This window comes from Schistocerca nitens, chromosome 7 (genome assembly GCF_023898315.1).
Source record: "Schistocerca nitens isolate TAMUIC-IGC-003100 chromosome 7, iqSchNite1.1, whole genome shotgun sequence".
NCBI lineage: Eukaryota > Metazoa > Arthropoda > Insecta > Orthoptera > Acrididae > Schistocerca > Schistocerca nitens.
Window position 1 is genome coordinate 331,786,157 of NC_064620.1, and position 144,179 is coordinate 331,930,335.

The 144,179-nt window shown below is 43.7% G+C and overlaps 1 protein-coding gene across 1 annotated transcript; it reads right to left on the reverse strand.

The window, feature by feature from the left end:
- Window positions 1-53,374: 53,374 nt before the first annotated feature.
- On the reverse strand, window positions 53,375-115,350 carry LOC126195603 (uncharacterized). Its single transcript, XM_049934229.1, has 3 exons — window positions 115,176-115,350; window positions 104,727-105,203; window positions 53,375-53,475 (listed from the first exon to the last, which is right to left on the reverse strand). Exons 1-3 carry the CDS (start codon window positions 115,348-115,350, stop codon window positions 53,375-53,377), a joined length of 753 nt encoding a protein of 250 aa, XP_049790186.1.
- Between the last annotated feature and the right edge of the window lie 28,829 nt (window positions 115,351-144,179).

Consider the following 144,179-nt stretch of genomic DNA (forward strand, 5'->3'; position numbering starts at 1 on the left):
AAGTGCTTGCATACTGTTATAAAAGCTTACATTGACGTAGAGACTTCAGAAAGTAGGTTAAACATCTCCTACAACAAAACCATTGCGCACAAACGTTGCTTATTGTCAGAAGAGAATACGTGTTCTGGGTTTCCTGCAAACACAGTTTTAATGTGGTATGGATAACATGTGCACACAGAAAGCCGTTTAAATGGCGCGGAAAGTGCAAATGTACTCCAAAGATGAAGTACGCAGGACACTAAGATTCTTGTGGACAAAACATTTAGTTTCCACTCAGGTTAGCTCTTAAATTCTGCTGGTCTATGACCCAAATGCAATGTCGTGTCCAACCATAGTAAAATTTGGCCAAGACCGAAAAAACGTTGGTTGTGCTTTTCGGCAAGCTGAAAGAGCATCTCTGTGTGTGTGGGGGGGGGGGGGGGGGGAGACGAGATATTCCAACGATAAAGACGTTTACACAGTGTTTTCCAAATGCCTCCTGACCAAGGTGCGGATTCCTTTCGTCGAGGAACTGAATGATTGGTAGAACTTTCTGACCATTGTTTACAGTGATTGGGTGACTATGTTAAAAATTGTGTCGTGTATTTGTTTCACTTTCGAACGTACTGCAGCATTCAATAAAACTTACTTGGCCAATCACAATAATGTGTAACTTAATTTTTGAAGCCCCCTCATATCACTTAAATATGGTTCATCATCTGTTGAGATACTTGTCTGAAACAGCTTGCATTGCATGTACTCAGTGTTAATGAAGAACTATGCTGAAAAGTTATAAATATTTGTACAGAAATGTTCCTGCAAACCTGAATTAACGTAGAGCACTACAATAAACACGTCGCCATTTTACTCTAACTGAGGTTAACTCGGTAGGAAATTTTTCTTCATAGACGCTAATGTTCAGTACTCGTGAATGCCAATATACCTTAATTTCTATCAGGTCATGATGAAATAAAAATGCAGACGTGCATGTTTTATTTATATTTTATGTTACCTTCTTTGTATAGGGTAGTGTGAAGCGTGTCCGCTAATTGTCCGGCTGGCTTGTTTCAGGTCATGCTAATTTCTGCCACTATGATAGAACAAGAATGGTCGAGGGACACGTAGGTAACAGGAATAATTGAAGGAGATCAATAGATAAAACCTTACACCATCCCACTTTCCATGTAGTCTAGATGTATTTCTCTGGGAGGCAATAGGTGAGCTATCCTTATAACTAATAGAGTAAATAAATCTGCTCCTAGTACTAAATTTTTCATTCGGGAGCATCCAAAATGTAGATACACCTTCGTGGCCTGAAGAGCACTTCCCTGTGGCTCTTTCAACCCTGTTGTAAGTGACGTATAGCCTGTTCTGTCGCCCCCCTTACAAAAAGCAGGTTAAGGTGTCCAGATGTGAGGGGTGAGAGGCTTCAGTAAACGGGCATGTTATTACAACACAGGTGGCAGACTTGCGTTGTCATGTGCCACCCGTTTATGATCCCCTCCCTTTGTTGCACAAGAACGACTAGTCAGGTACTTCTGTGGATACTACCAGTTCATGACCGACCACCAATCTAGTGTCCTTTACTCTAGAGTTTTCTCCTCCTCTGTAGAGACGTGGAGGGAGGAATGCTGGTCTTGCTCTGGCTGAAGGTATTTTTCGCAAAACGTTTCTCAGGGCATTCTCCTGGTGCCCTACCAGCTACAAGGATGCTCAGCTACACAGTGACTGGGGGACCGCAACTCTCAAAATTTCTTTGGGAGAGTGTTAAGTGATTGGTTTTACTCAAAACTGTCCCATAACTAATATAAACTCGGAATATGAACGCCATTAGATTGGAATAATTAATCAGCACTGAGAAATGAAGTGCATATTAGTACCAGGAATTGTTGGTGGTTAACTATTTTAAGTTACATTTGTATTCAGATCTGCATGGTGTTTACAAGTAGGAAGTCATCTGCAAGCAATGTGATGCCACTCACTTTACCTTTGAGTTGCCACAACTGGACGCCGAGTACCCCACAGACAACGTATATACGGTTTCCTGTTTTCGTGGTCATAGTATAACAGCGACACCAGGCACTATCATAAAATTTCAACTACCATGGGAGTTTCGAAAACAGTGCTTCGTTTCCGAGTGCCATTCAGTAATACTCGGCCGGCCGGAGTGGCCGAGCTGTTCTAGGCGCTTCAGTCTGGAACCGCGCGATCGCTACGGTCGCAGGTTCGAATCCTGACTCGGGCATGGATGTGTGTGATGTCCTTAGGTTAGTTAGGTTTAAGTAGTTCTAAGTTCTAGGGGACTGATGACCTCAGATGTTAAGTCCCATAGTGCTCAGAGCCATTTGAACCAGTAATATCCGTCTTATCTAGCAGCGACTACCACTGGACAATATTTGCTTTATTTTAGGCTTTAATTTGAATAATCTGTAGTATTACATTTGACACTTGAGATAGGTTCATGTATCATTATAATAAAATTTAATCTGAATAGCGACAAAAAATTGTGTGATTCCTGATACGCATACGAAGCTGCACATGAAATTAATGATAAACATCCTTTTTTTTAGATAATCAGTTTTCTCCATTAAATAATACAGTGGTGATAACATGTAAATAATTCTCACGTGAAGCTAATAAGTTATCTCTTACTTTATTCACAGTAAACTTACGTCGTCTTAGAAGACATTCCACATAGCTCCATTGCTGAAGTAGATTAAACTTTTCACTTGAAGTAATCTCAAGACCTATGTTATTTGAACGATTCATGAAGCTCTAATGCTGCAATAAGGTGTAACCAAAATCACTCGTGGAAGTAAATTTTCGCAGAACGGAATTCTGAAGCAGAAGCGAACTCTCACGGACGTGAGCTCTAAAGCAGAAGCAAAACCCATAAAATCGCGGCATTGCCTTTTATATCAGTCAGCGATTTTTAATTTTACACGGAAATGGCTCTCAGATCTAACATGAGCAAATTCAAAGTTATAGAGAAGGCGTAAAATGAATCGAAAGAAAATGATATATTACAACAGACTAGAATTAAAGAGACAAAGTCTGTAGGGTTGAGTATGTAATGACACAATTTAAAAGCACTTGATTTAAATAACAAATAGTATTTTCCCAGGAATGAACTGTAAATGCAGACGCTACTTATCGAATGTCTTGCCTATATTATCGATCCATACCTAGTGCTTTACTTATAGCTTGACACCAAGATGTAAGAGTGTGTAAACTAACAAACAGTTTGCAGGGAAGATTAACGTCTATATTTTTTCATATTTTTAGTTTGCATTAATCAACCGGTAAATGTTAATCATAAATTTTCTTATTAGGAAGTCACCGACAATGAAGGTTAACATATTACACCAGGTATATTGCCATTAATATGCAGAAACGTTACCAACCAAATTTCGTAAATTACCTCTACTAGAAGACATTTCTGCATTTGTTCAGCACTTAACGATAATTGCAGCTATCAGTTCTATGTTCCTTCATTTGGCTGTACTCAACAGGTGATCTCTTATGAAGCTGACTCGTGTGCCATTACTGTAAGACCACCATTTTCTTGAGAAACTGCATGGTAATTTTGAAGCTTCTTAAATCTTTCATCGCTAAAGAGCTGTAACAATGAAACTACAGCAGAAGTCAGCCAACCAAGTCTTTCTTCGGTTCGTAAATGTAGCATGGTGACTGTGTCTTGCTTTTTGAAGTTTGCAGTGGCGTGTGTCCGTATTACTAATAATGAAAAACTGATATAGTTTCTCGAAATAATCATGTCTGATGTAACATGTCTTTTCACTAAGATGCAACTGTGAACATTGGCGTCTGACTGACTCATGCTTAAGGCACATGATAATAACGTCAGGTAATTTGCCTGCTTATGGACTGCCACGTATATTAGTTCATTTTAAATGTTTGCGAGATTACATTGAAAGAATAGTAAAAACTATTTCTTTTGGTTATAAGTAGGAAAAATCAAATTATTTGGAAAATTAGTATATGTAACCCACAGATGTTATACTACTCTTTGTTATCCGATAATTATTATTGTTTTGTTTGAGAAAAATGCGACACTAGGTTCTTTCCTTCTTATTCTTGCATTGTCTCGATAAGGACGTAAGTGTACTTGGTGAATATATTTGTCAGTAATAACAGAAATATTATATTTCAAACTTGTTTTCATTTTGTAAAACGACAAACCTCTTAATTCTCCCGTTTTACTGAAATATTAGTTTCTGCCCGTTTAAATTAAATTGGAAGCGACTTATTTGTTGACGCAACGATCGAGCAGCTTAAGAGATCTGTCGTTAGTTATTTTGTTACTAAAAAGAAGAACTTGTATCATAATTCGAAGTCTAAATTAGCTTTTTACAAAATCACTTCTTTTGTGTGAACATTAACTACGTAAGGCGTCATTTGTCACCGAATGCGCTATTAAGAATGACTTGTTGGCCTGAAGCCCATTTTTATCCATGCTATTCAATTTGATGAATACAATTCCGTCTGTATTAAAAGTAATCAGCATTTACAAAAATTTCAGCTGCAAATAAGAATACTTGTACTTCCTCTTTTATCGCCTTTGGAGTGAATCTTTTATTTGAGACATTATCATGCTTAAATCTCGAAAATTAGTCAATTTGTACGAAAGAAATCACTTCTCTGAGTTGTAGCACAGTAATTGTCCTGTATAACCGCCTTGAATTATTCCTCTTCATAAGGTAGATGTATTTCCTTGCCTCTAACTGTGGAAATGTTTCTACAAAAAGGCACATCAAAGGAAAACATAAACGGAGCATGTCGTGAGGTCGCAGACAACTTACTTGGGAACCGCAAAGTAGCAGCAGATAACGCTTCCCTCCATTTGCTTGAAATATTTCAGAAAATCAGGTCCATTTGGCTGGATTGGGATTATAATTCACTCCTCCGGAGTAATAGTCTCTCGCTAAGCAGTACATCAGCACTACCTGTAAGTCTGATTAAGGGGGGGGGGGGGGGGTAGGACGTCAAACGGGCCGACTTGGAGCAGGAGAGGCATCACACGACATTTTAATTTCCAGTGTCTATACTTTTACAAATAAGTTCATAAAACTTTGTCAGCATCACCAGGAAGGATTCAGGATTCACACTCATTGCAGTAGAAGTTCAAAAATATAACAAAATAATTTTCTTTTTTACGTGCAAAATTTCATTATTTTTTCACTTACTAATGGCTGCATTTGTTGCTATAGGTACACTTTTCTTCATAAGTTAGAGATATTCTTCGATGAATTTTGCACAGGATGCATACCATACTTACAGGTGTATGAAACTCTAGAATTTATATAATTTATGAAAACACGAATGAGCTGTTATATTTTAAACTTTATGTTTAGGAAAAACACAAATTTTATAGTTAATTACCTCAATTTTTACCACAGTTTTTAATTGATTTGGAAAATTCTAGAGTTTCATACACCTTTAAGTATGGTTCGTATGCTGTGCAAAATTCATCGAAGAATCTCTCTTATTTATGGAGAAAAGTGTACCTATAGCAACAAATGCTGCCATGAGTCAGTGAAAAAAATGATGAAATTTCACGTGTAAAAAAAATTACTTCGTTATGTTTTCGAACTTCCACTGCTATGAGTGTGAATTCTGAATCCTTCCTGGTCATGCTGACAAAGTCTTACGAATTTATTTGTAAAAGTATAGACAGTGGAAATTAAAAAGTCCTGTGGTGCCTCTCCTGCTCCAAGTCGGCCTGTTTGACGTCCTACCCCCCTTAAGTATTAAAGTTGGTAACAGTTGGATAGGATGAAAAAGGTGTTTCTTATGAGGGCCTCTTCTAGGGAACCCCAGAAGCAGACATATTATTTGTTTCCTACATGTGTTCCGATAATCTCCTATTACCTGTTCTAGGCGAATCACTGTATCAATGGCGCGATGTTCATTTGCATCTGTAAGATTAAGTCTGGTGTAGCAGTAAACTGATTTTCGGTTACAGCGTTCAGCTGGAACAGGTCACTGGATACCTCTCTCTAAGAACCTCGTCTGCTGCAAAAACCTGTTAGCGAGGAAATGGGATGAGCTCGTCTAATTCGTAATCCGGCCAGCAATTACACGCACGGTGCCCCCGTACGCCGGCGGAGAGCTCTCTTGTTGTCGGAGGGAATCACTTTAAGGAGGAACCACGCCCCTTCTCTGGAGTTTCCATCCGCACTAGATTGTGTGTTACTCCGCCACACGTAGCGCTGAAGACTCCAGTTCCACCTTCTGGAGGAGTCGCAGCGAACGTATGGAGAGCTAGTCGTAAAGGGTCACACTAGACGACGTATCATTCATACTGTCTGGGCAAGACCTCTCTAAGTTTGTTAAAAAGTCAGGAATAACACGTTAAGATAGATGGAATATTATTATTCATTGTTAGCATCGAATGTGGGTTGGTTGGTTCAGCACTACAGCTAACATGTAATTTTAGTACTTATAACATATTTATTTCATTGTTCATACTGAGATCTTTGGGTGATTCGGCCATAACAGATTTATTCCACATGGTGCGCAAGCTATATGAAAGAGGCGAAAAATTCTCAGACTTCAGTAAGAATGTAATAATTGCAATTCCAAACAAGGCAGATGCTGACATATGTGAATACCACTGAACCATCAGTTTTTAAATCATGGTTGCCAAACACTGACAAGAATTATTTATAGAAAGATGCAAAAACAGGTTGATGCCGACCGACAATATGAAAGATCAGTGGAAACTCTAGAGGAATATAGGAATGCGCGGGGCAGTACTAACCCGGCGAGTTATCTCAGAAGGTGGGTTGAAGAAAGGCAACCCTACGTTCATAGAAATTGTACTTTTAAAGAAAACTTTAAAATCTTTAATATGGCTGGAGGCAACAATCTGAAAAATAGCCAAACCAATTGCAATAGTAAAAAGGTTTATGAAAACCTCTTGGCGTACATTTCGACGTTTTGAAAATGTCTTCTTCAGAAATATAAATGATTGACACCTAAAATGATAAACATGTTACACGGTGTTTCAAAATTATACAGACTTCGAGAGGACATAGGTGTCTTGAGGAACAAAATAAGGGTACGTCACCCAATAACGCTACAGAGCGCCGAAGTTTTAGGCGGCGGCGCCTATGTATGTATACACAGAGTGATACCGTGATGGCTACAAAGTTCTAGGAATGATAGAAAAGTATAAATATATCAATTTAACTTAAGGGGCTCCGGAACGCCCTATACTTGCAATGTTAAAATAACGCTTATAAATTACATCTTTCCTCACAAAGTATTTGAGGTAGGAAGTTGAACTTTTTACAGATTATTTATTGGGATATGGGCTACAACCTAACACAGGGATTTTACAAAATTTTAGTTCAGTTATTAAAGATGATTTTTTTCAATTGTAATGAAAATTCACAACATTTTTTGCAATTTTTTATTTATATATTCAAAAATATACAGTTTTTTGGAAAAAGGCTCTGTTAAATTATGCAGAAGGTACTGTGTAACATTTACTGAAAGTTTGAAACAAATATGTTTGGAAGATCCTTAGAAAACATGTAATTAGTATGAGAAAATAAAAGTTTTGGGAATCGAGCGACAAAGATTGGATTAACTTTTTAGTGCATTCCAGGTCCATAGGATGGATTATCTTCATCCTCTGCAAACTCCTCCTCCAGCTTCCTCTTGTTCCTCCTCCTGTTTACTCTTGCTTGTATTTCTAGACTCTTTACAGCCCTGTCTGCAGCCCGAAGGCGTTCCTTGTCTAAAGCAAGCATCGCTCGTACCATGTTAGAACCTATCTTCATTCCCATATTTCTAAATACCTTGCACCTTATAATGTTGCCATCATTGAAAGTCGCAACAGCATCATACACACCAAAGTGAAGTGTTTCTATTCCAACAAATACAGTCTTGGGGATTCTCGACCATATAACACTATTTACACTTTCATTGGGGTTTTGAGTTTTTCCGTGAATACACTTTTTCAACAGTTCAGGTGCTGCTAAGTCTCTGAAAATAGGTTTTATCACCTCCATTATTGCATGAGGCAGACTATACTTATGAGTGTACACTTCAACAGTTAGCAATCCTTTGTTATATTTACACCAACTGTCTTCTTCTTTGGGACACAAGCTATGTTGGGGATTTTCATCGTCTTTATTGTTTACAGTAATAGCACATACCTTTGGCTTTCCAACATTTCTCCTTTTCTTAAAAGCCTTCAGAGGATTCCTAATAACTTTACTTTTACTCATTATTATACTTCAACAAAACAGAGACTCAAGAAACAGAATTAATTACGAATATTTTCGAGATAACGACAGAGTAAATAAACATGAAACAATCGACAATCACACCAGCGATATATATTGAACCATCACAGGTTAGCCACAACACATACTTTATCTCACATCACTAAAATGTACCTGATGAACACGGACGTTAATAATAACACCATTTGACAGCAGTTTAACAGCGCCACAGTGGGTCACGCCCATGTAGAACACATTTCAAAAAAAAAATTTAAAAATAGTTGTAGTCTTCGGAATTGAATAAATTATATATCTATTAAAAGGTAATAGTCTGCAGATTCAGAAAACGCAAAAAAGTAAAAATTGAACTTTTCATGATTTTGAGCCTTTCCGGAGCCCCTTAAGGAACCCTGGTCCGGAAACGAGTGAGTCTTCGTCTGCAAAATGCTAAGCGAAAGACTTGAAAGTGAATCGGTGAATTTCTTAAGATGCTTCTACAATAAACTTCAATAAATGTAGTAACACACAGAACTAAGCACCATTGTATAACTGATGTAAGCAAGTTATAATACATGTTGTCAAGATAAATACCTTCTGCACAAAAGCACATGTATGGAGGATCTGTAACGTTGTCTTTGTCAACTACATCCAAACTATTTTGTTTATGTAAGTTATTCTTGATATGTACTGTGTACTGAAAGTCGTAAGTTGTGTTTAACATGAGACTCTGCACAAATGCACCATAAGAAAACTGTAACTACAGGTTCTTCCAAATTTAGCCACTAACTACATATAAAGATCGATAACTAAAAATTGCGGTTTCTTTTATATACCGTATTGCAGTAAAGTCAACAAAACAAAACAGAACCTCACACAACGAAAGCATTACGTAAAACTAGCATAGCACAAAGAAATACACACTTGAAAATGGGAATCATTTACCGAAACGCGACGCGTAAAATATGAATAAAAGAAAATCGTGACTGGTGACATAAAACTTATTTATGAATAAACTAATTGTTTTCACAGTCTCAGACTTTCAAAAAAAACTATTTATAGTGGCTGTATTCAAGCTTTGTCCATACTCGGTGCAACAGATTCGCATTAACTCTGACAGTGGCAGCAACTCTTCGGTTCTTTAAATCATTGATGCGTTTACTCCACCGTGGAATGATGCTTCGTCAGAAAATGCTAGGTTGCTTAGAAAATTTCTATTCTCCTGTAGAGGTGAAGAACGTCCAAAACTAATTGCATACGTTGTGACTTGTCGTCTGGTTTCAAAGCGTGCAGCGTTTCCGAAGAACACTCTGCGCGGTCGCGGTCACGTTCGCGCTAGGGATTTGCAGCTCCCGCGACGCCCTCTGAACAGACATTTGCGGTGAACGTTGAACAGCCAACCGCATCCGTTCTGTGTCGGCTTCACTTGTCCAGGTCGCCCAGGAGGATGCATCACATCATCAGTTCCTATGTGCACAAAATTCTGTATCACCGGCTTATCGACGTCCACGACGGTGGATGCATCCTATATCATGTTTAGAAGTTCTTTTGAATTTGCGTGTCTGATTCGGTCTGAATAAACAATTCCGCACACTGAGCTTTCTCTTGAGCCGCTGTCAGTATACTTCACTCACGACAGCGTGGAACACACAAACAAAAATCCGTGAGTCTGTCTGTAACATAAGCCAGACATGGTATGAATATCTTAATTAGCTTGGGCGCTATAACACATCAAAGTTATAGCGTACCTTTCGAGACACCCGTACGTGCAGTAACTATCAGTTTAGTGGGCGCAGAACGCGGCATATAGTTATTAGAAATAAATAAGATAATTGGCTAATAGAGTCAGAAATTAAGGAGACACGATGGAAAAAATACTAGGAGAAGATTAATAGTAGTCCAGAAGACATTTGGCCTTTTGGAAATGAGGATACAGTGCTAGATTCAATATTTGATCCAATTTTTTTTTAATTGTACGATATCGAAAGGAACAGATATCTAGGTACTGTTCAATTACCAGCGGAAGGTTTATGGAAATCGGGCCATCTCACAGAGACAGAGCCACACGAGTTCGTAAATGAAATGGAGAAGACCCATAGGACGTAGAAAAGAGTGAAACCGCTACGCTTCTGAGAAAAAGCAAAGATTCAAAAATTATCTCACAAGTAGGTCTCTAAATGATTCCAAAGAGCATTTTATCGCAGAATAGAAGGATAAATTGGATCTGGATTATGAGAGCACCAGTTTGGTTTTCGTAAATATAAAAACACTCTTGAGCAGTTTTAGCACGACATTTAATGAAGGCAGATTTAAAAATTGGAAAACAAAACATGTTTTGTTTTTGTATATTTGGAAAATGCTTTTGATTATGAAAGGTTGGGTGAAATATTTTATAGTCTTAGGCAATGGGGTATCAATTAAAGATTAGAAATGTAATCTATGATCTTTCTGCGAAACAGACCCAAGGTGTCAGCACTGACGGAATAATACAAGAAACAAACCTCAAGAAAGACATAAGGCTGGGTCAGTCTCTGTCACTACACGTACTAACTCACAAAGAAGGAATCACAGGACTGCCGGAGTGCGATAGCCGTTTTAACGGATAGAAGAGCGGTTTGGCGCGGGTCGCCGCTGATATCGCACTGATGGCCAAAAAGTGAAATGGAATTGTGTCTGACAAGTTTGTTGGTGTGGCCATTTTCCGCTGCACGTACAAATATTTTTGTATTATAAATGGAGACCCTTCTTTCTTAGGCCCGGTTCACACTGGGACTCTGGTGACTGTCACCAGTGACGGTCACGGTCAGAGATACATTCGTTTCAACAGGAGCGTTCACACCGGGACGCTACACTGCATCACCGAGCCACTGCGACTCACCCTCGCCACATGTGACGGACAAGGTCACTGTGTTCACGGCAGTCACCGCTGTACATGCATTAGTTCGAATTGGAGTGTTCACATTGGACCACTCATCACAGACACAGCCCTGCAGATTTGCCAACCGACAGGCGCTCATTTATGAGACAGTGGCGCGAAATATTCATTGTACATTATACTATACACACTGTAGCCATGAGTTTAGATTTGATTAACACGGAAGATTATTTAAGTCAAGTAGAGGGCCGTCCCACTATTTCGGATGTGAAAAGCGATGACTATAGCAACAAAGTGATGAAAATAAATGCGTGGCAAGAAATTATAACGAAATTTGTGTCTGAGTTCAATGAGAAGAGCATGGATAAGAAAAACAAAATTGGTATGTTTTATGTTCTTTTTCAAATTTAATACCTTATTTTTAGGACCATAAAAGGCTAGCGAAATTTAGTTGCTGCCTCTGTACGCGTTCATTCCACTAACTAATCAGTTGGAAATACCTGCAGTGTCGGACACCCGTGATCAAAAAATGGTTCAAATGGCTCTGAGCACTATGGGACTTAACAGCTATGGTCATCAGTCCCCTACAACTTAGAACTACTTAAACCTAACTAACCTAAGGACATCACACAACACCCAGCCATCACGAGGCAGAGAAAATCCCTGACCCCGCCGGGAATCGAACCCGGGAACCCGGGCGTGGGAAGCGAGAACGCTACCGCACGACCACGAGATGCGGGCACCCGTGATCCGAGGGTGTTTGCCACAGTCACCGGTGACCATTACTGGCGATCGTCACTAGTGTCCCACTGTGAAACGAGCCTCACTGCGATCTATACTTGTGTTCCAGATGCTTTTCACCTTTTCAGCCATATTCAGCGGATTCAGTCTCGAAAAATATAGTATTATTCTTGTGTGCAATACCTTTAGACTAGAAAACAATTCTTACATTAATAAATATATACTTACAGTTATTCTTCTATCTGGCCTAAAATTGTGTTTTCTCCGATCTCTTCATAGGTTAGAGTTGCACTGTTACTCCACTTGCAAAAGTCAGTTTATTTTCACGTTACTTTTCGTTTTCTTTTATTTCTCATTTTTCCTAATCTATGTGCTGTGTTACACCAATATTGCTCTAGCAAGAACTATAGGTCTTCGTACGAGAACTGTGAGAAATTTCTGTCTTAACTGTTTGTTAGGTTGATGTCTCACTTCTCTCTATGCATACATTTCTCCAAACTCATAAGTGTTCGTTTCTGATGTATGTGTTGGTATGTGTTGCTATGTTTCTGTGGTGAGAGAGAGAGAGGGGGGGGGGTAGAGGGTTGCCTGTGTACATCTGTGATTCTGTTTGTTTCCTCACACATTTTATAATACTACTGAGATGTCACCGCTATGTTATAACATGGGAAGGGTGGTGCAAAAAGTTGAAATTGGATGTAATAGCTGTCGAGGAGTGCGTAAAGAGCTATAGGCGTGCAGACGACTGGATGAATGATTTGTAGGTTAGGGGTTGTGTGACTTTATTCTGTCGATCAGCTGTTTGGGGATTATTCAACTATCTATTAAAGTGAATAATCAATGTGTGTTATGTAAATTTGGTTGTTCAAAAGGGCTTTCCTTTACGCTGTGATTATTTGTGTACGATAATCATCTTACAAGTTTAGGTTTTTTTGTTGTGTATTCAGATTACTTTTATTTCTTCTTTTTAGAGCTCAGCTCGTGATTATATTCTCTGTGATGCTCTGCAGATGTGGAGTGATTGGTCCCATACTTCTAGGCTCTCATGCGATTTTGCAACATCTTGTGTCTTCTCTTATACTGGCTTAGTAATTTTATGACACTGTTACGGTACTGAGTGTGTGTGCTTGTGTTGGGCTGTATTGAGTTGTTGATTGTGGTTATACGTTTACTGTTATTTTTCATCGTTTAATTTTGTTTTCTAGCTCTCCATTCGCCTTGTTCGTTTGGATAGTTTTCTTTATTGAGTGGTACCATCTTGAGTATTAGTTCCAAATTGCGAGAAAACCTTGATTTTTAAGGATATATCCAGAATTCTAGGTTTTCCTACTGCAGATTCTAAAGAAACGTTTAGGAATCTGTAGACTGGAGAGGAAGGTTTCCAACCGTTAGGGAAAAAAGACATGATTCGTAGGTTTCAAAATGTAAAACATTACAAAATTGTAATGAATATGCGCTAGTCATATAGTCATACAAAGTGATGAGCATGGGAAAGACTTTGCAAAACTCCTCCTATTAAGAATGGATCTATCAGAATGCGTACTCATACTTCAGCGGGCGATGTAAGTGAACATTCAGGTACAAACGTGGTTGCAACATCAAGAAAAGTCTGGAAGAGGTGGTTTCATCAGTGAAGATTTGGAATATAGCCCCACTGATGACGATAAGTATTGTGAATTGCATGGACAGTATAGCTTCTGGTTAATTGTGTTTTTTCTTACTAACAGTGGAATTACTTTGACACATTAGAAAAGCAAAAGTTTCCAGAAGATACATGAAGTTTTGGATTTGCTTATTATAGTATTACTCTACTTTCAACACACATCTTTTAAAAATTACGGTTATGTTTACCGAAATTGCCTCTTTGCTTCATCCTCGTCACTTATCAAGACATTAAAAATCATTGAATCAGAAATTTCATGCCTCAGTATCAACTACACGTATGTTGGGCAGTTCAATTGCGAGGCACAATCGCTCGGGATTTTTTCTGTCACATTCAGGATACTGCTGCCTGACAAACGCCGTTACAGCTGATACGATGTCTTTATGTAATTATTACATAATTGTTACGTAAGAGAGTAAGCCACAACCTGCGTCAGTAACACAAACGGAAGAGCCATTCGCTACAGCTCTTGTAGTAACTTGTCGAGCGCAGATGGAAATTCAGCAAACACGGCCAGATGAGTTAGTTCTGCCAGTAACTACAAAAACAGCGAAGGCACGTGTGCAGTTTCTACGCGCCAATGTGACCTTTCGCTACAGACGATGGGAACAGTTGACTTCTTCGGAGAAAACTCAATAGTTGACGCTTAAGCACCTGTTATGTAAGAGGAACAGTGTTTATAATCTGCTCTAATCTACCAAAGAAGATTTGTCCCTTAAAATTACAGTGATGGTGTTCTGGATTTTCATAATAGAGAAACCCGGTAAAGCACACCGAGAATAGTACTCGTATCCCACAGATTACTGGTCAGATTGTGGTTACATCTAGGATCCTTGTATTGAAATAATTGCTCAAACCGTAGTGTCCAGCATGTAGACTATATAAGAATGTTTAGGAAAGAAATATACGAGAACTCGAACCTAACAAACAATGTGGCGAAATTCAGTCAGAGCTTTTTGGTATTTAACGGTCATACTGTCAAAATATAAAAATGCAGTAAAAGAAGCAGCCAAAACGGAATACAAACGTCTCAAAAATGAGATCGACAGGAAGTGCAAAATGGCTAAGCAGGGATGGCTAGCGGACAGATGTAAGGATGTAGAGGCTTATCTCACTATGGGCAAGATAGATACTGCCTACAGGAAAATTAAAGAAACCTTTGGAGAAAAGAGAGCCCCTTGTACGAATATCAAGAGCTCAGACGGAAACCCAGTTCTAAGCAAAGAAGGAAAAGCAGAAAGGTGGAAGGAGTATATAGAGGGTCTGTATAAGGGCGATGTACTTGAGGACAGTATTATGGAAATGGAACAGGAGGTAGATGAAGATGAAATGGGAGATACGATACTGCGTGAGGAGTTTGACAGAGCACTGAAAGACCTGAGTCGAAACAAGGCCCCGGGAGTAGACAACATTCCATTAGAACTACTGACGGCCTTGGGAGAGCCAGTCCTGACAAAACTCTACCAACTGGTGAGCAAGATGTGTGACATAGGCGAAATACCCACAGACTTCAAGAAGAATATAATAATACCAATCCCAAAGAAAGCAGGTGTTGAAAGATGTGAAAATTACCGAACCATCAGTTTAATAAGTCACAGCGGCAAAATACTAACGCGAATTATTTACAGACGAATGGAGAAACTGGTAGAATCCGTCCTCGGGGAAGATCAGTTTGGATTCCGTAGAAATGTTGGAACACGTGAGGCAATACTGACCTTACGACTTATCTTAGAAGAAATATTAAGGAAAGGCAAACCTACATTTCTAGCATTTGTAGACTTAGAGAAAGCTTTTGACAATGTTGACTGGAATATTCTCTTTCAAATTCTAAAGGTGGCAGGGGTAAGATACAGGGAGCGAAAGGCTATTTGCAATTTGTACAGAATCCAGATGGCAGTTATAAGAGTCGAGGGCTACGAAACGGAAGCAGTATTTGGGAAGGGAGTGAGACAGGGTTGTGGCCTATTCCCGATGTTATTCAATCTGTATATTGAGCAAGCGAAAAGGAAACAAAAGAAAAATTGGGAATAGGTATTAAAACCCATGGAGAAGAAATAAAAACTTTGAGGTTCGCCGATGACATTGCAATTCTGTCCTAGACAGCAAAGGACTTGGAAGAGCAGTTGAACGGAATGGACAGTGTCTTGAAAGGAGGATATAAGATGAACATCAACAACAGCGAAACGAGGATAATGGAATGTAATCGAGTTAAGACGGGTTATGCTGGGGGAATTAGATTAGGAAATGATACACTTGAAAAAGTAAATGAGTATTGCTATTTGGGGAGCAAAATAACTGATGATGGCCGAAGTAGAGAGGATATAAAATGTAGACTGACAATGGCAAGGAAAGCGTTGCTGAAGAAGAGAGATTTGTTGACATCGATCATAGATTTAAGTGTCAGGAAGTCGTTTCTGAAAGTATTTGTATGGAGTGTAGTCATGTATGGAAGTGAAACATGGACGATAAGTAGTCTGGACAAGAAGAGAATATAAGCTTTCGAAATGTGGTGCTACAGAAGAATGCCGAAGATTAAATGGGTAGATCACATAACTAATGAGGAGGTATTGAATAGAATTGGGGAGAAGAGGAGTTTGTGGCACAACTTGACAAGAAGAAGGGACCGGTTGGTAGGACATGTTCTGATGCATCAGGGGATCACAAATTTAGCATTGGAGGGCAGCGTGGAGGGTAAAAATCGTAGAGGGAGACCAAGATATGAATACACTAAGCAGATTCAGAAGGATGTAGGTTGCAGTAGGTACTGGGAGATGAAGAAGCTAGGACAGGATAGAGTAGCATGGAGAGCTGCATCAAACCAGTCTCAGGACTGAAGACCACAACAACAACTGTCAAAATATACAAGACCTAAATGTAGTTTTTGGAATCATATAGGTAATATGAAATTAATCGACTGAGGTAGGAGATAAAATTTTCAGTCATCACGAAGTATGGCAGCTTCTAAGAGCTGCATACAAAATATTACAAAAATGTCTGCTGAAAAGTCTCAACTAAACTGTAAAAAAAAATCTGCTGATACATCATTATGATGTCCAAAATGAAAATCTCTCAGCGGAAAGTTATAGTATCATCGTTCAATGATCCTAACGAGACATTTGGCTATGTATAAAACTTTTCACAGAATTCGAGATTGAGACGAAAGTAGTAAACATAATTTACAACGTGTTAACAAACACAGCGTCTGACATGAAACTTAAAAAGAAATACTTCATGAGTTTGAAATCAGAGGTCAACTTTCCAAAAACAGAAACAATAGTTGTAAGTATGGTTTTAAGGTGAATTAACATAAAATTTTGCTGAATTTGTAGAAGCTTTGAGTAACTGAACGCAAACAGAACCAGAATTCTACATATACATCTACATCCAAATTTATACTCCGCAGGCCATCCAACGGTGTGTGGCGGAGGGCACTTTATGTGCCACTGTCATTACCTCCCTTTCCTGTTCCAGTCGCGTATGGTTCGCGGGAAGAACAACTGCCGGAATGCCTCCGCGCGCGCTCGAATCTCTCTAATTTTACATTCGTGATCTTCTCGGGAGGAATAAGTAGGGGGAAGCAATACATTCGATACCTCATCCAGAAACGCACCCTCTCGAAACCTGGACAGCAAGCTACACCGCGATGCAGAGCGCCTCTCTTGCAGAGTCTGCCACTTGAGTTTGCTAAACATCTCCGTAACGCTATCACGGTTACCAAATAACCCGGTGAATTGTTAATGCTATCGTGACCACTTGTTCATAAATTGGTTGTGAGCTTCTGTCTCGGGTTCTTCGGCCGACGTTTATTTGCTAATGTTTCTGACGTTTCACCAGCACCAATTGCTGGCATTGTCGACAGAAGACTATGAGCAGAAGATCATGGACCTATTAGATCGAACTACGTACCGAAAACTAAGCGCATATCCGACGCAGCCGATAACACGGAACACGAATCGGCTGATCAAAGCGTCTTCTCTTTCGGCGGACACACGGAGGAACCTGCGTAACACGGAAGCCGTACAATATCTGCTGTATGGTTTACCAAAGATCCGTAAGAATAATGTTCCATTAAGGCCGAATGTTAGCGTCCCTGTCTCCTGGCCTCTCCGCACATAGGAAAGACTGACACATAATTAAAGGACTCAGGAAATTTCATTGAGAAGCTGAAGAAACTAAAACTTGGACCAAACGACGTCCTGGTCAGCTTTGATGTTGTTTCTTTCTTTACTTAAGTGTCATTCGGTGATTCTCTGCAGGATATGGGTTCCATTTTCCAGCAAGACATCCCCAAACTCCTTCACACATGTCTCACCATGACCTATTTCATGTGGAATGACAACTTCAAGAACAACTGCAAAGTGTCGCCATGGGTAACTCCACTTACTCCAATGATGACTAACTTTTTCATGGAACATTTCGAAGCCCAAGCTTTGGTCTTGGCACCTTGTAAATCAACGGTGCGGTATGGATAAGTCGGTGACTTCAACATAAAAGTTATCATGGAGGTAGAAAAGGACCAAAAGTTACCCTTTCTAGACGTGCTGCTCACGAGGGATGGTGAAAACCTGAAACACAGCACGTATCGAAAACCGACACACGCGATCGATAACTGCACGAACTACCAAATCAGCACCTGAGTAAGAAAAGAGGCACGATTATCTCTCTGGTACCGCCAGCAAGACGAATATGTGAGCCGCAGCACCTCTGATGCTAGATTCAGCATCTGAAAAGCTTTCTGAGGAGCTTTGGATACTCCAAGAGTTACTTAAGAACTGTCGGAGAATCAACACTTGTCGAAGCAACACATCGGAAAAAGAAATGTCGGGTACTGTATTTCTGTCATACATTTCCAGACAGACTGACAGAAGCGGCCATATATTGCACAAACACGGCGTAAAGACTCACTACAAACGGATAAAGAAGATAAAAGAATGTCTCTGATCGGCAAAGGAGAATTGGGACCCACTTGTAATGTCGGGATGTAACGTATATCACGTACATGTGAAAAAGTCTGTGATAGAATAACTGGACGATCAGTCAGTACCAGGATCACCGATCATAAGCGACACTGCAGGTTGGGACATGCACAGAATTCTGCCGTGGCGGAAGTGTGAGACCAACCACATGCTGAAACTGGCCGACAAGGAAGTTCTTGCTGTAGAGAAGAGCTATTGTACCTGTTTATTCAGGGAAGCTATAGATATACGAAACATGACAATAGCTTCAACAAGAATGAAGGAAGCCTCAAGGTGAACGGATCCTGGATTCCCGTGCTCGCCGGCCGGTGTGGCCGTGCGGTTCTAGGAGCGTCAGTCTGGAGCCGCGTGACCGCTACGGTCGCAGGTTCGAATCCTGCCTCGGGCATGGATGTGTGTGATGTCCTTAGGTGAGTTAGGTTTAAGTAGTTCCAAGTTCTAGGGGACTGCTGACCACAGCTGTTAAGTCCCATAGTGCTCAGAGCCATTTGAACCATTGTCATGCTGCAAAGAATGAGCGTTTCAGGTATCAAGGGAAGAATCGCAGCGGTAATGAACACGAAAAAGTTCTTAGACGTTTTCGCGCCAGGTACACGTAATCTGCAGGCGCGAGCCAGGCTGCAGTTAACCAACAGAAACGGAGGGTGAAACTCTGGCAATGACAGACACTCGTGCTGGCGAAACGTCCGAAACATGACCAAAGAAGCGTCGACCGAAGAACCCGAGACAGAATTCAACAGGCAATCTGGCAAGCAGATCCCCTAAAATGATACTGAACTCTCCATTATCATGGAATAAAGGCTAGAATTTACGCTGTCCAATCACATTATATAGCCACCTGTCAAATGCCTAAATAAGCAACTTTTGCAGCGCGGATTTCTGGGAGACGTACAGGAAGAGAGTCAGAGAGGTTCTGGAAGGTACCGATAGGGAAGGAGCCATTCCAGCCGTGGCCAGCTGCGCTAGGTTTCTCGGTTGAGGATTCGGACGTATATTCGTCCGTACATATCTACGAAGCCGTCGTTCACGCCTGTCATCAGAGCCTCTTGGTGCACCACAGTGGCCTTGGCAACGGTTTTGAATATAGTCATTTTACCATGCACGGTATATTTTAACCACAGCATCACGTGAACAATTTACAAACTTTGCCGTTTCGCAAATGCTTCCACCCGCGGCCCAGAAAGAAATGATCATGCCCTTTTGGATTTCAGATAAACTGCTTCGTTCCCGCGTTACGATAACGGTTGTATTGTTTTGCGCATCCTCTCGGCCCGCTTTATACCTGCCGTCTGTGAGTGGTTATTGTATGTTTACGTTGACCATTGGCAGTGCTAATATTAATGTGACTGGACAGTTATACCTTGTAAACACTATCCAAGCTGACCTCACGTGTAAATTTTTAGCTGTGAGTACATAGTATTTTACGAATCTTGTTTTTAATGCCTCGAAATCATTCCTCTCTATGTGAAATTTGTCTCAAAAATGAACAGTAACGCTGTCCAACTATATTTAGTAATGTCTGCTGGAATGAACTGACTTTCAAAGCGCAACAGAATAAAAAGTTGCATTTAACGTAAGTTAAATCATGTTGCATTGCAACCGAAAATCAACAACTTTAAACGCAAGCTATCAGTGCTAATGTTTCACTCCTTATAGGAATGATACGTGCTATGCTGATGCCCCTTCACACGCTATACTGAGGTGACAAAGATCATGGGATAGCAATACGAAATTGTACACAAGGCGGTAGTATCGCGTACACAATGTATAAAAGGGTATTGCACTGGTGGAGTTGTCGTTTGCAGTCATGTGGTTCATGTGAAAAGATTTGCCATATGTTTATAGTCGCACGACGGGAATTAATAAACTTTGAACGCCGCTAGACTCATGGGGCATTCAATTTCGGCAATCGTTAGGGAATTCAATATTCCGAGATCCACGGTGTCAAGAGTGTGCCGAAAATACCAAATGTCTGGCATTATCTAGGTCTTCACTTAACGACTGAGAGCAGCGGGTTTTGCGTAGAGTTGCCAGTGCTAACAGACAAGTAACACTGCATGAAATTATCTCAGAAATCATTGGAGGACTTGCGACGTACGTATCCGTTAGGACAGTGCAGCAAAATTTGGCGTTAATGGTCTACGGTAGCTGACGACCGATGTAGGTGGTTTTGTTAACAGCAAGAAATTACCTGCAGCATTTCTCCTGGGCTCGTGACGATATATGTTGTTCCCAAGACGACTTGAAGGCCATGGCCTTATCAGACGAGTCCCGATTTCATTTTGTAAGAGCTGAAGGTAGGGTTCGAGTGTGGCGCAGACCCCACGAATGCATGGAGCCAAGTTCTCAACCAGGCACTGTGGAAACTGGTGTGGGCTGAATCTACATGGAATGGACTGGCTCCTCTGGTCCAGTTGACCCGATCATTGACTGAGAATAAGCTCGGCTACTTGGAGTCCATTCATGGACTTCATCTTCCCAAATAACTGTGGAATTTTTATGGATGACCATGCGCTATGTCACCAGGCCGCAGTTGTTCGCCATTGGTTTGAAGAACATTCTGGAGAGTTCGAGCAATGATTTGGCCACCAATGATCATCCGACAGGAATGCCATCAAACATTTATGCGACATCGTCGAGACATGAGTCTGTACACAAAATTCTGCACCGGCTACACTTTCGCAATAATGGAGAGCTTCGAGGCAACATGGCTCAGTGCTTCTGCAGGGGATTTCCAACGACTTGTTGAGACCATGCTATGTCGAGTTCCTGCACTACGCCGGGAGGGAGGTGGTCCGAAAATATATTTGGAGGTATCCCTAGACTTTTTTAGTTCATTGTGTAATACCTAATGAGTAGAAAATGATTCATCAGGAAGAAAATCTCGAAGTTTTGTCTCTATAGCACGTGTGCCTAAGATGCACCGTAAACCTTGGTTCGACTAAAAACTGCAAATGAAATCAGAAAATGACTTCCCTGCTGAAGGCAGTTCAAGAAAGATCTCAAACACAATGTGCGTGAACGTGGTGCATTAATGAAGAAATGCTTACGTAGTAATCCCTGTAAGTTAATTTTGTAAGCTACTGGTATCGTCGGATGAAGTGCAGATATCAGTTCCCATTTATTCTAACAAAGATGCCAATCAAAAAACGGCTCACTTGAAATACTACGACGAAGTAGGTCCCGTAAATAATCCTGAAAAATCACGTAATATGTACATAATCACAACAGTGCTGCGCGAGGAAGCAACTAGCTCACCAATAATCCTGGACACAGTGGCCTCAATATGCTCACCTGCATGCCGACCACGCTGCCCGACCGAACTCAGATCTCAGCTCCAAGAAATACGATTGGCTGAAACTACTGAGCAGAGACATGCTTTGGTGCTCTCAATAAACTTCTTTCAAATGATAATACTGACTATAGGGTCCTTGATTCGCACAGGTGCTTAACATCGCGCAAACGAATACGTTACATGAAATTCATCAATAGGAGACTGCTTTCACCTAAATGTGTCCGGGCTTGTAACTTTATATTGTCCATCAATCCGTGCGGTTGCCTCCAGAGGACATCGCACAGTGAAGTACTTCCGTAATATTCAAAACCGAATTTGTGGTTTAGGTAGGAATTTGCGAAAACAGTAACCGAGACTAAACACAATATTATAGAAAAACGTAGAACTGTGTTCCGTGACCATAGCTGCTGCAGGACAATGATCGGTTAACCCACAGCATCGTAATGGGCTGCCTGTGGTAAAATCGGTCAGCAGTTTCGATGGAGTATTGCAGTCAGCATACAGTTATTCTAGCGGTTATCTAAGCCAGAGCCGCAAGTTATGGCTCAAGTTGGACATCACTTTTACTAATCAGAGCCCATTCCAAGAAAAATTTCATGGTAGTACATCAGTAAAATCCTGCCCGCCTGCTTAGCTGAGTAGTAACGTGCTTGCCTCCCATGCACTGGGCCCGGGTTCGATTCGCGGCCGGGTTGGAGGTTTTCTCCCCTCGGGGACTGGGTGTTGTGTTGTCCTCATCATCGGCCGCAAGTCGCCCTATGTGGCGCCGACTGAAATAAGACTTGCACTTGGCGGTCGAACCCGAATGGGACCTTCCAGCCAACAAAGCCATACGATTATTTTATTTCAGTCAGATCCTGGTATTTGCATGGCAATAAGACACTGCATCTTTTTAACTATACTGGCCCGCAATTGTGCTAATAGATAATTTCCCTTTTTCTTTCTGGTTCGTAGGTCGTTATGTAAATTACTCTGTAGATAGTCCTAATACATCCACTGTCCCGCTTTACAGCCCTTAATGCATCGTCCATTAAGTGTTGTTACTTACAGAGAATTTCAATAATTTGATGTTAGTGCAACGATTATATTTTGGTTGTTCTTGTTGTGGTCTTCAGTCCTGAGACTGGTTTGATGCAGCTCTCCATGCTACTCTATCCTGTCCTAGCTTCTTCATCTCCCAGTACCTACTGCAACCTACATCCTTCTGAATCTGCTTAGTGTATTGATCTCTTGGTCTCCCTCTACGATTTTTACCCTCCACGCTGCCCTCCAATGCTAAATTTGTGATCCCTTGATGCCTCAAAACATGTCCTAGCAACCGATCCCTTCTTCTAGTCAAGTTGTGCCACAAACTTCTCTTCTCCCCAATCCTATTCAATACCTCCTCATTAGTTACGTGATCTACCCACCTTATCTTCAGCATTCTTCTGTAGCACCACATTTCGAAAGCTTCTATTCTCTTCTTGTCCAAACTGGTTATCGTCCATGTTTCACTTCCATACAAGGCCACACTCCATACAAATACTTTAAGAAACGACTTCCTGACACTTAAATCTATACTCGATGTTAACAAATTTCTCTTCTTCAGAAACGATTTCCTTGCCATTGCCAGTCTACATTTATATCCTCTCTACTTCGACCATCATCAGTTATTTTGCTCCCTAAATAGTAAAACTCCTTTACTACTTTAAGTGTCTCATTTCCTAATCTAGTCCCCTCAGCATCACCCGATTTAATTTGACTACATTCCATTATCCTCGTTGTGCTTCTGTTGATGTTCATCTTATATCCTCCTTTCAAGACACTGTCCATTCCGTTTAACTGCTCTTCCAAGTCCTTTGCTGTCTCTGACTGAATTACAATGTCATCGGCGAACATCAAAGTTTTTACTTCTTCTCCATGAATTTTAATACCTACTCCGAATTTTTCTTTTGTTTCCTTTACTGCTTGCTCAACATACAGATTGAATAACATCGGGGACAGGCTACAACCCTGTCTCACTCCTTTCCCAACCACTGCTTCCCTTTCATGCCCCTCGACTCTTATAACTGCCATCTGGTTTCTGTACAAATTGCAAATGGCCTTTCGCTCCCTGTATTTTACCCCTGCCACCTTCAGAATTTGAAAGAGAGTATTCCAGTTAACGTTGTCAAAAGCTTTCTCTACGTCTACAAATGCTAGAAAAGTAGGTTTGCCTTTTCTTAATCTTTCTTCTAAGATAAGTCGTAAGATTAGTATTGCCTCACGTGTTCCAACATTTCTACGGAATCCAAACTGATCTTCCCCGAGGACGGATTCTACCAGTTTTTCCATTCGTCTGTAAAGAATTCGCGTTAGTATTTTGCAGCTGTGATTTATTAAACTGATGGTTCGGTAATTTTCACATCTTTCAACACCTGCTTTCTTTGGGATTGGAATTATTATATTCTTCTTGAAGTCTGTGGGTATTTCGCCGGTCTCATACATCTTGCTCACCAGATGGTAGAGTTTTGTCATGACTGGCTCCCCCAAGGCCATCAGTAGTTCTAATGGAATGTTGTCTACTCCCGGGGCCTTGTTTCGACTCAGGTCTTTCAGTGCTCTGTCAAACTATTCACGCAGTATCTTATCTCCCATTTCATCTTCATCTACATCCTCTTCCATTTCCATAATATTGTCCTCAAGTACATCGCCCTTGTATAAACCCTCTATATACTCCTTCCACCTTTCTGCCTTCCCTTCTTTGCTTAGAACTGGGTGCCATCTGAGCTCTTGATATTCATACAAGTGGTTCTCTTCTCTCAAAAGGTCTCTTTAATTTTCCTGTAGGCAGTATCTATCTTAACCCTAGTGAGACAAGCCTCTATATCCTTACATTTGTTCTCTAGCCATCCCTGCTTGGCCATTTTGCACTTCCTGTCGATCTCATTTTTGTGACGTTTGTATTCCTTTTTGCCTGCTTCATTTACTGCATTTTTATATTTTCTCCTTTCATCAATTAAATTCATTATTTCTTCTGTTACCCAAGGATTTCTATTAGCCCTCGTCTTTTTACGTACTTGATCCTCTGCTGCCTTCACTACTTCATCCCTCAGAGCTACCCATTCTTCTTCTACTGTATTTCTTTCCCCCAATCCTGTCAATTGTTCCCTTATGCTCTCCCTGAAACTCTGTACAACCTCTGGTTCTTTCAGTTTATCCAGGTCCCATCTCCTTAAATTCCCACCTTTTTGCAGTTTCTTCAGTTTCAATCTGCAGTTCATAACCAATAGATTGTGGTCAGAATCCACATCTGCCCCTGGAAATGTCTTACAATTTAAAACCTGGTTCCTAAATCTCTGTCTTACCATTATATAATCTATCTGATACCTTTTAGTATCTCCAGGATTCTTCCAGGTATACAACCTTCTTTTATGATTCTTGAACCAAGTGTTAGCTATGATTAAGTTATGCTCTGTGCAAAATTCTACAAGGCGGCTTCCTCTTTCACTTCTTCCCCCCAATCCATATTCACCTACTATGTTTCCTTCTCTCCCTTTTCCTACTGACGATTTCCCGTCACCCATGACTATTAAATTTTCGTCTCCCTTCACTACCTGAATAATTTATTTTATCTCGTCATACATTTCATCAATTTCTTCATCATCTGCAGAGCTAGTTGGCATATAAACTTGTACTACTGTAGTAGGCATGGGCTTTGTGTCTATCTTGGCCACAATAATGTGTTCACTATGTTGTTTGTAGTAGCTAACCCGCACTCCTATTTTTTTATTCATTATTAAACCTACTCCTGCATTACTCCTATTTGATATTGTATTTATAGCCCTGTAATCACCTGACCAAAAGTCTTGTTCCTCCTGCCACCGAACTTCACTAATTCCCACTATATCTAACTTTAACCTATCCATTTCCCTTTTTAAATTTTCTAATCTACCTGCCCGATTAAGGGATCTGACATTCCACGCTCCGATCCGTAGAATGCCAGTTTTCTTTCTCCTGATAACGACGTCCTCTTGAGTAGTCCCCGCCCGGAGATCCGAATGGGGGACTATTTTACCTCCGGAATATTTTACCCAAGAGGACGCCATCATCATTTAATCATACAGTATATTTTGGTATATTATTTAATAATTGTTACCTAAGATGCACGAAAGGCAGAGTAACATGCAGTGGAAAACATGAAACTGAGAGGACTGAAATAATTTTTTACTAAAAGAATTTCCTGTTAAATGATGCAATCTAAAAGGAAAAATTTTCAATCACTTCAAATTTTATTACAGTATAGAAATTGAATTTCTACTAAAATTGACTCTTGTAGGTACATACGGCACATTGACAGTCTATGTACTGCATGTTACTAGTTCCCTGTGCCTCTTTTTTATTTAAATCTGCTCTTTTTAGTCAACCTTACGTTCAACTCGATATTCTTGCACGTTTTAAACAGTACAGTTTTAACATTTCCTCAATAATAAATGAAGGAAGTAGTCGAAATCCATTCTCAAGACATCGTTGACGTTGAAGGCGTTTTTATCGTTATTATTAAAGTATTCGAGGCAACGTAGGTTGGAACCAACCAGTACTCACATAGGTAAAAGTTGTTGCATTCAACGCAAATATTTGTTCAGTATCATGGTAACTTTTCTTGAAATATTCTAACCCGACCGGTACGGTCGCAGGTTCGAATCCTGCCTCGGGCATGGATGTGTGTGATGCCCTTAGGTTAGTTAGGTTTAAGTAGTTCTAAGTCCTAGGTGACTGATGACCTAAGAAGTTAAGTGCCATAGTGCTCAGAGCTATTTGAACCATTTATTCTAACCCACATAAATATGTAGAAAAATAAATACCCATTGGTTTTGCAATTTCATCTGTAGCCTCTGGTAATAAAGGCTCTGATATACCGACATTCTGAGACCGAGTTTCTTCGAACCAAAGACAGCGTAGTCTCTACTTTTTTGTGTTATGCTGTTCAGATTCATTTTCTCTCTGAATCGAACGTGCTGCACTCAGACACTGACGTAACTTGATCTACATTCTTTTTCACACTCTATCCTGATCAGTCATCAATAGAGAATATAGTAATGGAGAGATAAATACATTCAATTATTTATTAATAGAAAGTAATATATTTTGAACAGCAGTAACAAATATTGGTCTCGTTGTAAAAACTGGATCTTATATGTAGTATGGTTAACTGTAATAAGTATCAGAACCAGTTATTGTTTTTTCAAAGTAATTTTAACTTTTAAAACTCCTTTATTTTAAAAAATTATGTGAAAACAATATTAGCGGTTATAATGTGATCATCGTTAAATTTACCTAAAGCATGAAGTATACTTTGTGTCATCATTTCTAACTGATAACGGTACTGTAGTTGTATTGTGATTGTTCTCTATGCAGTAGCAGGAACTCGAACATGTGACTTACCTGCAGTCCATTGTGAATCACCACATAGAAAAACAGTGAGTCCACTGTTCGCTGGATCAGAACGCGGTTTCAAGATAAATACTTTAGTAAATGTACCAGTTCTTTTAGATTAGATGACAAAATAAAAATTGCCTTGTGGTGTTCCATCATCAGTGATAAAGACAGCAGACACCTCACTGACTGTGGGCGCACTGGATTTTCCATGATGAAATGGGTTGCTAGTAGCGAATTGTATTTCAAAATCAGGTATACTCTGAGCTACATATTTTATGTATTTAAACAACTGTGCATAAGCATTGCTCGGAATGTAATCGTTATTTCCCTGCAACGGGTTCTGTTGGCTTTATTCTACTTTCGATATTTCATTACAGTATCAAAATCTGCAACGAAAAGGCCAGCGTAATTTACTGCAATTCCTGCATGAGGTTGCACACTTATTACCTTATAATATCTTTTTCCATGCATTTTAAAACAATATGGAACTCTTCCAGGAATAGCAACCGAGTTCAACTCAACTGAAGAAAACACCGTAATTAAATTATCCAATATTTTCTATGTAGTCCTTAGTATAGTTATTATTCTGGTCTATGAGGGTCTGAAACTGTCCACAAACTTTAATGGGCTGTAAGCTAACCTATTCCTTGTGCCAACTTATAGTAGCTGAATTGTCACCTACAAACAACCTTGCAGAGCAATGTACACACGTTTGGTCCATATTATCATGTAGGTTGGTGTTACAAAGTCGGTGTTTTGCATTAATTGTTGCCATTGAACACTGAGGCTGTCTCGTCCGCGATTTCACTGCACAACTGAAATTCATTTTCACTTAAGAAGACACCGAATGGATCAAAATTAATTATACTGATGTTGCAGCCTTCACTGAAGTATTATAGATATTTTCCTATTGGTTTCTAACAGAAATATATTTTCCACATTAAATAATTAACATCAGTGTACGTGTTCTGAATTAAATTTATTGCTCCAAATTAATTGGGCAGATGAGCAAATTCAATCTTTATTATCGTAGTGCTGGACTATTAATTGTAAGTTACATTGTACACCAGTGTTGGATACAGAATCTTATGATCAAGTTAATTATTATGACAGGCATGCACGCTATGTTTAGAGACAAATGAGTGGAAATAATAAATTGAAAAAGGTCATTGCAATAAAAAGTTATATTTCATCTAGTATTTTTATTATCTCGTCTTGCGATATTGTCCTATTACGTGAAACTAATAAATCCATGTTTACTTGTAACCTCTCGGAGACGTCCTTAATTCCGTCGACCAGCGAATTCAAATTTCAGTGGAGAAGCTGTTTTGGATTTTTAATTTTTCGTTGCTAATTGGCTTACTAGAGTGAAGCGAGGAGTGAGATATAGGGAAGAATCCCATCTATGTTTCACAGTCCGATGGCCAGGTTCTGAAAATAATGAAGATTCGGTACAGAAATCGTATCCATAATGTCTTTAGGTATGTATTTTCAGGTAAAGGATATCTTGCATAATGTATATGGCATGAAAAGAAGGGCAACAACTGTGATAATATTGTAGATTTGAGTTCAAAGACTGCGTAGACATGTGTAGAGGTATAATGTCGTATCGGGGTAATCGGATTTAATGTTCTGTTCCAGTTTTGTAATGTAAAGCACTGATTAAAAATAGGACTTGCACGTAATTACAGTAGTGCCCAAAATCAGGAAAAGAGGAAATTGGTGTGAGAAGGAACCGCTTTAAATATCTAATAGAGATTTCCCCACAAACCGACTGGCTCGTATAAATCAAATATAGCTTAAAGAGGTGCAACAGACCTATAATACCTCAATTGTGTGTGGAATACGTCCTCATAGTGAAGTTCACAACTTAGTGACCTAAAGATGTTACGAAGAGGCCATGTGGACATTCCTCCCACTTTTTAGACTAGAATCTTCAGCAGCTTAGAAACAGATCAGACAAGGCCACAGTGCCATCACTGGATATGTCCTAAATGCCATTTCACTGCTTTTCCAACGATATCAGGTCACAATGAGTATGCCTGAATTTAAGATCTAAACATTCGTCTTTTTCTGTGTCAGTGGTCATGGGTGTGCATATTGGCGACCTTGGAGGATGGAGGCTTTGTACGAACTGAAGAAGAGATGCTGGCTGGCTGTTATTGACCTGTTTTTCCAGTTCCATATAGGAAAGCATGCGAAACAGGTAACTGAGAACGATTGAAAATGCTGTCCATCAAGCTTTCTGAACAGTTTACTTGAGGCTGACAGGAGCAAGAGAGACAGAAACAGTTAAGATCATATTTAGAATATGTGAAATATTTACCAAGGATATTGTATGTAGTAGGTATACTGAGATCAAAAAAGAGCTCAATTTAATAAAAGATGGGAGAGCATTGAATTCATCGAAAGAAGTTTTGAGAGGAGACTCATGACATCTTAGCATATCTGCCTCCAACTCTTTTTTCTCTTGTTTTCATTTCGCAAGATGTACCATCGTTAATAGCAAAGCCGACACGAGTTGATATGTTCTGTTATGCGGCAGCTTTTCTGGAAACAGTTACGTAAAGTATCGAAATTCGTAACGAAAGTCCCATTTGATTGAAATATTTTATTAACTCTGAGGACTATGATAAACAGCAATACTAGTGGTTGCCACTAAAGAAGTAATGCAACCTCTTGAGTTGAATTTACTTACCATGTAGAAGTGAAAGAACATTGAAAGCATTCCGAACAGCAGAAAAAGCATGTGGATCGCCATGAACAGTAGCACTAGCGGCCAGCCCTAGAGCCAATTCACTGAAGGCCTCACGAGTGAGGGGTGAGCGTCAATGGCCCACTGGCCAACAGCCGTGCTTCTGCAGCGCCACTTTGTTCCGAATGAACACGGGATCTCCTGTGCCCCAAACTTCTGGTGAAAACATTTTACAAACGGAAAGTGGAGTGAGAAGGTTCACTTCCTATCTGAAGGCACTACTGCGCTCAAATGTAGAGAGTTCATAAAGCACTGGACGCCAGAGATAAACATTATTGAAGATATATAGGAATTCTGCAGCTTTAGTCCTCTGAAAATGAGAGACACCATTGAACATATTGACTCTGTAAAAAGTTAATGTTTGTGCAATGTAAGAACTGTCAGATTGGCTAACATCAATATAGGTAACGCTCATTGGTCGCAGAGAGAGATAGAGAAAGAGTGAAGAATTTTTTTCTGTATAAGATGCTAGGACGTAGCTACAAGAAGAGGACTTGTGTTATAAGAAGCATTTACATCAGTCACCGCTTGGAAGATCTGGAGCCCAGCCAACCCAAATTTATTAAGAGTCACAAAACATGGCAATGAGAGGTTTCCTTTTTATTAACATACGATCACAAGTCAGTCGATCTTCAGGAACCTCTACCACACTGAGAGTCACCAATGACTGTTTCTGCAGCCTCTTTAGCCTCCACATGCAATCGAGCCACATTTCTGAGATGATGTGTAGGAACATTTAAGTCCTCTTATAGTAATTTCATTATCTCATTCTTCGCTCTCAAGACTTGTATCAACATCAATAGACAGTCGGCTTTCATCGACAACAACAGTTATGATGTACTCCCGTCAATAGTATTATCTGTTATCACAACAATCAGTAAGCAATGTGTGATTACAATTATTTCACTTGCACAATTATTAGCATTCTTCCCCTGACCGCTATGTCAAATATGCCAAGGCCTTGTTACATTGATGTTGCTAGTGTTTGTCACTTGCTATGTCAAAAATTTTATCGAGAAAATAATTGAACTTTTCCCAGTCATTATTTTGGAGGGTACACTGATGTTATTGCGAGACCTACTAGTTTTACCTTGGAACTTTAAAACAAAGCCACCTTACAATACGGTAATAGGAAAAAGGATGTTTTAATAAACATGGGTTCTCAAGCGAACTGTTTGTGAGACACCTGCAAATGTGTGGTTACAAGTCGCCACTGATTTCGGTGAAATACTCCCTTGATAGAACAAACATGTTTGAAATGTAAACTTTTTGAATAAGCCCCATTTCATAGGGTTTAAATTTAATCCATACACCATAGTTCTTGCATTTGCCAGGAACATTGTTCGGCACCAGCACATTTTGCTGATGATGTGGGGCTGCATCTGATGCACAATATGGTCCAAGATGGACAGATCGAGTGGGGTCTGTATCTTGGCCTGCAATGTCACCTGACTCAATGCTCTGGATTTTTATCTGGGGTTATCTCAAAGTGAAGTTCAAAGCATTCCAATTACATGGTTGTAGAATAAGTGAAGTGAATTGTGTTGTCTTATCAACATTTACCAGATGATCAGGAGGAAGAAGAGAGGAGTGGGTACTGAATTCGTATGTGAGGACGACATAGGAAGTGCTATATTCAGTATGTACTAGTGTACGGTAAATTATAATATGTAGTGTACTGTACAATATTACAGTTAATGTAGGCAGTGGGTGAAAATTTGATCGTAACTGGACGAGAACCTAATATAAGAGTTAACTTTTCAAATTCATTTTTAATAACTAGAACTATAATTCGTATTGAAATCGGCGGTCGGTCACAACTACATATTCGAGATCTGTTTGCGGATCCATGCTTACTGGATCGATTTTGCTTCTGTTAGCGTCACTCGTGTCAGTTTTCGCTGTTAATTATGATACATCCTGTATACGTCTGACTCTTCTGTTCCCCCTCCATATCTGCACCTGCGTCTAGATACATTCCCTGAAAACCAACGTACGGTGGATGGTGGAGAGTATAACATACGATTACCCGTCATTTCCTTTCCTGTTCCACTCGCAAATAGAGCGTAGGGAAGAAGTCTATCTATAAGATCTCGTACGGCTACCAGTTTCTCTCATTTAATCGTCATGATCCTTACACGAAATGTACGTTGGCACCAGCAGAATCGTTCTGCAGTCTGCCTCAAATACTGGTCCTCTAAATTTCCACAATAGTGCATCGCGAAAAGAGCATTGTCTTCCCTTTATGGACGCTCATGTGACTTCAAGAAGCATTTCCGTAAACCGTGCCTACTGATCAACCTGCCGGTAGCAAATCTGGCAGCGAAATTCTGAATTGCTTCGAAGCCTTCCTTTAATCCAACCTTGTAGGTGTCCCAAACACTTCAGCAGTACTGAAGAATGGATCGTAACCTGCGCTGCTGCTACGGTCGCAGGTTCGAATCCTGCCTCGGGCATGGATGTGTGTGATGTCCTTGGGTTAGTTAGATTTAAGTAGCTCTAAGTCTACGGGACTGATGACCTCAAATGTTAAGTCCCATAGTGCTTAGAGCCATTTGAACCATTTATTATGTTCTATATGCGGTCTCGTTTTTAGATGAAACTGTCCCAGTAAAAGAAGTCGAGCATTCGTCTTCTGGTCACTCACCCTGACGTGTCGTTTCATTCCATATCGCATTCCAACCTTACGCCTCGATATTTAATCGATGTGACAACGTCCAGCAGCAAATTACAAATGCTGTATTCTGATGTTACATGATGTTTTTTCCTTCTCATCCACATTAACTTACATTTCTCTACATTTACAGCAAGCTGCCATTCATCAGACAAACTAGAAATTGTGTCTAGGTGATTTTGTGTCCCCCTATGGTGAGTCAAGCACTACAGTTTTCTGTACACTACAGCGTCCTCAGCAAACACCTGTAATTTGCTATTCACCCTGTCCACCAAATCATTTATGTACACAGAGAATGAGCCGTCAAATCACACTTCCCTGCGACATTCCTGACGATGCCCTTGTCACTGATGAACACTTGTCGTCGAGTACAACGTGCTGAGTTCTGTTACTTGAAAAGTCTTCGAGCCACTCACATACGTATCTGCCAAAGGAATCCGCAAGCTCGGGCGTTCGTCAACTGTCTTCAGTGGAGCACCGTGTCAAACGCTTTCCGCAAAACTAGGAATGTGGGATCTTCTTGTTGCTCTCCATCATTGGTTTGCAGGGTGTCAAGTGAGAGCAAGCTGAGTTTCGCACGGCCAATGCGTTCTAAATCTAGGTTATCTCAACTCGCTTTGGGTTAAAGAATTCTGCAGCAGACCGGTGTTAAGGTTATTGGTCTGTAATTTTGGGAGTCATCGCGCGGGATTAGCCGAGCGGTCTCAGGCGCTGCAGTCATGGACTGTGCGTCTGGTCCCGGTGGAGGTTACAGTCCTCCCTCGTGCATGGGTGTGTGTGTTTGTCCTTAGGATAATTTAGGTTAAGTAGTGTGTAACCTTAGGGACTGATGACCTTAGCAATTACGTCCCATAAGATTTCACACACATTTGAACATTTTTTGCGCGTCAGTTGTTTTATCTTTCTTATATAGAGGAGTGGCCTGCTCTTTTCCCTGTCGCATGGGACTATGCCCTCTCTCTGTCACCAATCCTCTTTCGCCCTTCCTCTCACTCATTCATATTGTCAACTGTGCGTCGTCCAGTACACCAGGAGACGCAGTTCAGGAGGTTCAAATGGCTCTAAGAGCTATGGGACTTAACATCTGAGATCATCAGTCCCCTGGACTTAGAACTACTTAAGCATAACTAACCTAAGGACATCACACACATCCATGCCCGAGGCAGGATTCGAACCTGCGACCGCAGCAGCAGCGCGGTTCCGGACAGATACGCTTAGAGCCGCTCGGCCACAACGGCCGGCTAGACACGGTTGATCCCATTTTATTCTCACATACACTCACCACACACACACACACACACACACACACACACACACACACACACACACACATATTCACGTTGTCACCTGTCCATTGTCCCATACACCAGGAGACACAGCTCCTTCCTATCAACACACACACACACACACTCATGCATTGAATGGGAGGGAGCAGGCCAACGTAAGAGTGATTAAATGAGAACAGCGGCAAGGAACCCAACAGCGGGCCCTGAACTTTTGAGTGGAAAAACTGGCGCCGACAGCGATGTTGTCTAAATTTACTGCCTGTTGGTGGCCAGCAGCGGCGGGGCCGGCGGCCTGAGGTGGTTCCGTAATTAAAATTCCTGCCGGTTAATCGCAAGTGGCCCGACAGCGCGATCTGTGCGACGAGGCAGAGGCTGCATTAGCTCCGGTGATCTGCGCTGGCTTGCCTCTCTCAGGAGCTGCAGTCGCTCTCTGCAGATGACTGTAGTATTCGCATATTTGCTTTAGTCACAACCACCGTATACTGACCATTGTTTGTACAGTCTATCTATTTAAGACATTATTTCGGAATTTTTCGCTCTCTGCTTCACTTTTAGTTTGTGTAATAGTTAGAGTAATGGAAGTTGAAGCAGTTAGTATCTACGGCTGGGCGGTTTGTCAGCAGCAATGGTAATAAGTTATATTCACAAATCTATGTTGTGGGCCTGTCTGGCGATTAGAGAATACCGTATCAGAATCCCGATAGCAGTTCCTAAGAATAATCAGCAGATAGTGACTGGAAAACGCGGAGGGAGACTTCACAATACATATAGAAGATATGTAGAGATGGTTAGATTCTGATTAATCTTCACCGCTCTCTGAATTTAATGCAGCTGTACCGCTTTTCCCGTCAGATGCGTCTATCTCCGTAACTGATCAGCTTCTACACCTATCGTGTCTACAATTACAAATTACATACGCAAACCATCCGTGTGAATAATTCTCTTGTAACAGTTATCCTATGTCGAACGTTCGTTCGATATTTTTGCCCTTCAAATCTCTTCTTTGTATCTTACAAAAATGTATGTACAGGGATTGAAAAAAATACGGAAACACTGCGAGAAATGTATGCTTGAACGTAAACGCAGGTGCTAGCCAAGTCGCACTGCCAGTGTTCTGTGTTCTTGTGAATGCTTTATGTCGGAGCTCAGTGTGAGTTCGAACAGGGTAAATTGTTTGGTGCTCGTAGGGTAGGTGCTTTCGTGACCGAGGGAGCGAAGATGTTTGGTGTTTCAAGAGGCGCCATAACGAACATTTGTACTGCATACAGGGAAAACGGAGAAACATCATCCGCTAAATCACAAAAAAAATTGCGTGTCATGAGATCGTCACGGACGATCGTTGATTATAATTGTGACGAAAAATAAAAGGGCAAAAACTGTAAACGTTACTGCAGAACTGAACGTCGCATTCCCGAATCCTGGAGGAGGAGATTACTGCTTAACGTCACGTCGACAACGAAGTCATCAGAGACGGAGTAGAAGCTAGGATCAGGGAAGGATGGGGAAGGAAATCAGCCGTGCACTTTCAAAGGGACCATCCCGGCATTTGCTATAGAGACTTTGGGAAATCAAGGAAAACCTAAACCAGGATAGCCGGACGCGGAATTGAACCGTCGTCCTTCCGAATGCGAGTCCAGTGTGTCAACCACTGCGCCGCGTCGCTCGATACGAGACCTGTCAACACAAAACGAATACGAAGGAAGCTCAATAGACAGGGAATTGGAGGGCGACGTGGAATTCTGTGGAATTCCAAAGCCACTCAACAGTAATGGAAACGTGATATCGAAGCCACAATACATGCACTATGAAACAATGACAGGAAGTCAGTTCGACGTATATGTCTTCTCTCCCACGGTTTCCAACTTCTGGCCGAGTTTACATCGTAAGAAGAAATTCGTGGCAGGTGTTCGTTGATGATTCGGTATAGATTCGGGCAGCCATGTTGTGGTATTCCGTGGAGCCCATGGTTGCTCTGCAAGGTCGTATTACTGTTGAGGATTATGTGACCGCCGGCCGTTGTGGTAGAGCGGTTCTAGGCGCTTCAGTCCCAAACCGCGCTGCTGCTACGGTCGCAGGTTCCAATCGTGCCTCGGGCATGAATGTAAGTAATGTCCTTAGGTTAGTTAATTTTAAGTACACTACTGGCCATTAAAACTGCTACTCCACAAAGATGACGTGCTACAGACGCGAAATTTAACCGACAGGCAGAAGATGCTGTGATATGCAAATGATTAGCTTTTCAGAGCATTCACACAAGGTTGGCGCCGGTGGCGACACCTACAACGTCCTGACATGAGGAAAGTTTCCATCCGATTTCTCATAACAAACAGCAGTTGACCGGCGTTGCCTGGTGAAACCTTGTTGTGATGCCTCGTGTAAGGAGGAGAAATGCGTACCATCACGTTTCCGACTTTGATAAAGGTCGGATTGTAGCCTATCGCGATTGAGGTTTATCGTAAGGCGACATTCCTGCTCGCGTTGGTCGAGATCCAATGACTGTTAGCAGGATATGCAATCGGTGGATTCAGGAGGGTAATATGAAACGCCGTGCTGGATCCCAACGGCCTTGTATCGCTAGCAGTCGAGATGACAGGCATCTTATCCGCATGGCTGTAACGGATCGTGGAGCCACGTCTCGATCCCTGAGTCAACAGATGGCGACGTCTGCAAGACAACAACCATCTGCACGAACATTTCGACGACGTTTGCAGCAGCATGGACTATCAGCTAGGAGACGATGGCTGCGGTTACCCTTGATGCTGCATCACAGATAGGAGCGCCTGCGATGGTGTACTCGATGACGAACCTGGGTGCACGAATGGCAAAACGTCATTTTTTCGGATGAATCCAGGTTCTGTTTATAGCATCATGATGGTCGCATCCGTGTTTGGCGACATCGCGGTGAACGCACATTGGAAGCGTGTATTCGTCATCGCCATACTGGTGTATCACCCGGCGTGGTGGTATGGGGTGCCATTTGTTACACGTCTCGGTTACCTCTTCTTCACACTGACGGCGCTTTGAACAGTGGACATTACATTTAAGATGTGTTACGACCCGTGGATCTACCATTAATTCGATCCCTGCGAAACCCTACATTTCAGCAGGATAATGCACGGCCTTTCTGAATACAGAAAATGTTCGACTGCAGCCCTGGCCAGCACATTCTCCAGATCTCTCACCAATTGAAAACGTCTGGTCAATGGTGGCCGAGCAACTGGCTCGTCACAATACACCAGTCACTACTCTTGATGAACTGTGGTATCGTGTTGAAGCTGCATGGGCATCTGTACCTGTACACGCCATCCAAGCTCTGTTTGACTCGATGCCCAGACGTATAAAGGCCGTTATCACGGCCAGAGGTGGTTTTTCTGGGTACTGATTTCTCAGGATCTATTCACCCAAATTGCGTGAAAATGTAATCACATGTCAGTTCTGGTATAATATATTTGTCCAACGAATACCCGTTTATCATCTACATTTCTTCTTGGTGTAGCAATTTTAATGGCCAGTAGTGTAGTTCTAAGTCTATGGGACTGATGACCTCCGATGTTAAGTCCCACAGTGCTCAGAGCCACTTGAACCATTTTGGCTGATCTTGTTCCTACCATGGTACAATGATCGTTCTCTAGTCGTGATACCGTCTTCCAGGAAGACACGGCGCCTGGCCATACAGCTCGCATCGACTAGGTCTGGTTTCGTGATCATGAAGATGAACTGTCGCATTTCCCCTGGCTGCCACAGTCACCAGATCTCAGTATCATTGAGTCTTTGTGGTTTACCTTGTAGAAAATGTTGCGTGATTGCTATCCACTTCCATCATCGTTACCTGAACTTTCCACCAGTTTGCTGGGTGAATGGTATAACATTCCCTTGAAGACTACGTTGGACCCGTGTCTATCCAGTCAGACCATTGCAAGTTGTTTTGAATGCCGAAGGTTTGTGTACTCCGTATTAGTCATGGTAATATGTTGCGTTTTCGGTGTTTCCATATTTTGCCCACCTCGTGTGAGCATGCAAGTACACTAAGTGATCAAAAGTATGTGGACACCTGCCTGAAAATTACTTACAAGTTCGTGGCGCTCTCCATCAGTAATACTGGAATTCAATATGGTGTTGGCCTTGATACAGTTTCCACTCTCGCAGGCATACGTTCAATCAGATGCTGGAAGGTTTCTTGGCGAATGTGAGCCCGTTCTTCACTGAGTATTGCACTCAGAGGAGGTATCGATGTCGGTCGGAGAGATCTGGCACGAAATCGGGGTTCCAGAACATCCCACAGGTTTTCTATACGATTCGGGCCAGTACTCTGTGCAGGCGCCCATTACAGGGATGTTATTGTCGTGACACCACTCCGCTACAGGCCGTGCATAATGAAAAGGTGCTCGATCGTGTTGAAAGATGCAATCGCCATCCCCGAATTGCTCTTCAACAGTGGGAAGCAAAAAGGTGTGCTTGAATCATCAATGTAGGCCCGTGCTGTGATAGTTCCACGCAAAACAGCAAGGGATGCAAGCCGTGTCCATGGAAAACACGGCCACACCATAACACCACCGCCTCCGAATTTTACTGTTGGCACTACACGCGCTGGCAGATGACGTTCACCGGGCATTCGCCATACCCACACCCTGCCACCAGATCGCCACATTGTGTACCGTGATTCGTCACTCCACACAACGTTTTTTCATTGTTCAATCGTCCAATGTTTGCGCTCCTTACACCAAGTGAGGCGTCGTTTGGCATTTACCGGTGTGATGTGTGGCTTATGAGCAACCGCTCGAACATGAAATCCAACTTTTCTCACCTCCCGCCTAACTGTCATAGTGCTTACAGAGGATCCTGATGCAGTTTGGAATTCCGGTGTGATGGTTTGGGTAGATGTCTGCCTATTATACGTTACGACCCTCTTCAACTGTCGGAGGACTGTCAGTCAACAGACGAGGTCGACCTGTACGCTTTTGTGCTGTAAGTGTCCCTTCACGTTTCCACTTCATTATCACTTCGGATACAGTGGATCTAGCGATGTTTAGGAGTGTGGAAATCTCGCGTAGAGATATATGACATGACATCCAATCATCTGACCAAGTTCGAAGTCTGTGAGTTCCGCGGAGCGACCCATTCTGCTCTCTCACGATGTCTAATGACTACTGAGATCGCTGATATCTAGTACCTGGCAGTAGGTGGCAGCACAATGCACCTAATATGGATACCGTACGTTTTTGAGGGTGTTCAGATACTTTTGATCAAAATATTGTATGTCCAACATCACTTCCTAAACTACTGGACTGCTTATAACCAAACTTGGTGCACGTACTAATTGCTATCCCGAAACAGGCACTTTGCGAGTATGAATCATCTACTCCTCAAAGGGCAGGAGGTATGTGAAAAAAAGAAGCATAACGCACAAGGCGTGAGCATCCAGAACGTATTCGTCATTATTTGCGAATGAGAGCGCTTAGCGACTTGCAAGAATTTTTGCACACAATTTCAAACTTTTTAGAAACTTTTTATCGTTAGTACCTCCCGTAAAATGATGAAAGAATAAACATCAATCGCTTACAACATTTTCACTGTTTACGCAGTAAAAGTGCCTCTTTAGGCATGTCATTTAATGTATTATGACTAACTCTGCGTTACTATTAATTTATTAGTACTACTTTATTACTACTCACTCTATTCGGACCACATTTTGCCGACAGTACCGACATGTACATCTACATGTGCCTCTAAATTTATATCACTGTAAAACATATACTTCAGGAGATATGATGTCATAAACAGTGAGATACGTATAAGACTAGGCTTTCTTAAAGCGGACTAGAAACTTCTGAGACCATCAAAATATCCACGGGTGTACTGCCGGTCTACAGTGTCCAACGGGCACAATATTTCGGCGATCATACATGTCGCCATCATCAGGTGAACTGACGGACTGAGCTCCTGTGAACGTGCCGGCACGGAGATCCGTACACTATGGCTGCTCAGGGGGAACTGGGTTTGGTCGCGGCGGCGGCCGATTTAAATACCCTTAGCCCGCGGCGCGCTCACTCCGCCGTCCGCGCCCCGCGCCACGGTCGCGCGGTGGAACAGATTGCGATGGCGTCTGAGATGACGTCGGTGTGATGGCTCTGTCCGCCGTGGTTGTCACAACTATACATTTGCTCGATTTACTCTTGATTAACCCAATCGCTGGTTCCCAAGCCTTGCTAAGATTATAGCCACAGTCACGGTTTATGAGGTCGTCATTGGTGCGAATTACTATGGCCTCTCTAACAACGCTGTCCCAGTATCTCGACGTCTGTACCAGAATCCTCGTGCGTTCATACTCCATAGCGTGATTTTCCGACAAACAAATTTCAGTGACCGCCGACTTGCTCGGATACATCAGTCGAGTGTGCCTCTGGTGTTCACGGCATCGATCCTCGACGGTACGCATCGTCTGACCAATATACGACTTGCCACATTGACACGGAATCTGGTACACGCCGGCCTTCCTCAAAACGAGGTCATCTTTGGCGCTCCCCACCAGTCCACGAGTTTTATTCGGAGGACAAAACACAGTTCGGACCCGGTGTTTCTTCAAAATGAGGACGATTTTCCCCGAGAGTGTGCCTGTATATGGGATAAACGCAGTTCCTCCCTCCTCCCTCGTGATTTCATCCATCTCCACAGGTTGTGCTGTAGTGGTTGGGCGGAGAGCACGTTGAATCTGCCACTCTGAGTACCCATTTTTTTTCGAAATACAGTTCTCAGATGTTCCAATTCCTGGGGTAGACTCTCTGCGTCAGAGATAGTGCGCGCCCTATGTACTAGAGTTTTAAGTACCCCATTCCTCTGTGAAGGGTGGTGGCAGCTGTCTGCGTGCAAATACAGATCAGTGTGCGTTGTCTTCCGATACACCCCATGACCTAGGGTGCCGTCAGGCCTTCTCTTGACCAAGACGTCAAGGAAAGGTAGTTTACCCTACGTTTCAGTCTCCATAGTGAATTTGTTGTTGGGGTGTATGGAGTTTAGATGTGTAAGGAAGTCAAGGAGTTTATCCATACCATGTGGCCAGATGACGAACGTGTCGTCCACGTAACGAAAAAAGCAAGTAGGTTTCCATTCGGATGACGACAGGGCTTCCTCCTCGAAGTTATCCATGTACAAATTCGCTACCACCGGTGAGAGTGGGCTACCCATGGCGACTCCCTCCGTTTGTTCGTAGTATTCTCCATTAAAAAGAAAATACGTGGAAGTCAAGACGATGCGTACCGTCGAGGATCGATGCCGTGAATACCAGAGGCACACTCGTATCCGAGCAAGTCGGCGGTCGCTGAACATCGTTTGTCGGAAAATCTCGCTATGGAGTATGAACGCACGAGGATTCTGTTACAGACGTCGAGATACTGGGACAGCGTTGTTAGAGAGGCCATCGAAATTCGCACCAATGACGACCTCATAAACCGTGACTGTGGCTATAATCTTAGCAAGGCTTGGGAACCAGCGATTGGGTTAATCAAGAATAAATCGAGCAAATGTATAATTGTGACGACCACGGCGGACAGAGCCATCACACCGACGTCATTTCAGACGCCATCGCAATCTGTTCCACCGCGCGACCGTGGTGCGGGGCGCGGACGGCGGAGTGAGCGCGCCGCGGGCGGAGGGTATTTAAATCGGCCGCCGCCGCGACCAAACCCAGTTCCCCCTGAGCAGCCATAGTGTACGGATCTCCGTGCCGGCACGTTCACAGGAGCTCAGTCCGTCAGTTCACCTGATGATGGCGACATGTATGATCGCCGAAATATTGTGCCCGTTGGCCACTGTAGACCGGCAGTACACCCGTAGATATTTTGATTATTAAATACAGCGGGAGAAACTCAAGAATCACTTCTCAGACCATGATAATCCGTTGTTTGATAATAAGAGAACTTAGCAACAAACTTTTAACGTAATTTAAAACCCTTTGTAAACTTTACTCGATTACATGCATATTCAATACATTATTTGATTTGTAAGGTAATGAGAAGTCTGAAGCTGTTTTATACAGGGTAGAGTGCTTGTTTAAAGAATCTACGGTTTATTTGTTTCTTACTATGTGGAAGAAGACCAACATCCCATAGGTGTGGGAATGAAAAGGAGGTGACACTGAAGCGTAACTCAGAATCACCTGGATCAATTCCAATCTAATTTGTTAGGTACATGACTTATTATGTGCGAAAAAAATGCTGTGGGGGTAAAAATTCCCCCTACCAATACAGTTGAATCCATGAACGATGGCGGCGGGCCGCACAAGTCTGCGCGATGTAGAGGCACAGAATTAGATTGCATCGGTGCCGGTTGTAAGCAATAGCTGTGGTAAACGCATAGAGACGTGGGCCCCAAACAGTTCGTAAGCTTGTGATTATGATGATGATTTGGTTTGAAGTGTGCTCAAAAGCGTGTTTGTCGGCGTCCGCACAAAGTCCCAATCTTTCCATAGACAAGGCTCGACATTGTCCTGAATGATGATGAAACGATAAGGATACCACAAACACCCAGTCCCAGGGCGGAGAAAATCCCCGAAACGACCGGGAATCGGATCCGGGACCCTGTGATCAAAGGGCAGCAACTACCAGCTCTCGAGCTGTGGACCCGTAAGCTTGTGTTTAAGGTGTGGCGGCAGCGGAGGAAGTTAAGCCCCCAACCCCACATGACTACCACTGTGAGACGGCCGGCTCGAAAGAAACAAGATATTCAGTGTCGTCTGGCAAAACAGGTTGTGGCGCTTCGTCCTGAGAATCTACGCACAGGGAAGTGCCAATGGCAGAATTAAAATTTACAGATAATTATTGTCGTGAAACACCAAAAATATTGCTGCAATTTGCAGTGCTTAACTATTGCCAACATGCACACACTCTATCACAAATTACATGTTATATAACATTCTGAATGAAATAATTTTTAATACCACCAAAAGGTGTACATAATCCTGGAAAATTCTCCTATCTTGCAACTGAGACAAACGGTTTATTTAGACAAGACGCATTTCGGTGTTTTTGAAGTACCTCGATTAAATCGAAGTTGACAAAGTATACGAAATCAATTGTGGACTCATAGAAACATAGGAACTATAATACACTGAGTGCAAGTTAAGTGCAATGTGCTGAAAAACGAACTTTTTTGAATGTGTGTCGTACAAAAATACCAATTACTTGCTAAAATATAGATCAGTAGAGAAAAATACAGCAGCGATGGACAAAAGTACGACAGATAATCAAGTGGCTCAGCAATTAAGGAGACAAAATACTGCCCACGGAAGGTGCTTCAAAATACAGCAAAACACGTCTGGTACAAACAAGAACTTAGCACAGTCGCAAAAACAGAATATACCTCATTATTACTGATACAGCTGCAACTTCGAAAGAGAAGGTATAGAAAAAGAAAAGACAACTTGAGTATTGTATGTGTGGCTCACCTTTGGTTGTTTTCAGTTGCTGTGATCGTCGTCATCTGCATCGATGTAGTCCGTGTCAGCGTCTGACTCATTCGGTCCTAGAGTGAAATGCTTCAAATGGCTCCGAGCACTATAGGACTTAACATCTAAGGTCATCAGTCCCCTAGAACTTAGAATTACTTAAACCTAACTAACCTAGGGACATCACACACATCCTTGCCCGAGCCAGGATTCGATCCTGCGACCGTAGCAGCAGCGCGGTTCCGGACTGAAGCGCCTAGAAGCGCTCGGTCACAGAGCCCGGCGGTCCTAGAGTGATGACGATGGGATCATTCATATTGTTGTTGTTGTGGTCTTCAGTCCTGAGACTGGTTTGATGCAGCTCTCCATGCTACTCTATCCTGTGCAAGCTTCTTCATCTCCCAGTACCTACTGTAACCTACATCCTTCTGAATCTGCTTAGTGTATTCATCTCTTGGTCTCCCTCTACCATTTTTACCCTCCACGCTGCCCTCCAATGCTAAATTTGTGATCCCCTGATGCCTCAGAACATGTCCTACTGTCAATTCATACATTCATACTGTCAATCAAAATTTCCCTCACCACGTGATCCTCCAGAAGCCGTTCTGCGTGTTTACACATTCAGACCATGATGAAGGAGTTATGCTGTCAAGCTCTTCGTGCAAAACCATCTCTGTGTCAGCTATTCTAAATGCCATGTTTTGTTCTGCCCATATAAACACTATCGGAATGTACTGGCAATGATGCGGTGGCAAACGCAAAACAGTATGGCCATGTTCCTGTGCAATACTATCCATTTCTTAAAGTTTTACACGAGGCTTATGAAGCCCTGTAAGATTCAAAAATTCACCCCACATTTGGTTGGCAGTGTGCATTATCTTTTTACTTGCTAGCCACAGCATGATATCGGCTTTTTTGTAATTGTTGTGGCATCCTTGTCAAGAACAAGTGGGTGATAACTCGCATTGTTCGTAACGGTCGCTGAGTTTGCAGGCAAGTAAAGAGAAACTGTTTCCTAAACCATAATGTAAATGTCTCTGAGTTCATCTCAGAATGGTAATCGCTTTAATTGCTCTTTTCTGGACGGAACACTAATTTGCTTTCTAGAATGAACCAGCGTGAAGCGCAATTATTCCTCCACCTTTACCAACTTGTACCTTAAAACAACCAAAACTATCACTCAGTTCCCAACATGCTTTCCTTGAATGATTCTGGTGTACCCATATTTCGTCCGAGTAAAACGTGTTCTGATTGCCAGATTTTTTTATCTCAAGAATACCTTAAAAACTGTGGCCTTGAAGCAGCGATTTCTCAACGCTCCATTAAAAATTTTCGTCCATCGTTTGTATTTGCATATTTGAACCTAATGTTTTTCAGTATTCTTCGCACTGAGGTAAGACTGCCTTTAAAATTCATAGTTTCACGGATCTTAAACGTAATTTTCTTCACAGTAGAAAATTCTCCTGCCTTGTACATATTTAGCACAACTCGTCTTAGAACATCTTTGTCGTGATCGTCAAAATTCGTGACAGGCTTCTCACGACTGTGATGTTTCCCTGGCGATCTGAAAACTTGGCTTCCACTGGTCCGTACAGATAAATTACCTTCACTGGCAATCCACTGAACAGTTCTGAAGCTGAAGCCACTCACTTCTACAGTGCTTTCCTTAGATCTACCAACATCCGTTATAGGTCCACGGTTTCCTGCTTTGCGCTTGAAGGAAGAATGTATCCTGAAAATTATCTCTCACTTGTTTATGGACAATTTGTCGCTTACCATCACCATCAGCTATGACAAATCACAACAAACTAAATAAAAACTCACCGAATAGCTGCGGCATTCACGTTTAACACTCGCACTGGTCAAGACGTTCACAGTATAGCGCTGAGAAACCTTCTAACGTTGAACGGCTGTCGGAGGATGACGTCATGTTAGGTGCAGAGAACGAGCTTAAACTCGACCGCCGTCTTTCATAGCTCCTTCTATAGGAGTGGAGGTGTCGCAGAGAAGTGGCGACGTAAGAATGTTTTAAGACTACCTGTTGGTATTTATTTCTTCTGTTAAGTCGACTTAGAACACCTTTAAAAGCATGAAATGGAATTTGTCTCTTCTTTATGCTGTTCATGTGTCAAGCAGGTCGTGAGAATGAGCACTGCATCGATTCCATAATTTTATCAACTTGTTTCTGGAACTAAGGTGAAGCCACACGGCTGAATACCACAGATACGCTTAACATCCTGTCTGGAGTCGTACAGTGCAAAAGACATATACACTCCTGGAAATTGAAATAAGAACACCGTGAATTCATTGTCCCAGGAAGGGGAAACTTTATTGACACATTCCTGGGGTCAGATACATCACATGATCACACTGACAGAACCACAGGCACATAGACACAGGCAACAGAGCATGTACAATGTCGGCACTAGTACAGTGTATATCCACCTTTCGCAGCAATGCAGGCTGCTATTCTCCCATGGAGACGATCGGAGAGATGCTGGATGTAGTCCTGTGGAACGGCTTGCCATGCCATTTCCACCTGGCGCCTCAGTTGGACCAGCGTTCGTGCTGGACGTGCAGACCGCGTGAGACGACGCTTCATCCAGTCCCAAACATGCTCAATGGGGGACAGATCCGGAGATCTTGCTGGCCAGGGTAGTTGACTTACACCTTCTAGAGCACGTTGGGTGGCACGGGATACATGCGGACGTGCATTGTCCTGTTGGAACAGCAAGTTACCTTGCCGGTCTAGGAATGGTAGAACGATGGGTTCGATGACGGTTTGGATGTACCGTGCACTATTCAGTGTCCCCTCGACGATCACCAGTGGTGTACGGCCAGTGTAGGAGATCGCTCCCCACACCATGATGCCGGGTGTTGGCCCTGTGTGCCTCGGTCGTATGCAGTCCTGATTGTGGCGCTCACCTGCACGGCGCCAAACACGCATACGACCATCATTGGCACCAAGGCAGAAGCGACTCTCATCGCTGAAGACGACACGTCTCCATTCGTCCCTCCATTCACGCCTGTCGCGACACCACTGGAGGCGGGCTGCACGATGTTGGGGCGTGAGCGGAAGACGGCCTAACGGTGTGCGGGACCGTAGCCCAGCTTCATGGAGACGGTTGCAAATGGTCCTCGCCGATACCCCAGGAGCAACAGTGTCCCTAATTTGCTGGGAAGTGGCGGTGCGGTCCCCTACGGCACTGCGTAGGATCCTACGGTCTTGGCGTGCATCCGTGCGTCGCTGCGGTCCGGTCCCAGGTCGACGGGCACGTGCACCTTCCGCCGACCACTGGCGACAACATCGATGTACTGTGGAGACCTCACGCCCCACGTGTTGAGCAATTCGGCGGTACGTCCACCCGGCCTCCCGCATGCCCACTATACGCCCTCGCTCAAAGTCCGTCAACTGCACATACGGTTCACGTCCACGCTGTCGCGGCATGCTACCAGTGTTAAAGACTGCGATGGAGCTCCGTATGCCACGGCAAACTGGCTGACACTGACGGCGGCGGTGCACAAATGCTGCGCAGCTAGCGCCATTCGACGGCCAACACCGCGGTTCCTGGTGTGTCCGCTGTGCCGTGCGTGTGATCATTGCTTGTACAGCCCTCTCGCAGTGTCCGGAGCAAGTATGGTGGGTCTGACACACCGGTGTCAATGTGTTCTTTTTTCCATTTCCAGGAGTGTATGTGTAGAATTTACGTTACATTTTTGTATGCTGAACACCTCCTCCTACGCCACTGAATAGATTTCAGTCAAAGTTTGTCACACATATTACATACTGGAAAGGGATAGTGTATGAGGTTGGTACATGGGGGATGAGGAGTTCGACATACAGAGTGGAGGGGAGGAGATGTATAGATAGAAGGTGCGGAGGAGATGGACAGATAGCGTGGGAAGAGGAGAGAGACAGAAAGATGGGAAAAGGAGATGATCAGAGAGGTAGGGAAAGGTGATTTGAAAAGAAAGGAAGGAGGATATGGAAACTGAGGGAGAGGGGGGGGCAATGACGGAGAGAGAGGAGGGAGGGGAGATGGAGTGAAAGAGAGAGAGGAGGAGAAGATGGACAGAGACAGAGGGGATGAGTAGAGAGAGGGAGGAGGAGGAGGTGGTGGGTAGAGAAATGGGAGGAGGAGGTGGGCAGCAGAAGAGAGCGTGACAAGAGGAGATAGAGAGAGAGAGAGAGAGAGAGAGAGAGAGCGTGGAGGAAGCGATGGACAGAGAGAGAACAGGGATGAGTAAACATACTGTTAGAAGACGGAATAAATAAATACCCAAGCAAGGTATACATTTCTGAGCTAGTAAAAAATAAAAGCTAGGAGATTAACAAAAAAACATTGCTCAGCAACCAGACAGTCATAAGTGGGGGATTAACCACGTACTAATTTGTTTTTGAAATATGTCTTAGAAAAGAGTTGTTCCGACATCAAGCAGCAGCCGAAACTTTGGGGAATAGAGTGAGTTTGCAATGACAGCAGAGCAACAACACACCGGCAGGCAAAGTGCGTCGGGATGCCACTGCCGCCGATCAACACATTCTGAAATTGCAAAAGCCCTCAGTCACTGCTTTAGTGTAGGACTGCCGTAATGCAACAGCGCCAGGCCAGGCTCTTTATTGTAGTTTAATCTTTAACTGAATATAAATACTTAAGAGATATATAGGGAAACACGAGACACAGCGTGTGTAATATTTTTTATGAAAATATATTTTACCCTATATTACGATATCCGGTTCCACCAATCTGGTGTTGTCAATATATGATATAAAACAGGACATTTTGTGCTTATATTGTATGTGAAGCACCAGGGGAGACCTTATAATTGTAATAAACTGGTGTGTAAGTTATGAATTGTGACATCCTTTGAATAAAATATGGAGCAGTGAAATTTACGATGGTTTAGCAACAATGTAACATTTTCCCACATTTAGTCTTCTAGGATTAAAGGCTGTTCCAGTAGTTATCTGTTCTGGTTTGTAACTTGAAGATACCAGTGTGATAGCAATGGATGTGATTATGGATTTGAAGAACGATTATTAATCAATGCAACATTTAATTTCATTTCGAAAATAATTACGGGGAGTAGAGCAGAACATTAACTCTTTGGAAATCATAAATATCGTGAGAAACTTGAACTTTAGATTCACGTACGGAAGAAGTAATTTTAGCACGCAGTCAGATGAAAATACTGGGCTCAGTTAGTGACAATATCAGTTTAAAGATCTGTTGCGCATATTCTGGAGGTTTATATATGAGGCCCTTGTTGTGAGTAATTTCGCGTGAGCCGGAGTAGGTAATTCTTTGAGTGCTCAGGATTGGAGCTGTGAAAACAAGTAGACAGGCAGTTAAAAATTCATTCATGCACACCTAACGAAAGAGAATCGCTACAACATCTACTAGTGAAAACGGTATCAAAACCACAACAGTATTCTTAAGATTAGGGTTGGCATACAATCAGAGAAATGCGGGGTGACTTCAATAGCGATAATCAGTTACGCTATATGTCACAATTTATGTTGTTGATATCTTCAAAGCAGTGAAATTTTACCCTCATTACCTATGTTTCTACATGGAATTTCCCTAACTCCCCTCGCCCCAGGAGGTCGAAGCCACAAATAGGTTTGTACGGTTACTCCCAGTAAAACATTACAGTTTGCGGTGCACGGAAGCCTGAAACGCGTGGAAATCACGTGCTCTACACCATCTCGCCACCGTTCACCCCAGATAACTCCGTCCAGAAAGTTCGTATTGGTAAAGGGGAAAGATAACAGAAATTTAAGTGCCTTAATAAAAACAGCGCAGAACTCGTGAGCAGATAGCAGTTAAAACTGATGTTTTATCAGTGCGCAGCAACTGTTGAAAGCGGCATTAACTTTCAGCCACGGAAATGGAGGCGCCGTGATAGCACGGCGCCGACTGAACGTGCTTTATTTCGAGTCGCCACGAACTGAACCGGGTACTGTACGGTACTCCGTTACGACTTCGAGCGCTTTACACTGCAGCAGCGTAGCAACAGCCGCGCCCAGGGGATTATTAATCAGGCGCCATAGAGCTGGAGGTGCAGCATTAGCTTAGCTGGGGACTCGTAATTCTTATGAAACACGCTCTTTTGTAGCACTGCATTATTCATACTTTTAATGTAGCAGGAGCGGCCATTACGACAGTTATCTTAAACACCTCTAGGGTACGCTTAATGTATGATGTCGCTAGCGTTATCTATTCAATTTATTTCATTTATTTATTCTACAATTTTACAGAGTCCTCAGCAGTTAACTGTAACGGCGCATTCACAGTGACAGTTTGGCTGGAGCTCTTGAGCCACGTGGCTGACCCGCTTAGATGTGTGTATGTGACTGAACCGAGCGGCTCATTTCAGTGGCAATGGGCTTAACGACAAACTGTTGCTATTTGCTGAAAGGAAAACACAGACTTCGAATACTGCAGTGTAAGAGATGGATTCATCCAGTGCTAGAAACCTGTCAAAAAAGCAGCATCCTTTTTTTTATTAGCTTTATGTCCGCAGTTTGTCAAAAATGGTTCAAATGGCTCTGAGCATTATGGGACTTAACATCTGAGGTCATCAGTCCCCTAGACTTACAACTGCTTAAACCTAACTGACCTAAGGACATCACACACACCTATGCCCGAGGCAGGATTCGAACCTGCGACCGTAGCAGCAGTGTGGTTCCGCACTGAAGCGCCTAGAACCGCTCAGCCACCGCGGCCGGTGCAGTTTGTCAGATATATTTCATACGCATATATTCCTTATAAGCGACGCGTTCGTTCCTCTTTAGATTCACCATTCCGCATTATGGTGACAAGTTTCCACGTATCCTGAAGTCGATGGCGTAATTGATAAACTGGCATTCTTCCCTTTCCCTTTCCGTTGAATCAGATCGATAGACTTGTTTCATTTGAGATACAAAGTTTATTGATGACAATAACTGATTATCTTTTCGAGAAGAAAGAACGTCCTTGGTAACTGTCTAATTCACAGCTGTTTTACATCATGCGACAGCAGAGACGACGGAAAATGTATCTGTGGCATTCAGCCATACGGCATGATCTTTGGTCCGAAATACGCCGACAAAATTATTGGCTCGCACCAGTCCCCCACCCGGTAACGCACTGAAACAGACAAATAAGAGACGGGCTGCGTTTGGTGCATTTCAAATGAACTCAGTACATGAAAGAAATGCTTACTAACAGTTATTTTTCGAACATTTTTCCAGGTCACGGGTTCCCATCCCCACCCCCACTCCTAGACGTAGTACATGTATCTTAACGTGAGAGTATATTTTTACGAACAAAGATTCATGTACGCACATACATACAGACATAAATACATACTCTTATACAATGATTTTTATAAATATAAACCATAGATTGTAAATTTTCAGTTTTCGAGTTTCTGCATCGTAGAATGCATTCCAAAAACGAGATGTTTCCTTGTCGTTGCCTCACTCTAATGACTCATTTTAGAATCACATGAAGGGACAAACTCTAGAGACTGTCACAAGCAGTTTCTTAAATTTTCTACACTTTTTTTTGACGTTAGACATAAGGTTGCGTTTTGTGCAGTATTGTAAACATTTTGAGTTCTAGAGATTTAAGTGCAATATAATGTATTAAATGTATATGAAGTATATTGTGAAATATTCAACTACAGAAATTAATGGCAAGCGGAACCCTACAAACATTTAAAATTAGTTACATAACCAGTTGACCGTTTAACATTCGATATTTGCGTATTAACAGAGTTTCGTTAATATCTTTACAGTTTTACCTGTCTTGAATATTTCAATTTCCGTTCGTTCAATAGTTACAGTTTCAAAATGTACTTATCTCTAAACTGGTTTTTGACAAGCCTTCGGTTTCATTTGTTTTCACTTGCTCATTATTGGTCTGTTGGCTAAATACAGTTTTGAGAACATTTTCTACATTGCAACGCTTTTAAATTTTAATAAAATGTTTATTCCTAGTTAGATACCAAGTTGTACCTTAGAATATGTTTTTGCATTTGCAAAAAGTCTTAATATCTGGCGTAATTTACGTATTTTCATAAAAAACTACAACACATAAAAATTTAATACCAACATTACAAATGGAAGAAGGAAATAAACTCACGGAAAGATCACAACACCAAAAAACTATTAATGTGGAGGAATCAAATATCGGAACAAATTTGTCTAGATACAATATTTAAGTGATTAATACTGCAATATCACAGGTTAATGTAAGCACGAGATAAAGCATTGCAATTGTGAAATGCTGGTTAATTAATAGCCGGCGTAACCATCATCATGCTGAATGATAACATGCAGTCGTGCATGCATTGTTTTGTACAGGCGCCGGATGTGAGTATGTTGGATGGAGTTCTATGCCTGTTGCACTCGGCAGGTCAATACAGGGACAGTTAACGCAGTTTGTGGATGACGATGAAGTTTTCATCTGATGCTGTCCCACATGTCCTCGATTGGAGACATACTTCGCGATGAACAGGCTAAGCCAACATGGCGTCTGTACAGCATATTGCGCCACTACAACTTTACGTGGGCGAGTGCTTAACATAGAACGCTGTTCATGAATGGTGGCGTAACAGGTCGAATCACTAGAATGACATCCAAATTTGCAGTCAAGTTGCATGCAATAACCACGAGAGTGCTCCTGCTGTCATACGAAATCGCTTCCTGGCCCTTCACTCCAGATGTAGGTCCAGTGTCTAGCATACTGACAGTTTGGTTGCAGGACCTCAAATGGCCTCCTCCTAAGTGGCACACTGCCATCACTGGCACGGAGGACGCAACACCTTTCATCAGAAAACACGACAAACCTCCACGCTATCCTCCAATGAGCTCTCGCGCGACACCATTGAAGGCGTAAATGGCGGTGGTTTGTTATCAATGGAATAAACCCTGCAGCGCGTCATTGTGGTGCCAACTAGTGCTCACATTGCTGCTGCAGATGTAGTATGATGCGTCAGTACCATATGCCGAACACGATGGTCTTCCCTCTTGGTAGAGCCACGTGGCCGCCTAGTTGGGGTTGGGTTGTTTGGGGGAAGAGACCAAACAGCGAGGTCATCGGTCTCATCGCATTAGCGAAGGACGGGGAAGGAAGTCGACCGTGCCCTTTCAAAGGAACCATCCCAGCATTTGCCTGGAGCGATTTAGGGAAATCACGGTAAACCTAAATCAGGATGGCCGGACGCGGGATTGAACCGTCGTCCTCCCGAATGCGAGTCCAGTGTGCTACCCACTGCGCCACCTCGCTCGGTGTAGCCGCCTAGAGCCCGGCTTTTTGCCACTGTGCATTCGCTTGATCACCGGTGCCACAATTCGTGAACAGTGGCTACATTCCTGCAGTATCGCAGAAAGAACATCCTGTTTCTCGTAGCCCTATTAGACGACCTTGTTCAAACTCAGTGATGTATAGATAATGGTGTCTTTGTCGCCTTCATTCTAGACTATAATCAGCTCACCACTTCCATTCTCAAAGATAACTAACGGCCACGACCGTTAGAGAGTGCATTTAAAGAAAACCTCACTTGCATCCTCATAGTGGCGTCACTCTTATGCAACTGAAGCGAAATTTGGATTGCGAGACAATCTTTCAGACGTAGAAACACGCCTACCAGCTTTCGTTTATGGCGCACAGCCCCTTCTTGATGATGCGATTTTCATTTTTTTTTCTCGGTGTATGTTAGACGTCTTTTACTTGAGGCGAAAGTCTGAAATGTGTCCGAAAGTGCAACAATCTCCCGTAATAATGGCATTAATTAATATTAGACTGAAAATTAATGCATTCTAAACTTAGAAGCAGTTTCAAGCAGTTGACAGAACGCGGTACTGAGTGTTCCAAGCAAAGCTTCCCACCATTGGAGAGGTGCACAGACGCGGCGTTCGGCCGTTTTCTAGCTCGCGCGCCGGCCGCGCCCGTGTTATGGGGAGTCCGCGGTAATTGGCCACCTCCCACCCCCATCCCGGCCGCCCGCGCCCAGACAGGTGTTGGCAGCCGGGCAATTAGGGCGAGCACCATTAGCCGCGGATGCGCCAACGCCGCCGCGCAGCCACGTTGCGTTCCCACGAGTCGCTTGCCGCGTAGCCAGAGGCGGTATCGCTCGCAGCACGCCGTGTTCCTGTACGGACCAGGCGCGCACATAAATTTTAGAAAATGGTCGTTATAATACCCATGCGTAATACTTCTGGGTGTCTGAGCTTCACAAAAGGGTACTGCCAGAATTCTCGAAGCTCACGTACTGCACTACTTACAGGGTGGTGCAAAATAGGCGTTAGAAAGTTTTCGTTTACTATGAGATAACATTGGATCATAGATTCTTGTTGTCATATTTACAATGAGGTGCCAAACGAATGGGATATCTCCTCAAATCGTGTCGGAATACACTGAGGTGACAAAAGTCATTAGGTACCTCCTAAAATCATGTCGGACTATCTACAGGGTGGCACAAAATTGAGTCAAGAAGTTTTCGTCTACTACGACATAATAGGCGATCGTAGAGTATTTTTATCATATTTTCTCAGAAACGACAAAAGTCATGGGATGCATCCTAAAATCGTGTCGTACCCTCTTTTTTTCCGGCGTAGTAGAGTAACCCGACTCAACAAGTCCCCTGCAGAAATATTGAGCCATGTTGCCTCTATAGCTGTCCATAACTTCCAAAGCTAGAATGAAATTTTCACTCTACAGCGGAGTGGGCGCTGATATGAAACTTCCTGGCGGATTAAAACTGTGTGCCGGACCGAGACTCGAACTCCCGAGTTATTTAGCTGGCAGTAGTGGCGCTCGCTGTATTGCAGTAGTTCGAGTAACGAAGATTTTTGTGAGGTAAGTGATTTGTGAAAGGTATAGGTTAATGTTAGTCAGGGTCATTCTTTTGTAGGGATTTTTGAAAGTCAGATTTCGTTGCGCTAAAAATACTGTGTGTCAGTTTAAGCACAGTCTTGTATAATTTTTCTAAGGGGACGTTTTACTAGTTCTGCAAGGTTCGCAGGAGAGCTTCTGTGAAGTTTGGATGGTAGGGGACGAGGTACTGACGGAATTAAAGCTGTGAGGACGGGGCGTGAGTCGTGCTTGGGTAGCTCAGTTGGTAGAGCACTTGTCCGCGGAAGGCAAAGATCCCGAATTCGAGTCTCGATCCAGCACACAATTTTAATCAGACAGGAAGTTTCTCTTCCAAAACTGTTTCCGACGCAGGATAGTGTGTACGAACTGACCTCTCAATTATGTCCCATGTTCGGTAATTTGGCTGGCCAGATCTTTCACTCGAGTTGTCCAGAATCTTCCTCAAACCAATCGCGAAAAACTGCTGGCTGGTGGCACGGCGCATAGTCCTGCACAAAGATTAGATAGTCGTTTGGGAACAGTAAGTCTATTAATGGCTACAAATGCAATGGCAGCCGAATAAAAACATTTCCAGGCAACAACCGTCTCAGTTGGACCAGCGGACCCAGTCCATTTCACGTGAACACTACCCACACCATTAAGGATCCACCACCAACTTGCACAGTGCCTTCTTGACAACGTCGGTCCATAGCTTCATAGGGTTTGTGCTACAGTCGAACCCTACCATCAGATATTACTAACTGAAATCAGGACTCATCTGACCAGGCCACAGTTTTCCAGTCGTCTAGTGTCCAACCGACATGCTCATGAGCCCAGGCTGTTAGCAAAGGCATTCGCGTCGGTCATCTGCTGCCATAGCCCATTAACCCCTAATTTCACCACATTGTCTTAAAGGACACGTTCATCGTATGTTCCAGAATGATTTTCACGGTTATTTTACGCAGTGTTGCTTGCCTTTTAGCGCTAGTAACTGTATGGAAACGCCGCTGCTATCGGTCGTTAAGTGTAAGCCGTCGGCCACTGCGTTGTTCGCAATGAGAGACAATGACTGAAACTTGGTATTATCTTGTTACCGGGGATCTCGGAATACTGAACTCCCTAACGACTTCCCAAGTGGAATGTCCCATGAACCTAGCTCCAACACTTTCCAAGTATCTTAATTCCTGTCGTTCGACCTTAATCACATGAATCACCTGAGAACAAACGGCAGCTCCGCCAATGCACTGCCTTTGTATACCCTGCGTCTGCGTCTCTGTTACCATCTGTATATTCGAATATCGCTATGTCATGATTTTTGTCACCTCGGTGTATGCTGTAGCATACAACCCAACTTTTTCAAAATCCTTTCCTTCTACAGCAGTGAGTTGTTAGAGTCTTGATTTGAATTCCATAGTTACTTTCTGAAGAACGTTATTTTAGAAAGCTAGAATATCTCTGGAAACCGCAGTACCAACATCCTGGAGTGTTGCAGACGGATCTTTGAAGCCTCTGTCCTTCAGATAACCCCAGAAGGAATAATAGCACTGGGTGAGATCATGACAGTAAGGAGGGCATTTCACACCATGTCCAATGAATGCTCAGGCGTTAATTGCAACAATCACATCTCTGAACGTCTTCTGATAGAAATCGAAGACGCTCGCGGTACGATGTGGATGTGCTCCACCATGCACGAACTAGTAGTTTCGGAGCATTCGGCCGCGTCGTGCCGCCTGTACAAGTTAATATTCAGTATTTATTTGTAGACGTCTGCTGCGACAGGTCTCTCAATAAAAATGGGCCCAGTAACGCATTGTACACTGGCTGTCCACCGAACAGTGAATTTTTGCTTATAGGTGGAGCAGCAGCTTGAATATACTGTTTCTCAAGTGGCCCAGTTGCGCAACTTCTGTTTGTTGACGTACCCATGAGATGAAAGTGTGCCTCATCACTGAACCAGATCTGATCTACATCGACTGTTAGATTTTCAAAGGCCTCACTCATCCTATCTCCAAAAGAATATCACCACACCATGTCCCTATCCTTGAAAGATTGGCACCTTTGAAATTTGTGTGGTAAAAGGTTATGTTTCTCATTCATTATCCTCTGGAGGGCCGTCGTGAAATCCTGAGTAGCTGTGCTGTATGTCTTGTTAACTTAGTAGGCGTCTCACTGAATAAGTTTCAAACTCGTTCCACGTTCTCCAAGATTACAGCTGAGGCTGGTCGTACTGACTGGAAACATAGAGCGATCCGATCTTTTCAAAAAAATTCACCAACATGTTAAAATAAAGGGAAAACATTACACAAAATATTTGACAGAGGATGCTTGTATTTTGTTATCACAATTAGATTTCACTGCTGTACTGTAATCTCACCGAGAAATTGTCATTCTGGAGGGTAATGTTCTTGGACCAAATGTGCTGTTGAATGCGCGCCTCACCACAATGATGCGGTCCAGAATGTGCGTAAAATATCTTTACGATGAACGAACGATGTTCCAGTGTTACTGTTTCCATTCTGAAATGTGAATTCGGTGAGTGAGCTATAGGCTTTCTACAGCTAGGATATAACAATACCACAAGGATCAATTTTAAACATGGCTATCTCTCAGCAACTGTATGTAAGTTTCAACGGGGAAATGACACCGCCAACCAGTTGCAAATAATTTTTAATACATTGGCCTAGGTTCCGACACCTCTAACATGTTTCCATCACAATGAAATTTTAACAGTCGTAAAGTTACATTGCGAGTAGGCAATAGCCAAAATTACGAGCGGACATGCCCAAGTCAAAAATTAAAAATTAGAAATATTCCAGCACTATATACATATATATACATTCCAAACGCTGGAACGTTTTTAATTTTTAATCAGACTCAGCTGTTGTTCACTACACGGCGTACGTACCAAACGCTGGTGGAACATTTTTAATTTTTAATTTTTGACTTGAGCATATCTGCTCGTAATTTTGACTATTATTGCTCACAGTGTAACTTTACGGTTGTTAAAATTTCATTCTGATGGAGACATCCTTACAGATGTCGAAACCTAGATCAAAATATTAAAAATTATCTGCAAGCGGCTGACTGCGTCATTTCTACGTTGAAAGGTATTACAAGGAGAATCACTTACGGCGTACAGTTAAACCATAGTAGAAAAATGTTCTGTAACATCTATTTTGCGCCACCCCGTACATGTACAATCATTTTAATGTTATCGATTTTCAGTGGCCATTTTGGTAGGAAATATTTGTGGTATCGGTCCTTTTGGATTATGTGATATATTGTATTCTTTTTACCCTGTCCTAGATTAAGTACCCACGCTTTCTAAATGTACCATGTATTCGTATGCCACCTCATTGTGTCTGGTATATTTGCATTTTGTACCGGTATCATTTCTTCTTTTCATAGAAAATTTGGAAATTTGTGGTAAGTTCTTAAGGAACTAAACTGCTGAGGTCATTGGTCCCTAGGCTTACACATTACTTTAACTTAAACTAAGGACAACACCCACACCCATACCCGAGGGAGGACTCGAACCTCCGACGGGGGGAAGCCGCGCTAACCGTGGCAAGGCGCCTAAGACCGCGTGGCTATCCCACGCGGCAATCTTATTATAGGACAGACTGGGTGTGGAACAACTAGGCTGACTGCATGCAACACGCTATCTGATGAGAAACTATCTGGATACCTGTTAGTAGACATAAATATGGAATGTGTTCACCTGTCACCCTTATGATGACTTTGAAGGTGACAGGGAAGACGTCAGCAGCTACCAACCTGTTTCACTCCTGACATAATTTTACAAATTATTTTTCAGAATGTGATGTATTCTAGGATAGTATAGTACACGAGCAAGAATAACGTCCTCAGCAAATCACAATTTGGATTTCAGAAGATTTTCTCTACTGAGAACACCATTTACATGTACACTGGCCAAATCTTACGAGTTTTGGTAAACATTTTTGGAATACAGTGATCAATAGATTATTATATTTTGACTAAAGTTCAGTCTTGATCACACCTTTTATGTTTCAATGAGATAGGTAACCGGTTTCGGTTATTTTTACGTAACCATCATCAGACCCATGGCTCCCTTAGGATGGTAGGCGGAGCTCTCCTAGCTGCTACGAAGTCAACTGATAAGTTCCGTACGCATACTCCCAGATATTTTACAGAAGTAACTGCTACCAATGTTTGTTCTGCTATCATGTAATCATACAATAAAGGATCCTTCTTTCTATGTATTCGCAATACATTACATTTGTCTATGTTAAGGGACAGTTGCCACTCCCTGCACCAAGTGCCTATCCGCTGCAGATCTTCCTGCATTTCGCCACAATTTTCTAATGCTGCAACTTCTCTGTATACTACAGCATCATCCGCGAAAAGCCGCATGGAACTTCCGACACTATCTACTAGGTCATTTATTTATATTGTGAAAAGCAATGGTCCCATAACACTCCCCTGTGGGGAGTGTTATGACTGGTTTCACAGGCAGCCCTGCCTTTGAAGGGATAGGTGATGTTAGTGGCCGGACTAGAGTAAGTGGTGGTAGGAGGATGCATGCGACAGATCTTGCATCTACGTCTATTACAGGGTATGAGACATGAGGTAAGGGATTGGGTGCAGGGGTTGTGTAAGAATGGATGAGTATATTGTGTAGGTTCAGTGGACGTTGGAATACCACTTTGGGAGGGGTGGGAAGGATAGTGGGCAAGACATTTCTCATTTCAGGGAACAACGAGAGGTAATGGAAACCCTGGCATAGAACGCAATTCAGTTTCTCCAGTCCTGGGTGGTACTGAGTTATGAGGGGAATGTTCCTCTGTGGTCGAATGGTGGGGCTTTGGGAGGTGGTGGGAGAATGCAAAGATAAGACACATTAGATTTATTTTTGTACAAGGTTCGGAGGATAATTATCGTCAATGAAGGCCTCAGTGAGACCCATGGTATATTTCGAGAGGGACTGCTCGTCACCACAGATGCGACGACCATGGGTGTCTAGCTGTATGGAAGGGACTTCTTGGTATGGAGTGGGTAGCAGCTGTCGAAGTGGAGATATTGCTGGTGGATAGGAGGTTTCATATGGACGGAGGTTGATGTAGCTACCTTTGAGGTGGAGGTCAACATCTAGGAAGGTGGCTTGTTGGGTTGAGTAGGAAAAGGTGAAGCAAATGGGGGAGAAGTTGTCGGGGTTCCGGAGGAATGTGGATAGGGTGTTCTCACCTTCGATCCAGATAGCAAGGATGTCCTCAAGGATGTTCGAGTATAATGACTTTTCTGGAGACTAGAAATCTACTCTGTAGGAATCAGCATGGGTTTCGAAAAAGACGATCGTGTGAAACCCAGCTCGCGCTATTCGTCCACGAAACTCAGAGGGCCATAGACACGGGTTCACAACGCCGTGTTTCTTGACTTCCGCAAGGCGTTCGATAAAGTTCCCCACAGTCGTTTAATGAACAAAGTAAGAGCATATGGACTATCAGACCATTTGTGTGATTGGATTGAAGAGTTCCTAGATAACAGAACTCAGCATGTCATTCTCAATGTAGAGAAGTCTTCCGAAGTAAGAGTGATTTCAGGTGTGCCGCAGGGGAGTGTCATAGGACCGTTGCTATTCACAATATACATAAATGACCTTGTGGATGACATCGGAAGTTCACTGAGACTTTTTGCAGATGATGTTGTGGTGTATCGAGAGGTTGTAACAATGGAAAATTGTACTGAAATGCAGGAGGATCTGCAGCGAATTGACGCATGGTGCAGGGAATGGCAATTGAATCTCAATGTAGATAAGTGTAATGTGCTGCGAATACATAGAAAGATAGATCCCTTATCATTTAGCTACAAAATAGCAGGTCAGCAACTGGAAGCTGTTAATTCCTTAAATTATCTTGGAGTACGCATTAGGAGTGGTTTAAAATGGAATGATCATATAAAGTTGATCGTCGGTAAAGCAGATGCCAGACTGAGATTCATTGGAAGAATCCTAAGGAAATGCAATCCGAAAACAAAGGAAGTAGGTTACAGTACGCTTGTTCGCCCTCTGCTTGAATACTGCTCAGCAGTGTGGGATCCGTACCAGATAGGGTTGATAGAAGAGATAGAGAAGATCCAACGAAGAGCAGCGCGCCTCTTTACAGGATCATTTAGTAATCGCGAAAGCGTTACGGAGATGATAGATAAACTCCAGTGGAAGACTCTGCAGGAGAGACGCTCAGTAGCTCGGTACGGGCTTTTGTTAAAGTTTCGAGAACATACCTTCACCGAAGAGCCAAGCAGTATATTGCTCCGTCTACGTATATCTCGCGAAGAGACCATGAGGATAAAATCTGAGAGATTAGAGCCCACACAGAAGCATACCGACAATCCTTCTTTCCACGAACAATACGAGACTGGAATAGAAGGAAGAACCGATATAGGTACTCAAGGTATCCTCCGCCACACACCGTCAGGTGGCTTTCGGAGTATGGATGTAGATGTAGATGTAGAATCTGATCCAGGTGAGGCGTTTAGGATCTTGGGTGTTAAGGAAGGATTCCTCTAGACAGACCATGAATAGGTTGGCATAGGATTGTGCCATGCAGGTGCCCATAACTGAACCTCGGATTTGTTTGTAGATAATTACTTGAAAGGAGAAGTAATTGTGGGTGAGGATATAGTTGGTCATGGCGATTACGAGGGGGTTGTTGGCTTGTAATCCGTCAGGCATTGGGAAAGGTAGTGTTCAATAGCGGTAAGGTCATGGCCATTAGGAATGCGAGTGTACAGGGAGGTGGAATCAATAATGACAAGCAGGTCACCTTGTTGTAAGGGAATAGGTACTGTTGAGAGAAAGTGGAGGAAATGGTTGGTATCTTTTATATAGGAAGGTAGGTTCCACGTCCTTGGTAGAAGGTGTTGGTCCACGAGAGCAGAGATTCTCTCAGTGGGGCACAGTAACTGGCCACAATGGGGCATCCTGGGTGTGGGGAGTGGTAAGGGTTAGTAGAGAGATGGACTCAAGAGACAGGTTCTGGGATGGGCCTAAGAATTTGAGTGAGTGGATATCATGCTGGATTACTGGAATGGGGCCACTGTGGCAAGGCTGGTAGGTGGATGTATCTGACAGCTGGTGGAGACCTTCTGCCAGGTAATCCTTGCAGTTCAGAACAACAATGGTGAAGAATTTCTCCACACGTAGGATTATAAGGTGATCAGTTTGTAGATGGTGGACTGTGGTTCTTCTGCATTTTGAGGGATTTGGGGAATGATGGTGAGGCAAGGTTTAAGGTTAAGAAACTCTGGAAAGTTAACAGACGATGGGTTGGGATCAGAGGGTATGAATCACAATTGGATGGAGGAGTGAACTGAGATAGGCAGGACTACCTGTGAAACCATTCATGTGGTCTACAAGCTAAGCTGCAACCACTGTGCTATATACTATGTAGGCATGACAAGCAACAACCTGTCTGTCCACATGAATGGTCACCAACAAACTGTGGCCATGAAACAAGTGGACGACCCTGTTGCTGAACATATCCTTCATTTCAATGACTGTTTCACAGCTTGTGCTATATGGATCCTTCCCACCAACACCAGCTTTTCTGAATTGTGCAGGTGGGAACTTTCCCTGAAATACATCCTATGTTCCCGTAACCCTCCTGGCCTCAACCTTCGTTAGTCGCTGTCCTCACCCACCCAGCCACTTCCCTGCTCCCATTCCAGCATTACACAGCCGTCAATTCCCAACCAGACCAAATCTTTTTTTTTTCTTTCTTTAAATTTATTTCTCTCCTTTTCCACTACTTCCCCCTCCCCGTCCCCATGTATCCCCTGCCCGCCGCCAAACTGGAAGCACTTCACTGTCTGCCATCCCCTACATACTATCCCTCCCCTTCCCTGCCCTCCTTTTCCTCACTCCCATCATGCACTGGTACTGCTGCTCACAGTGTGGTTTCAGTTGCCTGAGACTGCAGTTGTATACCTGAGCTGCGTTTGCATGAGTGTGTGTGTGTATGTGTGTCTATTGTTGACAAAGGCCATTATATATATATATATATATATATATATATATATATATATATATATATATACAACTTGTACATAAATGTGATTAGTTCAGTGTAAATTATCAGTTTATCAATCTGTGTCTACAGTACACACACCAGCCAGGTTCTAATGATTTACAATATCCCAAATTTCGTAGGCTTCCTTTTGAAACAGGTAAATGGAAATATATTTTGTAATTGTGGAATTGACAACTCATTTCCTTCTCATATCATCTGCCAACGTTGTCGCCTCCATTTTAAGAATGGATTGCAGGTTATCTTACGTCACCAATTTCCTGATTCGTGATTCGTGATCATAGATCATAAGGTAAATGTGATTGGAAGATGGACTTTGAACTGTAGCACATTTATATGAGCATACACAACTCTGCAACAAAAACAGCTTAAGCGGGGATTTGACTCTTGCTTTAAAAAATAAACGTGCACTGTCCTAAAAATTTCATCCTTGTTAACTATTGAAATGCATAGTGAGAAATTTTGTGTTGAGTCGGTCCTCCACACGCATGAGTTCTTAGCAAAGGCCTCCAAAGCGGTCGCTCTGCTGGGTAACAGTTGATCGGAAATGCTCAAGGAAGACTATTTTTCAACAGCCTTTGAATCAATTTAGAGGCGAAAATGATTATTTTCTACAATCAGTTATCACGTACGGTGAAAGAGCGATTCATTATTTTATCAGTAAAATTAAAAAAAACTGGAATGAATTGGCATCATAGAGATTCCCCGCCATCCAAGTAATTAAACATCGCCGGCCAGGGTGACCGAGCGGCTGTAGGCACTACAGTCTGGAACCGTGCGACCGCTACGGTCGCTGGTTCGAATCCTGCCTCGGGCATGGATGTGTGTGATGTCGTTGGGTTAGTTAGATTTAAGTAGTTCTAAGTTCTAGGGGACTGATGACCTAAGATGTTAAGTCCCATAGTGCTCAGAGCCAGCGAATTAAAACATCGCCGTGTGTTAGGCGGATGTTGGAACACTCTCGTCGGCCAGGGATGTTGTCATATATGTGAACTGTTTGAGCGAGAGGACCCTTACCCTCACAATTCTCACACTGGGACAGTTTTCCTTTTTCTGCATATTGGAAGGGACTAACGGAGTATGTGGCAGTAGGATTGCAAGGCCCCGAAGCTCTCATTTCTCTCGGGACTTCTGCCTCCATGAGTAGACACTCAGGTTTACTCTTCTTCTCTTTTGCATGTGTGTCACAGACAACAATAATTTCGGATGACAGAAACAGAAAATTCCCCTCTCAGCATATTGTATTGTTTCCGTGCATCGCATCGTCGCTTCGCTCATTAGTCACACACGCTTACGCTCGCACACACGTACACGCACGCGGACACCAAATACACACACACACACAGAGAGAGAGAGAGAGAGAGAGAGAGAGCGAGAGAAGGAGAGAAATACACAACGGCTGGTACGACGTCTGATTTCAGCATCTGTCGTAGTACTGGCTCTACAGATACATTCGCTTCTTCATGTCCTACATACAGTGCATGGTAGCCATCTAAAACCGTAATCTGATGATATATCAAAAGTCATTGTCTTAATTCATTAATCATAAACGATTTTCTTTAAAAGCATATACTCGTATTAAAGACCCCAAATACTTGCAACCCATGGAAATCCGCAAACGTACAAGTGCGTCGTTAATGATTGAAATAATAAAGTACTTCACCAGTTACAAATTTTTCATGCGTAGCACGATTCGTTTCAAGAATGTATTTCTATTTTCAAGTGCAATTATTTATATCAGCATTTTATGTGATGTCTGTGTGTGTGTTGCCCTGCCTCTCTTGCCCTGTAGTCATCGTTTTGTGGTTTCAAGGTATCATGTCTCCTTCACCGCGCAGAAATTCACACACGCGTAAACCATCAACCACACCGTTTGCTTACGTGAAATGTTAACAGTTCATACGCTCTTTGCACCATCGCAAACAGTACTGCTGTCGCGTCACTGTCAACGGAACACAACGCGTTTTTCGCCGAGCAAAGAGGCGACCACCACGCAGTCGACGTCCCTTTGTGGAGCGTGAGACTGCGCGCCTAGCTGTCCTGTTAAATGTGGTTGCCTTATTGCACCTGTTGTTTAACGTGGACCGCCTCTTGCCTGTTGCACAAAGTAGCGGTCATGTACCGCTGTAGCTGGCCGCTATCTACCATCTCCTCTCCTTTGGGCAGCAGTTACTGTGGTCCGTAACGCTGCCCATGCACGTGAAACAATGTTGTGAGCAGTAGCACGCTCTTGGGCTACTATGTCCTTCCAGTATCCTGACGATTCTTCGTTGTGTGAAAGTCATCGAAAAAGTTATCTCCAGGCCGCGTTGTAATGAAGAACACAATCACAGTGCACGGTAACTGCTCGCTGATTGACACACACACACACACACACACACACACACACACACACCCTGTCTTCCTGTTCCTTTAACAGCCTCATGTCGCAGCTCCGGCCCCATTTGGCGCTATAGTCACGCTGATCTCACGCAATGAGATGTCCACCTTTTTGTACTCGACGGGAGGGTGACGTAGACGCTCCACACTTTCGTACCATTAATTACAGAGAGAGTTGTAGGCACCTTTGGGCCAAATTTCAATCTTATACGTAGTAAAGGAGACAAGTCTGGGGTTTCGAAAAACAGATTCTTTAATTATGTTTTAGCTGTGCCGGTTCGTTCGTGAATTGCGCACCTCCTCATCCCGAATTGGTGGCTTCACGTGAGGCGCTGCCGGGTTAGAGGGCACTGCGACCGTGTGGCTGTCTGAGGAGGGAGCGGAAGCGGGTGTGGAGTGTGACGAACGTCTGCGTTTTGGAAAGAGGCGTCTGACGTCCGGGCAGGAAGTGGAGACGTGTCCCTGACTCGTCTTGGAGTGAATTTTCCACCGCTACTGGGAATGCGGGCTGGTGGGTGTGCGCTTTAGCTTACGATTTCCTTTTGATGACTGAGTTATTGATTATGCCTGACGGTTGTTTCTTGCTCGGCAACAAAAAGGTAAGCTTGCGAATGTGAGATACAAGTAGTGTCTGACTGATTCAGATTGTTTATTCGGAATGACCCATTTCGTGGAAGCGTCGATTGATTTCTCCTCGTAGCGGAAACTGTCTTATTCGGTCTGTAAGTGTGTGGCCTTATCACATTCCCGCCCTTCTTCTCCTCTAAACTTCGTGCTTTGGCGATCTGGGACGAAGATAATGGTTAACTGCTCCCCACCTTTCGGCCTTTGCTCAGTAGTGTTCATGGAATTTTAAAGAGCGTGTGTTTTCTCTCGCGTTTTCTTTGATTATTATTATAGATTATACTGCCCTTTGTACTTGTAGTTTTAGTCTGGTTGAGTTTCTTACGGTAGGTTAAGTGAGTCCGAGAGTGTGGTACCGGCAGCGTGTTTTAGTGTCATGATTGTGGAGCCTAACTTACTTGTTTTGATCTTATTGGAGCCAACAGCTGACCTGGCGCGTTTTGAATAGAACACCGACGCGGGGCGTCTCCACTGAGCAGCTGTACTGCTCTGAAAGTTATGTGTTTTTAATTTATTATCTCTATCGACTGCTTACTTATACGTTGATATTAGGCTGGAGAGTTGGGATAATCTTAAAACTGAAACTCACCTTGAGTAAATGCTAATGGTTACTTATCTAAAATGGTACAGAATGTAACTTGAGAATTATAACTGTTGCTCCATTTTTAATTTAAGTATGATGTGCTCTGAGGTTTCAGAACTGTTTCTTAAGTGGCTCTCAGTGGATCCTGGCTTCTTAACTAAACGGCCACTGCACTGATTTAATCTAAATATTCGAACAGTTGCTCTATTTGCATCTTAAATGTGGTATATCCTGAGGTTTTAGAAGTTTTTGCTTGTTTTCTGATCTGGTTTGATCGAGTTAGTTGAACCCGAGGGTCGAATTCACTTTAAAAATTGTGCTTCCACGCCAAGTCGAATTTAAGTTTAAATCTCAATATGTCATTTTGATGTAATTTACTGGTTCACTGAGCCTACTTTTGCAAGGATTATTATCTAAGACATATAACAGGCTTCAGTCAGAGATATATATTTCTCTGTTATTAAATGTCCGCCCCCGGTAGCTGAGTGGTTTGCCGGCATGGTAGCTCAGCGTGTTCAGAGAGCCGGTTGGCCTCTGTGATAAAAAAAAAAAAAACTGAATGGAATGATCAACCACCAAACTTGAACAGGATGTCTTGCGACGTCCGCAACGACCAGACACAACGATCAGTAACGAAAAAAAAAAAAAAAAAAAGTGGTCAGCGCGACAGAGTGTCAATCCAAGGGGCCGGGGTTCGATTCCCGGCTGGGTCGGAGATTTTCTCCGCTAAGGCACTGGGTGTTGTGTTGTACTAATCATCATCATTTCATCCCCATCGCCGGGCAAGTCGCCGAAGTGGCGTCAAATCGGAAGACTTGCACCAGGTGAGCGGTCTACCCGACGGGAGGCCCTCGTCAGACGACTTTTTTTCGTTATTAAATTTTTTAAAGAAAGCGCTCAACTTGTCAGAAACTTCAGTATTTAATAAGGTCCTTCTACCGATTGCTTTGAATCTGGAATTAAAGTGGTTCAAATGGCTCTGAGCACTATGGGACTTAACATCTTTGGTCATCAGTCCCCTAGATCTTAGAACTACTTAAACCTAACTAACCTAAGGACATCACACAACACCCAGTCATCACGAGGCAATGAAAATCCCTGACCCCGCCGGGAATCGAACCCGTGAACCCGGGCGCGGGAAGCGAGAACGCTACCACACGACCACGAGCTGCGGACAATCTGGAATTACCAATTGTAGATGACTGAACGGCCTTAAGTCGATCCTTTCCTTGAAACATGATTCACTATTTGTTTTTGTTATTTTAGCTGTTTTTTATTATGAATTATGCTTAATTGTATAGTATTTTCGGGACCACTGTTGAGTGTGGGGTCGCGCCATTGTCCTGATACCTCCCTCCTTAAGAGGGACCAGTTGGTTTACAAAACTAAAATTAGACACTTGTCTTGCGACGGAAGCGTTGCTCAACTGGTGAGTCGATTACGCTCGGGTATCAACAGTCCCGCTGACGCCGTCAGTGAGGTAGGTGCCACTTTAGCTGAATGTGCTGCTGCACTGTCAGCCTAACACCGAAACGTCGACGACAGTCAGCCTACCCGAAAACAAGTGTCTAGCCTAGAGGCCCACTTACATCACCGGGACAATCATTCAAGTGATATCCAACGTGTCAAGCGTAGTGCTGTTCAGGTTAAGCTCGTCCGGCAGTTGCATGGGCCGGTGCGAGAATTGCAGGCTTGTGTGAATAGTTTGAGCCTAGAAGATCTGGATACGGTGAGTGGGGAGCAGGAAATTTCTTCTGCATCTATAACGCTTCCAAGCAATAGTCAGGTGGTTGGTGAAGAATCAGCTGGAAGTGCTTTTGGGAAATTACCTCACCCGATGGGACTTTTGCTCCAGGGTGTTGAGAAGTTTTCTATGGAAAATCTGAATGACGTGGAGTTTGTGGTTTACTCGTAAATTTAAATTTCATGCTAATACATTGGCGATGTCACAGGAAGTTGTCCTGCAGTTGTTGTATCCACTAATGTGTGGTGTGTTAAGTCGTCTCTTTTCTAAAGTTGTGCAAGAAAAATGGGGAACGGCGGCGGAAGGGTCTGCGTAAGCGGATAAGTGAATTTAATCATTCACCCCATGCTAGAAAGGAACTTGAGGGAATGCACTTTTGGCTATTTCGGAGGACTCTCGAGACCTTGGCTAAATACACTCCTGGAAATGGAAAAAAGAACACATTGACACCGGTGTGTCAGACCCACCATACTTGCTCCGGACACTGCGAGAGGGCTGTACAAGCATTGATCACACGCACGGCACAGCGGACACACCAGGAACCGCGGTGTTGGACGTCGAATGGCGCTAGCTGCGCAGCATTTGTGCACCGCCGCCGTCAGTGTCAGCCAGTTTGCCGTGGCATACGGAGCTCCATCGCAGTCTTTAACACTGGTAGCATGCCGCGACAGCGTGGACGTGAACCGTATGTGCAGTTGACGGACTTTGAGCGAGGGCGTATAGTGGGCATGCGGGAGGCCGGGTGGACGTACCGCCGAATTGCTCAACACGTGGGGCGTGAGGTCTCCACAGTACATCGATGTTGTCGCCAGTGGTCGGCGGAAGGTGCACGTGCCCGTCGACCTGGGACCGGACCGCAGCGACGCACGGATGCACGCCAAGACCGTAGGATCCTACGCAGTGCCGTAGGGGACCGCACCGCCACTTCCCAGCAAATTAGGGACACTGTTGCTCCTGGGGTATCGGCGAGGACCATTCGCAACCGTCTCCATGAAGCTGGGCTACGGTCCCGCACACCGTTAGGCCGTCTTCCGCTCACGCCCCAACATCGTGCAGCCCGCCCCCAGTGGTGTCGCGACAGGCGTGAATGGAGGGACGAATGGAGACGTGTCGTCTTCAGCGATGAGAGTCGCTTCTGCCTTGGTGCCAATGATGGTCGTATGCGTGTTTGGCGCCGTGCAGGTGAGCGCCACAATCAGGACTGCATACGACCGAGGCACACAGGGCCAACACCCGGCATCATGGTGTGGGGAGCGATCTCCTACACTGGCCGTACACCACTGGTGATCGTCGAGGGGACACTGAATAGTGCACGGTACATCCAAACCGTCATAGAACCCATCGTTCTACCATTCCTAGACCGGCAAGGGAACTTGCTGTTCCAACAGGACAATGCACGTCCGCATGTATCCCGTGCCACCCAACGTGCTCTAGAAGGTGTAAGTCAAGTACCCTGGCCAGCAAGATCTCCGGATCTGTCCCCCATTGACCATGTTTGGGACTGGATGAAGCGTCGTCTCACGCGGTCTGCACGTCCAGCACGAACGCTGGTCCAACTGAGGCGCCAGGTGGAAATGGCATGGCAAGCCGTTCCACAGGACTACATCCAGCATCTCTACGATCGTCTCCATGGGAGAATAGCAGCCTGCATTGCTGCGAAAGGTGGATATACACTGTACTAGTGCCGACATTGTGCATGCTCTGTTGCCTGTGTCTATGTGCCTGTGGTTCTGTCAGTGTGATCATGTGATGTATCTGACCCCAGGAATGTGTCAATAAAGTTTCCCCTTCCTGGGACAATGAATTCACGGTGTTCTTATTTCAATTTCCAGGAGTGTAAATCGAATAGATCTGGAGCTCAGTCTCAGCTTCAGAATTGTGGCTTACTGAGGGCCAAATAGTTGATCATCTAATTCAAGGTATGAGGCCATTGGACCACTCACGCAATGGCTTTGACGGAAAGCTTTCTGCCCCTGTTTGGTTACGTGGACTGGTTTGAGGAATCTAGGGGTTAAGTTTCGCAGACCAACATCGTTGTGACTGTTTTGAGTGTCACCAGGCGGGACGCTCTGTGCGAGATTGTCCTTTGCAACTGAGGGAGAAACCCAGTAGTTGACGCCGTAGAAAACGGGATAGCTATGCAGAGAGTGGTCCTCTGAAGAGTTACCGTCGCATCACTGCTGTGATACGGGACCCCTTGCCTCATGTTTGTGCTCAGTGGAACCAAGAGGCTAGCTGCCCCTCATTGATTCAGGTAGTTATGTGTCCCTCCTAAACTACCAGTGATACTTCGATTTGTAGGGTGATTTGTAACTTACTTGGTTTGCGTCTTTCCTCCCGAAGATGTCATGCTCTGACTGGACAGGAGTTGCCTATGATTGAGGAGTTACAGGTAAAGTTAAGTATTTCTAACTTTTCTTCGTTGATTAATTTCCTGTTGGTGAAGTCTTAGGCATTAATCTGATTTCAAGATTTTTTATACGTGAGGCCGAGCTATTGCTTCATTATGGGAATAGAAAAATGGTTCAAATGGCTCTGAGCACTATGGGACTCAACTGCTGAGGTCATAAGTCCCCTAGAACTTAGAACTACTTAAACCTAACTAACCTAAGGACAACACACACATCCATGCCCGAGGCAGGATTCGAACCTGAGACCGTAGCGGTCGCGCGGTTCTAGACTGTAGCGCCAGAACCGCTCGGCCACTAGCGGCCGGCTATGGGAATAGAGAAGTATACTTTAAGTTTCGCCTTGCCGAGAAGATCGCCCTGTGTTCTTATCACAGTTCCTCGAGAGTATTTATGTGTTGTCGCCCTCGGCCAAATTTGCGGTGGGCAATTTGAGTTTGGATTAGGCTGGTCAGCTGTTGCGCCTTCTTTCTCAGTTTCCCCAGGTGTTAACCTTAAAATTGGGGGTGACAAACAAGTTACAGGACCAGATTGTTCTTAAGGATGAGGTGCCAATGGCAATCCTGTAGCAGAATTTTCCAAACAAAGATGAAAAGCTTACATGGGCTGTTCAGGGGGATGTTACATGAAGGAGTAATCAAGACCTGTACCTCACCCTACGTCTCTCTCACATCATTCATATTCCTTGTGCATAAAAGCTAGAGTGGGGAATTCCGCCCAGTGGTGGACTACAGGTTAGTGAAAAAAAAAAAAAAAAACGTTATCTACATCTACATGGATACTCTGCAAATCACATTTAAGTGCCTGGCAGAGGGTTCATCGAACCACCTTCGCAATTCTCTATTATTCCAATCTCGTATAGCGCGCGGAAAGAACGAACACCTACACGTTTCCGTATGAGCTCTGATTTCCCTTATTTGAACGTGGTGATCGTTTCTCCCTATCTAGGCCGCTGTCAACAAAATATTTTCGAATTCGTAGGTGAAAGTTGGTGATTGGAATTTCGTGAGAAGATTCCGTCACAACAAAAAACACATTTCTTTTAAAACGTGCTGCCCTTCTTTGAAGTTTTTCGATGTATTCCGTCAGTTCTATCTGGTAAGGCCCCACACCGCGCAGCAGTATTCTAAAAGAGGACGGGCAAGCGTCACATTTTCTAAGTGTCCTGCCAATAAAGCGCAGTCTTTGCTTAGCCCTCCCCACAACATATTCTATGTGTTCCGTCCAATTTAAGTTGTTCGTAGTTGCAATTCCTAAGTATTTAGTTAAATTTACGGCCTTTAGATTACTCTAATTTTTCGTGTAACTGAAGTTTAACGAATTCCTATTAGCACTCATATGGATGACCTCACACTTCTCGTTATTTAGGGTCAACTGCCAATTTTCGCACCATTCAAATACCTTTACTAATTCTTTTTGCAATTGGTTTTGATCTTCTGATGACTTCATTAGTCGATAAACGACATCTTCAACTGCAAACAACCTAAGACGGCTGCTCAGATTGCCTCCCTAATCGTTTATATAGATATGGAACAGCAAAGGGCCTATAACACTACCTTGGGGAACGCCAGAAACCACTTCTGTTTTACTCGATGACTTTCTATCAGTTACTAAGAACTGTGACCTCTCTGACAGGAAATCACAAATCCAGTCAATTAACTGAGACGATATTCCATAAGCACGCAGTTTTACCACAAGCCGCTAGTGTGTTACAGTGTCAAAAGTCTTCCAGAAATCCAGAAATACGGAATAGATCTGAAATCTCTTGTCAATAGCACCCATCGCTTTATGCGAATAAAGAGATAGTTGTGTTTCACAAGAACGATGCTTTCTAAACCCATGTTAACTGTGTGTCAATAGACCGTTTTCTTCGAGGTAATTCATAATGCTCGAACACAATGCAAAATCCTGCTACATACCGATGTTAACGGTGTGGGCCTGTGATTAAGTGGATTACGCCTACTACCTTTCTTGAATGTTGGTATGACCTGTGCAACTTCCCAGTCTTTAGGTACAGATCCGTCGTCGAGCGAACGGTTGTATGTGATTGTTAAGTATGGAGCTAATGCATCAGCATACTCTGAAAGGAACCTGATTGGTATAAAGTCTGGACCAGAAGTGTAAGATATTCACTTCAACGTTACTCATGTTGGCAGCTGTTCTTGGTTCGAATTCTGGAATACTTACTTCGTCTTCTTTTGTGGAGGCATTTTGGAAGGCTGTGTTTAGTAACTCTGCTTTGGCAGCACTGTCTTCGATAATATCTCCATTGCTGTCGCCCAGAGAAGGCATTGATTGTTTCTTGCCGTTAACATACTTCACATACGACCAGAATCTCTTCGGATTTTCTCCCAGGTTTCGAGACATAGTTTCGCTGTGGAAACTGTTATAAGTATGTCGAATTGAAGTCCGCGCTAAATTTCGAGCTTCTCTGAAAATCGCCAATCTTGGGGATTTTGCGTCTGTTTAAATTTGGCATGTTTGTTTCGTTGTTTCTGCAACAGTGTTTTGTGTACCAAGGAGGATCAGCTCCGTCGTTTGTTAATTTATTTGGTATAAATCTCTCAATTGCTGCCGATACTATTTCTTTGAATTTAAGCCACATCTGGTCTACACTTATATTATTAATTTGGAATGAGTGGAGATTATCTCTCAGGAAGGCGCCAAGTGAATTTTTATCTGGCTTCTTTGAGTAGGTATATTTTTCGCTTATTTTTCGAGGATTTGTGATGTTTTTTGTGAGCACATAGATCGTTGAATGGGTCTTCCTGAATCCTCATTCTGAGGTGGTCTGTTAGCATCCTCTCATACGTTTTGGAAATGGTGTTTATTTGTGATATGGGCCAATAACATTGAGTGTGGTGTTCTGGGATTGTCCGGTTTTGTTATCATTGTAATTTTGATGGTTTTCCGTGACTCTGGTATTATTTTGTATGTAATACAGTAATTAAATATTTTGAATAGCGTCGGTGTAAGCATATCGAAGGGGTCTTCACGCAGGTGTAGTCATTGGATTCCATTGTCACCTGGGGCTGAGTTCTTTCCCGTCATTAGAGCATTTAACAGTTCGTGTTCTGTGATTTGGTCAGTGATGTTTGTGTCTGGTTCTGTATCCACATGTTACTGTCCTTGCGAGATTTTCTTCTATTCTGATTCCCAAATGGTCGTCGAGTTTACGTTTTTCTGGGAATAAATGGGTTCTTTGTAGTACGGTTTCGAATGCTTCTGGAATAAATGGGTTCTTTCTAGTACGGTTTCGAATGCTTCTGCTATGATCTGGTGGTCTGTTGTGTGTTAATTATTTAATGTGCAGCTGTGTTCTGTTGGTTCCTACTGACCACTGATGGTTTAGAACCTATCCCAATACTTTCCCCCATACCCCGAGTCTATTTTTATGCATTTTTGTTGCCACTGATTTTCTCTTTAGTCTAAGATGACTTTTTCTGTTCTGGTGTTTAGTCTAATTCATACTTTTTTAGATTCGAGTAGTTGTGTCTTTTGATTTTTCTGCATAGCTTTTCCTTTTCGTTTAGCGCAGATTCTGGTATTGTGATTTTCCATTTATGTCCCTCTGTATTACGCTTTCTAATTTGTTGTTTGCTGCGTCCAGTGTATTTTGCGTTGTGATGTTTGCTGGTTCAGTTAGCTCGTCGCGGATAGCTTCTCCATATTTTTCCTAGTAGGAATTGGTATATTTTCTTATTGTTCTTTGTGTTGATCTTGGAGGTTGTGGTGGCGGTCATTGTTGAAAATAGGATGGGGAGGTGTTGGTTGGCGACGCTGTCTCCTTTGGAGTATTCAGTAATGGCTTTGTCCAGATTGTTGTTGTGTAGAATATGATCCAGAATAAAGTGGCCAAAATGACTGATGAAGGATGGGCCTGTTAGTGGGATGTGTCTTATTCGATCTGTCGTGAGTAGGTCGAATCGGGTTTGGCCATTGTTGTTGGTTGAAATTGTGCCTAGCTGGTCGTGTCTGGCATTGCAGTCGGTCATCAACATGAACTGGTTGAAGGTTGTTAAGTACCTAATGAAATCGACTGGTAGGGGTTTCATGTCTGGTTATAAGTGCTGCCTGTTGTTAGTTGTGTTCCTCTTTCGATGGCTTATGTGGCTTCCAGGTCTCTGACACGTGGTGGGAGCGGTTATTCTTTCACAGCTATTTATTTTGCTGTGTTTATCGCTAATCCCATCATGCCTTTGCCTGATGGGGCAGTTGTACTTGCTAAGCTCTCAGTTATCTTGTGGTGTTGAAGTTTCAGCGACTCTTAGCACGTCTATTGGTAGAGTGCGATTGTATTATTGTTTTCTTTTTCTTGACGCCAGTTGTGTTAACGAACATGAATTTGAGTGTTTTTTTTTTTAGTGCTGTCAGCTATCTTGGTTTTGCTTTTTGTTGTTCTTTGGTTTCCTTTTAGTCCCTTCTGTGATGGATTGCTGTGATCCGGGAGTGTATGATACTGCATGTCTGGCTTACTAGGACTCCTCTTTCTAAGAGTTATTTTGCTGCGCTATCGATAGCATCGTCAATGTTGAGTCTCCCGTCCTGGAATATTGCCCAGATGACGTCAGTCGCATAAAGACGTCTGTTAATGTGAGATCTTCTTTTAGTTCGTCAATTTGGATGGTTTGGACGGGTGTGGAGCTGCCGACCGTCCTGATGGGAGCAGGTTTCTCTTTTGGTGCTGCTAGTCTGGGCCGTTCTGGGCATGTTGCGGTGTATGTCGTATGGTGCCCCTAGAAATTTGCACAGTGTGGGGTTTCTCTTCATTTTTACATGGCCATAGTAGGCGGTTTTCAACGCATTTGAGGCATTTTTTCGTTTGCTTCTTTAAAAAGATTTGTTTATGATTGTCGCCGCTGCTGCAGTATTTTTATTTTACCTGTAACTAGCTTTTTGCTCAGTGCTTCGCCCGCATACGTGTATGTCACATAGTCAGGGTGCCCCACGGAAGACGGCCGGTTCTGAACTGCGTAGCACTGAGAGCGCCGTAGTGGGGGAAGGTGGAGCGAGCGGTCGTTCTTCACCACGCAGGAGGCCATTTCAGTTACAGCGTAGCCGTATGACACGCAACATCGTTTATTTGCTTGTGACAGTTTGTTTAGAAGTGTTGATTCTATTACAGCTATGCAGCGGATGTTTCGTGTAAGATTCAATCTCGCCCAAACGGAGTTGTTCCGAGTCGTAACACAATCCTCAGATGGGTGGAACACTTCAGACCAACTGGGGTATGGTGGATAAGAAGGTTAAAGGCCCGCGAGGCAGTGTAACGCTGCCAGAAAATGTTACAGGGATTAGGGAAGCTATAGTCATAAGCCCAGGACGGTCAGCTAGACGTCATGTTAGTCAGTCTGCAATCAATCGTGAATCAGTTAGACGAAATTTGCATACGTTAAAATTTGATCCGAACAAACTTCTTATTTGCAACAACAGAAGCCAACTGATTTTTCTGGATGCAAAGACTGGTTGGAGAAAGCAACTGGTTTTGAGTGATAATGTGATTTCATTGATAAGCAGTGAAGCTCATTTTCATTTAAATGGGACCTCCAATAAAGAAACCCTGCAATAATAGGTTCCTAAGCATCCAAACCTTATTCACCAGCGTCCTTTACACATTGAAAAAGTCACCCTTCTTTGAACCATATTTTGTTCGAAGAAAATAGGGCCACAGTTCCGTTATTTTGGCTTGATACGTTCATATGCTCGAAATAGTCTTAAAAACAGAACTGAGAAGACGAAGATTCCCTTTAAAAGATGTTTTATTCCAGCAAGATGACGCTACATCACAAACAATGAACGTTTCAATGGAATTTCTTTGACACATGTTTTCTGGACACAGTATCTCGTGTTTTGGCAATATTCCATGTCCTCCCATATCGCCAGACTTATCAGTGTGTTACTTTTTTCTGTGGGGGTACCTCATGAGCCGTATCTATAATCAAAAACCACGAAATATGGACCAGTTGAAGAACGAAATCATTCAAGAAATTCCTGGAATCCCTGTAGAGACATCGGTCAGTATGATGGGGGATTTGGAGAGATGACTTGAGTCGTGCTTTCGAAATGATGGACATCACCTTGACGACAGTCACAAATAAATATGGCACAAATTAAAAGGCAAGTAATGAGCTTCCATTTAATATCAATAAACATACATTAATTTTACAACTGGTCGAGTATAGTTTATTTTTGAAAAACTGTCGATCTCCAGTGTGTCACCCTATTTTTCACTGATATATATTTTACATATTACACAAAAATTTATACACCTATTTCATTTGTGTCTGTTGCGAATTTCGCACTGCAGTCATGCAGTTCCCTGAGGCAACTTGCCATTCTGCCTAGGTAAGGAGCGTACAATATTTGGTTGAAATTGCCCCTGACGTTTCTGTGTAATGTTTCTATGTCACCCATTCCCGCCCAACATCCACTCACAAGGGGCAGTAGATAGTTTTTATCCCCCAGAGTGCTTCTTTCCAGATAGTGATCGATATGTGTACCACGTTTGGTTCAAATTGATCCACTGGTTTTGGACGAAATGTAGAACATACATACATATAGCAGTTAAAAAAATATAGACTAAACTTACTGACTACTAATATGTGTTGAAGTGTGGTGAGTTACTCATTGTACATTTTCGTTTTGTGTAATGCACGATTATTTCGACTATCTTGGGTTTCCTTACTGTTCATTTGCGTTACGATATGTTCTGTAGTGGAGTTAATGATTCCAGTTTTGCGCAGTGTTTTCAGACTAGATGAATGAATGGATCAACGACTACAGCAGTTAGCGAAATAGAGTGAGGGAAAATGGGAGAGTAAAGTTGGGTGGACACCTGAAAACACACCCTTACTCAACAACTCCCAGAAATTCTGAAAAATTGCACTACTAATGTGCAAAAGCGTGTATACATAACGTTACCTGCAAATATCTGTGAATTTTAGTGAAAGGTGCCAACGGCCTTGACACAGTGATAACACCCGCTCTCATCACAAAAGTCGTACGATTCATACTAAAGCAATAGAGGGTGATTTTGACAAATTGGGAGAGACTGCAAGAAACAGTCCCTGTAAGGATAAGGAGAAAAATTGTTCATAAGAACATGTAGCCAGTAATGCTTTCCAAGTGCGGCACAGCAACTTGAAGGTGGAGATAAAATATTTTCGGTAGAGTGGAATTAAATGATTGAAATCACACATGAGAGTCTACCAGGCAAGCGGCAATGTTCTGTCTACACTAATGCTTTAGTGTTATTTTTTATTTTATTAATTTATCAATCATCCTCTACTACAGTGTAACACTAAATGTTTGAAAGTTAACATAAAGTATTATCCATTGAATTTAAGACCAACCCGAATCACACAACTCATGTGTGTTTACATCAGGTGTATTACACTACTGGCCATTAAAATTGCTACACCACGAAGATGACGTGCTACAGACGCGAAATTTAACCCACAGGAAGAAGATGCTGTGATATGCAAACGATTAGCTTTTCAGAGCATTCACACAAGCTTGGCGCCGGTGGCGACACCTACAACGTGCTGACATGAGGAAAGTTTCAAACCCATTTCTCATACAAAAACAGCAGTTGACCGGCGTTGCCTGGTGAAACGTATTTGTGATGCCTTTAGTAAGGAGGAGAAATGCGTACCATCACGTTTCCGACTTTGATAAAGGTCAGATTGTAGCCTATCGTGATTGCGGTTTATCGTATCGCGACATTGCTGCTCGCTTTGGTCGAGATCCAATGGCTGTTAGCAGAATATGGAATCAGTGGGTTCAGGACGGTAATACTGAACGCCGTGCTGGATCTCAACGGCCTCGTATCACTAGCAGTCGAGATGACAGGCATCTTATCCGCATGGCTGTAACGGATCGTGCAGCCACGTCTCGATCCCTGAGTCAACAGATGCGGACGTTTGCAAGAAAAGTTCGACGACGTTTGCAGCAGCAGGGACTTTCTGTGGTTGCGGTTACCCTTGACGTTGCATCACAGACAGGAGCTCCTGGGATGGTGTACTTAACGACGAACCTGGGTGCACGAATGGCAAAACGTCATTTTTTCGGATGAATCCAGGTTCTGTTTACAGCATTACGATGGTCGCATCCGTGTTTGGCGACATCGCGGTGAACGCACGTTGGAAGCGTGTATTCGTCATCGCCATACTGGCGTATCACCCAGCGTGATAGTATGGGGTACCATTGGTTACACGTGTCGATCACCTCTTGTTCGTATTGACGGCAGTTTGAACAGTGGACGTTACATTTCAGATGTGTTACGACCTGTGGCTCTACCCTTCGTTCGATCCCTGCGAAACCCTACATTTCAGCAGGATAATGCAAGACCGCATGTTGCAGGTCCTGTACGGGCCTTTCTTGGTACAGAAAATGTTCGACTGCTGCCATGGCCAGCACATTCTCCAGATCTCTCATCAACTGAAAACGTCTGGTCAATGGTGGCCGAGCAACTGGCTCGTCACAATACGCCAGTCACTACTCTTGATGAACTGTGGTATCGTGTTGAAGCTGTATGGACAACTGTACCTGTACACGCCATCGAAGCTCTGTCTGACTCAATGCCCAGGCGTATCAAGGCCGTTATTACGGCCAGAGGTGGTTTCCAATGAATACCCGTTTATCATCTGCATGTCTTCTTGGTGTAGCAATTTTAATGGCCAGTAGGGTACTTTCCGTATACAAAATTAAAATATCTCAAAACTTAACAATTAACTTAGTTATCATAGTAGATAGATAACTTTCCATCGTAGTTTCTAAAATCATGGGGGGAAGTGGCACCAAACGACTATTCACCTTCGTGTGTAGAATGTTTGAGTCTGGTGATATACCATCTGACTTTTAGAAAAGCATCATCTACAAAATTCCGAAGAGTGAAAGAGCCGACATTTGCGAGAATCAATGCACAGTCAGCCTAAATGTTCGTGGGTCCAAGTTGTTGGCGCGAATAACATACAGAAAAGGGGAAAAGAAACCTGAGGAAAGGTAAAGGCACTAGAGAAGCAGTTCTGACGTTGTGTTTGGTAATGGAAACAAGACTGAAGAACAATCAAGACACGTTAATAGGATTTATAAAGATGGAAAAAGCGCTCGGCAATGTAAAATGGTGCTAGTTGTTTGAAATTCTGAGAAAAATGTGGAAGATTTATAGGGAAAGACGAGTAATATGCAATATGTACAAGAACCAAGAGGGAACAATAAGAGCTGAAGACCAAGAATGAAGTGCTCGAAATAACAAATGATGTAGTCTTCCACCCCTACTGTTCAATCTGCACATCGAAGTAGCAATGAAGAAAATAAAAGCAAAATTTAAGAGCAGGATTAAAATTAAAGATGAAAGGATATCACTGACAAGATTTCGTCACGACATTGATACCATCAGTGAAAATGAAGAAGAATTACAGGACCTACTGAATGGAAATAACAGCCTAGTAAGTACAGAATATGGTCTGAGAATAAATCAAAGGAAGGAACGAGAGCAGCGAGAAACTTTACGTCGGCATTAGAGATCAAGAAGTACGCGAACTTAATGAATTGTGCTACCTAGACTGTTAAATAAGCCACGATGGACGGAGCGAGGAGGACATCAAAAGCAGACTAGCACTGGCAAAGAGGGCATTCCTGTTAAAGAGAAGCCTGTTGGTATCGAACATAGGCCTTAATTTGAGGGAACAATTCTGAGAATGTGCGTTTGGAGTACAGAATTGCATAGTAGTGAAACAATGATTGTGGGAAAACTGGAACAGAAGAGAGTCAAAGCGTTTGAGATTTGGTGCTACAGAAGAACATTGAAAATGAGGTGGGCAGAAAATATAGGGAATGAGGACGTTCTCTGCAGGATCGCCTAGCAATGAAATACACGAGAAAGACTGACAAGAAGGGACAGGATGATAGGGCATGTGTTAAGACAACAGGCTATAACTTCCATGGTACTAGAGGGAGGTGTAAAGGGTAACAGCTGTAGAAGATGACAGAAATTGGTATACATCGAGCAAATAATCGAGTACTTAAGTTGCAAGTACTACGTTGAGACGGAAAGGTTGACATAGGAGAGGAATTCGTGGTGGGCTGCATCAAACCAGTCAGAAGACTCTCCGTCCAAACAGGCCTTGGAAGGCCCAACGGTACCGACCGGCCACCGTGTCATCCTGAGCCTACAGGTGTCACTGGATACGGATGTGGAGGGGCATGAGGTCAGCACACCGCTCTCCCGGCCGTATGTCAGATTACGATACCAGAGCCGCTACTTAGTTTGCCTCACAACGGCAGAGTGCACCCCGCTGGCCAACAGCGATCGGCAGACCGGATGGTCATCCATCCAAATGCTAGCTCCACCGACAGCGCTTAACTTCGGTGATCTGGCGGGAACCGGTGTTACCACTGCGGCAAGCCGTTGGCAGTAAAAAGACTGATACTCAAAAAATAAGTAAATAAATAAAAATAAAATAAAATAAGAAGGCCGTTTATATCTATATTCACATACCTACGTCTTCTAGATATTCAGAATTTAAATTAACATTGAAGTATACATATGAGTACTTGGTACTGCGAATCACTGTAATAACTGAGTGAATGACTGTATGAGTTAGTGCCCGAGTAGCGGAGGCGTGCGCATCACCGTCACTGGTGCTGCTCGCTACCTGAGCTTGGCCGGAAGGGGAGCCGCGACGCTGTGCTCGAACTGCGGCGAGACGCAAAGCGAATTGTCGTGAGTCGTTACTATGACTCAGCAAAGCTGTCATGTTGTCACACCACAGCATGGGCAGAAACCACCAGAAGGAGAAAGCAGGCACTGAGAAGAAGCTTTCGACACCGCAGCCCACCAGGAATGCGGAATGGAAATGAGACGATCCTCACGTGCCTCTCCCCGCTCTGTACATACAGTGCAATAGAGGGGCGTAGACAGAGCTGTATGATGTTATAGCCAACAGCTGCTGAAAAGAAGTTGACGTGCAGTCCCTTGACTCAGATGCCGTCGTTCAGCTGCAGGCAGTGAGGGTGGCCGAGCCCCGCGCACTGAAGAGCATTGTGGCCGCCCACATTGTCGATCCACCTACCGTGAAGAAGACGACCGTGCCAAACCAGCTGCCTTGGGCCTGCGACGAGAAGACGGTGAAAAAGGGGCTGTTATGTGCCAGATTCTGGGGTGCAACTGCAAAATTGCACAATCGGACGAACAAGAAGCGACAGTCGCCGTACATCGTTCTCGTGTAGACCGTGACGGATAGCGGCGACATATTATGAGTAAGAAAGCTCTCAAGCTTTGCTGTGGCCCCCGAAGATCTCCCCCTCGGCGTGGACCCTGAGCCCCAGAACTTTAGGTGCCAAGCTGAGGGGCGTGTGGCCAATTACTGAAGCAGCTCACCGCGCAGCGTCAAGTGCGCCGGCGGGCACAACACCCCCGCCTGCGACAGAAGACGACATGAGGCGCCATTTCTCGCTGCGGCGGGCCACATGTGTCCTCTCATTCACTACATGCCACAGTGAATCCTATAACGCCCATTTACAGAGTGGGAGCTCCTCAGTGCCCTTGCACATTGCCCCGACACAGCTCCTGGGCCTGATCTGAGCCACAGCCAGATAATTTAACATCTCTCGTCTGACTACAAGCGACATCTCCTTGTCGTCTTCAACCGGATCTGGTGCGATGGCGTATTTCCATCGCAATGGTGGGAGAGTACCATCATTCCGGTGCTCAAACCCGTTAAAAACACGATTGATGTGTATAACTATGGGTCCATCAGCCTTACCAACGTTCTTTGTAAGCTGCTGGAACGTACGGTGTGTCGGCGGTTGGGTTGGATCCTGGAGTCACGTGGCCTACTGGCTCTATGTCAGGGCGGCTTCCCCCAGGGTCGCTCTACCACTGATAATCTCGTGTCCCTCGATTCTGCCATCCGAACAGCCTGTTTCAGACGCCAACACCTGGTTGCCGTCTTTTTTGACTTACGTAAAGCGTACGACACGACCTGGCGACATCGTATCCTTGCCACATTTTATGAGTGGGGTCTCCGAGGCCCGCTCCCGATTTTTATCCCAAACTTCCTGTCGCTCCGTACTTTCCGTGAAATAGTTGGTGCCCCCCATAGCTCCATCCATATTTAGGAGAATGGAGTCCAGCAGGGCTCTGTATTGAGTGTCCCTCTATTTTTGGTAGTCTTTAACGCTCTAGCAGCAGCTGTCGGGCCGTCCTTCTCACCTTCTCTGTATGCAGACTACTTCTGCATTTCATACTGCTGCTCCAGTACTGGTGTTGCTGAGCGTCACCTACAGGGAACCATCCACAAGGCGCAGTCATAGGCTCTAGCCCATTGCTTCCAGTTATCCGCCATGAAGACGTGTGTCAGGCATTACTGTCGGTGTTGTACCGTTCATCCTGAACCAGCACATTACCTTAATGACGATCCACTCACTGTAGTGGAGACATATCGATTCTTAGGTCTGGTTTTCGAAGCTCGTTTGACTTGACATCCTCATCTTCGTCAGCTTAATCGGATGTGTTAGCAGCACCTCAATGCCCACCGCTGCCTGAGCAACACCTGGGGTGCAGATCGCTCCACGCTGCTGAAGCTCTAGAGAGCCCTTGTTCAATCCCGTCTTGACTATCGGAGTGTGATTTATGGTTCGGCGGTGCCCTCAGCATTATGATTGCTCGACCCATTGCACCATTTAGACTAGCTACAGGTTTTTAAAACGAGTCCGGTGATAAGCGTACTGGTGGAGGCTGGAGTCCCTCCAATGAAGATCAGACGTGCACAACTGCTCGCCAGTTACGTTGCGCACATTCATAGCTCTCGTGAACATCCGAATTGCCATCTCCTCTTCCCGCCCGCAGCAGTCCGTCTCCCACGTCGGCGGCCTAGGTCAGGGCTAACGATTGCGGTTCGCGTGCGTTCCCTTCTCTTCGAATTGGAGCCTTTCCCTTTACCACCTCTCCTTGCGGTCCGTTCACGGATGCCTCCATGGTGTACGCCTCAGCCACAGCTTCGTCTGGACCTTTTAAATAGCCCTACTGACTCCGTTAACCCCACCACTCTCCGCCTTCACTTCCTCTCGATTCTTGACGTGTTCCGGGGCTCTGACGTGGTTTACACGGACGGCTTGATGGCTGATGCTCACGTAGACTATGCGTATGTTCATGGAGGACATATTGAACGGCAATCCTTGCCAGATGGCTGCAGTGTTTTCACTGCAGAGATGGCGGCCACATCTCGTGCTCTTGAGCACATCCGTTCATGCCCTGGCGCGTCATTTCTCCTGTGTACTGACTCATTGAACAGCCGACAAGCTATCGACCAGTGCTACCCTCGCCATCCTCTGGTAGCGTCCATCCAGGAGTCCATCTATGCCCTGGAACGGTACCGCCGTTCAGTGGTGTTTGTGTGGACCCCAGCACATGTGGAATCCCCAGCAACGAACTTACCGGCAGGCTGTCCGAACAGGCGACGCGGAAATCGCTTCTGGAGATGGGCATCTCCGAAGCTGACCTGCGTTCTGTCTTACGCCGCAGGGTTTTCCGGCTTTGGGAGACGGAATGGCATAACAGTACGCACAACAAACTGTGTGTCATTAAGGAGACGACGAATGTGTGGAAGTCTTCCATGTGGTCCTCTCACAGGGAATCAGTTGTCCGCTACCGGCACCGCATTGGCCATACGTGGCTAACGCATGGTTACCTACTCCGTCGCGAGGACCCACCTCAGTGTCGCTGTGCCTCCCAAATGACAGTCGTCCACTTCTTGCTGGACTGCCCACCTTTAGCCTCTCTGCGGCAGATTTTTAACTTGCCCAGAACCCTGCCTTCGGTGTTGGGCGACAGTACCTCAAAAGAAGCTTTAGTTTTACGTTTTGTCCGTGAGAGTGGGTTTTTTAATTCTATGTAGGTTTTAGCGCATGTCGTTTGTCCCTCTGTGTCCTCCACCCTAGTGCTTTTAGGGTGGAGGTTTTATTCTGTTGCAGAATGGATGGCTTTCCGTTTTTATTCTCGTGGTCGACCAGCCACTGTAATCTGCTTTCTTGTTTTACTCTCTTCTGTTTCTAGCGTCTCTCTGTTGTTCTCTTGTCCTCTTTTGTTCTTTTTAGTTTTAATTGTTTTCCTTCGTTCTTGTCGTTTTTCCTTTATTTCCTTTTTGTGTTATATGTTTCGTGTGTTTTATTCTCACACTTGTGGCATTGTTTTATTAGGAACAAGGGACCGTTGACATAGTTTTGTCCCTTCACCTTCTTTTAAACCAACCAGCCAACCAACCAACTCTGACTGCGTCATACGAGTCTATTCAAAAAATTTCGGAACGTTCCACACAAAATTTTTCTAACTCCAGCTTTTACTTATTATGCACGGTCTCCTTCAAAATACTTTCCTCCACAATTGATACACCGCTCCCGCCGTTTCCACTTCTGGAAAGAGTCTTGGTATGTCTCTGGCTGGATCGCGTGAGGCGCTGCCTACGAATTTTCTTTTCATCTCGCCTATCGTTACAATTCTTAGTCTTTTCATCTGGGTTTTTCGACTTTGAAAATAAAAAAAGGGTGCAAGGTCCAGGTCTGGAGAGTACGGAGGATCAGGCAACACAGTGATTTCGTTTTTTGTGCAATAGTCACGCAACAACAGTGATGAATGATATTACCACTGATTAACAGTTTGTCCCTTTGGCACAAATTCATGATGAACTAATCCATCAAAGTCAAAGCATGGCTTTGAGATTTGACCTGACCTGACGAGCTTTCTTGGTCTTGAAGAAACTTTCCCCGATCCATTGTGAAGATTGATCCTTGGTCTCAACATCATAACCGTAGCATCACGTCCCATCATCAGTTATGATAATCTTAAGAAACATCTCGTTCTCATTTTGTGCGATCCAAAAGCTCTTCACAATTGCGAGGCGAAGATCTTTCTGGTTTTGACTCATGAGCCGTGGGACGAACTTAACGGCAACACAATGCCTTCCAAGATGCTCCGTCAGGATTTTATGAAATGACCCAACTCAAATGCTACATTCTTCTGAAATGCCTCAGAGTGTCGGTCTTCGATTGGCACGCACAATTTCGTTGACGTTTCTGACATGAATGTCGTCCGTAGAAGTCGAAGGGTGTCCTGAACGAGGGCCATCTTTGGCTTCCGTCCGGCCATTTTTAAACAGTTTGAACCATTCGTAGCACAGAGTACGGCTTAAGCGCTCATCAGTGTCGGCTGCCTGCATCATTTGGTGTGTCACGCAAAGGAGTTCTTGTGTTTCACTAAAAATTTAACGCAGACACGATGTTCCTCTAACTCTCCCATCTATACATTTGCAAAAAGTGTGACACAACGTTAGACTTAGTACAGCACTGAACAATAACTAACAGACATGGAACATTGACAGTTCCGGCAGTTACACAGTAAACACACGCGTGTGCAGAGATGACAACTGCATTTCTCTCCGACACACCATTGGCGCGAAATTATGAGTGTTCTGGAATTTTTTTGAACAGACTTCGTATATTTTCTTTTCAGTCTTCTCTCCGGGACTGAAGGCGCTTCCTATTACGTTGCTCTACTGCATGTAATATTGTCACATGTTCCCGAGCCTAAATGGAATCTGCGTGTGGTCCATGGGCGCTACTTTGGACTCTATACCTGTCGAACAAGATCGCTGTCGGACTGACCAGTTTGGTTTGCATGATTTTGAATGGGACATCAGCAGAGTAGCGCATATCAACACGAAAATGAATAGAGCGAGGCATCCTTGTTCTGGTTTAGAGTAGATGTGGTTTATACAACCTTAAAAATATCTTCACATCGCAGTAGGCAGGAGACAGTCCGTGTTATTGCCTGACCCAGTAATTTGGGCGTGTTAAGAATGTGAGCCATAAACTAAGGTTTTGATAGTAAATATATTCTCTGTGAATTCCATATTTCTTGTTGCATTTGCTTTAGCTAGTCCTCTGGTAGAATACACTATTGTTCACCAGTTGTAAGTTGCCGTTTTTAGAATATTGGCCTCAACCTTTCGCCCTACTCCAAGGATTTTATATTTATCTGTTATTACAAACCAAGACCGCTGGTATTGTCCAGTGTTTATTCCTATGGGCATGCGCATAGTTTCCTTAGGGTTTATCGATGCAACCGATTCTCTTTCTCATAGGTTTATACCTTTCTTTAGTTTGTCGAAATCTTCGATATCTGTCGTTTCATTGCTGCAGTCTGAAAGCTGGTGGTCCATAGTTTGGTCACTTCCATTACTTTTGCACAGTGTCTGCTCATATATTTTGAACCGTTTATATAGACTTTCAGTTTTCCGTTGTCTGTTCACATGGCTGTAAAATTCGGTGACAGTGCTAGCTTACCGTCCAACGTTGGTGAGTGGTAAGAAATTTCGTTTCGAGTTTCCTCCGTCGTTAGTTCGTTGCCACTAAAACTCCCATTTTTTAGTGGTATGTTGGTAACGAACCATCAGCACCGGTTCAGGCTTAGTGCGCGGACGGGTGTTACTGGCGACCACCTCACGGAACGATCCATCCTTCCTCGGGCGAGACATATCTGCACTTCCTGCGAGTTTCCCTGCCTTCACTGCAGGAAGACGCAACTTTAGTGGTACGAACGGTAATGTGACTGCTGCAAATTAGTAATTCAGCTTATTTCGCATTTCCGTGCTGAGGACATCTACGCCGATCACACATTGTGGTTGAACCGGTGTTGATGATTTGCAGTCATCATACCACTGAAACACGAGTAAAGACAGAACTAGCCTACTTGCTTGGTGCGTGTGTCACGTAATGTTTCAATCACTGAAAGCTTCCCTGTCGTAGATCAGTTAACTCCACCTTCAAGTGGGTGTAGCTCCCTTGGAACCCATTTCCGGCCGTATTTCCATCTGACTTTTATTGCTCCTTATCCTGCCAAGGACCGTTTCGTACATTTTGTCCCATGTAGCAAAATCACCCCATGCAGGCGTTTCGCGACAGTTTCGTGTAGCACAAATTGTCTTTTCCTTGCGTTATTCTCATCTTACTATCAGTTTTTCTGCATTCTATGTAGATTGTGTATTTATAAATTTTTATGGTCTTTTATGAACACGTTTGTCGTTTGCAGCTGCTGCTTATATTCGGTTTTGGGATCTAATGAAATTTTGCGACAATTTTTTAGTGTTTGTGCATTCGTTGTTTGGTTCTGATGCTTGTAACGTAATAAGTTTGCAGTTGGAACAGACAGAAGTTGACTTATGACCTGAAACAACTTGTGGTCGTCGCTGGCACGTCATTTGGTAGGTGTATCAACTGTTTATACGGGCCCCATCCCTCTCCGGAGCCCGGATGATTCACGCATGCTCAGTCCCCACTGCGTGCAAAGAATTATGGTGCTACGCTCCCCGGTCACGACGCAACCCCCCATACCCCCCACCCCCTTTTCAGAGCTGGATGGACCCGAGGGATGCGTAAATCTACTGCGCGGCCTGAGACGAAGAACAGCCGGCGTCCGGGAGGTACAGCCGCGTCCTCACTTTCTTAATCACATATTTATGCGACGGCAAACTTTATGGAGGGCTATACTTCACTGATCGCCATCAGCTGACTTCAGAGACTCCTGCTTCCAGCTCCCGTAACTCTCATTGAGATAGTGCATTATGGGAGTATAATATTGCTTATGCAATCTGGAAAGGAAAACGATGGTCGTATCTTTCTGTATGGGCCAGCAGTTTTTCAGTGCCACTCGAATGAAAATCACAGCATTTGATAACAAACGCTGAAAACTCTATACAGTAAAGTACGTGGGTCATTTTAAGCGTAAAGAACAGCTGTTTTCCAATATACGTCGTGTCCAGGTTAAACATATAATTATATGAAACGTTTTAACTCGAGAAGTGATTAGGATATTTATTAACTGTACGTTTCTACAAGTATGAAAACTCTAAAAGTTTTTTATACACCTAATACACCTCGATATGTGTACCACCAGTGGCGAGACAGCTACTAATCCGTATTCTACTTCTCTCCAAGTGCATTGCAAAATTGCAGGCGTAACATTTGCGGTATCTGCACGAATGTGATGGCCCATATCTGGCAGATCACCAACTATTGTCTGGTATGCTTGATTCTTGAAAACCATCACAGAAAGAAAAAAATAACTGGCGTAATGCCTGGGCTCTTACGAGGCCAAGCACTCGATTGACTACCTCTCACAGTCCAAAGATCTGGGTACTCATGATCCAAGAACTCGCTCACGATGTTCTCAGAGTGACATGGTGCGTCATCACGTTTAAAAATACTTGCGAGGGCTCTGCCGGAAAGAAGTACGGATTAATTCAACAGTAGCCTCCGGAACTACGTGCTTGGTGTGGTGGTCCAACATCGGAAGCAAACTTCGAGTTTCCCGAAGCTGCTTGCCATATTTCTACAACCTTACATAACTGCCAACATCGTCAGTTGGTGGTGGTGTAAAATTGTTCAGCTTTTAAGTCAATGCAGTCGGAAGATATGGTCGTTTATGTCACATATTTTAGTATCCTGCCAATACCGACATCAGTAACAGACAAGATTCGTTGATTTCTTGATTCCCTGGATGGATGTACTATCTATGTACTTAATTATGTTTGTACAGAACCCAAGGTACGTGAATCCTTCTAGCACTGATCGTGATTTTTTTTATTTTTTGTGTTAACTGTCAAAAGTCGATGAAACCGCCTGGCACAAATCCTTCTACAACTCAAATCACTACCAACAATTTCGTTATCAACCGATAGTGAAATTTTCCGAAATCACAGGTTCAGTCCATCGACAGTGAAATGTTAGTCCTGTCGAATGTCTTCCTTGATTTCGATTCACCAGTCGTACTGATCGTTGAAGTTCAATGTTCGTCCGTCTTCCATTAAACACGATACGCCATTTTCGAGCGGAAGCTCCATTCACCACATTTTCATAGACTTCGATCATCTGCCGGTAATCTCGACGCAGTGGGCAGTTTTGCTTTTAGAATTCGTACTTCACTATGAATCTTACAGTTGACGGGATCCTTAATTTTATCACAGATTTTGTAATTGCACAGATCAGTACCTGTAATAGAACAGTCTGTCTGTATGACACGCTAATCTCCAAAACTGCTATACTAATTTTCGTTGGGTTCTCACTGGCGACTTGTACGTATTTTGGGGAAACATATATGCTTTATCTGAGCGAAATCGGATAGTGGAAACTAAGCGGCACTCTGGGTGACTTGCAAGTCGATGATGATGAAATGATGAATGAGGACAACACAACATCCAATCTGTGAGCAGAGAAATTCCCCGATCCGGTGGGGAGTCGCTGTGTGGCAGCTGGGTGCGTGGCTGATCAGTCTGTTAAGTGGACGGACCTTCATTAGGTTTCCACAGGCAACGTGAACGTAGCTTGGGGCTACGGGTAGGCCTAACTTCATCATAATCGGATCACTAAGAGGAAGGTATCGCAATGAAAATTGTATAAATGAGGAAGTGTGTTTGTCTGTCACCTTTTCATGACCAAACCGCTGAACCATTTTTTATGAAATTTGGTATGGAGATAGCGTGAACGCCGAGGAAGAACATAGGCTACTGTAGAAAGTGTGTAGTACAACGTATTTAATAATTTGTAGATTATTACGTAAATAAGAAGACATTAACTCCTTGAAAAAGCTATATATACTTTTACTTTTTAAATTTACCACATTTGTGAGAATGCTTTCGTTTGTTGATATGTTCTACATAATACAATTCAATGTGATGAATGCATTGCTTATTCAGTCCTCAGCGTTCTATAATAAATTACGACACGTGCGAAAGTAAATCCATTACGTTTTTAGGTTCAAATGGCTCTGAGCACTATGGGACTCAACTGCTGAGGTCATTAGTCCCCTAGAACTTAGAACTAGTTAAACCTAACTAACCTAAGGACATCACAAACATCCATGCCCGAGGCAGGATTCGAACCTGCGACCGTAGCGGTCTTGCGGTTCCAGACTGCAGCGCCTTTAACCGCACGGCCACTTCGGCCGGCTACGTTTTTAGGACTAAACTGCAGAACCAATTAAGATGAATTGTGGTATGGAGATAGACCTAACACCGCGGAAGAGCAAAGGCTACTTTAGAAAGTGAAAAAAGAAAAGTCAGCGCTTAAAAGTGTGAAGTAGGGGAAGGAACACGTCCTTTTGTACCAGAAACCAAAAATTTGTTGCATCATGTACACACTGTATTACTAATAGCTACTTCAATAGTACGATGCATAGATGCACGCATCTGACCACGCGCTTGCGCATGCACCTCCGGCAGCAACGCTGTATGTATACCAGTCGTCGCGTGTTGGGGTGGCTGATGGAGACAGCAGGGGTGAATCCATCTATACTTCGCGCTACGCTTACGTCAACAGGCAGATACGTGAGTGCACCCGACGTTATTGCACGTACAATAGCATCACTTACCATACCATAACTACTGATATGCGATCGTAGCCGCGGGTAACAGGTAGTAAACAATAAACCACCCTGTTTTCCGTTAGCATTATGCTGGCGCCAGTGAGTAGGAAGGCCTATGACATGGTTGCGGGGATGGGAGGGCGATTGTGTAGCTTGTAAGATGAAAACGGTATTTTCTTCTAAAATGACTCAACCATCATGGAAAATGAAATTTTTGGAGAGCATACGTGGCAGTCAAACAATGAACTCGTGTACCTTCAGCTCTGTGCAGTTGGTATGTTGGACAGTTAGTACGGCAATGTAAATTATAGTACCATACCGAGAAGTACCGAACATTTTGAGAGTAGAAATACTACCAAAGATTAAGATGAAGGTCTAACAGAAATATATACAGAGTTAGTAGGTTTTATTTTATCAACGATAACATTGCTCCACAATAGTTGAACACAGTATTTCACTGACGAGTAGTACTGAATAAGCTGTCTGTGTAACAGCCTGGAACAGTTCTTTCTTGAATGAATTAACGCTATCATTCCCTGTAACATGTGTCCCATCTCTCCACAGGACGCGGAACAGTCATTCCTCATTACAAGGTACGATAAAAAAGATTTCGTTTGAGAGCGTTGCAGCAGCGTATTGCAGCGTACTGCGACTCTGATGCTGCCATCGATATGTAGGCAAGGGATTAGAGTGGCATTTGCGTCTTTCTGACGTGCGTCAAGTAAGCGCGGAAATGTGAACTATGGCGATGGTTACAAAATGCGTTCAAAAAGGATCAACGTACTGTTATCCTTTTCTCCATTGCCGAAAAACAAACACCGATAGACATCAATAGGGGAATGAAGAATATCTATGGCCATTGCCGTGACAAGGGGTGGTGCTGCTTCATGATCACGCACGTCCACATACAGCAAATGTCGAAACACAGTTGTTACGCCAACTAGGAGACACTTGAGATCCGTATTCTTGTCCTGATCTCTCCCCGTGCGATTATCACTCCTTCAATGCTTTAAAAGATGGCCTCGAAGGTCGACAATTCCTGCCAGATTAAGATGTGGAGCAGACAGCTACGGACTTCTTCACATCGTGTTTAACCAAATGGGTATCTTCAGCCTCGTGCGTCTGTGGGATGATTGCGTCAACAGTCGCGACGCTGTATGACCATCGAACGGAAACTTTTTTATCGCTCCTTATACACACGTCAAAAAAAGTTTTGCATCACCCCGGTTCCCAGAACTCCTGAGGGTAGACGTCGAATGTGGATATTGTATCACAGACACAGCACCTTCGACTGTTCAAAGATGTCACTAAACCCGCCCAAAGATGTAAACAACCATCCATGAGCAGCGCCTATTTCACAGAGGGGGTCCTACTGCCGAACATTTCCAGTCATTCCACCAGTAAGGAGGTACACGGCTCCTGTTGTCTGTAGTTCAACCATGGCTAGACGGTCAATACCGCGGTTATATCGCGTCCGCATTGTCACTTTGAACCGGGAAGGGCTCTCAAGAAAGGAAGAGGCCAGGTGTCTCGGAGTGAACCAAAGCGATGTTGTTCGGACATGGAGGAGATACTAAGAGACAGGAACTGTCGATGACATGCTTCGCTCAGGCCGCCCAAGGGCTACTACTCAAGTGGATGACCGCTATCTACGGATTATGGCTCGGAGGAACCCTGACAGCAACGCCACCATGTTCAGTGATGCTTTTCGTGCAGCCACAGGACGTCGTTCTACGACTCAAACTGTGCGCAATAGGCTGCATGATGCGACGTCCATGGCGAGGTCCATCTTTGCAATCACGATGCCATGCAGCGCGGTACAGATGGGCCCAACAACATGCCGAATGGACCGCTCTCTTCACCGATGAGTGTCGCATATGCCTTCAACCAGACAATCGTCGGAGACCTGTTTGGAGGCATCCCGGTCAGGCTGAACGCGTTAGACACACTGTCCAGCGAGAGCAGCAAGCTGGAGGTTCCCTGTTGTTTTGGGGTGGCATTATGTGGGCCCGACGTACAACGCTGGAGGTCATGGAAGGCGCCGTAACGACTGTGCGATACGTGAATGCCATCCTCCGACCGATAGTACAACGATATAGGCAGCGTATTGGCGAGGCATTCGTCTTCATGGACTACAATTCGCGTTCACGTCGTACAGATCTTGTGAATGACTTCCTTCAGGATAACGACATCGCTCGACTAGAGTGGCCAGAATGTTCTCCAGAAATGAACCCTATCTACATGCCTGGGACAGATTAAAAAGGGCTGTTTATGGACGACGTGGCCCACCGACCACTCTGACGGATATACGCCGAACCGCCGTTCAGGAGTGGGACAATCGCGACCAACAGTGCCTTGATGAACTTGTGGATAGTATGCCACAACGAATACAGGCATGCATCAATCCAAGAGGAGGTGCTACTGGCTATTAGAGGTACCGGTGTGTACATCAATCTGGACGACCACCTATGAAGGACTCGCTGCATGTTGGTACAACATGTAATGTGTGGTTTTCATAAGCAATAAGAATGGCGGAAATGATATTTATGTTGATCTGTAGTCCAATTTTCTGTACTGGTACCGGAACTCTTGGAACCGAGGTGATGCAAAACATTTTTGAATGTGTTTACTTTCTATTCGGATCAAACATCAAGTGTGTTTAAATAATGAATTGCAATTAAGACACAGATACCAGTCACATATTGACTTACTAGGTAAATGTTGTAGCCACACATACTGCCATACTTAGAAAATCCTATCAGTATTTCCGCGAAACTCGAATCACCTACTTCCTGGATTATTTATTTTTTATTTATTATGTGATTTTTAGGTCTGGTATTTAAATGTTATTAGTATCCTGTGAGCTCTTCTGGAGGCCAACAACTAATTCATAACAACAGGAATAGAAAGTTCTAACCTGCTGCAAAACTACGCTGTTTAGCAATGCCAATGTGGATATCATTAGCAGCCAAAATGATTGCTTCAGCCCCAGGAATTCTTGTGCTGGACGGTAGCTTGATTTCTACGACATGGGGAGCGAGCACGGAATAAGGACAGCTCAGCTTGTAACAACATGCTTTATTCTGCAAGACTTCCATATGCGAGTCCGTCTCGTCTGCGTGGGTGCTCAACTCGTAGCTGAATGCACGGTTCAGGACAATGTGTGCTTACGCAAGGCAGTGGCACAGTCGTGGCGGAAGACCACGACCGGTGCGGCGACTGTGCTGACCAGACGTAAGCCCGTCTGGCAGGCCGCGGACAGAAGCCGCAGGGGCCATGAATAACGGCTGCAGCACACAGATACCCAGTGCTGAACCTAGGAACCTTGGAGTCACCTGGAGGGCTGGACAAAGATGCCCTAGAGGATGTCTTCTCTTGGTGGCACCGGCTCGAGACCCGTAGACCAGCGGCAAGACTGATGTTCTAGGTGGATCTGCAGCTGCTTGGCTCACTTTCGACCACCAGCTGTCGTGGTAACAGCCACAGCATCAGTTCAGCAGGAGTCAGAAGCCGTAGAACTAGTCGTAGAACAAATACAAGAGCAGCTTGGGCTGAACGGCTCTTCTTTGTAACGATCTGGTCCATGTTTGTTGTGACAGGAGTTCATCGCTGCTCACGCAGGTGCCCATGGGAGTGCATTGTTGTGCCCAGCATGTGCAACTCCGGGACACCATTGTAGCAGACTCGCTACACTGCAAGGTGCAGTGTTAGCATTAATTTGTGTTGCAGCAGCATTGTTTCCTGTATGTCTTTCTACGAGGTGCAAGGTTAGAACTGTGGATGTTGCTGTAACCGGGGTGATTCGCGCGAAAAGGTTTCCAACGTGATTATGGCCGCCCGACGGGAATGAACAGACTTTGAACGAGGAATGTTAGTTGGAGCTAGACACACTCCGTTTCGGAAATCGTTAGGGAATTCTATATTCGCAGATCTACGGTGTCAAGAATGTGCCGAGAACACCATATTTCTGGCAATATCTCTCACCACGGGCAACGCCTTCACTTAACGACCGGGAGCAGCTAATGTGTGTAGAGTTGTCAGTGCTAACAGACAAGCAGCACTACGCAAAATAACTGCAGAAATCAATATGGGGCGTAAGATGAACGTTTGCGTTGGGAGAGTGCAGTGAAATTTGGCGTTAATGGGCTGTGGCAGTAGACGGCCGATGCGAGTGCCTTTGCTAACAGCACGACACCGTCTGGAGCGCTTCTCCTGGTCTCGTGACCATGACTGCAAAACCGTGGCTTGGTCAGATCAGTCCCGATTTCAGTTGGTAAGAGCTGATGATAGGGTCAGAGAGTGGCACATCCCCCACGAAACTATGGACCCAAGTTATCAACAAGGCAGTGTGCAAGCTGGTTGTGGCTCAACAATAGAATGACTGGGAGACCATTTGCGGCCATTCATAGACTTCACGTTCCAAAACAACGACCTAATTTTTATGGGTAACAATGAGTCATATTGACGAACTGTAGTTGTCTGGAAATGCGGTGAAGAACATTTTGGACAGTTCGAGCGAATGATTTGATCACCCAGATCGCCCGACAAGAATCCCGTCGAACATTTATGTTAAATAATCGAGAGGTCAGTTCGTACAGTAAATCCTGCACCGGCAACACTTTCACCATTAAGGACGGATAAAAAAGGGAACATGGTTCAGTATTTCTGCAGAGGAATTTCAACAATTTGGGAGTCCAATTCACGTCGAGTTGCTGCACTAGGCCGGGCAAAAGGAGGTCCGGCACAGTATTAGGACGTATCCCATGACTCTTGTCATCTCATTTATATAGGCTACACGAGAATCAGAATTAAGAAGGTACTTGAGGACGAAATTCCTGTTACCTTGTTCTGGTATCTTCCGTAATTTTACTGAATAAGTTGGAATATCTGTTCCGTGATAATCCTCTCATTCTGTGTGGCTATAAGCTCGCCCAGAGAACTGAATGTGGTGGTATCTAGACTATTATTCAGTAGATCAGTATATATAAAGGATTAATGGCCAAATACAGTGGAGGGTACGTTAAGTTCAGAGCTGAAGCCTCTGCTACTGTTGCTGAAATCCGAAAAATCGGACCTGGGCCGTCACAATTCATTCCACCCCTTTATCCCTCTGTTCCGTATTTCTAAACGTTGTGTTCTCCTTGAACGTCCCTGCTCATGCCAAACAGTGATAACTACAATAGCGGCATATACGGATTACAGCCAGTGCGGTCCTGCTTTCTGAAAATATGGTTGTTTTGGGAGGATGTCCAGCGATCATCCTCCCGCATTTGTCTCCCTGAGAAATAACACTGTCTTGCACAGTTCAGTGACCATCTGGACTACCAAACTCTAACATTACACTACATGCCAACTGTGAGATACTTCCTCTACCAATGTTCCATCTATACCTACAAACTGAAAATACTCGTAGCCAAATTTCACTTTCACACTCTATTTACAGAACGAAACAGACAAAATCTGTCTCCAGCCAGCTGAAGTTCATAGCATAACTGAAACAAATCCTCGAAATTATTAGTCTACTAAGACAGAGAACACATGGAAAAAACCTACACGACATCCACGTAAACAACTGTTAACATATCACAAAAATGGAATTCTTCCACACCTTATAACCTTCAAATTATCGGCTCACGATAAATACTTTCAAACAAAAGGAAAGCCTTTATTATTTGCACATCATTCACACCATGCTCTACTGTTTATAATGGATTCACTCTAATTCTTAATGCGTAAGGCAATGTGCGCGTAGATTGAACTGGTCTGCTACTTTTGCTGTGTTATCTTCCCTTACTGCTTCTTCTCCCCTCTGCCCCCCTTTTTGTGACTGATGGCGATAACAGCGGTAGAGAGTTCAGCACACCTGGAAGGGCCGGATGTACCCAACGTGAAGGACTGTTGTTCGCATCGGAAATTGTAGTTTCACGTTCACTGCTCAGGTCATCGGAATTATTTGATATGGACATCGTTAAAAAGTGAAGAATTTTTTTGTCTTTCTTTTCAGAATGTAAAGGCTGATTAACATTACACTCTGTCCTACACGGTATTCAGGTGAGTTAACACTCTCAGTCGATGCCATACCTTCCGCAATGTTCTCTCAAAATTCCTTAACGATTCTCGATTTTTCCCTACATTTGGCTTTACTGACTCGAATAGTGATGGCCTTTTTGGTCATATAAAACCTCATATGGCAACAGAGCCAAATTCTCGAAAACCTTTGAACTATACACCACTACAACGTGTGGTTAAGAGCGTATCTCAGTTGTTACGAACACTATTTATAATGACTTAACATAATTGCTATTATTCGATGAACTCACTCTGTTTTCCCATTTGCTAATTGGTAATGGGCTTGCTTTTAATTTACAAATGTGTAATAAATAGCAAAGCTGCTTCATCAACTCTGACATAAAATTGGTGCCGTGATCCTAAATTATCGTCTCTGAAATACAAAATTGCAACAACTAGTTGTTCAGCATGCTGACAGCCATTGTGCTAACTTGCTGGGGTAGACGTCATAAACACGCAGCGTGATAAGGTATGATCTATAAATTTTCAGTACATAGCAGTTACATACGTTATAGTGTCGCGTCGGTCCAAAAGGATCATTTCAAATGATTTACTAGCCTTTGGCAATATTTGCCACGGAATAGACTGAAAGTTCAGTTTAGCATATTGTGACCATGGTGATCAGTTCTTCACATATTGTTCTACATCCTGCTTACATACTCGCGACCAGTACTATGCGGCAACACTGTGCTCTATGGTTCTCGACCCCCATGGCCTGTCACACATGACCATGCGCCTGTTTCAATATTGGTTCCCAAAAAAAATGGTTCAAATGGCTCTGAGCACTATGGGACTTAACATCTCTGGTCATAAGTCCCCTAGAACTTAGAACTACTTAAACCTAACTAACCTAAGGACATCACACACATCCATGCCCGAGGCAGGATTCGAACCTGCGACCGTAGCGGTCACGCGGTTCCAGACTGAAGCGCCTAGAACCGCATGGCCACACCGGCCGGCTATTGGTTCCCACAAACAGCTGGAATCACAACACAAGGACTAAGTTTCCTCTGCTTACGTGACAACCCATCGTGCACAATGAATCGTGGCAGCACTGTAAAAAGCTTGCAGTCAACGTCAGCTGCTGGCACTTTCTGCTACTCTGTAGTATGAGCCACTATTCTCAACACACCATCCTTCCAACTGAGACCATCCGCATTCCCATGTGTTCTGCGTGGACGACGAATTAATTGAAAATAGAACTTGCTGAATTTCAGTGCCCAACATCTTAACCAGCCTGAGAGCTTTTTTAGTCCTTACAAAAACTTAAATACTGCATAATCAGCTATTACTTACATTTCCTTCTCTGTCGTAATTTCTTTCCATTTCATTCAACTGGTATGAGGCATAGCCCAACGGATGCTCCACTCGATCGACATCGTGACTGAATACACAACCAAGCACTTGGTTGCTTGTGTCACATGACAATGTGATTTCTTTTCATAATTTGGAGAAACCAGCACCAGACCAACTGCTGGCCGCATCTTCACACTCTGATGTCTAACGAAACTATTCCTTTTCTCAATAAGTGTGTGATAAGTTGTGCTATCTCTGCAAATTTCGGAACAAATTTCCCACAGTAACTCTGTACACCTAAAAAGACTGTAACTGCTTCTCCTTACACTGTGCTGGAACATCTCACATGGCTTTTGTAGTGTCGGCAGACTTGCCAACACTACGCACACTAATTGAAAGAGGCGGCCAAGATGCACGCGCTAACTCACGAAGGATGGAGTGAGGTCTGAAACAGGATACGTAATGAATGTTATAAAGAAAAGTACTTAGCTTCTCGAAACTTTAATCCATCCTTTGTATACATCGTTCTTGATGAGACATCTGGAGATTGTGGCGATACAAGTGAGGTTCTTTAGATACATGCAATGTTACAAATGGCGCCTTGCTAGGTCGTAGCCATTAACTTAGCTGAAGGCTATTCTAACTGTCTCTCGGCAAATGAGAGAAAGGCTTCGTCAGTGTAGTCGCTAGCAAAGTCGTAGTACAACTGGGGCGAGTGCTAGTAAGTCTCTCGAGACCTGCCTTGTGGTGGCGCTCGGTCTGCGATCCTGACAGTGGCGACACGCGGGTCCGACATGTACTAATGGACCGCGGCCGATTTAAGCTACCACCTAGCAAGTGTGGTGTCTGGCGGTGACACCACAGCTTTTACTAATGCATGGTCTGTGTGGACTCCTTCATGACTAAACCCAAGTCCTAAACATTGTACTTCCCATAGCGTGAAGTGGCGTTCCTCTAAATGGAGTGGGAGGTGTGGTATGCTGAACCGTTTAAACACCCCTTTTAGCCATAGCATATATTCTTCCATACCCTTCACAAAGACAATTATTTTATCCAAGTATATCACAGACTGTCTTGGTTTTAACCCTTGCGCTCTTCATCAAATAAATACTGAAATGTGGCTAGCACGTTGTTTACTCTAAATGGCATGTGTCACAAAGCAATCGTAAACGTCGATTTTGGCAGGTTATCTGGCACCGCTTCCAACTAATGATAGCCACTCCTTACATCCATAGTTGATAAATACCTGTACTGTTCCACATTATTCAAAGTTCAGTCCAATTTAAAATCCGATAACTTTCTTTAATCATACGACGACTGAGATATCTCTAATTACAATATAATCAAAATGCTTTGGTGTCAGCCATACTCTTTTTTGAAATGATCACCACTGGTGCTCCGCAAGTACTGGTACATTCCGCATAATGCGGTCCTGTAACTGTTGATTAATGGACTGTTTCATTACAAGTAGCAGATGGTGTGATATTCCTTACTATTCTTAAGAAGATATAGAAGTAAGCTTGTCTACCACTTTGTCTATTGTTACTGTTTTCCAACTTATTTACGACTAACATGTAACTGGGTAACCTCTTTTGATGCTAGTCAATTGTCAGGATGAGCATTACTGCAAAGGGCATTTGATTCTAAAGCATTATGTCAGGGTGAAAAACACTAAATAAATTACTTTTTCTCTCTTAAAAACATGTGGGCAGGGTGGGTTCTTCCTTGGTTCGGGTATGAGGTAGAATGAAACAGCATTTTACATAAGATAACTTTTATTGAAAGATTTGTACAATGGTTTCCTTACTGGGTTGTTCTGGCTGGGAGAGCGGCAGCTGTGTCGTTTGCGAAGCCTCTGCTGCGTGAACGGCGGCGTCTGATTACGTCTGGTGGTGTATATCTCGTGTCGCTGTTTCGCCCAGTTGACTGGAGACGCGCATCGTGAGATGGCCCGTTTAATTATTGAGAACGAAGTCGTGAATCGGATGGTGATACCTTGGATGTGGCGTCCCAGTGTTTCTCTTCTCTATGCGTCGGCCCGCGGAGCGGCGCGGCGGGGGAAGGCCAGTGTCCCGGACTCGAACAACGGACTCCAGCTTGCCAGTCTTCGGCTGTCAGATCTTCATCCCGGCTCACAGGTGAATGCTGATGTGAGGCCGTCTCCTTCCCGTCCTCACGAGTCACCCGAGTACGTAAAAATCAGTCTTCAAATACCTTTTACTTCTGTTTTCTGGCGGCGAGGGTGCTGCTTGCTATTCCATTACAACGGCGGACTTGGTGCTTCCGTGTACGATGTAGTCTCTTCCTGCATGACGGTCTTCAGCACCGACTGAACTGTACTGGAACTGAAAAATACTCTCAGGCCCACTGCGTCTCGCGTATTTATTTACTTCAGTTCACTGGAGGTGAACGACTTCACGGTCATTGCCACTTCTGTCACGCTGAAAAGCTTCTCGAAGAATGAATCTTCTTAACGTCGGTCTTTGGCTCTTGGAATGTAGGCGAGCGCCTTTGATCACGTGTGACAATTGAGAAACACGTGAGCCGGTCGGGCGATGCCCTGACGACTGAATTGACAGCTTCCGCTTATATGGGGAGGGCGATGGCTTCTCCTGAACGTGCTGACTTCACGGTCAATGCCTCTTCTGTTCTGCCCGCTGTTTGCCATTGTGTAACTCTTCTAAGTTTTGCATTTATTTTCTAATTTCTACTTCACTTCACATTGATTGCACTAATTTATTTACCTATCTTAAGTACCACTCAACAAACATGCATACAAGTTTACAATATACTGTGCTGTTTATTTGTATGTACATTCTTTATTCCTTGCAAGGAAATAAGGAGGACGAGCCTGTTTACTAGGCAGTCATGATGTGATAGGCTGTCTGAATGGCCACCTGTAGTTGAGGTTCGGGCAAAGAGCACTACTTGAGTTGTTGGAGAACGTACCTTTGGCTGTTTATGAGAGGATGTGTATACAACACGACAGTTCATTGTGGATGTCCGAAACCATCTCAATTCTGTATTCCTTAGTCGCTGGACTGGAAGGGGAGGTCCTATTCCATGGCCTCAGATATAACCTGACCTCAGTTCCCTTCATTATTTCCTAAGGAGGTATCTGAAGTCAATGTTTATGAACTGGATATTTGTCAGGGTGCGTTAGAATGTTGTTTGCTGACGTCACACTTGAATGGCTGTCAGTTTCAGCACATTTTGTAAGATGCTGTACAAACGGTACGTCCATTGTGTTAGTGACGATATTTGCAGTTAACTGTAACTAACGTAAATAAAAAAGTGTACATTAGTATGTTTTTATTTCTATTATCTCCTTAAGCTGGCGTCTCCGAGCCCTGTTTACATACCACAAATGGTTCAGTGGAGCATCCTCTGTGTCCTGTTAAATTTTTGCACGCTCTTACGGAAACGCCCTGTACTTCAATGAAAGTGCGAAAGTGCCATGCAAGTGTGACATCGGCAAACACGATTCTGACGCCCCCTGACACAATTTGTAACTGGATTGAGAATTTGTCGTTAGCGAAACCGCGGCGTGCTCTCATGGATAAAGTGTTACGTAGAGGTATGGAAGTAAACTTCAGGTTCAGTGTATTGGAACCCTTGCTGTTCACGTTTTATATTAATGATTTGTCAGGTAGTATTAACAGCAATTATATAGACAATAATTTTTTCTGTAACGAAGTGCTTTCTGGAAAAGTTTCTCAGATGCTGAGTCAAATACTGATGAAATTTGACATTGGTGCAAAGGTTGGTGAATGGCTTCATTGAAAACAGTCAAGCCGTAGAAATATCAAAGTTCAATAGTTTGTAGGGATATGAAGTAGAGCGATCATATACATTCAGTCGCACACAACATAATACACTGAAGCGCCAGAGAAACTGGTACAGGTATCACTATTCAAATGCAGAGACATGCAAACAAGCAGAATATGGCGGTGCGGTATTCCATACCTATATAAGACAACAAGTATCTGATGCATTTGTCAGATCGGTTACCGCTGCTACAATGGCAGGTTATCAAGATTTAAGTGAGTTTGAACGTGGTGTTATAGTCTGCGCACAGGCGATGGGATACAGCAAAAAATGGTTCAAATGGCTCTGAACACTATGGGACTTAACATCTGAGGTCATGTCCCTAGAACTTCGAACTACTCAATCCTAACTAACCTAAGGACATCACACACCTCCATGCCCGAGGCAGGATTCGAACCTTTGACCGTAGCGGTCGCGTATTCCTGACTGGAGCGCCTAGAACCACTCGGCCACACTGGCCGGCTAGGATAAAGCATCTCCGAGACAGTGATGAAGTGGGCATTTTCCCGTACGACTATTTCACGAGTGTATCGTGAATATCAGGAATACATCAAATCTCGACTTTACTGCGGCCGGAAAAAGATCTTGCAAGAACGGGACCAACGACGACTGAAGGGAATCTGTCAATGTGACAGAAGTACAATCCTTCCGCAAATTGCTGTAGATTTCAATGCTGAGCCATAGAAATGTGTCAGCTTGCGAACCATTTAACGAAACATCATCAATAGGGGCTCTCAGAGCCGAAGGCACACTCGTGTACCCGTGTGAACTGCACTACTCAAAGCTTTACGTCTCGCCAGGGCCCATCAACACCGACACTGGACTGTTGATGACTGCAAACATATTGCTTGGTCGGACGAGTCTCCTTTCTAATTGTATCGAGCGGATGGACATGTACGGGTATGGAGACAACCTCATGAATCCATGGACTCTGCATGTCAGCAGGAGACTGTTCATGCTGTTGAAGTCTCTGTAATGGTGTGGGGTGTATGCAGTTGGAATGATGTGGGACCGCTGATAGTCCTAGATACGACTCTGACAGGTGACATGTACAGGACAATGCGATATCCCACACGTCCAGAATTGCTACAGAGTGGCTCCAGGAATACTCTTCTGAGTTTAAACACTTCCGCTGGCTATCAAACTCCCCAGTCATGGACATCAATCAGTCTATGTGGGATGCCTAGCAACGTGCTGTTCAGAAGACATCTCCACTCCCTCGTAATCTTACGGATATATGGCCAGTCCTGCAGGATTCATGGTATCAATTTCCGCCAGTACTACTTCAGACATTAGTCGAATCCATGCCACGTCGTGTTGCGGCACTTCTGCGTGCTCGCGGGGGCTCTACACGATATTAGGCATGTGTACCAGTTTCCTTGGATCTTCTGTGTATATTGCCCATGGGCATGGGACTGGCACCAAATAGAACTGAGTTCATCCAAAGAAAGGCACCAGTAACGTTCATCGATATGTTTTACCCATGGGAGAGCATCACAAAGATGTGTACGAATCTGAACTAGTCAGTGCTTCAACATAGGCATCAAATATGCCGCATAAGCCGATTTAATAAGTTTCAAGTACCAGTAATAAGTAAAAAATCTATGAACACAAATACGGCCATCAAGGCATCGTTGCCGTAGGGAAAAGGACAAGAAGATTCAGTTAACTACTGTGTGCACAGAGGCATGTAAAGAGTCATTCTTCCCGCGCTCCATGTGCGGATGGAACCGGAAAAACTTTAATACATTAATCTCTGCCACGCACTTCACACATGTTTATAGATAATGGATATAGAACTTGTGTTATCAGTCTTTTGACTATTTTGATGCGGCCGACGACCAATTCCTCTCCTGCGTCAACCTTTTCATCTCACAATAGCACCTGCAACCTGCAGTCGCAATTATTTGCTGACTGTATTCCAGTCTGTCATCTTCTACAGTTTTTACCCTCTACAGCTCCCTATAGCACCACTGAAGTTATTCTCTGATGTCTTGACACATGGCCTATTTTCCTGTCGCTTCTTCTTGTCAGCGTTTTTCAATTGTTTCTTTCTTCAAATAAATGATGACTGACAACCTCAGCTGCCGACAGGTGTTGTTGTTATACCTCGATGTGGACAGCTGAAAATGTGTGCCCCGACCGGGACTCGAACCCGGGATCTCCTGCTTACATGGCAGACGCTCTATCCATCTGCGCCACCGAGGACACAGATGAATATCACGACTGCAGGGACTCATCCCTTGCACGCTTCCCGTGAGACTCACATTCCCAACTGTCCACAATTCTACATATGTATTGTACCTTATAGACATTTGCCCACCCACTCATTACTAGCGCACGCCTTGGCGATTCCCGTAAGAGTTTGGGCAACCTGTGCGCATTCGCACAGACGAAGGTCAATGGCTGGGTAGCCTTTAACTATATATACGAAGACAGTAACTAGTTCTAGAAAGAACAGTTACTGTTGTTTTTGTGGCGGCGTTCGTAGCGACAAACAATTCGCTGTAGAAACGGCCTACGAAGTTACCGCCACACTTTTAATAGCGGGCCGACCGGTCCGCTGGAACAGTGAACAGAAAGATGAAAACCCAAACACTCTGATTAAATGAAAGTCGGTACTTATCTTTACTAACGAAGATACAGGAACACAGTAGTGAACTCCGTGTCTACAGAAATCTGTCTAGTTCGAGTCGGAGCGGCTAGGTCAGCGTCGGCTGACGACAAACAACAACTCTGCTGCGATGAACACACAACTGACTAGCAAGTACACAATTCGGTGGCGAGTATACAACTGAGCGGCGAATACAGAACTGTCCTAGCGCTCGCGACTCCAGCGCTTAAGAAGCCAGAAGCCAGCGGTGGCGCGCGCAGACTTGCGGCGATTTCCTGTCCCGCTGGCGCTGCTTATGCGGACGGCGTCCGGACTTTGATGCTGCCAACCTTTTGGCAGCGGTCTCGGGTGGCATTACTGGCTAGGATATAACACTCCTCCCCCCCCCCCCCAAATCGCTGCACCGTCGTTGAATAATGACGTGGCGAGCGTCGACGGCGGGGGAGGGGTCTGGCCGCAGGCGTAGCAGAAGAGACCGGGGCGGAGACTGTTGTCGGCGGCAGTCCCCGGTCCGCACCCCAGCATTGGCTGCGCGGGGCCTCGGAAAACACCGACTGAAAACCGAGGTCAGGGTGCACGCCTGTGACCACGGGCGCAGCTTCTGGTACTGGACGCGACGGGGCGTCGGGACCCACGAAGAGAGGCAGCGTCTCCTGACGCTGCGTCGACGGCTGCTGAGTGGGCGCCGGACAAGGCGCTGCGGTGTCAGACTCCTTGGGGGTGACCAAGGAAAGCGGCTGCAGGACAGGCTGCACAGCCACCGCTTGGGAAGGCGGCCCGGCTGAGGGGTCGACGTCCATCAGCTCCGAAGGCGGTGGCGACTGAAGAGGGACCGCAGGCGCCGGAGCGACCACCTGGGGCGCTCCCGGATGAAGCTGCGCGGGAGGCATCAACGGGACGGGCTGTCGGCGTGGTAGCGGCGACGGCTGCTGCTGCTGCCCTAGGGGCGGCAGCGAAGTCGGAAGGCGCGGCTGGAACCTGCCGCGGACCAAATCTGTGGACAAAGAACGAGCGGCAGAATCCGGGCGGCCAGCGCGGCGCAACTGGTTCTGATGCCTCCTGTGCACCCCAGTAGCACCTTGAACAGTATAAAAACCGCGACCCTGGACACTTATCACGGTACCACGTTCCCAACGACGGCGACCGTGATAAACTCTGAAAAAAACGGCGTCGTTGCGCTGAAAACGCGTGCGATGCTCAGAAGCGGCGGGTCGATCCGGGGGGTGCAACAACCGTAGTAGGGTGCGATGACGACGGCCGTGGAGAAGCTCCGCAAGCGAAGGGCCGTCGCGTGGCGTGGTCCGGTACGACGATAGGAACGTGATGAGGGCCTGCTGACGAGAGTGCGTAGCACGAAGGCGGTCCATATGATCCTTGAATGTGCGTACAAAACGTTCCGCTGCACCATTCGATTGAGGGTGGAACGGCGGAGTAAGAACATGGCGAATGCCATTGGCAGAACAAAAACTTTCAAATTCAGCAGAGGTAAATTGTGGACCATTGTCAGACACTAAAACTTCTGGAAGACCCTCAATACAAAAATTGAAGTCAACGCCTGGATAGTTTGTGCAGACGTTGTAGACTGCATGGGCACAACAAACGGAAAATTACTAAATGCATCTATCACGATGAGCCAACGAGAATTCCAATATGGACCAGCGAAATCAATATGTACTCGCTGCCAGGGACCGGCAGGGCGTGCCCACTCAAAATAGCGTTGAGGCGGAGCAGCTTGGTGTTCGGCACACGTCGAACAATCTGTAGACATCTGCGTAATCTGCTTATCAATGCCGATCCATGTACAATGACGGCGGGCAAGCTGCTTGGTGCGGACCACTCCCCAATGGCCTTGATGCAACAAGTCGAGGACCTTGGATTGGAGCACTTGGGGAACCAATACACGAAGCTGGTCATTCTCGGTGCGTAACAGCAAAACTCCGTGCGAAACGGACAACAGATGACGTTACGGATAATAGCGACGAACCACAGGATCCGATATGTCCTTTGCCTTGGACGGCCAACCACGTTGAACAAAGCGTAATAGTAAACTCAGATGAGGATCCGTAGCTGTCTCACGTGCCACCTGACGATAATCAATCGGAAAATCCCGGAGGGATCGATGCTCATCGGCGTCAATCTGATGGCAAGAGTCGTCAGAGGAATCGAAGACATCATCCGCAGCAATCGGCAATCTAGAAAGCGCGTCAGCGTTTGCATGCTGAGCTGTAGGGCGATACAGTATCTCATACTGGTATTGTGATAACAAAAGAGCCCAACGTTGTAGTCTCTGAGCTGTCCGCTGAGGAACTGGTTTAGACGGATGAAACAGTGACGTCAGGGGCTTGTGATCTGTTACTAAATAGAATGGTCTACCATAGAGGTAGTGATGGAATTTTGTGACACCGAACACAATAGCCAACGCTTCCTTGTCCAATTGGCTATAATTACACTGAGCTTTGTTTAGCAATTTAGATGCGAACGCAATAGGACGTTCGGTGTTACCGACTCGGTGAGACAACACAGCACCGAGGCCGAAAGAAGAGGCATCACAAGCTAACACCAGAGGCTTGTTAGGGTCGTAATGGACCAGACAACGATCATTCAATAAAGCCTCTTTAAGCTGCTGAAAGGCTGATTGGCAATCAGCTGACCACACAAACGGAACATTCTTACGGCGGAGACGATGCAACGGTGCAGCAATCTGTGATGCATTAGGTATAAACCTAATATAATATGTCAATTTGCCAAGAACTGCTTGCAATTCACGCAGATTGCGAGGGGCGGGCAAATCACGAATAGCTGCTAAATATGACTGGGAGGGATGAATGCCTTGAGCATTAATAACATGTCCCAGATACTCCATCTCCGTAAGGAAAAATGAACATTTATCGATGTTGCAACGTAGGCCTGCCTGAGACAACACTGTAAACAAACACTCCAAATTACGGAAATGTTCAGCAGGCGTCCGACCGGACACAACAATATCGTCTAAATAGTTGCAACACGATGGCACATTAGCCAGAAGTTGTGACAAAAAACGCTGAAAAACAGCTGGAGCTGATGCACAACCAAAAGGCAAACGCAGAAAACGGAACAACCCCAACGACGTGTTTATGACAAAATACTGTTGTGATTGCTCGTCGAGGGGCAATTGCAAATATGCTTCACGGAGATCAATTTTGGAAAAGAAACGAGCTTCCCCTAACTTATCCATCAGCTCGTCCGGTCTAGGCAAAGGAAAAGAATCAATGACAGTCTGAGGATTAACTGTCGACTTAAAATCAGCACACAAACGTAACTTGCCAGACGGTTTCTTTATAATAACTAAGGGAGAAGCCCACTGGCTCGCTGAAACGGGTTGAATAACACCGTTGTTTTGCCAACGACGAAGTTCATCTGCTACAGGTGCCCGGAGGGCGTGAGGCACTGGACGAGCACGAACAAATCGAGGCTGAGCATTATCTTTTAACGTAATATGAGCGGCAAAGTTCGCAGCACAACCTAGTTCGTCTTTAAATATGTCACTGTATTGTTTACACAAATCGGTTATGCTGTCTTGAGGAACAACAACAGAATTAATTTGCAACACATTGTCTTGGATAGACAGGCCAAACAAGTCAAAACAGTCTAATCCGAAAATGTTTACACTGTCTGTAGCGCGGAGCACTGTGAATGAAACTGTTTTTGTATTGCCACGGAATGTGGCTGGCACGCTACATACACCTAACACAGGAATTTGTTCTCCACTATAAGTAGCCAAAGAATGTTTTGCCGCTGAAAGTTTAGGGCGGCCGATAGCCGCATACGTAGCACTATTTATGAGAGTCACAGACGCACCAGTGTCTAATTGAAAATTGAAGGTCTTATCCTGGATGCGTAGCTTCACAAATAGTTTATTACACTGTCTCTGGATCGGTGCAGCGGAGGCGGAAGACACAAAATCAGCGCGTTTAGCGCGTGTTCGCTGCTTACGACAACTCGTGGGTTGGGCGGGTGGAACAACAACTCCCGCTTCACTTGCAGTCGGTACATTACTTTTTACAGCGTTTGAATTACGCTTGGGTCGCATAGCAGAGGGCTGGGTGGGTGGCTTATTGCGAACAAGTTTATTACCCACACGAACCGTGAAATAGTCTTTAAACGCGACCTTCTGGGCGGGCTGGCTTTGAAGAACATGAATATCCATGGGCTGGGCAGCACTAGAATTGTTCTTGCGTTTACGCAAACAAACAGTCTGGATATGTCCTTTCCTTTGACAAAAGTGACAAACCGCGTTTCTTAACGGGCAACGTTCACGAGGATGAGCAAGAACACACTTAGGGCAAGACTTAACTCTATCATTTTGCACACGCGGCTGACGAATGTGTTTAACATAACGCGGCCGGCTAGTGTTTACAGTCTGACTCTGCCGGTGGGGCCGCGGGCGTGACATAACTTGCTTAGCACAGGCAATTTGAGAAATACATGACTGATCTAACTCACACTCAGCATAGTCAAAAGTATCTTGGGCTTCAATAATGTTCATCACAGTCTCTAATGACGGGTCAGGCAACTTTAAGATAGCAGCACGAATACGAGAATCTGCAATGTTTTGAGTAATAGCGTCTCGTAACATGACATCACTGTAGGAAGCTCCACACACACAATTAAATCGGCACTGACGGCTGAGGCCCCGTAAATCTGTTAACCACTGTTTATTAGATTGATGTGGCAGTTTCTTTAATCTGAAGAACTTGAATCTGGCTGCTGCCACATGAACTCGCGACTCGAAATACTCAGCAAGCTTGTTAACAACAACGTCATAGTCTAAAGCTTCTGGCTTGGATTCCGGGAACAACTTACAAAGTAGTCGATAGACTTCCACGCCTGCAGTGAAAATTAAATAAAGCTGCCGCTCAGTACCCGTGATTTTGTAGACTGTCATGTGCGCCTGCAACTGCGCGAAATATTCTCGCTATTCATCTCTTGATGCATCAAAAGCACGGAAAGGCGGTGCTGCCTGTGCTTGTTCCTTTTGTGTTGGAGGATTAGCCGCTTGTTTGGCGATTGCTTCCACCAGACTTTGTATTTGCTGACTCTGTAACAAGATCAACTGTTGTAATTCGGCAGACATAGTGAACACAAATTAAACCAGCCCCCAATATTTTATCGCTATAGTTAGTATAACCAGAAACAAGTTGAACCAGCCCTGCACACGAGTTCGGAAGCCCTCGTCGCCAGTTTTGTGGCGGCGTTCGTAGCGACAAACAATTCGCTGTAGAAACGTCTTACGAAGTCACCGCCACACTTTTAATAGCGGGTCGACCGCTCCGCTGGAACAGTGAACAGAAAGATGAAAACCCAAACACTCTGATTAAATAAAAGTCGGTACTTATCTTTATTAACGAAGATACAGGAACACAGTAGTGAACTCCGTGTCTACAGAAATCTGTCTAGTTCGAGTCGGTGTGGCTAGGTCAGCGTCGGCTGACGACAAACAACAAATCTGCTGCGATGAACACACAACTGACTAGCAAGTACACAATTCGGTGGCGAGTATACAACTGAGCGGCGAATACAGAACTGTCCTAGCGCTCGCGACTCCAGCGCTTAAGAAGCCAGAAGCCAGCGGTGGCGCGCGCAGACTTGCGGCGATTTCCTGTCTCGCTGGCGCTGCTTATGCGGACGGCGACCGGACTTTGATGCTGCCAACCTTTTGGCAGCGGTCTCGGGTGGCATTACTGGCTAGGATATAACAGTTGATGACCGTGCAGCTTTTCCCTGGAATAAATGATGACTGACAACCTCAGCTGCCGACAGGTGTTGTTGTTATACCTCGATGTGGACAGCTGAAAATGAGGTATAACAACAACACCTGTCGGCAGCTAAGGTTGTCAGTCATCATTTATTCCAGGGAAAAGCTGCACGGTCATCAACAGTAACTGTTGTTTCGAGAATTAGTTACTGTCTTCGTATATATACTTTCTTTCTTCGCCGATTCTACGGTGAACCTCCTCATTTATTACCTCATCAGTTTACCCAATTTTAAACAGTCTTCTGTAGCACCACATCTCAAACCCTTCGATTCTCTTCTGTTCCGATTATCTCACTATCCATATTTCACAGAAACACAGATTTGTGGTTCAAACGCACAGTCTCAGAAATTTCTTCCTCAAATTAAGGCCTATGTTTAACATAGTAGACTTCACTTGGATATGGTTGTCCTTTTTGCCACTACTAGTCCGCTTTTTATGTCCTCCTCACTCCGTCAACCATGGATTATTTTCCTGCCTAGATAGCAAAATTCGTCTACTTCCTGTTCACCAATTCTGATGTTACTTTTCTTGCTGTTCTCATTTCTGCTACATCTCATTGTTATTGTCTTTTTCCAGTATACTCTCAATCAATATTCTGTACTCGTTGGACTGTTCATTCTATTCAACAAATCTTGTAATTCTTCTCCATTTTCACTGAGGATAGAAATCTCACCAGCAATTATGATCATTGTTCTCTTTTCACCTTGAAGTTTTAAGCCCACTCTTGAACCTTTCTTTTATTTCCGTCGTTACTTTTTCTATGTACAGATTAAACATTAGGGGTGGAAGACTACATCCCTGTCTTAGATTTTTTTTAATCTGATCCTTTTTTCCTTGGTTTTGTTCTCTATTGGTTCCTGTATGTATTGCATATTTCCCGTGTTTCATTACAGCTTATCCCTATTTTTAGAATTACGAGCACCTTGCTTCCCTACCGCATTGAGAAGTCTGACACTCCACTCCCCAACTCCCAGAACATTACCTTTTTGTTGGTAATTCAGTCTTTTTCTTTTTTTCGTGTTGACATCCTTCTTGGCTGTCCCCTCCCGGAGATCCGGTTTTGGGACTAGTACGTAATCTTTCGCCAGTAGTGAGATCATCAAGACACTATGACACTTTCTCAGATACGTACCACATTTCTAATGGATACACATTATGTGTCTTAAGTGCAGTGGTTTTCATTGCCTTCTGCACCGTCATTGCGTTGATCGTTGCTGGTTCTTTTGCCTTCAGGTGCAATTTCGCAGCCTGAGGACAAGGGAGTCCCCTGAACCTGTGTCCACTCCTCCGCCGTCTTTTTTGAGGTTGTTGGCAGAAAGAGGATGACTTCTTATGTAGGAAGTCTTCGGCTGAAATTGATAATTTTTATTCAAAAATACGAATCGGCAACGTTTACTTTTAAAAAGATCGGTCTCTGCTGGCAACGATTTGTGTATTTTAAATAATTAAAAAAATATGAACGAAGCCACAAAAATGAAATAAACTGTGTAACAATACACCTGAAAAGGAGACGTGACATGAATAACACTAAGACCGGTTAACATAACCCACAATAAGTCGCAAAACCGTGGCAGACACAGACAGTTTCAATATGCAGTGGCCATATATTAGTGGGAAGCCAGTGGGTCGCTATCGCCGCCTCCGCCTCCAACTACATTTATCACCGGCTAATCCTTCAAAAACCGGAACGGACTTCTGAGAAAATGAAGACAAATAAGACCCTACCCAAACGGTCTTTTTAAGGCCACTCGTGATGATGTCGATAAACATTGAAGGAATATCGAGAGACAAAGAGGTTTTATTAACTGACTTGTGTAAAGAATATCAATGTGACTTCCTCCTGATTCAAGAAACTCATCGAGGCAGTACAAGACCCACACCCAAAATAGATGGAATGAAGATGATCTTGGAGAGACCACATGAACGATACGGTAGTGCCATCTTCGCCAGGCCAGGAATTATAGTCACTTCTGCATCATTGATTGACAGGCAAGACATCGAGATATTAACCGTTCGAACTCAGCAGTATGACGTTCTCTCTGTTTACAAACACCCAGAATCAGATTTTGTCTTCACTGAGCCTGTCATTTTCAGTTACCAAGACTTTAATTTTGTATTGGGCGATTTCAACTGTCAGAGCACTACATGTGGCTATAAAGAAAGTAACAGCAGCGGAGTGGAACTAGAGATCTGGGCTGAGGTACACGATCTACTGCTCATACATGACCCGAAACTGCCAAGCTCCTTTAATAGTGGCAGATGGAAGAAAGGGTACAATCCCGATAACATCTTTGTTAGCAAGAAACTCGCTGGCCAATGTGGAAAACTGATGAGGGAGCCAATTCTCCAGACGCAGCATCGGCCCATAATTTGCACGGTCGATGCAGTTGATAAGCTTGAACAAGTTCCTTTCAAAAGAAGGTTCAATTTTAAAAAGGCCAATTGGAAGAAATTTAGAGAGCTCATTGATGTAGAAGTAACAAAAATCCCCCCACAACCTGAGATGTACGACTATTTTGTCAAACTCGTTCAGAAGGTGTCTAGGAAAACAATCCCGCGAGGATGCAGAACACAGTATATTACGGGACTGTCTGAGGACGCAAAGCCACTACTGGGAAGATACCAGAAGCTCTTCGATAACGACTCATTTGATGATGAGACACTTCTAGCAGGCGATGAACTCATGTCAGTCATAGCTGAGAACCGCAAAGCCAAATGGTGTGACCTCATGGAGAACCTGGACATGAAAGTGAACAGTAGTCGGGCTTGGAAACTGTTAAAGAACCTTAACGGTGACGCCACAAAGTCAAATGATAAATTTACTAACATCACGGCAGACTATGTCGCCACTACACTCCTTATGAATGGCAAAACCCACGTTAGAAAGTACCAGGAACCATTAGCACGTGATCAGACAGAGGAAAAGCGTCACCTCAAGGCACCATTTACAATGTCAGAACTCACTGCAGTCATTTCCAGCTTGAAGATTAACAGAGCTCCTGGTATCGATGAACTTAGTCGAGCAAATTAAAAACTTTGGCACTAATACCCTACAGTGGCTGCTAGATTTGATAAACGCATGTGTAGAAAGGCTCCACATTCCAAAGATGTGGAGGAAAGCCCAAGTGGTTGCACTTCTGAAACCAGGAAAGGACTCTGATGATCCAAAAAACTTCCGACCTGTGTCTCTTTTATGTCACTGCTTTAAGTCCTTAACCTGACCCAACATATCGAAGATGGGTTTGAGAGGAAAGAGATCTCGGGAGTGGCATTCATAGACCTTTCAGCTGCATATGATACTGTTAACCATCGGAGGCTCCTTAGGAAAGTATATAATGTGACAAGAGATTACCATTTAACATCACTGATAGGTACTTTCCTGCATAACAGGAGATTTTTCGTCTGTCTCCAGGGCAAGAAGAGCAGGTGGAGAAATCAGAGGAATGCCCTACCTCAGGGAAGCGTCCTCGCCCCAGCTCTGTATAACATATATACAAATGACCAACCAGTGCCAAACACCACGCGCCAATTTATGTATGCCGATGACACTGCAGTTTCAGCCCAAGATAACAATTTTATGGATGTAGAGGAGAAATTAACCAGTACCTTGGAAGCTCTCTCCCAGTATTATGAGGCAAACCACCTAAGGCCGAACCCTTCCAAGACGCATTCCATTTAAAGAACAGGGAGGCAAATCGTGAATTAAATGTAATATGGGGAGGTGAACGTCTCGAGCATTGTAAAACGCCCAAATATCTTGGTGTCACGTTGGATCGCACACTGACCTATAAACATCATTGTAATGCCACAAGGGAAAAAGTCTGAACTAGAAACAATATCATCAGGAAACTAACCAGTGGATCCTGGGGTGCAAACCCAAAAGTCCTGAGAACTTCAGCCCTTGCGCTCAATATGTCAGCCGCGGAATACGCCGCATCAACACACGCGAGAAAAGTTGAAGTCGCGGTGAATGAAATGGCACGGATTGTTACCGGATGCTTGAGGCCAACCCCAGTGCACAAGATGTAATTAATCATGGGGATCGCACCGCCCAACATACGACGTGACATCGCTGCCGAAGCCGAAAAAACCAAGCAAGAAAAGGACATGCGTCAGCCTTTATATGGACACCAGCCTGCTGACCGACGGCTTTGTTCGAGGAAGAGTTTCCTGTGACGTACCCGAGCCCTGGAAGGGTCGGCTGCAGAGAATCGTTTGAAAGGATGGTAAATCGACCTGAGAAACCCCCATAAAGATGTAAAAGAAGAATTGGCGCCGTACACAGTCTGGAGAACCCTAAACGGTATGAGGGTAGAAGTGCCAAAGTGCAAGACAAACCTGCAGCAATGGGATTTCCTAAAAGAGAATGAGAACACTCTCCGTCTGTGTGGTTCTGTCCAGCATCCTCAACACCTTCTTATCTGTCCATATTTAGACCAGCCCTGCACAGTGAATGACTTATGGGAGGCAAATGACAAGGTCATATTGGCTGCTGATTTTTTGAAGTCTCAAGTCTAGTTCCGGACACGGAAAGTAAGTAAGTACTACAATGTAATGAAGAAAGTGCCCCTACAGCCTTTCAGTTAGATTTTACTTGGTCCTTGGAAGTTAGGAGTCTGGACGCTATAGAGTATCAGCCGAATAGGCAGTATCAGAGGATCGAGTCAGAAATGTTAACTGTGTTTTGAGCCAGTGCCAGTTCGCTTCGTGACCATGGTAGGTAAATCGACGTCGTAGGGTGTGTACGGCGGGACAGCGATTGCACTGGTACGTGACACCAAATCTAATACGAAATATGCTTGGGCACCACTTGACACCGGGAGGGCGCCACCAACATCGGTAGAACAGGAAGGCCGAGATGGAACCACCCCGCCTTCCGAGAAGTTTGCAGTTAAACCCGTTCTACAGGCGCCGCAAAGACAATCCCTCTCCCTCGCATTAATTAAAATGTGGTAGTGTTATACTGCTTACCCCTAGATGACGGTCTGTGTCCTAATCTATGTAGAGGTAGTTGATATAAAATTCCACTGAACTATATTTACTAGACGTGCACAGCCGTTGGGTGACATTTAACTGCTCGGTCATGGGCTGAACGTAACCTAACGCTGCAATAACTGCGTTTCCCTGCGTTTCTCCGTTGTTTTGACGACATTATTTATATACAGCGTAACCCGCTGGGACGCTGCAGTCCGACAGGCCCTGGGGGTCAGCGGTCAGCACGGCGGGGAAGCTGACCGCCCCCTCTGGCGAGGGCGGCAGCGCCCCCGGCTTATAAAAGGCTGCGTTAACAGCTGGCCCCACTGATTCACGCCCCCCGCGCCGCTCGGCACGGACTACAAATTGCATCAGCGCTGATGAAGACCATTGCGAAAATTGCATTAGCCAGGCTAATGTGGGACGCGGACGGCGGCGCGCTAGCGGCGGCCTTATGCGCGGCCCTGCTCCGGACTCTGGACGCCTAACTCGATTCGGCCGGCTGCAGAGGATCGTTTACAGCGGAACGGAAACTGCTCACCAGTTTTGTGCGGTACCCAGAGCGCGCGCGCGCACACACACACACACACACACACACACACACACACACACACTGCCTGATGAAGGTAGCGAGAGCTCTGATGAGCTGTCAGCAGGTAGGGACGCACGACAGCGTTCTCAATGTGAGTCCACACGATGCCTCTCTCTGTTCATCATTGCGCTTGCGCTCCACATGGCCGGACAGATATGAGATGGGTGCAACACTTTCAGACTACAAGAAGAAAGTAATAATTCATAATTCCAAAAGTCACGTGCTTATGGGTGTCGATATTATCGAATTACCGGTTTCATAGATAACGACTGAAATATATTGGCACAAATTATTTACGGAAGAGTAGAGAAACTGATACAAAGCGACAGCAAGGAAGAATAACAGGAGCCAGCCAGAAGCCCTCGTGGGAAAAAGTTACGTTGTGCGCACTTTTGGGGTAGGTGATGTTTCCAGCTGTTCCACATTTCTAAAATCTTGATGAAAAAAAATACTTTTTAGATTTAATCGTGATGAATGAAAACACCGTTGACAGCTGGTAATATTTGACTTTAACGGACCACACTACCGATTTCACCGTTCGCAGCCACATCTTCAGGAGCAGCCTACAGATTTAAGAACTGAAATATCATTATAAACTGTATCAGAAATTTGTGCTATTACATAAAGATTATTTGCAGACTTATACTCACAAAACCGTCGTAGGTGAACCCAGCGTTCTTAAGTCAATATACTGCCATTCTGAGAATACTGCCACCATGTAGAAGTCTAGACGAACGAACGCTACTTGGGAAGGCAAATATTGACAATATTCTCAGAACGGCAATATTTTGACTAAGAAAGTTGGGTACACCTGTGATGGATTCATGCAATAATTTTTGTGAATATGTGTTTCTAAATATTTATGTAATAGCACAAATTTTCAGTACGGTTTACAGTGATATTTCATTTCTTTAATATGTAGTTTTCCCCATGAATATGCGGCTGTCAGCCGTGAAACCGGTAATGTGGGCGGATAAGAACAAGTTTTACCAGCTGTCAGTAGTGTTTTCATTCATCATGAACTTCAGTAGCGGCGGATGTACTGCAAGTAAAATTGTCTGTTTTACATTAAGGTCAATGTTAAATAGCACTTGACTTCTCTGTCAGGAATGTATTTTTCCCCCGTGTTGGTCTAGTTCTTATGTCCTCCATGCTTCGTCTGTCATGTGTTACTTTTCTTCCAAGGTAGCACAATACCTTAACTTCCTCTCCTTCGTGCTCATCATGTTGATGTCAGTTTCATAGCTACTCCCATCTTTACTACTCTTCGTTTCTTTCATCTTTCTTCGGTTTACTCTCAGTCTATATATACGAGGTGCGACAATAAAATAAAGATATATTTTCTTTACAAGATGTGGCAACCCTGCAGGCTTGCGTAGGCACAATATCTTTGACCTTGGTCAATAAGCTGCTTCTAGTCCAAGCAGCACATCGATGCAACTGCTAAGTCGTGAGTTGTGCTGTAATAAGTTAACACATGTTTGTGTCTCTCGTCACGGAAATCTGGCAGCCGATCTGTTAGAGCAAACGGAAATTATCCAGGATTGCTGAGCCATGTTATCACTGGTGATGGAAGTTGTTCTTTCCAGTACGTTCCAGAGAAAAAACGCCAAAGTTCGCAGTGGTGCTCAAAGACCAAAAAAAGCTCGCATGTCAAAGTCAAAAGTGAAATGCATGCTTGTGTGTTTCTTTGATTCCAAGGGAATTTTCATAAAGAGTGGGTGCCTCCTGGACAAACACTTAACCAGTATTACTACAAAGAAATTTTAGAAAGACTCCGTAAAAGAGTTCTTCGTGTCCGTGCCAATATTACTGATAATTGAATTCTACATCACGATAATGCGCCATCCCATACTGCTCTGTGAGTACAGCAATTTTTAACCTCAAGACAAATTTCAGTACTACCACAGCCACCTTATTCACCAAATACCGCTCCGTGCGACTTTTTTCTATATCCAAGAGTCAAAACGGCGGTCAACGGACACCATTTTCAAACAACACAAGATGTCCAAAAAGCTGTGACGAGGGTCTTGGAGGATATTACAGAAGATGTGTTCCAGAAATGTTACCATCAATGGCAGAAGCGCTGGAAAAAACGTGTGCAATAAGAAGGGAGCTGCTTTAAAGGAGACAACATAAACTTGACTAAAAAGGTAACCAAATTTTTTTTTCACGTCAGTCCCAATACTTTCTTTTCGCACCTCATACATATGTATATACGAGGGTTGGAACTTTAATAGTGGTAACTCTTTATTTACAGCTCGAATAAAATAGATACGTGTTTCAAAGTTTTACTGACCTTCAAAGTAGTCACCAGCATTGTGTATAGCCCGTTGCTAGCGCTGTGGAAGTCGTAAGATACCCTTAGTAGTGCCAGTTGTGTTGACAGTTCGAGCGGCGTGGTCTACTGCCCGACGAATTTATAGCAAAATAAAATGTGTGTGAAATCTTATGGGACTTAACTAATGGCTCTGAGCACTATGGGACTCAACTTCTGAGGTCATTAGTCCCCTAGAACTTAGAACTAGTTAAACCTAACTAACCTAAGGACATCACAAACATCCATGCCCGAGGCAGGATTCGAACCTGCGACCGTAGCGGTCCTGCGGTTCCAGACTGTATGGGACTTAACTGCTAAGGTCATCAGTCACTAAGCTTACACACTACTTAACCTAAATTATCCTAAGGACAAACACACACACCCATGTCCACATCCGCTGGGATCAGCCACACAGTCCATGATTGCAGCGCCTTAGACCGCTGAATTTATAGCAGTTCTGAAGCGAATGCCGTGAAGTGTTTCCTTCAGTTTAGAAATCGAGTTGAACTTTCGAGGGCTTAAGACAGGAGAGTGCAGTAGGTGGTATAGCACTTAGCAGCCCCATCAGTCAAACAAATCAGTAACAGTTTGCACTGTACGTGTTTGAGCATTGTCCAGCAAAATGATGGTCAGGTTCTGCAGAAAGTGTCATCACTTCTGTCTCTAAGCTGGTCGTAGGTTGTTTTCCAAAAATGAATAATACAGAGACAGAAGTGATGACACTTTCTGCAGGACCTTACCATCATTTTGCAGGATAATGGTCAAGCAGGTACAGTGCAAGCTGTTACTGATTTGTTTGACTAATGGACTGCTAAGTGCTATATCACCTACTGCACTTCCCTGACTTAAGCTCTCGCAAGTTCAACTCGAGTTCTGAACTGAAGGAAACAATTCCCGGCATTCACTTCAGAACTGCTACAAATTCATCGGGCAATAGACCGCGCCGCTCGAACTGTCAACACGACTGCCACTGATGAGGGTATCCTACGACTTCCAGATCGCTGGCAACGTGCTATACACAATGCTGGTGACTACTTTGAAGGTCAGTAAAACTTTGAAACACGTATCTATTTTTTAGTAGCTGTAAATAAATAGTTGCCACTATTATTGTTCCAACCTTCGTATATGTCAAGAGGAAAGGTACATGCTTTCAGGTGTGATAATATTAGCAATTCTGAAAAAAAAAAAAAACTTCACATGGGCGTACGCTCTATTCCGAATATTTTCCGAGATAGAACACACTTAATATCACTTTTGCACGTTTTTCTTGAATAACTCGAAAACCGCACCCTCCACCGAAAGCGTGTTGCAGTACAAAATTAAACTATATTAAATTTTCTACAAAAAATTCCTATTCATTTTTTTCTCTAGAACTAATGGTTTGTGCGAAGAGAGCGCGAGAATGTTGAAAAATTCGCTCGACGCGCATGCGCTGTAGCTTACGTAGTTTTTGTAGGCCAATTTGATGTAGCATATTGAGGTAGCAAGTTGAGACGAACAGTTTGATACGAGATACCTGTGGTCTTTGAAGTCAGGAAAATACCTGAAATTGGCGTACAAAAACTGCGTAAGCTACAGCGCATGCCCGTCGACAGAGTTTTTCAACATTCTCGCACTCTCTTCGCACAAACCATTAGTTCTTGAGGAAAAAATTAATAGGACGATTTGTAGGAAAGTTAATATAGTTTAATTTTGTACTGCGACACGTTTTCGCTGGGGGGGGGGGGGGGGTGCGGTTTTCGAGTTATTAAAAAAAAAGTACAAAAGTGATATTTAATGTATCCTTCCCCGGAAACCATCGGAATAGGACTTACGTCCATATGAAAGTTTTTGTCCAGAATCACTAATACTATCACCCCTCAAAGCATGTATCATTCCTTCTGCCTCACCCTGTATACAGGGGGGTCCATTGGTCGTGACCGGGCCAAATATCTCACGAAATAAGTGTCAAACGAAAAAACTATCAAGACCGAAACTTGTTTAGCTTGAAGGGGGAAACCAGATGGCGCTATGGATGGCCCGCTAGATGGCGATCCCATAGAAAACAGATATGCTCCTGTTTAAAAGACTAACTGAAAAGTGTAGTATTAACTGCCTTAATCTGCCTTTCTCAACACCTTTAAAAATTTTCCCAAATGTTCTGACATGCAAACATATTCGCACTGTTTTTAAAATACATCTCACCTCCCACTCCCACAAGTTCCCCTAACTGTAATTCTCTTATACCCACTAGTCCATCGTTGGAAATTTTTCATACCTATCCACTCCCACTCGCTCACTCTTACTCACTCAATCAGCCCCACTCATTGTCGTTATATGTTTGTGTCTCTGTAATCATCACTGTCTCCTGTTTCACAGCAACAGTCTCCTACGTTCTGTGCTGTCTAATCACACTGTCACTGTCTCACTCTTGCTCTCTCTCTCTCCCTCTCTCTCTCTCTCTCTTCTCACTCTTCTTCGTTTCTGTATCATTGGCTCTGACTCAGTTCCACTTTTTCCTTGTTTTCATTACCCTTCCACTGACACTGTCTGCTTCACTCTTCTTCTAGCACTGTTCTGTCAGTGTCAACTACGTTCCATTGCCACTATGCCCCTCTTTTTCTCTCACAATGCCACTGCCTCCTTCGATCTTTGTGTACCAAAACTTCCGTCTAGTATCTTCCAGCATACATTATTCCTTTTTCCTCTCTTTCTCCCAGCCACTGTCTCCTCCTCCCTCATCTGGGAAACGTGCGATAATGTCTGCATAGCAAAATTTTTGAGAATACTTTAAAGGTGCCGAGGAAGGTTAAATGAGGCAGCTCGTACCCCACTTTTGAGTCACTATTTTAAAGAGGGGCGTATTCTCCTTTTTGGTGCTCCAATAGGAGTATTTTTCCCCTGGTTCCCTTCTTTTCCCTGCTACAGTAGGGAATGTCACTCATATGAAAAGAACTTTAGGGATCAGTAAAAATTCGATAATTTACTTATTTGAAATTGAACTAACACAAAACTAATTTTACATATCATACCGGATTTTACGTGCAAAACAATTTTTCCCGTGCTTCAATACTATAACGTGATGATAAGGAGACGCTTTATAGCATATTTCTCCGTGATGTGTCACTTTATAAGCTACGTTTTCGCCTCACACCGAATGTGGCATGCGTACTATACGTGTACAGTTAGGTTAGCTTTGAGCTTCTGTATCTCCGAAACGGCTCAAGATATCAAGAACATATTCACATCTGCTCGAGATCAGGATCTTAAGAATATATAGAATAAAAACTACAGCCACTGGAATCTGCGATTCCGTTTTCGTACCAAAAATCTGGTTTTTGGGGTTTTTCTCCATGACGTATATATTTTTGAAAACGGGAGAATGGCACTTCTAGATAAGTGTCTAGAAAATACACCGTTAAAATCTCAGTAATTTGCTGCGGTTAGCTATTTAGATATTCGATTCTGACGGGAAAAATTGTGAAAACGCTTTTTCGATTTTTCTCAGAAACCACCGATAAGGTTCTTCCATAAGCCGCTTAAGGCGCACCGTTCACCACATCTAGGTCTACTGAAAAAAGAACCAATTAGTGTGCTCTATTTGCCTAAGCTGGATGAAATGTGTAATATTCAAATGTTGACGCTGTACTGTAGGACAATTACAGTAAGTGACCCTTCTCTTCGGTACAGAGATGGTACCTAGGCCCAGGGCTATCCAAAACATTTGACGCTACCTTTTTACTCCAATAGAAGACGAAGAATGAGCTCCGGGAAATCGCCGTTTTTATGCTCAGTGTTTTGAAACATATTGGTTGCGCATGCCGTCACAGGCGCACCAATTCCCCTTCTTCCTCTATAACTTAGTCCTATTTTTCTCAGAATTTCCAGCAACTTGCAACATTTTACATTGTCGAACCCATTTTCTGGGTCGATAAACCCTACAAAGACGTCGCGCTTTTTTTTAAAGTCATGTTTTCATTATCAGGCGCAACCGTTCAATTACCCCTCTACTGCTTTTACCCTTCTGTAAGACAAACGGATCGTCATCTAAAATATCCTTAATTTTATTTAGCATTTTTCTATATTCTTGCTAGCAGCTTTCATGGAATGAATTTTAGTTTGCTTGTACTCACTCATTTACCCTTGTTACCGTGTGTACGATATTTTTTTTTAGTCTTGTGGTATCTCTCCTGTCCCATAGATTCTACACAGCAATTTAAACGTCATCGTTGCCACGTCCACCAATGATTTCAGAAAGTCCAAAGATATGGTATCTATCCCTTCAGCGTTATATAATAGCACGTCTTCCAAAGCTGAGTTAAGCCCTAACTTTTATACCGGATCCCCTACGGCTTCTACATCGATTCTGTTTCTTCTGTCACGTCTTTACATAGCTCAACATGCTCATTCCACCTATCCGCTCTCTCAGTTTTCTGCTTAACAGTGAAACTCCCGATTCATTCTTAATATTGCTGCACTTGCATTTAATTTCAACATTTCTATATGCTGAGTCAGTACTTCCGACGATCATTTCTGTCTCTATTTCTGCGGAAGTTTCCTGAAGCCATGTCGCCTTAGCTTTTCTATATTCCCTGTTTACCTTATTCCTAACTTACTTGTATTGATGTTTTCCTATCTATCAGTGAACATTTTTTGTAGTTCCTTCTTTCCTGTATCAGCTTATTTATTTCTTCTGTTACCTAAGATTCCTTCGGAGCTTACTTCCTCGAGCTTATTACGTTTGCCTGTCTAAGTTCTGTGTTTGCCTTCTAAGATATGTCAGTTCCCTGCCTACTGCGCTACTCATTATCACATAACTTACAACATAAGAATTTTGAAAACCATTGCATACTTAGTCAATACTTCTGTATCCCATTTCTTTCCATACTGGTTCTTCTGGACGACACTCTTAAACTTCACTCTACTTCTAATCTTAAAGTTGTGAACTGTGTAATCTACATCTGCTGCCGTATATGCCTTATAATCCAGTATCAGATTTCGGAAACTCTGGCTGGCCATGGTGTAATGCAGCTGGAAACTTCCCTTGTCCGCTGGACGTTTCCAGGTACACTTCCCTCTATTGCAATTTTTGAACTGCGTATTCGCTTTCAGTAGATTGAAATTCACTCTTTTCGTCTCTCATTCCTGCTACCGATTCCATGTTCTCCAGTAACTATTTCTTCTGTTCCTTCCTCTGCTACAGCGTTCCAACTACCATGATTATTTTCTTTTTATCTTTTTCACACTGAATTACGTGTTGAATATCTCGTATTCTTTCTCTGCCTCTTACTGTTCTGCTTCTTATGCCGTAATTTATATATGCACTATTGTTGTTGAGGTTGGTTTGCAGTCAATTCTGAACCGTTCACAATAGCCCACTCACAGCCCTGCCTTTCTACAAATCCAACTCCCATTGTACCATTATCTGCTGCTGTTAATACTACGACGTATTCATTTGACCAGCATTTAATGTCACTGACCCCAACTACATCCAGATTTTCTTGGTTCCTTACCACTTTCCAACTTAAGACATTTCACAATCCTCAACGTAGTATGTTACCCTTTCGTTTGTTTATTCGGTATTTTTCGCACTGTTATTTCCCCCTTTGTAGTCCCCTCGTGCAGACATGAATGGAAAACACAGATGCAATATTTTACCAATGGATAAATCATCCTGATGCTCTTTCAGTTATAGGCAACATGAAGTGTAGACTCACATTGTGCACCATTAATGTAGTGGTTTCCATTGCCGTATGCATTCTCATGCCATTGATAACTGTTGATTTCCCGCCTTCCGGGAATAGTGGATAGTTTTCCACACAAAGGGAACGGAGTGTCCTGAACCTCTGACTGTTCCTCCGCACTCTTTGACAAGGCCACTGGTAAAACAAGGGTGACTGCTTATATTAGCAGTATTTGGCCACCATTGTTGATAACTGCCATGCAGCAAAGCACAGTCGCTAAGATCGAACCCAAGACGCCGGACGTTTTGTTTACTATTCAATGGCGCTACTGCCCTCCCCTCTTTTTTTTTTTCACTCTAACACCCACACTACCCCCAGAATCTAACCTATAAACAAAAACAATTTCTACTGCCACCTCATTTTCACACTAAAGCTAACAAACTAGAACGGAATTTTACCACCACTTCAGACGCGGGCCGCGAACAGATACGAAACACACCTCAGATCGTCCTGCAAAAAAAAAAAAAAAAGAAAAAAAAGAAAAAGAAAAATAGAGTAGAATGTTTTGCCCCCTGTTTCGGGAAGGGGGGAGAGGTATCCGCAGCGGGTCAAACGACGTGATATCCTAGTCGTCTTCTCTGACACTTTTTGGTTACCGAATATGTCTCATGACAGTCCATCCTGTGCTATACCTTCAATCTGGTCTCACACTCGGTACACCCCAATGTTCTGTAGGATGCATAAAGAACGATCCCAAGTAATTTGCAGAGAGCGAACCATACGACACCTTGTGCCGTAATATCGTGTAGTTGCTCGTTACGTAGTGCCAAAAATCTAACAAATATGCAACGCCCTCATTAAAAAGTATGACAGCGACATACCTTTAACCCATACCGTGGCATTATGTCGAGCAGCAGGGAAGTGAGTGACGTAAGGGTGAATCAGTTCGGCGGGCTCTACAGACAGAGCTGACCGTCGCAACAACAATGCCAACATGAGGCTTGTGAGGAGCCAGCAGTCGCCAGCCTTTTTACAAGGGAAACGGTGCATGTCGGAGTCGCCAGTGGCGCTTCTGGGGCAGAGAGGGTACTCGGCAAGATGTGTAGAGTATAAACGTCGCGGCCTCGGAAAGTTGTCACTCGCTATTACATACCACAGAGACCTCACTGCGGTGGAGGGCCGGGTGCACGTGACTCAACACGTTAGCAGAGATATGTGTGCGAACATTTAACAAATGGGCAAGTGACTGTAATTATGAAATTCAGCCTTGGCACAGTTGGGCGGCCACAATAAAAGCTTAAATAAGAAACCAAATCGTGGCTATGGTCAATGACTGCAAGTATGGCTAATGGTTTAAGGAAAGAACCCAGAAAATGATTACAAAAAACAGAGCCATCGCGAGAGTGCATGATGGAAGCAACTAGCTGGGTGTTACAGTTAATACTGTGTAGTTAACCCCCTAAAACTAGTGCGTTCATCACCGGCTCATGCTTAGCGCTCTTATATGACTTGAATGTACAAGACAGGATCAGTAATGGCTAGAAACACAGAGTATATCTCGCCGTTTGTATTCACTTCTAATATTCAGACATCTCTCTATGTGATACCTCAGTCCCTCAGTATCCCAACACTAAGTCAGCTCTCTTCGATCTTCTGCCAGAAAGTGTTCTCTGGCTTAACTTTTCGAAACTAGGCTATTCCTGCAAGTGCTGGTATCATTCTAGCCAATTTCAGCAGACCTTTCGAGTTCTGACTGCTAATACGTTTGTAGATGAGTTAGACAAACTCCTGCTATCAAAGATTTAACCTTTAATAACATGATGTAGGGAGGAAGACAGAAAATCAAAAGGCTTTCTCATAGATACATACGGGAAAGTGCACATTGTCCAGAAATGAATACATTAATGGCCATTAATATTGCTTCACCAAGAAGAAATGCAGATGATAAACGGGTATTTATTCGACAAAAATATTATACTAGAACTGACATGTGATTACATTTTCACGCAATTGAGGTGCATAGATCCTAAGAAATCAGTGCCCAGAACAACCGCCTCTGGCCGTAATAACGGCCTTGTTACGCCTGGGCATTGAGTCAAACAGAGCTTGGATGGCGTGTACAAGCACAGCTGCCCATGCAGCTTCAACACGATACCACAGTTCATCAAGAGTAGTGACTGGCGTATTGTGACGAGCCAGTTGCACGGCAACCATTGACCAGACGTTTTCAATTGGTGAGAGGTCTGGTGAATGTGCTGGCCAGGGCAGCAGTCGAACATTTTCTGTATCCAGAAAGGTCCGTATAGGACCTGCAACATGCAGTCGTGCGTTATCCTGCTGAAATGTAGGGTTTCGCAGGGATCGAATGAAGGGTAGGGCCACGGGTCGTAACACATCTGAAATGTAACGTCCACTGTTCAAAGTGGCGTCTATGTGAACAAGAGGTGACCGAGACGTGTAACCAATGGCAACCCATACCATCACGCAGGGTGATACGCCAGTATGGCGATGACGAATACACGCTTCCAATGTGCGTTCACTGCGATGCCACCAAACACGGATGCGGCCATCATGGTGCTGTAAACAGAACCTGGATTCATCCGAAAAAATGACGTTTTGCCATTCGTGCACCCAGGTTCGTCGTTGAGTATACCATCGCAGGCGCTCCTGTCTGTGATGCAGCGTCAAGGGTAACCCCAGCCATGGTCTCCGAGCTGACAGTCCATGCTACTAAAAACGTCGTCGAACTGTTCGTGCAGATGGTTGTTGTCTTGCATACGTCCCCATCTGTTGACTCAGGGGACCGAGACGTGGCTGCCCGATCCGTTACAGCCATGCGGATAAGATGCCTGTCATCTAGACTGTTAGTGATACGAGACCATTGGGATCCAGCACGGCGTTCCGTGCTCCTGAACCCACCGATCCCATATTCTGCTAACAGTCATTGGATCTCGACCACCGCGAGCAGCAATGTCGCGATACGATAAACCGCAATCGTGATAGGCTACAATCCGACCGTTATCAAAGTCTGAAACGTGATGGTACGCATTTCTCTTCCTTACACGAGGCATCACAACAACGATTCACAAGGCAACGCCGGTCAACTGCTGTTTGTGTATGAGAAATCGGTTGGAAACTCTCCTCATGTCAGCACGTTGTAGGTGTCGCCACCGGCGCCAACCTTTTGCGAATGCTCTGGAAAGCTAATCATTTGCATATCACATCGTCTTCTTTGTGTTGGTTAAATTTCGCGTCTGTAGTAGGTCATCTTCGTGGTGTAGCAGTTTCAATGGTCAATAGTGTATTATGTGCCAATCGGAAAACTAGTTGCTACGCATTTAGACAATAGTATTCCATGCCGTGGCTGCCGAGGTATTGATTGAGTCACATGCTCTACGACTTCTGAAGGCTACACATGGTTTAGATTTCATCCTTCAACACCTTTGTGGAAAGAGCAATAGTGCATTTACAGCAAACAGCTATCCCCTTAGCCACTTTTACACATTTATGTCTCTTCCTGATCCTTTTCAGTAACATGCTATGATCTGAGCCAGCTAGAAGAAGTTCTCCAAGGCTACAGAGAAATTACGGGTTCCTCACCATAACAAAAGGAAGAGGAGAGAAGTAATCTCGGCATTCAGTGGTATATGAAACGCTGTTATGATACAGCGTTAAAAGATCAACTGTATTGACTATACGTTGTGCATAAAACATTACCCATTACGTTGGGTGGCAGTTTGGGAATCAGCTCCCAACTAACAAGTTGTAGAGGCAGAAATGGAAACATCTACATCTACATCTACAGGACAGAAGATTCACGTTACCCTGTCGATTTTTATGAAATTATTAACAATCGAACACTGCAAGAGGCAGTCAAATGAAAACTGAACACCCGTTAGAATACACTATGGATTGGTGCCATTCAAAACTAATTACTACATATGCTAAAAATATATCCCATTGCGGGACGAGACGACCAACTTCTTAGAAGGCAATCAGCTGCTGACGGGTTCACAACTGTACCCATTCTTGCACTGAGTTGTCTGACTGAAACTGACGTTCATGCATGTTTTTCATCGAGTCGCCAGAGATGTGAAAATCACATAATGGAAGATTGAACTGTTATGAGGATGATGCAGTGCTCCGCAGACAAATTTCTGAAGTGTAGCATTCAATCGACTGGCAGAATGGCGACAGGCGTTATCGCGTAACAGGATGATTCCGTCTGACACCGTCTGGCAGCATTTTGACTTTATGGCAAGTTGTAGTTTCTGCAAAGCGTCTTCCTAGCGCTGCACATTGATTGTGATTCTACACTCAAGCAACTCGACGAAAAAAGGACCCACGCAGTAGGAGGAGCAGATCATCATGGCCTTACAGGAACTTGTGTGAGCAGCTTTGGGTTTCTTTTGCGTGGGAAGATGTGGGGTGTTCCCACTGTAGTCTTTGCCGTTTGACCTCTGGCTGTCAGAGTTCTGTCGGATGGAATGATCTTGTTGCACAATAATGCCCGCCTCCATACCGCCAATTCGACGAAGGGTATGCTTCAGCGATTTGGTTGGGAGAAATTGCAACATCGTCCGTGTTATACAATCTGAAGAAAACCGTGCATAGACGTCGGTTTCCATCGGACGAGGAAGCGCAAGACTGGGTGCAGTTGTGGATCCGTCAGCGGTAGACTCCGTTCTTTGAGGCAGGAATTGATCGTCTCGCCTCCCTGTGGAATAAACGGTTTACGCATGTGGTGATTACTTTTGAATGGAGCCGTGCTATGGTCCTGTTGTGGTGGGTGTTTGCTTTTCATTTTACTGCCCCTCATATTTGTCATATTCTATGGAAAATGTTCGACAATTCTTCAGTGGAGTCCGCAGCTCGCAGTCTAGTGGCTAGCGTTGCTACTTCTGGATCACGGGGTCGATTCCCGGCCGGGTCGGAGATTTTCTCCGTCCGTGGACTGGGTGTTGGTGTTGTTCTCATCATATCATCGTCATTCGGGAAGTGGCGAGATTGGAACTTCCAAGATTGGGCACTTGTACGGTCGCTGATGACCTCAATGTTGAGCGCCCCACAAGCCAACGTGGTCATCATCGTTACCATCATCATCATCGTTGTCAGTGGACCGTTCCTGAGCTCTGACATGTTACGTATTTCTGTGGATTACTTCCGACTAGAAGACAATGCCTTCATTGACCGACCAGTCCAGTTTATGGGAATTAATATGCAATTCACTGAATTGATGGACTCCTGCTATAGAAATCAATTACAACGTCTTCCGCTTTGCGGAGTAACCGCATGCCAGCTGCGCCTCTCTCGCGGAGCGCCACATTTTCCACGCTGAGGGCTGACTGGCTGGCCCGCGCTACTTGGTATTCGTACCACACCTCTTCTCTTCTCTTCCCTTCGCGCGCCGTCCACCGCGGTTGTCCTCTCGCCGTTATGGGGCGCCGTCCTAACGCTGCTGGACCGTAATGAAGGCCTGCCCGGCCCCAGTCGCCATTTCCGATTACGACTCTCGAATTTTCTCTCTGATTGTCTCTGTAGAACTGAAGCGCTCGCTGAGGTTTTTCACGCAGAGCTGTAAAGGAAAAGACTTTTCCCTTTCTTGGAAATATCCTGCATTTACCGAGGCGTTATTTCCATTTCCCATTACCAGCCAGTCCACTCCTCAGGATTACAGAATGTAGAACACGGATGAAGCACTTAAGAAGGATACTTGTCAGTTGGCTGGCGTATGACGCTGCTAGAAAAAACAAAAGTGATTCATTTGTGTTGGTCACCGGCCATTAGATGACACTCAGAAGGACTCCCTGTGCATCTTCTGTTTGGAGTCTACATGTAGTAACTGAGCTTAGAGTCTAACACGCGTTCTGTGGTTTAACCATGCCCCACTGAAGCGTACATACTCTTATTGTACAACTTCAGCCACTTGAAATGGGTCGCACTGCATGTTTCCGGAAAGGTGGGTGGACGTACTAAGAGATTGCAGCAAATACTGGGTACAGCCTGTCAGTGGTGTGTTCCTGCTTTCAACAGTGGCCTGTGCATCATTCTCACACCTGTTGACCAAGTTTTGGACGTCTGCGTAGCAAGATCGACGCATTGTGCGAACAGCGGTGGTCTACTGAACATTGTCCATATTATATTCTAACAGAGAACTAAGAAAAATTCCAATCTTATTGCAAGGATCGTATACGCTCATGAGTATGTATTGTTCATCTATACCCATTTTACAATAGAAATGGAGCCATTCTGAGTCAAAACACAAAAACAAAACAAGTAGGTAAAAACGGAGAGATGGGAACACACATAACAAGAAGACACTTATCATCAGAAAAATGAAATTATCCAAAACCTTGCCGACGGAAAACAAGATTCAACATGTGGCTAGTTTGCATTGTTGTCTGCCATTGTAGTGTTGGGCAGTTGGATGTTAACAGCGCGTAGCGTTGCGCAGTTGGAGGTGAGCCGCCAGCAGTGGTGGATGTGGGGAGAGAAATGGCGGAGTTTGGAAATTTCTAAGACTGGATGTCATGAACTGCTATATATGTTATGACTATTAAGGTGAATACATTGTTTGTTCTCTATTAAAATCTTTCATTTGCTAACTATGCGTATCAGTAGTTAGTACCTTCCGTAGTATGAATCTTTTATTTAGCTGGCAGTAGTGGCGCTCGCTGTATTACAGTAGTTCCAGTAACGAAGATTTTTGTGAGGTAAGTGATTTGTGAAAGATATAGGTTAATGTTAGTCAGGGCCATTCTTTTGTAGGGATTTTTGAAAGTCTGATTGCGTTGCGCTAATAATATTGTGTGTCAGTTTAAGCACAGTCATGTATAATTGTTCAAAGGGGACGTTTCATATGTTGACCCTTAGCCGAGGATACCTCACTGGAATCTTCTGATTTTTTCTTGTAGTTTGTGTAATTAGTGTAGATTTTGTTTATTGCCAGCGCGTAATTGTAGAGAGAATCTCCTTTGTAGTTGCAGTCTTTCATTGTTGTACAGTAAAACAGGTGTGGCACGCATGTAAATTTGCACCAAGTATTTCGCAGCTGCGCTTGCAATTAACTAGATGTTATTTTCAGTGCCATGTTAATGTGTTTTCTTATTTTTGCTCTACAAATTGTGCTTTTCTGTGTTATCGTGTGGAATATTGTGACAGTTATGGCGTGTGAAAAACGTAATACTAGGCTCCAAAGTAAACTGAGAAATGACAGTGAAGACGAAAGCAGTGTGTTAGCGCCACCGCGTAATGAATTAACTAATGTTCAAACTAGTGATTTGGTAACTGTGCATAGGGAAATGGAGCGGACGGCAAATTACGGCGTAGACAGTGAAACAATTAGTGAACAGGGAAGCATTATCGATCGATCGGTCAGCAATAGCTCGCCTCAGGAATCCGAAATGACAGGACACAATATCGCAAATACTGTAGATTCAGGTTTTGGCTCCTCACCGTTTTCTCAAATAAGTCAAGACACATTTTCTGCTTGTCAAAATGTGAATGTTGCCGGTGCAAATTCACTGACGAAAAGCACTGAGGAACATGTTTCAGACACCAGTGCATTGTTATTACAATTAATACAACAAATGGGACAAACACAGCAAAAGCTTCAAAAGTTAGACACAATGGAAAAAAATCTTCGGAAGTTAGACACCACACTTGAACAAACACGTGAAGATTTAACTACTGAGTTACATAACATTGAATCGAAATGTCAAAAAGTCTGTAATGACGTAAAAACACAAATTTGTGAGCATTTCCAAACTATTTTTTCGCGTCATGAAAATGCATTACAGAGTCACGAAGCAGCCATAAAAGAACTGCAAACTATTGTTCGTGAAAATCACGACACCTTGCAAGCTAAAATTGACTCAGTTGCATCTACCGATTCGGTTACGAAACTTGCAAAAACTCAGGAAAACTTAAAGGACACAGTAGATACGATTTCAACACAAATGGACACTCTGAAACTTGGTTCAGAAAAACACACTGAGGAAATAAGTACACTATCGGAGAAAGTAGCCGAACTTTCGGATCAGTTCACTAACTTATCTACAAAGGTAGATGATGATCTGAATGACACAAGACCTGTAGCGTTCACGGACACTGAAGAGTATGAACAAATTAGAAAATTCAAACAAAATCAAAATCAAATCAATACACAGTACAAAAGAGAAATCCGGTATGTACAAGATCAGTTGGCACAAGTAATACAAGAATTACATATTGCAGAGGACACTCGCGCTCCAACACGGGAAGAGGAACTTAGATATCCGGAAAAGCCACAAAATAATAACACAGGGCATTTCAGAAATTATGAAAGAAATTCGCAAGGTGCACCGAATTTTGAAATGGAACCGCCGACACGACGTAACAATGACCGATATGCGACTCGCCGACATGATGATTTTGACAATAAGCTGTTTATTACTACACGTAAATTCAAAACATTTAAGAATTCCGGCAACGACATTCATCCACAAGCATGGCTTCATCAATTCTCTCATTGTTTTCCTCCCAACTGGTCATTGGAGCACAGGTTAGAATTTATGTGTGGCTACTTGGAGAATGAACCAGCTGTAAGAATGCGATCGGTCATTCACGATTGTCACAGTGAAGGAGAATTTTATCATGTCTTCCTCTCCGCATATTGGTCTCAAGCTACACAAGACCGAGTAAAACATAGCATTATAATGATGAAACATTTCGAACAATCTGAATTTTCCAGTCTTGTGAAATATTTTGAAGACATGTTGCACAAGAATCAGTACCTGTCAAACCCATACAGCCCCTCAGAACTCATCCGCATTTACTTAATCAAATTACCTGAACATTTATGACATATTATTTTGGCAGGACGGTGCATAGACGACATTGAAGCTTTTCAGGGACTCTTACAAGAATTAGAAATTGACACTGACAATCGCGGAACGCGAAAACAGGAACACAATAATTGCAGGTCACATCCGTCACAATTCCGCTATGACAGAAATAATAACGGGACACGACAAGGCTATTCTTACAACGTAGATCGTGACCAAAACAGACACCACCCATATGACAACCACTGGCAGAGTAATAATTACGGGGAAAGATCACCTCTCCGTGGTAGTAACTATCACAGAGACAATCAGAGAAACAGACAATTTGGGAACCAAAATAATTATTATCGAGGGAGACAGAATAACTTTAGACGCAACGGTCCAGCGCGCAGTTACGATTCCGGGAGAAATTCTCCACCATGTGACCGACAAGAAAGAAACTATGGAATCTACCGACATGACGATAGACGATATGATCGTAACGACAGACTTGAATTGCATCAGAACTAGGGGGATTCAAACAGAGCAGGGCCCTCTCGACAAGGTGAATTTGTAGAATTCGGCAGTCTCCAAATCCCAATAACGACGCGCGCCAACAAAGACACAATAGGCAATGACTCATACCGCTGGCAGCCACAAAACGTACTTATGAAACTGACGACGCAGCTGCCATAGCTAGTAATTACGTAAAAATGGAAGACATTAAGGACATCTTACTCCAGGAGCACGATGTAAAACATAACAACATTGCATATCCTGTGATTCACATTACTTAAATGACGTAAAATTTACGGCAGTACTTGACTCTGGCAGTCTCATTTCAGTAATTAGTGAAACAGCTTTTAGCAAATGCAACAAATCGAAAGATTGTCCCACACTTCCGTTACGTAAGATTAAATTACAAGGTGCAATCTTTGGAAAAAGTGTAGATGTACGCCAACAAACCAACTTAGAATTCTTTTGTCAAAGCCACAGCTTCTCTATGAACTTTCTTATTGTTCCATTATTGTCGACGGAAATTATATTGGGAGTAGACTTTTTGAATGAATACAAAGTTATCTTAAACTTTCACGATGCTGAAATAATTTTAGAGAAAGAAGGTAGGTCAATAGCTTTTAAATTTGAAGATTGGCTCTGAAACCATGACGAGGAAATTAATCGGCTTTACCTTCTGTTAGACAACAGTTCATAATTTTCTACGGAACTAGACACTAACAATCACTCTGCAAGTACTGACAGGGATGATATCGACGGCATATTTGAAACTAATGAGTTAATTCAAAATAAAATTCAAACAATTGAGAATCGTAATGACACTGATAGGCAGGACCTTTTTGAGATTTTACAAGCACATTCCACAGTTTTTACTCACAAAACATGAACAATCAAGGGATTTCAATACCAATTTCGTGTTCGTGAGCATACTAAATTTTGTGTTAGACCATACGTAATTCCAGCGCATTATAGGGACCGTGTTAGAACAGAAATACAATCTATGCTTGACGAGGGCATTATTGAGCCTGCAGTAAGCTCATACAACAATCCATTACATGTTGTTCAGAAGAAAAATGGATCGATCAGGCTTGTCTTAGATTCGAGACAAATCAATACTATCATTATTCCTGAAACAGACAGGCAGCAAACGTTGGAAGAACTTCATCAAAATTTTAATGGTGTAAAAGTGTTGACTTCCATTGATCTCAGATCTAGCTTTTATCAGATCGAACTTCATCCAGAATGTAGAAAATACACACCTTTCCTTTGTTTCGGCGTTTGTTATCAGTTTCGGAAACTTCTTTTTGGTTTGAACATTTCTTCAGCAGTATTCATTCGCGGGCTAAATTCCATATTACCTGAGTTCTTAAAACGTCACATCACCTTATATGTGGACGATATTCTGATAGCAGAAGCCTCATGGGAACAACACAATCGCATCTTCAACAGCGTGTTACATATTTTTGCAGAATCTGGAAGTACAGTTAACTTGGAAAAGTCTGAATTCGGTAGGTCAAAGGTGATGTTTTTGGGACATATTATTTCTTCTGAAGACATTCAGCCGGATCCTGAAAAGTTAGACGCAATCAGAGCCATTCCAGTTCCATCCACAAAAAACAAGTCCGCAGTTTTCTAGGTCTCGTCAATTTTTACCGTCGTTTTCTGATTATGCAAATTCTTGTTACACCAAAACTTTGTTCTCTCACTGGAAAAAATACTATTTGGAACTGGGACGAACAAGCACAGTTGGAATTCAATTCTTTGAAAGAATCGCTACTTAACGCGCCAATACTAGCTCATCCAGATCTGTCACAAGATTTCTTCCTTAGCACGGATTCTTCTGAAGTCGGTCTTGGTGCCCATTTATTTCAAGAAGCCACAGAAAATGACACTACTGTTCAGAAAACCATTGCTTTTGCTAGCCGAGTGCTAACAAAATTTGAAAAAATTATTCCGTTACTGAATTAGAAGCTTTAGCTATCGTTTGGGCATTTAACAAATTCCGTTTCTTTCTTTCTCGTAAGCACGTAAAAGTATACAGTGATCATCGTGCATTACAATTTCTTATGTCTTCAAAATTAAATCATGACAGGTTAAAACGTTGGGCATTGTTTCTGCAAGAATTCCACCTCACAATAGTCTACATTCCCGGCAAGGAGAACATTGTTGCGGACGGACTGTCACGCGCACCGGCTGGGCTTGAGAAAAGTAACACAGAAGGCAACCTCGAGAAAAATTTCAGTATTCTTTACATTCAGAAAGTCGCCTTTGAAAACTTCATTACCACATCTTTAAAGGACATTGATCATGAACAAGATAAAGATCCGATTTGGAAAGACATCAAAAGTAAACGGCATGAAAAGACACACACTCAGATTCGGCATTATTACCTGGTTAGAAACAACATACTCATCAAACGCTGCACAGTTGATGACAAGCTATGGGTACTTTGCATTCCAGACGATTTTGTTAATAAGCTCATTTGGTACATTCATTTCAGCTACGCACATTTTGGTCCACGAAAATGTTATCATATTCTTCGAACGATTTGTTATTTTAACAATATGGAAAAGAGAATTCGAAGAGTCTTGTCTATTTGTAAACTTTGTCAAAAGACGAAACCATCTACTATCATATCGTGCTCTGTTGTTTCCTATTATTCCTTCTAAATTAAAAGAATTTGCTGCTGTTGATCTCTTGGGACCGCTTGTTAGAACATCTAATGGATTTTCGTACGTTCTAGTCGCTGTTGAATTTACTTCAAAATTTGTTTCTTTCACACTGTTACGTAAAGCCACTGAACGGTCTGTATCCATCGCCTTTGTTAAAAATTTCTTACGTGAAGTTGGACACGTTAGTAAAGTCATTTCAGATAACGGACCGCAATTCAGATCTGCTGTTTGGTCACGCATGCTTCGGAATCATAAAATCAAACCTGTTTTTATTTCATTGTGCCCACCACATTGTAACCCGTCTGAACGGATTATGAAAGAAATCAATAAGCTTTGCAGACTTTATTGTCACAGAAAGCATCAGCATTGGGGCAGATATTTACACTTATTTCAAAATGTGCTGAATGAAATGCCTCATGATTCCACTGCTTTACCACCTACTCTTGTACTGAAGAATGAAGAACCACCGAACAGAATCAGAGAGCTTGTACCTTTCCCGAATACACGTAAACTTCGACACAAAGACATAATTGATTTGGCTATTAAAAATATAAAATCTGCAGCAGACAAAGGGACAAAACTACACGGTAAAGCAAATGCAAAGAAATTATATATTGGTCAGAAAGTTCTCATTAAAGCTCATTCATTGTCACATAAGAAGAAACACTTGAGTCACAAATTATTTCTAGTTTACAATGGACCTTACAGAATCTGACGTATACCACATGATAATTGCGTTGAAGTTGAAACTCTGCGTACTAGGAAGAGTAAAGGTTTACACCACATTTCACATGTAAAACCATTTATTGAAAGATAATCTGCTTTTTAACTTTGTCTTTGCCATAAAACTTCACGTTTCTAGTATGCATTGTCAGACTTAGAAACTGTTACCATGCAACAATGTTTGAAGTTAAATATCCAATCAAGAACCAAGAGAACTTATTTAAACAGAAATTACGAATGCATTGTTATAGTGAACAGACGTCACAGTGTTATTGTGTGTGTACATTCTTGCTTGTTAGTTGCATGATTACGTAACGACTATAAGGCTTACATACTTAGAACATATACTGGTACTGCTAATGAGATTTTAATGCAACATTTTGGTTTACTTGAAAATACATTCTGGATTTAAAGTAGTTTCTGTGAGATACCAGATGACACAGTGGTTAGTTTATGTGACAGCTACACGATTTTATCACGACGCTACTAATGAGTGACAATTAACAATGTTGGTTTTGCAGTGTTTCTGTTTTATATCTGTATTATTCTGGAAAGTAAAACATGTTTTAGTAGTAACTTTTGTGGTATAGCTACAATGAGACTGCCTTTTCCGTAGCACAACAATACGTTACAGCACAGTACTTTCTTCATCACGGCAATAAGCGTAATAACTGAGATATCTATACGAAAAGCATTTCACTTTTTTTATCATGAGGTAAGTACATTGGCTTCTGCAGAACTTAGCTTTCGGAGGACAATAACTACGACACTTCCACAGTGATTATCTTACAGCAAGACGCACATTTAGCGCTACAGGACACGTATTTGAATGATTAATTATGCACTTAAATCATTTATTTTTAAAGATATTTGAAGTACAATGATACAAAGGTTTTCCGTGATACATTTCATTCCATTGCTGTAATCTGTAACACCTGAGGGTATAATTACATTAATCCTCAGGGGGGTACACACTTACTTTGTGTATCATGTGTTTGGCAAGCACAGGGAGCCCTAGCTAATATGGTATTTGCTTATACAACTTTACACATCGGTACCATATTTCTCTAACACACAAATTACACAGCTATCTGATAATTTAACTGAGAGATAAACATTTTTTTTACTACATCAGTGACACATGTTTACGCAATTACACAGTTGGGTAACTTCACCCTTATGAAATTGTATTTTGTCTGTACTTTGTGAACTGTTCATATTTTTTTGCAACCATTGTGATACTATGAGAGCTTTGAATGATGTATTTGGTAAGGGAGCATGACTTAAAAGTATGTTTGAGGTAGATGACACTATTGAAATGAGCAGAGAATTTTTTTTAGGTTTTGACACTATTGCAGAAAGCTACGACGTTTTTGAGATTTGACTGAGGTGTTATGATGTTATTTTTACGACGACAATGTGTATTATGCTGTTGAGGTATGTTTATGATCAATAAGATGATGCTACCGTAAATGAGGAATTTGATTATTCTGCGTATTTATTTTGATGAAATACTGAAGAAGTGTCGGCGAATACGTATATGAATAATGAGTAGTGGTTAGGGACTCTGATTTGCGGAAAAGGATGTTGGAAACCAAGAATCGTACTTTAAGAGTTATGAACTGTGTGTAAATGCGCGAATGTATCACAATGCCGTCAAAAACTTTTTGAACACTGTTATATTCATAGGATTTTGTTTCTACACATTTGCAACGCAAATTCTCAACCTGTGAAATTTTTTATATGAGACTGTCACTGTAATGCAAACTGGTGTCGTAAATATTTCAGTAAGAAAGTTAAGTGACCACCTTTAGGGTAATGAGTCATGGGCACCCAGCTTCGCGACAGTCGCCTGGAAAAAAGCCATTAGTGTGTGCCTTTCAGAGGCACATTATCCTCGCTATTGACATTCCTTTGTAGAAAGCATCGCAAATACGACACGCTCGAACTTGAAAACATATGATTACACTGTGGAGCTCTTAATTTATGATATTTACTGAAATGTCTAACGAAATGACGAGAAATATTTTATGTCTATACACCTGGTTATGTCTTTCTAGTTGAGAGATTATTTTACTACCTTATGAAATGCCATATGGCTAATGAATGATGTTTCATGCCTTCCTTTGTACATATTTGCTCATTTTCTTTAATATCTAGTTTCTAGCTGCACTGCAGCATTGGTTATTATAAAATTTAATAGATGTACTAATATCACTATTTTCTGTCTACAGACCCAGTAAAGAATACGTTTATGATGTACTTTCCTAGAAAAGAGAGCACAAATAGACATTTCCCTTCACAGGAATTGCATAAATAATTTTTTAACGACTTGGTAACTTTCTTGCAGAATAAGTTTTTGTGATGCATCACTCCAGTGTTAAGATGTGACATAGGTATTAAACATGGCCATTTTTACTGTAATATTTTTTCTGCTTGAGCTATGTCATGTTTAGATATAAGTTATTGCATTTGCTACTGCTGTTTGCCAGGCATAGTGCTACTAAATTTCACTTTACATTACTCTGTTAAGCCAGTTTTACTACTAATTTATTTTTCTTGTTTCCTGCTCACTGCCTTATATTAGTTATAATATTGCTGCTTGCTTTGCCAATTTGCATTTTTTTGTCATTGCTGTTTGTGTTAATAGTTTTGTGCTGCTGCATTGCCTCGTCCCTTAGTTTAGCATCTGAGTTCAGTAGATTTAAGTTAGCTTAAGATGGGGTAGTCCATATAAGAGAGCAAGTTGTGATGAATTGGAAGAAATGCATTGAGAAGCTATAAGAAAATGGTTTGGCCAAAATGTATTTTGAAAGAGGATATAAAAGTAGGGTTTAGGGACAACAGGTTTAGGTAGGATTTTTTTGGAAATAAGCGATGAGGTAAGATAATGGAAAATAAACAATGAGGTAAGAAATATGTGAACATATAAATAAAGAAAGCATGCTTGGATAGGATTTTTGGTAGAAACAAATGTTGAAATAAGACGAAAGATCTATGGAATGAAGTTTTGGGTTGGACTGCAGTACCAAATGTTACACTGAAAACAAACCCTGTCCTTTTCTCCTGTGTTATTCTGCTACGTGTTTATGTACCCTTGTGTATTTGTGCTCTTCCTGTCTTCATGTGTTTATCTGATGAGAGTTACGTTGTAGAATTTTTCTTATAATATGTTACTTACTTTGTAAAGATATTTAGACATTATTTATTCTGTTTTGTTGCTCATATGTGAAGTTGATGTTTCGAAACTTATTATGTATGTACTCATGTCATAATTCCCGTAACACTGATGTATATGTTATTTCGATTCTTTTGTAAAGCTTGTACTACAAATGTTATCTGTATTGTTATGTTCTTTAATGATGTATTTTGTACCTTTGTAATTGTATTCTTATGTTATAAAATTGTAATTGAGACCAGTTCATCATATTATTAACTTGTAAGTTCCATTTCACTGCACACGTTTCTGTTGGTCATAGTACATGGACAATATGTGAGAAGTAGGGACTGTTAGTGTTTGCACGTGTGTTAATAATTCAGCAAGGGACTGGATTACAGCATTGCTGGTTCTAAGGACAATTCCAAAAACTTTGTGAGTGCACAAGTGGTGGTTATGGACTTGCTATATTATCCGCAAGACTCTTCTACGGTGATTGTGCACCTGCACAGTCACAACAGATGGCTGCTGGCCATCTCTACAAGGTCTACAGTGGGTCTGCATCTTTGATGACCCACCAATACCATTATTTCTACAAGGACTGCAGTGGGTCTGCACCTCTGGTGGCCCACCAATACCGTAATCTCTACCAGGACTACAGTGGGTCTGCTCCGTAATGACCTACCTACCAATATTCTTCAAAACTTTGACTGACTCTGCTGTGGGTTTGCTCTGTTGTGGCTTATTACCCGTCTGCATGTCAAGAGTCAGCACTGTCTTTCCGTTGGAAGGACAACACTACTTCAAGACTGCATGGAAATCCACTACTTCCGTGTGCATTTTCTTTTACTGCTCAGACTTTGAGAAAAAAAAAACACTGCAATTTTACTGTGATGAATGATCAGGACTGTCTTTATGGACTGTGAGAAAATTTTAGCTTTTGACCAACATTGTATCAATAAGTGTGTGCATTTGATTTCTTTGTTATTGTAATTATGAAAAATTTTTTTCAAATCTGTATTGGCCACTGCCCAAAACAATTTGTAAAATTTTTTGTGGGGAGCATGGGGGCTATGTAAGTAGGCTGTTTAGGTTTTTGTATTGGTAACGCCACGTAGCGGTCTGTATGAAAATCACTGGCTGTGCTGTGTGCAGTATGTGGCTAGTTTGCATTGTTATCTGCCATTGTAGTGTTGGGCAGTTGGATGTTAACAGCACGTAGCGTTGCGCAGTTGGAGGTGAGCCGCCAGCAGTGGTGGATGTGGGGAGAGAAATGGCGGAGCTTGGAAATTTCTAAGACTGGATGTCATGAACTGCTATATACACTCCTCGAAATTGAAATAAGAACACCGTGAATTCATTGTCCCAGGAAGGGGAAACTTTATTGACACATTCCTGGGGTCAGATACATCACATGATCACACTGACAGAACCACAGGCACATAGACACAGGCAACAGAGCATGCACAATTTCGGCACTAGTATAGTGTATATCCACCTTTCGCAGCAATGCAGGCTGCTATTCTCCCATGGAGACGATCGTAGAGATGCTGGATGTAGTCCTGTGGAACGGCTTGCCATGCCATTTCCACCTGGCGCCTCAGTTGGACCAGCGTTCGTGCTGGACGTGCAGACCGCGTGAGACGACGCTTCATCCAGTCCCAAACATGCTCAATGGGGGACAGATCCGGAGATCTTGCTGGGCAGGGTAGTTGACTTACACCTTCTAGAGCACGTTGGGTGGCACTGGATACATGCGGATGTGCATTGTCCTGTTGGAATAGCAAGTTCCCTTGCCGGTCTAGGAATGGTAGAACGATGGGTTCGATGACGGTGTGGATGTACCGTGCACTATTCAGTGTCCCCTCGACGATCACCAGTGGTGTACGGCCAGTGTAGGAGATCGCTCCCCACACCATGATGCCGAGTGTTGGCCCTGTGTGCCTCGGTCGTATGCAGTCCTGATTGTGGCGCTCACCTGCACGGCGCCAAACACGCATACGACCATCATTGGCACCAAGGCAGCAGCGACTCTCATCGCTGAAGACGACACGTCTCCATTCGTCCCTCCATTCACGCCTGTCGCGACACCACTGGAGGCGGGCTGCACGATGTTGGGGCGTGAGCGGAAGACGGCCTAACGGTGTGCGGGACCGTAGCCCAGCTTCATGGAGACGGTTGCGAATGGTCCTCGCCGATACCCCAGTAGCAACAGTGTCCCTAATTTGCTGGGAAGTGGCGGTGCGGTCCCCTACGGCACTGCGTAGGATCCTACGGCTTTGGCGTGCATCCGTGCGTCGCTGCGGTCCGGTCCCAGGTCGACGGGCACGTGCACCTTCCGCCGACCACTGGCGATAACATCGATGTACTGTGGAGACCTCACGCCCCACGTGTTGAGCAATTCGGCGGTACGTCCACCCGGCCTCCCGCATGCCCACTATACGCCCTCGCTCAAAGTCCGTCAACTGCACATACGGTTCACGTCCACGCTGTCGCGGCATGCTACCAGTGTTAAAGACTGCGATGGAGCTCCGTATGCCACGGCAAACTGGCTGACACTGACGGCGGCGGTGCACAAATGCTGCGCAGCTAGCGCCATTCGACGGCCAACACCGCGGTTCCTGGTGTGTCCGCTGTGCCGTGCGTGTGATCATTGCTTGTACAGCCCTCTCGCAGTGTCCGGAGCAAGTATGGTGGGTCTGACACACCGGTGTCAATGTGTTCTTTTTTCCATTTCCAGGAGTGTCTATTATGACTATTAAGGGAAATACATTGTTTGTTCTCTATTAAAATCTTTCATTTGCTAACTATGCCTATCAGTAGTTAGTGCCTTCCGTAGTTTGAATCTTTTATTTAGCTGGCAGTAGTGGCGCTCACTGTATTGCAGTAGTTCGAGTAACGAAGATTTTTGTGAGGTAAGTCATTTATGAAAGGTATAGGTTAATGTTAGTCAGGGCCATTCTTCTGTAGGGATTATTAAAAGTCAGATTGCGTTGCGCTAAAAATACTGTGTGTCAGCTTAAGCACAGTCATGTATAATTGTTCTAAGGGGACGTTTCAGTCTGCGTAGCAAGATCGACGCACTGTGCGAACAGCGGTGGTCTACTGAACATCGTCCATATTATATTCTAACAGAGAACTAAGAAAAATTCCAATCTTATTGCAAGGATCGTATACGCTCGTTCGTTGAAATAAAGTTATTTACTACCTTATACGAAGAGGACGCTACGCTCATCGGCTAAATCGGAAGACTCATGTTCCAACAAACTGTCTTCCAGGTTGTTTGTGGCGATTCTCTTTCAACGAGAATTTCATGCTGAGGACGGGTCTCCATAAAATGTCAGCCCTTAAATAGCTCCTCACAAGATAGACGTCACGAAAATGATTTAACTAATATAATTTATGCGACCAACATCAGTAGGGGCTGGTTATCCATTCACGACTCACGGCCGGACCCAAACTCCCCTACGTCGGCAACCAGGAGTCTACGACCCGTGCTCGTAGATCCATTATGTGTATTCCCGCACAGATGAGACGTTGTACATGAAAGTCGCTTGCATGCATATCCAAAGGAACTTTGCATCGTAATCACGATAACACAGGCACTGCAACATCGTATTTGACTTCTGTTGTTGTTTCCACTTATGATTGACCAATGTTATTCCCGGAAATTATCTCATGTGAAACAGAGTAGCACCGCAGCGGGAACGTTGTCAGTGTAGAACCGAGAGAGCGGCCTGAGCTGGCGAGGCGAACAATCGCTGCCGTTGCGCGCTTCGCTTACTCGGCCGTTGAGAGCTCGTGAAGAGGTTTTCTGTGCTGTGGGCGCCGCGGAGAGCCAATTGTCGTGCGTTGTTGTCACAACGCGTGCAAATTGTCGTGTTCCGCTCCTCGCAGCATGCGAAAGAAGGGTGCGCGGAGGAAACCTGCCGCTACGAAGGGTCCTTCGGTTGTGCGACTCACTGAGTCTGCCGACCGTGCAAGGAACTCCCGAGAAGACGAGTCGCGGTCTGTCCCCCCTTTGTACGTCAAGTGCAAAGGCGGGTGGACAGCGCTCTTCGACACCATGACGAATTGCGCTCGGAACGAGGTGGTCTACGAGTCTGTCGATACAGACTCGCTGATCTGCGTTCGAGCCGCAAACGTGGCCGACCACAGGGCGATCAATGTCGTAGTGGCCGACCACATCGTCGACACGCCGCCGGCGCGTGAGAAGGCACCTTCCGTAGGAAGGATGAAGACGACCGAGGCACTTCTCAGGGGGTTACCTTGGTGCTGTGATGAGGCAGCGGTCCGGGAAGGGCTGCTGCGGGCCGGGTTTGGTAATGCGGCCGCAAGGTTGCACAACCGAACCAACAGCAAGAGGGCGCCGCTCTATGCCGTGACCGTGCAAACGTTCGACGGCGGGAGCGACATCTTCGACTTGCGGAAGTTGCTGGGCTTCCCGGTTACGACGGAGGCTCTCCCGACCGCCATGGACCCTCAGCCCCAGTGCTTCAGGTGCCAGGGTGAGGGCCATGCTGCGAAGTATTGCCGCAACGCGGCGCGGTGCGTCAAGTGCTCAGGTGAGCGCGACAGCCGCGCCTGCGACCGCGGCAGCAACGCTCTGCCGACTCGTGTCCGGTGTGGCGGCCCGCACGTCGCCAGTTGGCGCGGTTTTGCAGCTTTCTCAAGCCGCAACCGTGCCGGGGGCGGCGAAGCGGCTGCGGCCGCACCGACGCAGCAGCAGAAGAGAAGACGACGTCGGAAACGGC

Coding starts and splice junctions, on each gene's coding strand:
- LOC126195603 (XM_049934229.1), bottom strand. CDS start 115,350: ATGCAATTTGTAGTCCGTGCCGAGCGGCGCGGGGGGCGTGAATCAGTG. Junction 105,204..115,175: donor GGACTGCAGCGTCCCAGCGG/GTTACGCTGTAT, acceptor CTTTGTCCACAG/ATTTGGTCCGCGGCAGGTTC. Junction 53,476..104,726: donor CCCGCGCAGCCAATGCTGGG/GTGCGGACCGGG, acceptor TGGTCCGTACAG/GAACACGGCGTGCTGCGAGC.